Source organism: Prionailurus viverrinus, chromosome F1 (genome assembly GCF_022837055.1).
Source record: "Prionailurus viverrinus isolate Anna chromosome F1, UM_Priviv_1.0, whole genome shotgun sequence".
In the NCBI taxonomy this organism is placed as follows: Eukaryota; Metazoa; Chordata; class Mammalia; order Carnivora; family Felidae; genus Prionailurus; species Prionailurus viverrinus.
In genome coordinates, this window is record NC_062577.1 from 45,344,357 (window position 1) to 45,488,535 (window position 144,179).

Genomic DNA, 144,179 nt, shown 5'->3' on the forward strand with positions numbered 1-144,179 from the left:
TAAAATGGGAGTAAAGGCAAGCACATAAATTCAGATGAAAGTCCAGGAATATTTAAGGGAATGGGAAAGGAAATAATGGAAGACCTGATAAAAGGTATTAGATTAAGGAAACAGCAGGGAATAGAGAGAGAAAAATAGGAAATTAAGACGAAAGAAACAGGTAAGAAGGACAAAAGGAAGAAGACAAACCTGAGTCAACCCAATCTGCCAAAGGCACACTAGAAATATGGACCAAAAGAAGCAAGTTCATATTTGAGTCTCCATATTAAGCAACAAATAAGTTGGTACTGTGTGCCCTCACTCCAAGAAAAGGATAATTCCAATTACCCAAGAAGCCTGATTAGAAGCCAGGGGAGGAGGGATTGTAAAAAGGTCAATGACTAAGTGTTATGGAAAAGTTCTCTCAAAGTCCTTTGAGCAAGAAAACATCAAAGGTTGGGGCTCCTGGGTGGCTAAGTCGGTTAAGCATCTGACTTCAGCTCAGGTCATGATCTCACGTTCGTGAATTTGAGCCCCAAGTCGGGCTCTGTGCGGACAGCTTGGAGCCTGGAGCCTGCTTTGGATTCTGTGTCTCCCTCTCTCTCTGCTCCTGCACTCGTCACACTCTGTCTCTGTCTCTCAAAAAGTGAATAAACGTTAAAAAAAAAAAGAAGAAGAAGAAGAAGAAAACATCAAAGGTGGATCAATCTATTTTTTGGAATGAAGAGGACATCTGACTATTGAAACTAAATTCCCTCACTGTTACAGCTAGCTTTGCAAATAATGAAAAGATAGGGCACTTGAACACAAACAGACAAAACTATTCATTATGAAATATTGCTTTATATTACATAAAACTCAGGAGTTAGATAGCTGCTATATAATTGATAGCTAAAATGGATTGCCAGCCACTACACACAACCAGGAAAAACAAAGAATAAATTCCCAACGCAGGGTTACTTCATATTTCTGTTGTGAACAATAATCAAAACAATCAATTTCTGGTTGAAGTACATGCTTTGATGTTTAAAATAATTCCAGTGTAAACATTTATATCAAATTAGTTGACCCATTCAAGTCTATTACTTTGAAAAAAAATTATCCTTTCTCACCAATAAAGCTGCAATTGCTCAAAAAATTTTTAGAATTGTCTTCTTCATGGATTATTTTTAACCCCCAAGAGTTTTAATTTGTTCTTTTTTAAATCAAAATCCAGAGAGAAGGTTGTCGGTTCTGAAGGTAAAACAAAAAAAGAGTTCACAAAATATTTAGAAATGATGACTTGATTACAGAGTAAGTAGATAAATTATCTAGCTCCATATTCTCACAATAGGTAAATCTAGGGGATGAGAGAAACTTAGAACTATAAACAACCTTAAAGACTATATAATCTAGCCTCCAACTTCCTATTAAATGGGTGAAGAAACTGAAGCCTCTATAGATTTGCCTGAAGTTCCACATTTGGCTCATGGAGAGGCATGGCTTGAACTTAACTCACATTTTTCCTTATGAGTGGTCTTTCTACATCACTGAGAACCATTGTCAAAACTGTTTGACCTTCCAGAAAGTCTTTGAGAACCACAGGTATCATCTACAAACATGCTGAATTGTTACCATTTCTGAAAGACAAGTCAGTCAGTCCTGGTTGTCATGGCAATAACTCTTCATACTCACAGCCTGAGTAGATTGCATATGTAAAATGCAGCCGACCCAGACAGGAATAAGCCTTATTAAAACAACATTCTAAAATTGGCACGGCTTACCTGGTTTGCCCATTCTGAGTTCCAGAATCTTGACTGCAATTGTCATGTAAGTTCAATTCAGTCCAGATATCTATATTTAACAGTATCGGGAGATATTCTTTATCTTGAGTCTCTAGGGGGGAAAGAAAAGCAAAAAGTGGTTGAGATTTAAAAAAACCTGTAAATAAACAATGAGATTCTAATATTAAACCCCCTCACTAAGAATTTATGAAGCCCCCAACCTCTTACCTCTCTTGCTTCTTTCTCTTATTGTCCATTTTGTTTCCTGACCCCATGCTGTTCTTTCCCCATGCAAGTTATGTGGCCAATTTCTTGTATAAGAGTGCTTATACAGGCTCTATGTCAACAAAAACTCAGAATTCAGACTCAGTGTAACAGAGTTGTCTCCCACTTGTTTTCTAAGGAGATATTTTGCCCTCTACAATGGAATCTTAAAAAAAAGTTTATAAGCAGCTGCTAGAAATGTGCTTTCTATTCTAACTTGAAAATTTCATTCTCTAAGCTTCAACCCAACTTCTCTTGGTGAGAAGAGAAATTTCCAAGTTGACTTCAACCTAAAAATTGATCCCCTACAGGAGAGAAGCAGGAGTCCTATGAGATTCCTTAAGTACCATAACCTAAGACTTTACCATTCAAACACTTCATGATACACACAAGGACAAGTAGTAGTTCAAACTTTTCAAACGTGTATGAAAGTTTTCTCTGTCACAGCATGGTTTTTACATAAATTTTATTTGTAGGTATATCAAGGTCTAACAGTTGGGCCAATGACACATTTGTGTTGTCCATCACCACAGTAGGGTCTCATAAGAGAACCATCACTATCTAAAACCCAAGACATCCGGTGTCCACAAGACAGACAGCGTATCTTACATCTTCTAACTAACCCCTTTCTCTCCCTTTCTCACCCACCCACAGTGCCTTCTGAAACTCTGGATCTATAACAAACTCACTCACACTCTTCTCTGCCCCTTTGCCTATATGCTAATTTGAAATTGTTCCCTGTAGTTGTCTCAGGGACAGGAAAGAAGCCTAAACACCTGTGTGTCCTTTTTGATCCATATTGCTACTTCTAAACCATGTATTTCTCCAAAAGCTTTTAAAGACCACAGTTCCTTTGAAGCTATGCCATCATGCTATGCCACCTACCTTCTTGTTTCTCTCCTCTATGGTCCTACTTATATGGACCTCTCATTTATTGAAGACATTTTTTATTTGACTACCTACATTCCTTCCATCCCTACACCATTCATCATTCCTTGGAATTTCAGCAGCCATGTGGGTGACTCATCAAAAACTCTGGTTTATTTACCAGGTCTTTGATCTCACTTTCATCTGCCTGTCTTCCACCTTAGCCATCCACTCCTACTGTTACAACAGAGACCTTGCATTTGTCTGTAAATGCATTACCACCAAAGTCTCCACTCAAAACAGTCAACTCAGATCATTCTCTTCTAGGTCAATCCCTCTAAAACATCCACTTCATCAATTCTTCTACATCACTGTGATCTCCATCTATGGCCTCATTACTTTATCACGTCTTTTCTGTCTTCACTTTCCTTCTCATTCAAGTTAGACCCCATGGTCTATGACTATATCATACTCCTGGAAACTCTCTCAAATTCCTTGTCATATCTTTATTGTATTTAACTGAAATAATTCTTTTTTGCTCTCTTCCTTTTGTCTGCCTGCCACACAGTGGCTAGCTAGTGCTAGCAAATATCATATGCTGGCTTATTGGTTCACCTTAACTTCATGATAACAAACCTAAAATGATCAGTCATCTGTTCCCAATAACTTTACAACCATTCCCAAATAACTGCATGTCCCCTGTTGCTAAAATTACCTAATTTTCTCAGCAAACCTCTTCTCAAACCCTCTCAGATAAGGATCTTTCTTAAAAGTCATTGAAAAAGATAGAAACTACCAGATCGGAATTCCATCATAGTGCCACCATCAACTCTACACATGCTTCCTGTTTTCAGTTTCAAAAGTGTCTTTACGCCTATTAAAAAACAATTGTTTCCACACGTGCTTTTGCTCCAACACTCTCACCTTCTCAAGGATTTTGTAGCTTTAGGAATCTCCTCATGCACTGCTATCCATCCACTATTTCTGCTGGATCACTTCCATCAGAATGCAAATATTTTTTCTATCTCCCATCTTAAAAAAACAAAAACTCCCTTGACCACATACTCCCCAGTCCAGCAAACACTTTCATTTCCTCCTTCTTTCCACAGCAAAACTCCTTGAATGAGTCATCTATATCTGCTTCCTTATTTTCAATTCTCTCTGCAAACTTTCCAATCTATTAAGTCACCGAAAACTTTTGTTGCCAAGTCCTTGCTCATTTTTTATGTACTTATTACAATTATTTTTTCAGCAGCATCCTTTGATGGTCACATTTAGTCCCACACCTTTAAATCCCATCTACAGTAACAATTTCCAAATGTACACCTAGATCTAAATCTGGACCTCACCATGCCTACTTGAAAACTCCTCTTGAACATGTACTAGGCCTCTCACAACACAAAAACATAGTTCTTCCTCCAACTCTTTCCTATTTCAGGAGACAGAACCACAATCCACTGAGTCATTAAAGCCAGAATCAATGAATTTTTCCTTTCCCCATTCCTTCTAATCTGTCTGCAAGTCCTGTTGGTTCCAGCTCCAAAATACATCTCAAGTCAGTTCACTGTTCTACATTTGTATTATCACCATATTGCAAGACACCACCATCTCTCCCTGGGACCACTTCCAGAGTCTCTGAGTTGCTTTTCTGTTGCGTCTCGCTTCTGACAACACCAACTACCCATGCTCCCTAAAACAGCCAGATATTTTAAAACATAAGTTAGATTATGTTACCTCTCACTTAAAACCCTCCAATGGCATCCCATTTCTCTCCAAATAAAGCCAAATTCCTAACCATGTGCTCGTGCCCCTCTTCAACCTCCCTCTACCCAGTTTTCACCTTTAGTCACCATAGCCCAAGTACATGGTCTTCCTATTGCTTGAACACACCGAACCTTTTCTTACTTTTAAGCCTTTGCAGTTGCTCATCTTTCTACCTGAAATTCTTCCAGTCCTTCCTCTCTGCCCCCACCATTGCACTTGACTGGCTTGTTCTTATCCTTAAAGTTTGGCATGGATGTCACCACCTCAGAGAAGGCTTCCCTGATCTCCATCTAGAATGGCCTCTTACTGCTACTGTCTATATCATCACTCTGTTTTTCTTAAATCCTTATTACAGTCCATAATTACCTTGTTTTTATGTTTACTTATTTTTTCATTGTCTTGTCTTTCTCATTACAGTTTAAGGTCACTGACGTCAGAGAATTTGTCTTAATTACTGATGAATCTTCTACATCTAATGCTTGGGCACATCGTAGGAACTCACTAAAGATCTGCTGAATAAATGAAGGAATTGGTACCTGATAGGTTTCATTTGGAATACACACATTGAGAATATCTGAGGGATTATTGAGGCTATGTCCTAGAATTGCCCTATTAGTTTTTTCAATTGTACATTATCCTTGATTTTAAAGTTTTGGGTTTAAAGACAGTTATTGTGCTGTTAATGACATCTTTATGTAGCTTGCTATTTTCTTGGAATGTTAGGATGTTTTTACTACCTAGATTTAGATAAGTATTCAATAGCCCAGGTTGTAGTACACAAACATAATAAGATTAATAACTAACATTTGCTGAGAGCTTACTAAGTGCCAAGTATTGCTCTAATCTCATTATGTATATTAAACCGAAGACACAATTATTATACCTATTTTACGGATGAGGAAGTCCTATATACCTTCTGATTTGAAGCAGCCTCAAGTAAGGGGATATTTTCTAATTCTCTTCACTAGAACTCAATAGAAATAATTATCAGGAATGACTAAAAAACAGTACCAGCATCTTTCTTCAAATCACACAAGTTGAAAGGCTTTCTAGAATCTTGATTTAAAAAGACGTCTGTGCTTGATGTAATGAAACACAAAATGTATTTACAGCAACAAAACCAAATGATTAAATCAAATATTTAAATGTATATTTATGTGCATTTTATGAATTTCTGTAATGAAAAAAAAAGGCATTCTTTGATCAGTGGCTTTCCTTTCATTTCCACTGGGTCCAGTATTGTGCCTGCCCATTGCACAGATTACTAACATGGACAATAGCAGCTGATGTGGGATTGATTACTTTATGACACCACGCATTAAATAGTCACTCTAATAAATTGTTCTCCCAGTTCCCTCTGAATCTGTGATTGGAAGGAGCATAGCTGCTGGCAGAGCTCAGGGTAGACTATCTCTTCATCATCTCTCCTTATGTGGATAGTGAAAAAGCAGAACTCCACTACCAACAAATAGTGAAAGATGTGGGCATGATGGGGAAAGACTCAAATTGAAGACTACTTATAAATAGATTTTCTGTTCTCTTTTATATAGCATATACCTATATGTTTTCATAATATTAATGAGAATTTATATTTTGAAAGAAAAATGATTTTTATATTTTGAATCTTTATCAACAAATCCAAATAGTCGTAATTATTGCAACTCTAATAAATAACTTTGAGGGACTAACAAATTAAATTTATATAACAATATAAAATTAATAGGTATTTGTGAAGTGAAGGAAAGAATGCATTTGAACCCCTCCTTTTTTTTTTGACAGAAACTACACAGTGTGAAAGCATCTGAATTCAGCAAAGGAGTCGTGGATCTTGGCAAAGGGATGATGTATCAATAACTCCACACAACACCCTAGAGCATGCTCTTTAACGTCCCCAACTCCTAGTCTCATGTTCCTGAAGCATCACTGTATTGGTACTTCATGTGCACCATTACACATCTTCTTAGCCACCCCCACTCACACGTGCACACACACACACACACACACACACACACACATCCTCATTTCAGCCACTATTACAGCAATCATTTCTCTTCAGGCTTCCAGAAACCAACTTCCTCAAATGTAACCTAAGAATGACCCACTAGCCTGTACTTCTTACCCCTTGCTCTTGCCCCAGGACTTTTCTGCACCTGATCATGGCTCAGGCATGTACTACCTTGGGGAGAGCACAGTTAGTCCCTATGGGACTACGATTGACCATAGAAATGATGGATTAAGACTTCCATTTCTCAGTCCTGCATGGACAGTTTTGAAAGGTATTTCATTCCTCAGAAAATCCCAGCAAGATAATCACCAGTCAACCTACACCAATAGCCAACTTGATAACTTACCTTTATTTTAGCTTTCCTTTCTTATTTCACATCTCTCTGGCTCCTGCAATTAAATAAACTACTTACAGGCAAGACTTGTCTTAGCCTCTGCTTTCAAGGGAAACCAGGCTAAGACATTCTTTTTCTTTCAAAGAATTTTTATGTTGAAGGAAAAGGTTAACTTTATTCAACTTATAAGTAATTTTTAACATTATTTTTATAATTCTAAATATATTATGAAACAAAATGCACATTTTACATTTACTTGTATTTTAAAACACAAACCTTTAAGTTTCATACTTTGAATGGGTAACATAGGAATGCCATCTCAGAAACCAGTTAGTATAGTAAATGCAGAGTAAGTCCCACAGGGGTAACAACTTACGCTGGCACTTTCAGTGTCTGTGGGCCAACCTTCACCTACCTGTCTGAGTCTCATTGTCTAACGGCTTTTCTCTGAAGCTAATGAGAGCCCATTCTGCCTGAGCAAAGAGTGAGACAGGAGTTTCTGGAATTAACCTCTGGAGCAGCCTTCCTCCACTGACTGGTGGGAGTGGAGAATTAATACACAGCTCCCTCGAGAAAGAGGGAGAGGTAAAGAGGGAGAAAGAGAGAGACAATGTGGGTAGGTAGATGTGATAGAGATAAAGATAGAGATGTATAGAGATAGAAAGAGAGAGTTAGGTATATTATTATGCCTGAATTGTGTCCCCCACCCCCACCAACCCAACGCAAAATGATATGTTAAATCCTTAAACACCAATGTGATAATATTTGGAAATGGGGCCTTTAGAAGGTAATTAGCTTTAGATAATGTCATGAGGATGGGGCCCTTATGATGGAATTAGTGACCCTATGTGAGACACCAGAGAGCTTGCTTACTATCTCTCTCTCTCTCTCTCTCTCTCTCTCTCTCTGTCAGCACACTCTGTCCTCACACAGTGAGAAGGTGGCTACCTGCAAGGCAGGAAGCAGGTCCTTACTGGGGAACTGAATCATCCTGCACCTTCGTCTTGGACTTCTCAGCCTTCAGAACTGTGAGAAACAAATTCCCCTTGCTTAAGCCACCCAGTCTATGATATTTTGTTATGAGAGCCCAAGCTGACCAATACAGATAGAGATATTCCACATGCCTGCAGTCAGAGATCTCTGGGATGTATATTCTACACCATTTCCCAGATTTTCCTCTGGGATTAAGTGCCAGCAGACATTAGTAGTAAATTACTTGATAATACCTAATACTGGCTGCCTTCTCTTCCCTCTCTCACTTCCACATTTCCAAAATGGTGTTTCATACATTTCTCAAATAAATTACTTTGCATTAGGAAACGGTCTCAGAATCTGTTTCTGTGGGCACCCAAATGGAAACCGTTTTGTTGTAAAAATCTCATATAAAGCACTGCCCTAGGAAATACACAATGAGAATACTCATACAAAGCTAGTTCAGCACTTTTACTCATTAGTGTTAAGCCAGCTTAAACAAGATCTAAAAATGAGATATCAGAGCTTAATTCACAAAAGGATCTGTGAGAAGAAATTCAGTATGCATATCTATTCTTAAAATAGTTGCACCTCAGTGCTTACATGACTTATGGCTAAATTGGGGTGACTTTTCTTGGGTTGGGTTTTTTTTTAGATTTTTTTATGACTTAGTGCTAAGTGTCATTCACACTCCTAACAAACTGCTTATTTCAAAATATTTTTACCAGAGTACTGTGAACTGTATATTCTACACTGCAGAACAAACAAAAAATAACTAAATTGATTTCAACCACTTTTCCAATCTTTTCATGATAGTCTCTTCAAAGTCAAACCACTGTCTGAGGTATATAGTTTTAACATCCCAACACCCTAGTGTGTTGCTTAAGACCTCAACCCTCACCTTTCTCCACAGACATATCATATTTATGAAAGATCAAATCAAATCAAGGAATTTGCCTGAGGCAATGGGATGAAGATGGAAATACCTGGACTAGGTTTATGCCTACCCAAAGTGAAAAGAACTATTATCAAGTGACCTCTTTGGAATTGGTCACATTAAATTTGGTTTTGATGAGCTCCTCCTCATTGCCAATATGTAGACAAGATTATTCTTTGAGAGTCTTTCAGCCTTAGCTATATCCACAGATTTCCTGAGATTCTACTCTAAGAATAAAGAACCCATATGAGGCAGCCAGAACAAAAGAAAGCTGTTAAAAGTGTAGATCTTCCAAATGATCTTATCCAAATGCAGTGTTTTAAGATAGTGTTGGATGACGAGATGGGGATATAAGAAGAAAAAGTTACCATTAATCATTGGAGAAAAAGAACTACCATATGGCTGCTCTGGGTAAATCTCTAAAAAAAATATTTATAAGTATTTATGGGACACTTTCTATGTGCTTCTTATTGTACTCATTCCCAAGAAGTCAATATTTAAAATTTATATTTATTTAATAATTCTTAAAAGACAACAGTGTATTATAAAAGCAGAAAATGTAAATCCCAGATTTCACTATAGTATTATAAATGTGGCAAACAAGCTCTTTACTTGGGTGTGAAAGAATCCCAGGAAGCAGCCTCTCAATGAGCCTGAAGATTCAAGTATATGTGATATACTTCTTTCCTACCATGACATAATGGAAAAATCCACTCCCCCATCCCTAGTCCTTCCAAAACTGATAGCAATCTAAAGGAGATTTTTTATTCTTTATTACCATAATAAATAGGCTGTATCTAATGGAGCTGAAATAGAACATTTGATGTAAGAAAATAGTATCAGATAATATATAACCCCATTGCCCCACCAATATATTCTTACCTTGAAGTATGAAATTGAATTCATCTATCCTAGCAACTAACATTTTTCCCCCACAGACTTTGCCAAACAAGTATTTAGTCAGTATTAGGTTCACTAAAAAACTGTTTAGCTTCCTTCTTTCCTTCAGCCCAGCTCCAGCATTACCTCACTGAACTTTCTGAAAACACAAAGTCCAAGCCATGACTTTTAACAGACTACTCAACTGGTACTATGAAATCACCTTAGCACCACTGAATCATATCACTGACTACCAGACATGTCACCAGGCACCAGAGATAAACAAATGAAGGAAAATTCTGTCAAGATCCAGAAAGACAGACAATTATGATGTATTTTCCCACAGTGTAAGGGTTTTGCTATCATGGAGACAGGTGAAAGATGCTACAGGAGGGACACAGCTCAGCAGAAGACGGGAGAGATGACAGTAAAAGATTTCCTGGAGGAGGTGAGATGTGAGGAGTCTTTAAAAAGGACCTGAAGTTAGCTATCTATAGAAGGGTGAAGGAGTTACCCCTTCAATGGGCTGCATTCCTTCTCACCTTTAAAGGCTCCTCAAGAACCTTAGAAAAAAGATGACAGTAGAAAGCATCCGAAGTCATGAAAGCAAGGACTCCTATGCAATCCCATTCACCAAAGAGCTCATGGAAACATCATAAAGGGCAGAAGTGTAAGAAAAGTCTTGGACAAGCTGAGATCAATATTCTCTGTTCAAATAAATCTCCCTATTTGGTTCCATCTGGGTTTACCACCTAAAGAAAAAACAAGGGTACTTAGGAAGTATCTTGAAAGTGTAAAGTTTCTGCTATCAACATGATTTACTAATTCCACAGAGGCCAGCAAGAGAGGCTTTTATAAACATATTCAGAGTTGTGCCTTGCTAAAGAACAAAGAAGTAGAGAGTTTTGCATACACAGTAGTCCCCTTTATTGGTGGGAGATACTTCCTGAGACTCCCATCAGTGGATGCCTGAAACCACAGGTAATCCTGAACCCTATACATCCTATGTTTTTTCCTATGCCTACATACCTATGATAAAGTTTAATTATAAATTAGGCACAGTAAGAGATAAAAACACAATAAATAATAATAAAATAGATTAAAACAACGTACTGTAATAGAAGTTATGTGAACGTGGTCTCCCTCAAAGTATCTTACTATATGGTACTTCTTGTGATGATGTGAGATGATAAAATATCTAAACATGATGAGATGAAGTGAGGAAATGATGTAGGCATTGTGATGCAGCATTAGGCTACTATTGACCTTCTGAAGCTCCATCAGAAAGAGGATGAACTGCTTCTAGGATTGTGGCTGACCCTGGTCACTGAAACTGCAGAAAGCAAAACTGTGGATGGGAGGGATGTATTTGATCAACTCACAGTGAAAGGAGGGACTTGATTCACATATATACACATTTGAGAGAACATTGAACACATAATGTTTTCAAAGATAAACAACACTCTATACATGTCTTGTGTTTTATGCACTTTTGCAAGGTAGTAATAAAACCAGTCTCCTTTTGTCATTGTCAAGCCCCAAGAATATGTAAAGATGACAGACATTTGTCTCTTGAGTCAAAATAAGGCATATAAGAACTAACCAAATCATAGAAATTGTAGCATGCTTTTACCTCTTCATGAGCAATTATTATATTTTGGTCAACACATGTGATAGCTTGCTGAAAACTATATCTTTAATTTCTTTACAATTAGAGAGTGGAAAATATTCTGATATAAAAAATGGTCATAAATTTATCCCTATGGTAGGAATCCATTAATGTGTGGGCTTCAGCCCTTATCAAATTTACATTTACTCATGACATATATATAATTTAAATTAAAAAAAAAAAACAGGGATGCCTGGGTGGCTCAGTCGGCTGAGCATCCAACTCTTGATTTCAGCTCAGGTCGTGATCTGAAGGTGGTGGGATCGAGCCCCCTGTCAGGCTCACCCTGAGCGTGGAGCCTGCTTAAGATTCTCTCTCTCTCTCTCTCTCTCTCTCTCTCTCTCTCTCTCTCTCTTTCTCTCTCTCTCTCTCTCTCTCTCTCTCTCTCTCTCCATCTTCCCTTCTCCCCTGCTCTCATGTTCTCTCCCTCTCTCAAATGACTTTTTAAAAATTTTTAATTAAAAAAATAAATAAAATAAAAATTATTTGCTCCATTGTAGGAAAACGTTTATCTTCAATAGCTTTAACAGTATTAATGAAGATGAAGAAGTCTCCATTCTCTGAAAGAGAGAGAAACTATAGAAGAGAACTATCACCTAGGCTGAATGGCTTGGTGGAAAGCAGCCATAGATGGGCAAAGTTAGATTTTTAAGATGCTGCCAAAATAAAATTAGAATTCGATAGCCTTGACCTGAAGCATTTGTAAACTATCAATGGCAATAAAGATTAGATGGTTAATGGCAAAAGATGAACAGCTACTTATATTTAACCCAAATATAGTGAATACATCAGCATCTAGGAAGTAGTATGTTATCAGCCTCATAGAACCATCAAGATGGTTCCAAGTCCACAATCTGATTTAATAAGCATAAAAACCAGAAATTTCCCAAGATTCCTGGGTGGCTCACTTGGTTAAGCGTCTGACTTCAGGTCAGGTCATGATCTCATAGTCTGTGAGTTCAAGCCCCACAGTGGACTCTGTGTTGTCAGCACAGAAGCCACTTCAGATCCTCTGTCTCCCTCCCTCTCTGCCCTCCCCCCACACTCAAGCTCTCTCTGTCTCTCTCAAAACTAAATAAATCATTTAAAAAAGTCAGAAACTTCTTTAAATTGTCTACAGTTTTATCATCAGCTCTCATTAATTTACTTTAGAAACTTGCTAGCTGTTTTCAAGCAAATTTGTGTTTAGTTTCATGCTTCATAATTTGTTTTGTTTTTTTGGAATGTTAGAAAGGGCACTGGTGTAAGTGAAGCCTTGGACCAGCTTCACACACAGGTAAAAGATCCATTCAAAATGCAAAATAGGCCAATGCATTTTAATATAAAAGAGCACAAGAAGTTTCAGATGCCACATAGCAGCTAACCTTTAAGAAACTTCCATTTGTTGAATGTTTGTGTACTATTAAAGGAGGAAATCCACAATTATCTGAAAATGCTATTACATCACTCCTCACTTTTCCATCTACATATCTGTGTGAAGCTAGCCTATCTTCATATACTTCAACCAAAACATTATACAGAAACAGACTGAATGCAGAAACAGATAGGAGAATCCAACTATCTTCAATTAAACCAGTCACTAAGAGGAGTTGTAAAAATGTGAAGCAATGCCACTTTTTTCACTACAGTGCTTGTTTAGGAGGAGTTATTTCCCATAACACTATGTCAATGCATAATGGGTTTATTATTTTTAAATGAATTAATGAATATTCTTAAATTTTCATTTTAAGTTTTATTATAAGTATCAAAGAGATATAACATAAACAAAACCCCTGAGATTGTTAATACTTTATTTTTAAGTTTATTTATTTATTTTGAGGGAGAGAATGTGCACGCATGCCAGTGAAGGCGGGGGAGAGAGCACGAGCCAGAGGGAGAAAGAGAGAATCCCAAGCAGGTTCTGTGCTGTCAGCACAAAGCCAAAGGTGGGGCTCAAACTCACAAACTGTGAGATCATGACTTGAGCAAAAGTCAAGAGTTGGACGCTTAACTGACTGAGCCACCCAGGCACCTCTTGTTAATACTTTGTAAGAGATCCTGAGACCCCAATGTGTTGTTAAAGAGCACAAGTTTAGAATGCAACACAGGTTTGAGTCTTACCCCTGATAATTATTTGTGTGACCATGCATAAGAACTGAACCTCTCTAAATATCAATTTCCTCACATGGAAAGTGGAGATAATAGTTGCTTCAATGTATCGTTGTAAGTTTTGAATCAATAAATAAACAAATAAATAAAATTTTACTTATATCTATATCTTGTATATCTAGGTAGATAAATGGAGAAATAGAAAGATAGATAGCCCCGGGAATGTAGCAAGTGCTCAGTAAATGAAAGTTCTTATTGTTATATCCCTAAAGCACAAGGCGAATATGTGGTAGACATGTAATGAATACCATAGTACTGTAAAATCTAAAACAAACAAGTTTCAAGATGAGATTTGTCAATAGTGTCTAAAGCTGGAGGGGTTAAGAATTGTGTGATTCCTTGGTGAACTTTGAAGAGGTCAGTCTGAGAAATAAGGTAGTATGAAATGCTAGATTGCAAGGAGCTAATATGAGTGGTAGTGAGAAAGTAAGATGGGAATAGAACTCCCCTTCCAGAGCTGCCTGGGCAGCTGTGGGTCCTATGGCACACATTCAACAATATCCTTGACTATGAAATCTAAGTTGAACAATGATGTGAGAGTCCCTGAAGACTGAAGTTCCCTTGCAGCAGAAGATTAGTGAGCAACCCACGTTGGTATATAGGGTGCTCCTTTCTTATTATAATTATTGTATTCTGCCTTATATTACCATCATATGTGGGCCAATATTTTACCTCCACCATCTCCCCCTTGGAATTTATGATACCAGCAGCGTCTATTAAAATGCCTTCCCCAGAATACATATGAGGTAAAAAGTAAAATTGAATTGGGGCGCCCAGGTAGCTCAGTTGGCTAAACGTCCAACTCGATTTCTGCTCAGGTCGTGATATCACCATTCATGAGATTGGGCTCAGCACTGACAGAGCAGAACCTGCTTGGGATTCTCTCTTCCATTCTTTTAGCCCCTTCCTTGTTTGTGCACACACATGCTCTCTCTCAAAATAAATAAATAAATGTTTTTAAAAAGTAAAATTATATAAGTAATTTCTACAGCTTAAACATATACAGTGACCCAGACAAGTGAATGGTACATAGTTGCAAGGTGTGATGCTAGAAAATGTCATCAGATGCTTTTGAAACACCTTTAACTTGATCTGTCAGTCTCCAAGGCAAATTCTCCTTGTGGACCCATAATCTGTTAATAGCAAGGACAAAGATTTTATTTTTATGTGCATATCTATGCAACAAATTTACTTTCAGTTATTAAAACCCTACTACTCTTAGCCTTTCTGGCCTACTAATGGCTTTAGTAACATGCTGCATTTATAATTTTTGATTAGGTTTGAACCCAGATGGCCTATATGTGACATACAATTAAACTTTATTAATTTGGATAATACTAATTCAGATTTTGCCTTTATTCAGGTATACAATTAAGTTTGCTCTTTTGCTCTTTAGAAGAAAAGATTTTATAAATAACTCAAACTCCAACCTGTATCACATAGTATTTTTAATAAATTATTTAAAAGAATAGACAACTTTTCAAGCTGTCAGTCTCCTCCTTTAAAATAAGCAAAATGAAAAAATAAATAAACTAAGCAAAATGGTTGTGTTTCAAACAGTGAGATCATTAGAACCATCTGGAGAGATTTTAAAATACAAAGTACCCTTAACTTTCTGACCCAAGCCTACTGAATAATAATAAGTTTAAATCTATAAGTGAAAAGATGTACTAGTATTGAGAACCACTGGACTGCATTATTTAAAAAAAAATTCTTTATTAGCCAATTTAACCTAAGCTATGCTAAGGCAATAAACTACTCCAAAATCTCTGTGATTTACAAGAACAAAGTCTATTTCTTATTCATTGCATATGTTCATTATAGTTCAGTGGAAACTCTGCTCATATCTGTCATCTTCATACCTGGGCTCAGTGCTGATAGAGTAGCTTCATCTGGAACTTTGACTGCCTTATGGCAGAGGGAAAAGAGATATGGAAAACCATGAGCTAGCTCATAAACCTTTGTTAGGAAGTGGTGCCACTTCCACCCACAATTCATTAGCCAAAGCATGTCCTATGGCCACTCCTAAATTCAACAGAGTAGGGTTGTACAATCTTCCCACAAGGAGAGTAAGTGAATAATATCAATGACTCCCCTATATACATTAAAAAGTGATATTGATTATAAAAATTATTCACTTATAAAATGGTCCCTATAATATTTAGCCTGGAATCTTAATTTTGGATCCTCTAAACGCAGACCCTAAAATAAAGATTAGAGGTGGACAGATTGTTTGGAAGGTAAACCCAGGAAGACATGTTAGGAAGTTAGGAACATGAGACAGGGAAGAGAGAAGTGCCAATAAAAAGCAAGAGGGACTTAGTCTTGCTGGAGACCTTCTGAGAAACCTTGTGAGACAAACATCAGGACCCTCCCACCAAAGAAAAGGGAGTCTGGGGCATTTGTCTACCACTCCCGTCACCATTGACTGAAGGTTGCCTCCCAGAAGGTTAGCTCCCTCAAGCTTTCTGGTTTAGCTTTCAAGTGAGTAAGCTCTAGTAACACTGGAGGAAACCCTCAGGCAGAGAAAGGGGAGAATGCAGGTGTACCTAAGGTGGGAAACTATCACAGGGTGGGAGTTTTCCACAACTGCAAGAAAACTCAGGTAGCCAAAGAGACGTTGCCAGATTGTCAACGGCATCTGCTATACCTAGTTCAGAGTTGGCTTCCACTTGTAATTAGATATCTTATTACCATACATTTCATTTCTTTAAGTCAGTCTGATCTATCCCAAAGTTAGTCCAAATTGATAACTTTTTTTCTATCCACTATTAACACTTAATAGTACCTTAGTTTTCACCTCAAGTATTAACTCAGGTTAAATGTGAATAATCACCTGAAACACATGTTGAAAAAGATCCAAGATCAAGTTTTGTGTGTCTTGACCAATTAAGAATTTCTTCCATGGACAAAGAGAGGATATACATAGTCGCGTATCTGTTATCCTTTCATTTAGTGTGATACTGGAGGAGGAGGTAGTGCTAAATAAATTACTGGTTGACTTGAAGCTTCGTCATATTTATTATTTACATTATTCAGAATGGCAAGCGATTTGGGTAATAATGATCTATGATTTGATTCTAAAAACTTAAGCAACATACAGAAAGTAGGAAGTAAGAAAACATATAACTCCTGGATTTGGGAATATCCTAATGTCAAGAAAAGCCATTCCCATATCCTTAAGGATGAAGTGACTACCACATTTTCTCTCCATAGAAATAAAAATCGATTTCCCAACAGGAATTTGAAAATTTAAACTTCCCAACAGGAACTTCAAATGATTGTGACTGTTTTCTTTCGTGCTTCCAGACGTCTTATTAGGACTTTACTGTTTTTCTTTCTATAAATTGTAAGCAAACCTTTAGCAGACTGAACACCCACCCCCTGTCTTACCTCTTCTGCCATCAACTATTAAGCAGGTCTTGGTGAGGACAAGGTGCAAGCTGGCATATCCCCACTTTTTTAATTCACTAAATGTGACTTTTACAGCTTCCTCAGCTTAAATTTCTTTCTCTGATTTGAACTTCAGCTTCATTAACCAAATTTTGACCTGACCCATTATGTAGATTCCGAGTCTAGCTTTAACTGATTTAAGATAGTTAACTCCATGTCTCCTGGGTCAGACCCTTCCCAGGCAGACATTCTATTATTTATGGTCTCCACCTGATACCAGCCTTTTTCCTGTCCAAGGTTCTGCTGCCTTTTGCACTCTTGACATTCCCTGACCCTTAGTCAGCTTATCACAAAAATTAGACCAAATAGCCAGTCCCTCAGGGAAAAACAAATGGAAGTGTCTTGCCCTTTTCCACAGAGAAAGGCGTCTTTTACTCCCTGGTCAAAATTCAGCAGCAGAGTGCAACGAAGAACATTTTCTTTTTTCCACAGGAAATGAAAACCTTAAAAATTTGTAGCCCCTGAGTGCTTTCATAAGATGATAAGGTTTATGATCCAGCCATCATTTAGCCAAAAGCAACTTTTCAAAAGGCTTAGGATATTTGATAGAGTGTGATTATAAATTTATTTCAGCTCTCGCCAATGACATTTAGATTATGTAAACTTCCCTGGATTTGCTCTGAGAAGATTTCACATGAATATGAAAATGCTCCCCATTAGTTGTTGTCAAGGGCCTATGCTCTGGAGTCAGAACCTCCCCAGCTGTGTGACCCCGGCCACGCTACTCAACCTCTCAACATATCAGTGTCTTCACTTGTTAAATGGTGATGATAATGCCAATGTTATAGAGTGGTTGTGAAAATTACCTCTGTAAATAAGAATATAAGGATTTTACATGTAAGACCTATACATATATAGATTTTTGGCTATATTTGTCTTCACCAGAAAAGCAGAGAAATATTATCACTTATAAATTATAAAGATCAAAGAGCTAAGAAAGAAGTTTAGAAATTAAATGATTAGAAGTGCTTCTTAATTTAGTAATTGTGATACTTTTATTATTTTAAGTGTATTTATTTATTTTGAGAGAAAAAGAGAGTGAATGGGGGAGGAGCAGAGAGAGAGGGAGAGAGAGAGAGAATCCCAAGCAGGCTCTGCACTGTCAGCATACAGCCTGATGCAGGGCTTGAACTCACCAACCTGGAGATCATGACCAGAGCTGAAGTTGGTCACTTAACCGACTGAGCCACCCAGTAATTGTGGTACTTTTAAATCATGGGCCCCAAATTATTTTATACTACTCCCATTAAGATATGGTGTCTATATTGCCTTCCACCACCTTAATTGGGGTGGACTTGTAGCTGTTTTGAACGCTGCAGGAAGGCAGAAGTGGCAGTCAGGGTCATAAAGGCCATGCAGCTTCTGCCTGGTTCTCGTGAAGTACTTACTTCATACGCCTTTTGGAGATGCTGCCTCTCAGAACCCAGTTCCATGCCGTACAAGCCCAACCCACAATGAGAGGCCAGCGCTTTGGTCAATAGGCTCAGCTGAGCCCAGGCTCTGAAACTTGTCAGCTCACACATGTGCGTAAAGGAGCACCCACATGATTTAACCCCAGCCATTTCTGAGTCTTTCCAGTTGAGGCCTCTGTCATGGATTTTCTTTAAATCCACCTCACTCTACCTTATCCAAAGTCCTGCTGTTAGAATCTATGAGCATAATAAAATGGTTGTTTTCTCTACAACTAAGTCTGGGTTGATTTATGACCCAGCAATATATAGCCAGAGCAGCAATACCAACAAAATAATGGAAATAGTCCAAAAGGAAATAGAGGACTGGGATTGTTCATATTGAATACTTTGAATTTAAGAATGGACAACACTAAAGGCACCTGGGTGGCTCAGTCCATTAAGCGTATGACTCTTGATTTCGGATCAGGTCATGATCTCATGGTTTGTGATATTGAGCCCCACATTGGGCTCTATACTGATGGCCTAGAGGCTGCTTGGGATTCTCTCTCTCCCTTCCTCTGCTCACACTCTCTTTTTCTCTCAAAATAAATAAATAAACTTAAAAAAAAAAGAATGGATAACATTAAAACATCAAGATTATTCACACCTTATAAAATGGTTCTTCCCCAATTTTGGAACAATTTTCTCTGCAGCTATATAAATCATTATACAAACTTCATTGGAAATTCTGCTTATCAAGCCTAATCATTATTATCATAATGCTCTTTTTAAGTAAATAAATTTAAATTATATATGTTATAGTATTAACTACTTAATTTAAAAAAGATGTATAAGAGTCTAAATTACTTAGCACACTGTGAGGCAGGAGATTTCAAATTTTAAAGTGTTAATAATAACCTTTGGATGCTTGTTAAAAGTCTGATTCTAAGGCTTTCCCACAGAGACTCTGATTCAATAGATGTGCATTTTTGACGGAGATTCTGATACTGGCTAGTCAGAAAAAAACTTTAAAAACTATTCCTGAAGAGCCAATAGGGTACACAAAAGAAGTACGTAACATAGCCTCTGCCTCAATAATTTAATGTGAATTCATAGAAAAGACATAAAAAAATATAAAAACAACATTTAGGCTTCCAGTTGTGTTTTGGGTTCTAATCCACCAGACCCAACATTTTTCTTCTTTAATTTGAATTCTCAGGTAGGAGAAAAACTAGGCCCAAGAGTGTGAAGTTTTTCCAACTGACAGAGAATTTAAGTGATTTACTTAATGATGGATCTGATTAACACATTTTGTTTCCAACTCATGAGCTCTATAGTCTATAGATTAAGTGAAGAATTTAATGTCTTAAAGTTTAATGTTACTTTCCAAGGAGATTAAAGGAGAGCTCTGTGTTTCACATTGAGTGAGTATCCCAAGAAGAGCTTTGAACTGAATATACATTTATGTTTCTGAGCCATATATGTAATGGCTCAAATACAATAGAAATTTATATCTCACTACATGGGAGCTCAAGGAGGGTAAGGAGATCTCTTCCATGCAATAATTCAGGTGTCCATGATCATTCCATATGGTGGCCCTACCATCCCCTAGTTCGTCACTGTCATCTGCATCCAGTCTGTGGAAGGGGAAAGAAATACAGAGGAAGCACACCTGTTTCACAAAAGCCTTGGTCCCAAAACAGTACACATCACTTCTGCTAATTACATTGGTGAGAATTAGTTAAATGGCCACATCCTGTTGCACAAAGACCTGGAAACTGTGGTTCCTCATCTATTATCCGCTTTCCAGCTTCCACTGTATACCACAGAAAAGAAGAATGGATTTTGGTGGACAGTTAGCCACAACTGGCATACATGAAGGCATATCACTATATTTCAAATCACCTGAGATAAACAGCAGTTTCTAAAAGCTTCCAGAGAGAGAAAAACAAGGCACTTACAAGAAGAAGAAGAAGAAGAAGAAGAAGAAGAAGAAGAAGAGAGGAAGAAAGAAAGAAAGAAAGAAAGAAAGAAAGAAAGAAAGAAAGAAAGAAAGAAAAAACAGGAATCAGAATGTCATCAAAATTTCTCAAAAAGAAGACAGAAAGACAATGGAAAAAAGTCTACACAATTCTAAGAGAAAATAAGGGTCACCCTAGGATCCTATACCTAGCAAACTACTGACATGTAAAAAGAGGCAGATTTTGCAGACTTGGGCAATCCCAGAAGATTTACCTCCCAAATACTTCCTCAGGAAGTTACCAGAAATGTGCTCTACAAAAGCAAGGGAAGAATCCAACAAAGAGGAAGACATAAAATGCAGAAAACAGAAGGTTTAAAAACTAAAAGTAAAATGAACTGAATTCCAATAATGGTGGTGAAAAGATACTCCAGTGTGACAGCTGGGCAGCAAACCTAGACAGCGAGGTCTGAATGGAGCAATAAGACGGATTCCAGAAAGGATAAGCTTTCCCACTCTGACCACCACACCCATCCCCCTCCCCCACCACACACACACATTGAACTCATAGATTCCTTGTTGTGTCTGACTCTATTGAAAGAAGTTTTAATGTTTGGTCAGAGGGTATGGGGTTTAACTAGTGATAGGTACATAAAAATTAAGTAACTGAAAAGAAAAGAAACATATTACAGTATACTATGTAACTCATCTATAAATTATATTAAGGCAGTTATAATAACATAAACACTAAATGTTCATTTAATGAAAAATTGTGACAGAACACGTGGAGGGAAAGAGAGTGAAAAATGTATGGGGTTGGTAGGGAATGGAAATGTAAGAGCACAAAATCCTCATCTTTCACATACAAAAAAAGTCAACTGATAATGTCTTCAATTGAAAAATTGAGAGACAACAGTTTAAACACACTATTGGGAAATATGGAGAGCCTTAACCTGGGCTCCCCAGAAAGCAGAGCCTGAGGCAAAGGCTGATACACTGCCTTTATTACAAACTTCAATGACAGAGAAGAAGAATGAGAGAGATATGAGGGGAGTGAAGTGAATAAAGGGGAAGCACTAATCAAAGGTGACTGTCAAGTTGTAAACCAAGCCAGCCACTCTTGATATCAAGCACCACTGATGGCTTCTTTTCACAAGACCATCCTGTGAGAGGCTATATAAATGAGTGTGACTTGAGACAGTCCATTATAGTGGGAGAAGATTTAGCCACAAGCTTCCATATCTTATTGGTCAAAGTTTCACTTCATATTTTTGAGTTAAGCAAACATAGTCATCAAGTGCCAGGCAAAGCTCAGTGTCAATAGGGAAGCCCTGGATGTGAAGCAAGAGGCACGGGAGGTGGGCTGGAAGTGAGAGCCTCTTTGGTCATGACTCTGGAGCCCACACAGAGCTGGTCACTGCACAGGTGACAAAACAAACTCTCTAGAGACAAGTGAGATTGTATGACTCTGAAGATACGCATAAGAGGTGTTTGATAAAGAAGGTGACCAAAAAAAAAAAAAAAAAAAGAAAAGAAAGAGAAAGAAAGAAAGAAAGAAAGAAAGAAAGAAAGAAAGAAAGAAAGAAACTATAAGAACTAAATGGAATCTCTCACAGAAAAGAGGGAATTAGGGGTTGTACAGATTGGGATAGGATGCTTAATATATAATTTTATTTTTTAACTAATGGGTATGTATTATTAGATTAAAAAGACAAATTTAAAAATAATTAAAAATACTTTACATAGAACAATTTATTCCAGACACTTATCATTGCAACTAGGAATTGCTTTTAATTTTCACAAAGGCTAAATCAAAGTAATTTCTTTAAGTTAAGACATTTCTATTTCCATGTTACTAATATACTGAATGTAATCAATTGCCAAAATTCATAGACTTGGCCAGCAATTTGAAAACTCTTTGGTCTAAGGACTTCTTTTCACTCTTAAAATTTCTGTTAATGATATTGACTACATTAGAAAATAAAGCAGATGTTAAGAAACATTTGTGTATCAACTCACTTATCAATAAGAAATGTTGTCATAAATAACATATTTTTATTTTTAAAAAGTCATATTTTCTAAACCAAAATACCTTCAGTGAGAGGAGCAGCATTATTGAACGTTTTCATTTCTCTCAAACTTCTAGCTTGTTAGAAGACCTTTCATTTCTTATATCTGCTTCTGTATTCAGTTTTTTGTGATATGCTGTTCGGTTAAAATACATGAAAAAAAAAGTAGCCTCACAGAGATACGTTGTTGGAAAAGTAAGGAGTGCTTTAACGGTTTTTTCAGATAATTATAGTTATTCATTGATTCTACACCAAAATGTGAAATCAGAAACCATATCCATGAACTTTTTGTAGTCTGTTACATTAAAAGCCTTTGGTCTATCTTGCACTTTGAGTGGAACTTTTTGTTAACCACACATGATTAGTCACTTGAAAATCAATGATCAACTGAGGTATTCAGATCTTCCAAATGCTAACCCATTCATTATACAATGTCAAAAAATCACATTCATCAATATGATCATTATTCTCATTAGAAAAGTCTTTAGGTATTAGGAAACTCTCTAGTTCATGGTGGTGAATACAAGTTTTCCAAATTTTGAATTTTTGTGCGAAAGCTCAAATTTTTTCACTGGCAACAAATAATGTCAGTTGCTTCTTTAAAATGATCGGCTCACTTCATTGAGTTTCAAGAAAATATCTGCCAAATAAATCAGAATAGCCCTAGTTTGCATGACAGTTCCAACTAAATATGATGTTCCATGAAAAAAAGGGGCTGTTTCAGCATATAGGTCAAATATACACGTTTTTCTCCAAGACAGCCATCGTAGTTCAGTATGCAGCTGAAGCACTTTATTTTTGCCCAGTTTTATTGAGATGTTAATATACTGTGTAAGTTTAAAATATACAGTGTAGTGAGTTGATATATGTATAAATTGCAAAATGAGTACCACAATAAAGTTAGTTAACATATCCATCACCTCACATAGTTACAAATTGTGTGTGTGTGTGTTTGTGTGTGTGTGTTGAGAACTTTTAAGATCTACTCTTCTTAGCAACGTTCCAATAGACAATATGGTATTGTTAACTGCAATCATCAGGCTGTACATTACATCTCAGAACATGTTCATCTGATAACTGGAAGTCTGTACCCTCTGACCACTTTCACCCACTTTCCCCCTCTCTTACCCCGACCCCTCACAACCACCACTCTGTTGTTTTGTCATGCAGAATGTGAACATGACGTGCACGCAAAGGCTGAGATTTAATAAAATTAATAACCTTTACTTCTTTATAAAGATATTCTGAAGTGTAACTGGCATTTTTAACTGCAAGTGTATGGCAATGAAAACTCAATGACCACCGGTACAATTTGGGACCGCGGCCTCAATTCGTGTTGACCTTCCAGCAGTTTTACCTACCGTCGCTTTTCCACCATACTTGCAAATGTCGCCCGAGGAAAAAGGCAAATGACATTTTACTATTATTATGAAAATAATTTTTCCCTTGAAGACACTCAGAAAGGATTTCAGGGACCCACAGGCTCTAGGGACTGATGTCCACAGAGAAGTACTGAAGTACTGATGTGAGCTCTGAGTGTCATAAAAGATTACGAGCAAAAGTCCTCACTTTTTTGCCTGGCTGAAATAAGAATTGAGTTAAGGCATTCAAAGTTGTGCAGATTGTACATAGGCAGTGGGATACAAGAGCAATGACACTTGATCACAGCTTGGAGGACCTAAATCCCAATGTTGTCATTCACTAGTCATAGGGCCATAGATTAGTCAACTATGCTCCTTTGAGTGTCATTCTCTCCATTTATATATTAGAAGTAATTCTATCCACCTCTTAGGGTTGTTGGATACACAAAAACTACTCAAACGGTGATCCCTTAGGGGTGCCTGGGTGGCTCGGTTGGTTGTCAGATTCTTGATTTTGGCTCAGGTCACGATCTCACAATTTGTGAAAATGAGCCCCAAGTCGAGCTCCGCACTGACAGCACAGAGCCTTCTTGGAGGTCTCTCTCTCTCTCTCTCTCTCTCTCTCTCTCTCTCTCTCTCCTCTCTCTCTACCCCTCCCTCTGGTCTTTCTCCTTCTCTAAATAAAAAAAATATACATTAAAAAAAAAAGGAGTATGATCCCTGAAGCTTCAGCATCAATATCACCGGGGAACTTGTTAGAAATGCTAATTCTAGAGTCCCAATCCATACGTGTTGACTCAGAATACTTAGAAAGGAGGCCCCCAAATCTCTCCTTTATCAGGTTCTCCAGGTGATTCTTCACCCACACTAAAGTTTAAGAAGCACTGATGTCATATAGGAAACTGTAAACATTATGAATTTACATCATCATCATCATAAGTAGAAAAGAAAGTCTTCCCCATCAAAGAACTGTATAAGATAGTTATTTGTGTTTTTGTTTTAGGCTCCCCCACCCCCATCATGACATTATTAAACATACCTTATTCATAGTTGCATCATTCACCATAGGGGAGCACTGGTCTTCCTTTTGTTAAAATATATGTATTCCATAGAAATGAATTTTTAAAATACAGAGCCAGGAAATAGGCTGGAGTAAGGGGAGATAGCAAAGAGTATGTGTGGAGAAGCAGTGGGAAGCCATGCTGGATGTGGTTAAAGTAGGGGATGAAATGTTTAGACTATTTACAATGGGCAATAAGGAGGCACAGATTCTTGATTCGTAAGGAAACATGGTGAAAGGCATGTATTAAGAAATGGAAAGTGGTGCCTGGGTGGCTCAGTAGGTTAAGCGTCAGACTTCCGTTCAGGTCATGATCTCAGGGTTCACAAGTTCAAGCCCCACATCGGGCTATCTGCTGTCAGTGCAGAGCCCACTTCAGATCCTTTGTCCCTCTCTCTCTCTCTCTCTGCCCCTTCCCCACTTGCTCTCCCTCAAAATCAAATAAACATTTTAAAGAAAGAAAGAAAGAAAGAAAGAAAGAAAGAAAGAAAGAAGAAAGAAAGAAAGAAAGAAAGAAAGAAAGAAAGAAAGAAAGAAGAAAGAAAGAAACTTGGAGTCAGAGTTCAAAATGAATTGGAAGGGAAAGGACATGAAATCAAGGAGTATTTCATCAGGACCATGCATTCATTAGTTTCCTCTCGGTAGAATTAAAAAGCCCTCCACTGAAGCTGGACAAGATCCACACATTCACAGGTATTTGGTAGAAGTAAAACCCAAGATACAGACAACTGCAAGGATGAGTATGTTATATATTCAGGATTTTCCCTGATGCAGTGCTTTCACCTTCCATATCACTTCCAAGCCCTCCTGTTAATTCACTGCCCTTGAACACTTGTTCACAGTGGACTCCCTCCCCACGTGCCCTCCTTTGCTCAGCACCCCTAGTTTTCCCCTTGCAGTGAAGAATATCTTTTATTTCCTTTCCTTTAATTCTCTCTGCCTACTATAATTTCTAAATGATAAACTGTTTTTGCAGGAATTTCTATGCTAAAGGAGAGGAGATATGGAGAAGCCATATGTCACGGTCAGAGGCTGCCTCTCTTCCCGCACATATAAGTAGTTAGCAACAGCTTTTTTAAGAGAATGCACTGATTCTGGTATTTTTTTTAAAAGAGAGGAAAATTGAGGGTTAAGGAGAGAGGATAAAATGAAAGCAGGAGAGAAGCAATCTCTGTGCAATGCAGACTTGGAAAAGATGAACAAGTCAAAAACACAAGGACCTTGAATCTGATGTGGGGTTTATCTGTGTGTGTGTACTGGGGACAGAACCAGGTCAGAATGTCCTGCTGGGTTTTATCTGTCCTGGAATGGAATTACCCTGAATAAAACTAAAAACATTTACTGTGGGGTAGAGGATAGCAATGGTTGGAGAACCCTCAGCTTTGACCCTTAATTAAGCCAACCTAATTACATTAATAAAAGATTATCCAAAGCTAACCCCGTCAAAAGCATTCAAATTGCTCTGCACTTCTGGCTGCAATTATACTGGGAAGCAAAAGCTAAAAAGAGGAGAGTATCCCAAATCATGTGACATTAAAGCTCTGAGGGAAGGCAAAACTTCAAACTCACAGAGTGGGGAGTAGATCCAACAGTGGGGGGGATTTAGCATCTTTGATACTGCACAAAGGTGCATCCTTGACTTAATTTAAATCGAATCCAAGTGCTCAGAGCCAGTTAAGTGGGGTGAAATATAAAGCCTTTTCAATGTTACCTAAAACTTTTGGATGAAAATTCAATGAGGAGGTGATTTCTTTATAGCAGTATCATATATATGAAAAATGAAAGTTAAAAAGAATGCTTGAGAATGGGATCATGACCTGGGTGTGGTCATGCATTGGGCTCTGCAGTGAGCATGGAGCCTGCTTAAGATTCTCTCTCCCTCTGAGCATCGTCCCCACTCTCACAAGCTCTCTCTCTCTCTCTCTAAATAAAAAAAAAAAATTTAAAAAAAAACAAGTCCTATTTATTGGAATTAAAGCATGGTAAGATTAACATAACCGTAATCAATTTGGTCCCTTTTTACTCATTCATAAATAAGACCTACCACCGTTCTAGGTAACAAAGATACCGCCATGAACAATGCATAGACAGGGTTTCTGTCTTATAGAGTTTATATTCTAATAAGGGAGATGAAGGAAAAAGAAGGAAACACGTGACTATAAATATACAACTATATAAACATTGTAAGTGCCAAATAGAAAGAAAAGTGACTAAGATAGAGAAGAATTAGAAGGTAAGCTTAAATAAAATGGTTAGAGGAGGCATCTCTCAGGTGATATTAAATTTGAGACCTGAGAATAAGATACTGTGTCTGCAAAGGGTGGAGACAAGCTTCCTCCTGCAAAGACCAGCAGCACATAGGCCCCAAGGAAGGAAAGAGCTAGACGTGTTCAAAGCTCTAAGAGAAGACAAGTGTGAGCAGAGCATGGTGGACAGAGAGGGGCAAAGGATGAGGCTGGAGAAAGAGGCAGGGCTCAGACTACGAGGACCTTCTGAGCTATGCTGCTGACACAAAGTAGAGAAAAATGACAGGAATATGTCCCGCGGAGTTGACAACCGCAGTATGATGGGTGACATTAACCAGAGCAGATGCAGTGAAATAGTAAGATTCACAATCAAGCTGGAATGAGTAGGAGAGAAAGCAGGTAAGAGAGACTCATACTTTCTCTCTCTCTCTCTCTCTCTCTCTCTCTCTCTCTCTCTCTCTCTCTCAAATTTGGCTATGAATGGGGAGCAGAGGATGGGAGAATTGCTGGAGGGAATATGGGGACTCAGAAGGTTTTGGGTTTTCTTCCAAATATAGAAAAGACCAGAGCATGTTCTTGTGCTAATAGGATTGGGAATGGTCCAGGGGAGAAGGAAGAGTTGATGAGAAGCATGGATGGGATCCAGAGCATCAGCAAAAGACTGGATATGAGCAGAAACAAGGTAGGAAAAGAGACTGTGTGGATACGGGTCAAGGTGCGAAATTCTCTGCAGAAACTTTGACACTCTCCTCTACCCCCCTCATCTCCACATGACCTCAGAATCTCTGAACTATTCCTTCCAGTTCACTTACTCTTTTCCTCCTGAAAGTCTCTCAATTTAAACTATTGACACATCTTATCCGCTTTAAAATCCTTAAGAATTTCATTGAAATAACTGATCATTTTTCTAAATACCCAAACATTTGCAAATATTGCACTGCCAGTCCAAAGCAGAGGTTATTTTTATACAATTTTTTAAACATTTATTTATTTGTTTGTTTGTTTATTTATTTATTTTGAGAGAGAGAGAGAGAGCAGGGGAGCGGCAGAGAGAGAGGGAGACACAGAATCCGAAGTGGGCTCCAGGCTCTGAGCTGTCAGCACAGAGCCTGATGCAGTGAGCCAAAGTAGGATACTTAATAGACTGAGCCACCCAGGTGCCCCCAAAGCAGAGGTTATTTTTAACAGATAATCCTGCAATTTTGTTTATATAACATAATGTGGTAAGTGAAACATCTTAGAACAAAAGATAAATTAAAGGTGGTCCCTCCTCCAAAAAGAGGCAAAACCCAGAATCACTACATGCAGTTTTCCATACATTATTCCTCAGTTCTTTTTATTATATTATCAAGGTTTGATATTCATGTTTCCATCCATGGCACTTCCACTTTTCAGAGCAGTGTGGCATTCAAATCATTTCATGCGCATAATATCCCCAATGCTTTACAAAATGTGTCTCTTCTCTTAAAATGTGTATTTATATATTCCTATACCCCCTTCACTTACTTTCCATTGTTGAATTAAGAAAGAAATAATAGGAGATTTAAAATAAATCATATTACCCTGCCTTGTCCAACTGGATAGGTAGGTCATTTTCAAATACAATCACAAATGCTGTTTTAGTATAAAAGTGTTCTTAATTTTTCAAATCCAAATCACTGCTACCATCAGTCAGTTGCCTGATGTGAAAGAACATGTAACTTAGATAAAGCTGGAGCGGCCAGAGCAATCACCACAAATCACCAGTTAGAAGGCTGCTTGCAGCAGTGATACAGGCTGGAAAGTTCTCCCCTCCCTCAAAAACCTCCATGAAGAAGCTGATGTGGTGTTAAAGCTAATAGTTTACAGTGGCTTCATGCCCTCTGTCATCCCACTGGACCATGCAAGTAGGAGATGAGAGGAAATTCATCCTTTATGCTGATGTTACACAATGTCATTTTGTAATTTACAGGTATTGATAAATTTCATTTGATATCAAAATTAATTGATAAGTTTATAATTGAAAGCAGTGTTGAGAAAGTTTTAAATAAAGTTTCAAATGTCTTTAAATTGACCAAAAACCATCTAAACTTTAGAAGCATTTCTAACCTTCTACAGAAAAAAAGAATTTCCTCTATAGGGTGAGTTTTAGGTAAGTAATTTTATTTGTTCAACTGGTCCTGTCTCCACTAAGAAACATCTGCCCACAGAAATTATGTCTGGGCGGGGGGGGGGGGGGGGGGGGGGAGGTGCCTGGCTGGCTCAGTCAGTGGAGGGTGAAACTCTTGATATCAGGGTTATGGGTTTGAGCCCCACATTGGGTGTGGAGATTGCTTAAAAATAAACAGCCAGGTCACGATCTCGCGGTCCGGGAGTTCGAGCCCCGCGTCAGGCTCTGGGCTGATGGCTCAGAGCCTGGAGCCTGTTTCCGATTCTGTGTCTCCCTCTCTCTCTGCCCCTCCCCCGTTCATGCTCTGTCTCTCTCTGTCCCCCCCAAAAAATAAATAAACGTTGAAAAAAAAATAAACTCTTAAAAATATTATGTCTGGGTTCACAAATGCAGGTAGCATGCCAATTTGAATAGACTTTTTCCAAATACCAATTAAACTCAAAATGAAATTCCACTACATCCCCACCAGAATGACTAAAATTAAAACCAAGGTAGCAAATGTTGGTGAAAACGTAGACCAAATGAACTACTATTGTTGATGCTAGCATAAATTTGTAAACTGGTAAAAAAAAAAAAAGAAAAGAAAAGAAAGGAAAAGGAAAAGGAAAGAAAGAAAGAAAGAAAGAAAGAAAGAAAGAAAGAAAGAAAGGAAGAAAGAAAGGAAGAAAGAAAGAAAGGAAGAAAGAGAAAGAAAAACTTGGGAAACTATATTTCCCAATATAGTTGGGAAACTCTGATGGCCAGTTTTAAGTACTAATGTGACATCACTGAACAGCAGATTCAGCAGAGATGTGTGAAATAGATTCATGTGAACCGGTACAGACTACTCCATCTTTCCTTTGACTAGAGCTGAATCTTCACCTTAACCCTGAAAAATTCCTCCTAATTATAATCCCCCCAAAGACGCACATATATGTTCACCAAAAGCTATCTACAAGAATGTTCATAGCAACAAAATTGTTAAAAGCCAGAAACTGGAAACAACCCAGATGTTCACGTATAGGGGGATGAATAAGTTGTGCTGTATGCATACAATGGAATAATATTCAACAAAGAACAGACTGCTGCCATATGCAACCTCACAGGTGAAAATCGAGAACACAGTGTTGATCAAAAGGGCCCAACAGCAAAGAATAATGATTCCCTATATGTAAAGTTTAAAGCCAGACAAGACCAATCTCTGGTGCCAGAAATAAGAATAATGGTTACCTTTGTGGAGTGCTGGCACCTGTGAAGAGGGACAAAGAAGCTTCCTGAGCAGGTGATGGAGACACAGGTGTGTTCATTCTGTCACACTTCCTTGAGCTGTGAACCGATGATGGTGCCCTTTTCTTCCGAATGCATGTTACACAGCAATAAAATAATTCTACTTAGGAAACTTTTCTGACATAGCAACTGTGCAAATTCATTTTCCTCAGTGGTTTCTCACTATATTATCTTAACTGTGCATCTTTTTTGTTAATTTTTTTAATGTTTCTTTATTTTTGAGAGAGAGAGAGAGAGACAGTACAAGCAGAGGAGGATCAGGGAAGGAGACACAGAACAGAAGCAGGCTCCAGGCGCTGAGCTGTCAGCACAAAGCCCGACTCAGGGTTTGAACACATGAACCAGGAGATCGTGACCTGAGCCAAAGTCAGATGCTTACCTGACTGAGCCACCCAGGCGCCCTTAACTATGCATCTTTGAAAAAGAGCAGGGACTTTAGAAATAGAATGGATTGCAAGTCCTGGCTCTCTGACTTACAAGCTGTGTGAATTGGCACATGTTTCCTCTCTAAGTTTTTTTTCATTTTTTATGTGAAAACCAGAGTAATATCTCCTTCATCAGTACATAATGAATATTAAAAATAATATATTAAATTGCCAATACAGTGTCTTTTCTACAATCCATAATCCTCAGAGCAGATGGGGTAATCATTTTTTTAAAGAAAATATACATCGTATTATATTAGTCTCCTGCTTAACCCCCCCCCCCCCCGCAATTACTTGGAATAAAATAAAATCCTTAGCATGGTCTGCAAGGCTCTACATCTGTGTAGAGCCCTCTTCTGTGACTTCAGCTCCTACAATATTCAGTCTCACTCCCTGCACTACAACCATACTGCCTGTTTTTAAACACAACTGGCTGTTGCCACGGAGCCTTTGCTCATGCTGCTGTCTCTGCTTGGAATTAAGCCCCACATCCATGCAGGTTCAATTCTATCTCCAGGCCAGTCTTACATCAAAAATCATCTTCTCAGGAAAAGACCTTCCCTGAAATCTCAATAAAGTAGTCTCCTCAGTCAATCTCTATCCTGTTGCTCTGTTTTACTTTCAAAACTACCTTTACTGCTTGTTGAAATTATTTCAATGTATTGTCTTTCTTCCATCATGCAGCCATTCACCTCAACTAAGCCAAAAGAAGAGGGTGATAGTGTTTGTCATGCATTACTTTATCTTCCAGCACTAGGAGAATGCCTGGCAGACAGAGGATGCTCACTAGCTAGCTGCTGATTGAAAGAGTGGATTACCTGATGACCAAACAATAGATATTCCCCCTGCCTGCCTCCATAAAAAGAGTCAGTGTTTCCTTCAAGGATCCTCTCAATACAAATCTGGACTGGAGATGAGGACAGGACCCCTTGGAACATCCTTGTATCTCAAAAGAGTTTATGAATCCGGAAGTACACTGACTACAATTGCTTCTTGAGCCATTCAGTCTTTATGTGACGATTCTGATTTCCTCCCTATTATAGACCTTTGCTATCAGGGCAAGTTCAAGGGGAACCTAAAAGAAAAATGTGGTATACCACCTTATGGTAAAATGTATTCATCTGACAGTATAAACAGTTTGAAATTGTAATCACTAAAGACATTGAACCGCATACATGGGATTCTGTGTTAAACATGATTTTTGTAACTGCACTACAGCTTTTAGAGAACTGTGCTTAGGGCCCTTTATCCCCCCTGGGATTTCAATGGAGAAATCCTAAAATCCCTGCCTTCAATGTGGCTCTTTTAAAAGCAGCTCTTCTTGCTATCCCTGGGAAAACAGATCTTTAAAATCTTAGTCATTTTTCCAGGTGTAAATTGAGCAATCCTTTCAAGACACCAACAATGCTGTTAATCCCCCACTGTCTCTTGTCTACTACAATTTGTGTTTTCTTCCTTATTATCTAGTCTGGGGCTAAAATAATTAATTAGAATTAAAACCAATCACCAATATGTAAACCAAATCATCAGAGGGAGTTTTTCCAATGTGTCTCTAAACTGAATATTTAGATCTACTCTATTCAAAATCACTTATGTCTGAAATTATTTAAAAACACGTTTGGTTTAACAATCCCCAGAAGTATGAAAATGATATATAATTATTCTACCAAGTTATGAGAGCTGATACAAAAAATTCTGTGTCACCTGATTAATTTGGGAGCCATCAGGAGGATTATTGTTTCAAACAACAATGAATTGTACCTCCAGCTGCAATATTTTTTTAAAAAACAACTACCTTATTAAATGGGGTTTTAACTTAATCTGACACAAGAGGAATCTGATTCTTAATAGCTAGCATAGATAGAAATGCCCTGGGAGTAGGGCAGGAAAGGGTGCAGAAGAGGGAAATGGAAACACACAACAAATGATCTGGAAGCCTGATAAGCTCAGCCTGGTAGGGGGGTGTCTGCTTGAGAGAGAATTAGTATAGAGGAAGAAAGATGTTGATGCCTTTGATCTCTGAGAAACCCTGGAGAGGCAAGACTTACACAGTTAAGGGTTAAAAAGAGATTAAAAACAAAATGCTTACAGGAGATGGGGTGGCAAAGAGAGCCAGAAATTTTTAGAGAAACAGGAGCCACAAACACAGGAACTACGATCAATCACTACCTTCTCACACTTCATTCAGAGCTTTCTTCAAACTGCTGAAACCATGTGACTTCATAGCAGTTGGGCCAACATTATGAAATATTTTTTTTAAGTGACTCGCAGAGAATGAAATTTCCCTTCAGTATCATAATTAAATAAATGTTAAAAGGAAACTCTTATAATGAGTTTAGAAATTAGATCATTTCTTTCCTCAAGAGGCAGCCTTATTTTATAGTCCAGATGGCAATGCTGACCCTTATTAACACAAATTAAATTGCACATATCACCTAAATTGTGCCACATAGTTTTATCCAAGAAAAACAATGAATATTAGCAGCCCAGCTTTATACAGAAGTTCCTTCGCTGATGAAAGAAAGGACACTCATCAGAAAAGATTAATCTTATCCTCTGACATTGAGATCTGAATCAGCTATATAATTATTACATAAATATGAGAACATAATTTTTGTATCAAATATGTGTTGGAGAAAACCAAATCAAACTTACTACTCTAATTTCAATTGCTTTGAAGATGACATCACTAATACATTGGATGGTCCAGTACAGTTAAAGACTAATTAAATTGAGTGAAGAGAAAATGTTTGAAATGTTTCATTCATGAAATCCAACAAATGAGAGTGCTCTTTATTTAAAGCAATAAAGTTCTCTTTCTTGAAAAGTTTTAAAAACACATTTCAGTTGGATAGTAATCATGTTGAAAAATATTCCTTACACAGTCAAGAGTGAGAAGCTCTATAGAACGAACATCATAAGACATCTACACAATGAGTAACATGAAATTCTGACAAAGTCAAACAAGATGCAGAGAAAAGCAATGATACCTAGCGTGAATACGGTAATATCCCTAAGTGCACAAAGCACTGACTGAGTTCAAGAAGAAATTCACATTAGGCACCTGTTATTTTATAGCAATGGTCCCATGATTAACTTAACGATGGGTGTAAATTGTAATAACTTTTCCATCATGTAAGACGCACTCAGAATATCAGAAGAATCAAACTCCAGATTTGACTAATTTGGAGTATGACAACCAAAATACTACCCAGAGAGGCTGTGGATGTACTGGTTAGGGATGTGGACTCTATGGGTGAACTCACAGATTTCCATTCCACTTCTGTTGGCATTGGCCTTGCCCAAGCGACCTGACCTCTGGGGGCGTCAGTGTCTTCACTCAAACACAGGGATAATACTATTGGAAGCAGCACTAATCTTATATACAGATATAAGATTAGTATATATCTTATACTAATAGATATTAGTATTCTATCTTTTCGCCATTCGTTTTCTGATTTTACCACAATACACAATACAGAGCCAGGTTCTCCACTTTGCAAGACCAGAAAAGGGTCTTTGTCAATCCACCTGGAGTCCACCAGGTTCTCAGTAATAACTTTATAATAACTAAAACTGCAAGAGCTTGTAACTAGGAATGCCAATCCTTAAAAATAATCCCCTGAGGTAAACATTATTATACTTGTGTGTTACGAGAGAAAACTGAGGTTTTGAAGTTTAATGCTCCCAAGATAACAAAGCAACTCAACGGCAGAGCTGCTCTTTAAATCTAGCCTGTAACACTCCAATACCACTCTGCAATAGTAGTTCCATAAATGTTTTTATTCTGCAATAAAGATGTATAAGGGCACCCATATTTTTATAATCTAGCACGGTGTTTCACAAAGTGTGATCTGAGAACTCCTGGGGGTCCTCAAGACCTTTGCAGGGAGACCGTGAGGTCAAAACTATTTTCATAATAATACGAAAACATTATTTGCCTTTTTATTCTCATTCTCTCATGAGCATACAGTGAAGTTTTCCAGAGGCTATATGACCTGTGATGTCACAACAGATTGAATGCAGAAGCAGATAGAAGAATCCAGCTGTCTTCTATTAAGCCAGACATTAGAGAAACTTGCAAAAATATAAAGCAATGCCGGACTTCTTGCTTAAGTTCTTTATTTTTAGTTTTAGAAAATAAGATTATTCTTCATTAAAATGTTATTTCTGTTACCATGGAAAGAGTTTGTTATTTTTAAATAATCAATACATCTTTCAAAAATTTCTTCAGTTTTAAGTTTGAATATACAAAAAGTCTCTAGACATAACACATAGACAAAAGTGCATTGGGGCCTCAATTTTTAAGAGTCTAAAGGGATCCTAAGAACAAAAAGTTTGAGAACCTTGAAGAACACTCATAGTATTTATGACATTGTCAGCACAAAAGCATAAGTGAGAAAATGAGATTATACAAGGAGCGGTTTTCAATGAGCAGCTAATTTAGCTAGAAAGTTATCTGGGCACCCTGAAACTGAATGTCCTTTTTATCACTGCCTCCACCCAAACCGAGGGCATTTTTCCATGATGACAGAACTTCCAAGAGATTATTGCCAGGTGATACTCTGTGGTTTTTAAAAATTGTATGGGAGTAGAATGGAATATGAATTAGGAAGTGAGAAGTTGAATGCTTCCATCATGAGATTTTATTGTGTGTGTTTTAATAGGACTTCAAATTTTAAAAGATTATCAAGGAATTCCTTCAACACGATATACTGAAAGAGGGTGAAGAGCTTAGCTTGCCACGAACTGTGATGAGCCTTTAATTTAAAAAAAGGTATACACGTATGTGAGTTACAAAAATGTAACCATAATGAAATTGTATATAATTGCTCTTATATTATATATCACAGCATGTGTTATATACTATGAGATAGATGTAGATAATAAAATAAAAACAGGTGACAGAAGAAATGAGGAGGTTCACCTGATCAGTGTGACAACTTCCTTGATGCGTGGGTAGCTAGCTAAATGTTCACAACACAAACTTCTATCCCTACCCAGAACATGCGTATATTTAGATGGTGTTTGTCCCCTCCAGTTTATCAGCAAAGTAACCATAGAAGATTTTTAGACCAAATTTTTTTTCAATTTGTAATGTGTACTTTGGGGCTTTTTAAAGTCTTTTCTGCCTTATTTACCCTATGTAGAGAATAGTAGAGCATAGAAAGAAATAATTCTCACGTACTTAGACCAGTGCTAATGGTTAAGAAGTGTAAAACCAAAGCCTTCAAGAATGACAATGATGATGACTCATCCATCAAGATGAAAATGTATTAACAAAAAAATACAAATTTGCTAAACAAAGTCTGGCACATCCATACATAACCTACATCATAATAGAGGGGTGGGAAGAATACAGTAGTAAAAATACTTGCCCCTTTAATAAAACAGGGTCAAAATACTTTACACCAGGCATTTTGACTCCAAAATTTCTTAGATCCACTATTTGACATAAACTATTTCAAGTAAGTATAAAAGAGCAAAATATACCAAAGGAAGATTGTGAAAAGGAAACACATGCCCAACAAAAGGCCACAGCCTACTTCTCAAACACAAAGAAAATACCATCAAATGCTGTCGAGTCTTCCACAAATATAAAGTCATTTTCTTAAAGCAGGTGGTGGTGTGGAAGAAAGAGATTTGACTTTAATGTTATTAGAGTTAGCAAGCATGAACTCAAGATTATTTTTCTCTTTGATTTACATAAAGGTCAACTCCTGACTGAAAAAATTTGAGTTGCAGGTGGGATATTTAGTTTCCTAGATGACCTCTAATGGTCACCCAAGACGCACATTGGCATGTGAAATTAGAGTTATTTATATTATAAAGTGCAAAATGATCAAAATAAGAAGGATCCTGAAAATGTCCTTTAAAGGTATCAGAAATTTTCAGCTGATAAAATAAATTGAGAGTATATCAAAACATTTAAAATGCATACCATTAATCCTGAAATTCTACCTTTACGAATGTATCCTAAAGAAAGAATTTGACAAGGCCTCAAAAATGTTATGAATAGGGAAGTTTATTTCAGGTTTCCTTAACAAGAGACTGTAATGGTCAGCAGCATCAACTAGATAAACAGATTATGGTATATCCATATACTGAAATACTAATGCAACCATCAAGAATGATAATGATCACATATTCCTTGAAAAGAAATGTGTTAGCAAAATAATATTTAATTAAAAAGCAAGTTAAAATCAGGGCAAAATAGCATAATCCTCAATACCATCTTGGCTCAAAAATTATGTGTGTGTTTATCTGGAAGGTATGTAATAAATACCAGAGGATTAAAGGTTAATATTTGATTGGAGAAATTATAGCTTTCTTAGACAAATTAATTTTATACTTTGTTCTATAATAAATATTGTTTTGTAATAATGAATATATTTCTCTGAAAATTAATATACATAGAACAATATTAATCCATGAGATTATAGCCAATCTCACACAAAAGTTAATAAAGAAGCATTTTCCCTGATCCAACCATTCATATCTATGACAGACTTTGCAAATATCCTCAGGACAATCTTCCTGACTGACTGACTGACTGACTGACATGTTTTTTCTTTCCCTCTAAGGAGTTGAAAGATAATCCAGTATCCTGTGCACACTTTTTTCTTAGAGTTTTATTTTTCAAACCACACCTTAATTTATAAAACAAGAAAGCATGCTATAGATTTATTTTTATTTTTGAAAGAATAAAGAGTTTTTATTTAGGTGACTTTATAACAGGGTAATACCTCTAAAGTTAAATATATAAAAATAATCGACCATTCTCTCCCATCACTGACAACTTACTTAAAGCATGTGTTTTATCTTTTATGTACTGTTGAAAAGAATGATTTCTTCAAGGCTCCTAAGAACAACCACCAGTAGAAACGTCTGAACAAAGAGCAGACTTTCTTAAGATTACATGTGTCTGGATGCAGAAATACTTGCTACACCTGGCTGATTACAAGTAATCTGAGCAAATAACAGATAATCAAGATCAATTTCTCTCTAAACAGACCAGCAGATACCCGGAAAGTTAGTAAATTTGACTGATGACTTAACAGGCTATGCTCATCCAATTGTCCATAACAATAATGTTAACAGAGTATTTATAACATTTAATGACAGAACAACAAAACAGTTATCATTAGGGTAAATTCTCATCCTCGTGAATAATTTTTTTTCTATTGTATTTTGACCAGTTGTACTGATCCAGCAGGAGTTGAAATTTAAAACCAAGTAATGTGATTTCTTTGTTAACAGGACCCAAGCTAATATGGATCATTGAAATTAGATGTTTTTTTTCTTAAATCCAACTTCCTCCTCCACTGACCCTCTTTATCAAAACAGCCAGTAAGCCAAACTGCAGAATAACCTAAGCTAGCCTTCTGCTTTGGGTTGAAACGCTTAATTAGAGTGCCCTAAATACAGACCCAGAAGAAAAGAATCTGTACCATCCCAAAACTGCCCTTAAGCTAACAGCTAAATAATTTAGAATCAGCTATACTCATCAGAAGATGAAAACTACAACACTTTAACTGAAAAACTTCAAACCAGAGCCATCAAACTTGCACAAAAAACATTGTTAGACCTGGAATAAAGTGAAACTAGAAGAAACACCACTCAGTTTCATCCAGTTTGTCTGGCAAAGTGAGTTGACTCCATAAACTTCAGCCTGACTTTCCTTACATACTTCCTCATCTGGATACATTAGCCCAAAGTTGTAGGAAGAAAATATGGCTAACTCACAGCACATATATCTGACACAATATCTTTAATCATATTTGTTTTCAGAATTCTGCCTGCCTACGATATGCCTTTTGAATTACAAATTACATAGGGTGAGGGTAAGCACAGAAAAATGTGTATCATGTAAGCTTGAAGAAAATTTTATTTGACAATTTCCATCTGGCACATTGCACTTGACAGGGACAATCCTCATTCTCTTGTATGATGTGACGCATCCTGACTGGTATAATCCAGGCAGAGCATCTCAAAGAAGCACTCTGCCAAGAATACCCCATGGGAAGTAACGTTTTTCATGGGTAATAAATGTATTACAAATAAATGCTATATTTTACGTTCCTTGACATGATATGGCCTAGAGCTATTACACACAAAGCATTTTTGTCAAATTGCTTTATTTTTGTCATTTGGCTAGTGAGTAATTATGCATAAGGAAATATTCTAATATCATAGGTATATGTGTGAAATAAATAGATCATGTAGCTCAGGCTGGATGTGGAATGGGAGGAGGAAAAATTATTAGAAAAATAATGTATGGTAATAATATTGTATAATTCTGTTTTTAAAGTTTATTTATTTATTTTGAGAGAGAGAGAAAGATTGAGAGAGAGCTCACGCAAACAGCGAGGGGCAGGAAGAGAAGGAGAGAGAGGATCCTAAGGAGACTCCTGCTGTCAGCACAGAGTCTAACACTGGGCTCAAACTCAGGAACCATGAAATCATGACCTAAGCCAAAATCAAGATTCAGATGCTTAACTGACTGAGCCACCCAGGCACCCCTAATTCTTTTTAACTCTTAAGAGACATTTTATAAATATCTCCAATAATTGGCATCAAATTAACCAAATTGCATATCTCCACAACTCAAATTCACTGAGTAAATATTCGGCTTTTCAGTGTACCCATTGTTTTAGTTATGTATTACTGTGTAACACATTACCCCAAAATGTTAGGGCTTAAAACAGCATTTACTAGTATCTCACAGTTTCTCTGGACCAAGAACACAGGCATGTCTTAGGGAAGTACTCTGCACATCACTCAAGGAAGACTTCAGTCATCCCAAGACCTAATCAGAAAGATTCACTTCCCAGCACACTTACGTGGTTTCAGGATTCAGATCTCAGCAGGTTGTTGGACTCAGGCATCGAGTCTCATGAGCTGGACATTTCCCTCAGTTCCTTGCCACGTAGGCGTCTCCACAGAGCAGCTCACAATATGGCAGTAGCAAGAGAGAGTTCAAGAAAGAGAATGCTAGCAATCCAAACCCAGAAGTGATAGTCCATCCATTTATCCATGTTCTGTTTATTAGAAGCAAATCATTAGGTCCAGCTCACACTCAAAGGGATTACACAAAAGTGTGAATACCAGGAGGTAGAGTTCACTGGAAGGGACGTCAGAAGCTGCCTACCAGTTTCACTCGACACTTTTGTTATAAAAAGGAATAGGCTGAATAATACTTGTATCCCTGTAATTAACACATATTAAATCATGACTCCCTGTTAGTCACGATGAAAAAGAAAGTGATTTGTTTTACAATAAAGGCAACCGACACAATTAGCAAAGAGTCTAAACTTCAGCCAAAAGAGAAAGAAAAGTTAGTTGATAATATAAAATAGACGTCAGTTTTGCAGGATCATTCTTTCTGGTTCTTTACTTCAGTCGTCTGTATTGCTATCTTCCTTTCCCTGGCAAGATGATGTCAAAATTAACATTTAGTGCTGAGAGAATTGGTGACCTTTCAGCATTTAACGGTTCTCAGCCACATGCTCTCTTTTGAGATGGGCAATACCAGCATCAAAAGTTCATACTGACAAGCAGGCACCTGTTGGGATGAGCCTGGGTGTTGTATGGAAACCAATTTGGCACCAAATTATATTTAATAAAAAAAATAAGTAAATAAATAAATAAAGCTAATAGAGCAGGGATTTCCTCTAGTTATTTAATAAACATACAGTGAAGTAATATATCAATAACACTAATATGTCCATATAATAACTAATTCATATTGACTCCTTACTATCTGTCAAGCACTGTTCTAAGAAAGCACTTAGCTACTTAATACATTCATTTACATATGTACTTATTAATGTATAGATATCTACACGTAAACTCAAGAAATCCCTATTAATTGATAAGTATTAATATTACTGATATATATATGTATATATCAGTAATATATTATATTATATTATATATATATAGTGCACTTAGATGAAAATTGCTCAACTTTTTCACAGCGTAGAACTTCTGCCAGTCCCCTTCAATCAGCACTGATACCCACTAAGTAATAAAAGATGTCAAGACAATTACATACTAAATATAAAGTCACTCCGCTTACTTTTTACTCAACTAGACTGGTTTACACACATTTTGAATTTGCTTCTTTGAATTGAATAAAATAACATGCTTGGAGAGTTGGTTACTTTATTTCTGCTGAAGGAAAGTATCTTTAAATTCCTAGAATTGCTGATCAAAAAGGATTTAAATAATATAACAGAAAGTGAATTTAGAATAATAGTCATAAAATTAATCGCTGGGCTTGAAAACAGTATACAGGACAGCAGAGAATCTCTTGCTACAGAGATCAAGGGACTAAGGAACAGTCACGAGGAGCTGAAAAACGCTTTAAACGAAATGCATAACAAAATGGAAACCACCACAGCTCGGCTTGAAGAGGCAGAGGAGAGAATAGGTGAACTAGAAGATAAAGTTATGGAAAAAGAGGAAGCTGAGAAAAAGAGAGATAAAAAAATCCAGGAGTATGAGGGGAAAATTAGAGAATTAAGTGATACACTAAAAAGAAATAATATACGCATAATTGGTATCCCAGAGGAGGAAGAGAGAGGGAAAGGTGCTGAAGGGGTACTTGAAGAAATAATTGCTGAGAACTTCCCTGAACTGGGGAAGGAAAAAGGCATTGAAATCCAAGAGGCACAGAGAACTCCCTTCAGACGTAACTTGAATCGATCTTCTGCACGACATATCATAGTGAAACTGGCAAAATACAAGGATAAAGAGAAAATTCTGAAAGCAGCAAGGGGTAAACGTGCCCTCACATATAAAGGGAGACCTATAAGACTCGTGACTGATCTCTCTTTTGAAACTTGGCAGGCCAGAAAGAATTGGCACGAGATTTTCAGGGTGCTAGACAGAAAAAATATGTAGCCGAGAATCCTTTATCCAGCAAGTCTGTCATTTAGAATAGAAGGAGAGATAAAGGTCTTCCCAAACAAACAAAAACTGAAGGAATTTGTCACCACTAAACCAGCCCTACAAGAGATCCTAAGGGGGACCCTGTGAGACAAAGTCCCAGAGACATCACTACAAGCATAAAACATACAGACATCACAATGACTCTAAACCCGTATCTTTCTATAATAACACTGAATGTAAATGGATTAAATGCGCCAACCAAAAGACATAGGGTATCAGAATGGATAAAAAAACAAGACCCATCTATTTGCTGTCTACAAGAGACTCATTTTAGACCTGAGGACACCTTTAGATTGAGAGTGAGGGGATGGAGAACTATTTATCATGCGACTGGAAGCCAAAAGAAAGCTGGAGTAGACATACTTATATCAGACAAACTAGACTTTAAATTAAAGGCTGTAACAAGAGATGAAGAAGGACATTATATAATAGTTACAGGGTCTATCCATCAGGAAGAGCTAACAATTATAAATGTCTATGCACCGAATACCGGAGCCCCCAAATATATAAAACAATTACTCATAAACATAAGCAACCTTATTGATAAGAATGTGGTAATTGCAGGGGACTTTAATACACCACTTACAGAAATGGATAGATCATCTAGACACACGGTCAATAAAGAAACAAGGGCCCTGAATGAGACATTGGATCAGATGGACTTGACAGATATATTTAGAACTCTGCATCCCAAAGCAACAGAATATACTTTCTTCTCGAGTGCACATGGAACATTCTCCAAGATAGATCATATACTGGGTCACAAAACAGCCCTTCATAAGTTTACAAGAATTGAAATTATACCATGCTTACTTTCAGACCACAATGCTATGAAGCTTGAAATCAACCACAGAAAAAAGTCTGGAAAACCTCCAAAAGCATGGAGGTTAAAGAACACCCTACTAACGAATGAGTGGGTCAACCAGGCAATTAGAGAAGAAATTAAAAAATATATGGAAACAAATGAAAATGAAAATACAACAATCCAAACGCTTTGGGACGCAGCAAAGGCAGTCTTGAGAGGAAAATACATTGCAATCCAGGCCTATCTCAAGAAACAAGAAAAATCCCAAATACAAAATCTAACAGCACACCTAAAGGAACTAGAAGCAGAACAGCAAAGGCAGCCTAAGCCCAGCAGAAGAAGAGAAATAATAAAGATCAGGGCAGAAATAAACAATATAGAAACTAAAAAAACTGTAGAGCAGATCAACGAAACCAAGAGTTGGTTTTTTGAAAAAATAAACAAAATTGACAAACCTCTAGCCAGGCTTCTCAAAAAGAAAAGGGAGATGACCCAAATAGATAAAATCATGAATGAAAATGGAATTATTACAACCAATCCCTCAGAGATACAAACAATTATCAGGGAATACTATGAAAAATTATATGCCAACAAACTGGACAACCTGGAAGAAATGGACAAATTCCTGAACACCCACACTCTTCCAAAACTCAATCAGGAGGAAATAGAAAGCTTGAACAGACCCATAACCAGCAAAGAAATTGAATCGGTTATCAAAAATCTCCCAACAAATAAGAGTCCAGGACCAGATGGCTTCCCAGGGGAGTTCTACCAGACGTTTAAAGCAGAGATAATACCTATCCTTCTCAAGCTATTCCAAGAAATAGAAAGGGAAGGAAAACTTCCAGACTCATTCTATGAAGCCAGTATTACTTTGATTCCTAAACCAGACAGAGACCCAGTAAAAAAAGAGAACTACAGGCCAATATCCCTGATGAATATGGATGCAAAAATTCTCAATAAGGTACTAGCAAATCGAATTCAACGGCATATAAAAAGAATTATTCACCATGATCAAGTGGGATTCATTCCTGGGATGCAGGGCTGGTTCAACATTCGCAAATCAATCAACGTGATACATCACATTAACAAAAAAAAAGAGAAGAACCATATGATCCTGTCAATCGATGCAGAAAAGGCCTTCGACAAAATCCAGCACCCTTTCTTAATAAAAACCCTTGAGAAAGTCGGGATAGAAGGAACATACTTAAAGATCATAAAAGCCATTTATGAAAAGCCCACAGCTAACATCATCCTCAACGGGGAAAAACTGAGAGCTTTTTCCCTGAGATCAGGAACACGACAAGGATGCCCACTCTCACCGCTGCTGTTTAACATAGTGCTGGAAGTTCTAGCATCAGCAATCAGACAACAAAAGGAAATCAAAGGCATCAAAATTGGCAAAGATGAAGTCAAGCTTTCGCTTTTTGCAGATGACATGATATTATACATGGAAAATCCGATAGACTCCACCAAAAGTCTGCTAGAACTGATACAGGAATTCAGCAAAGTTGCAGGCTACAAAATCAATGTACAGAAATCAGTTGCATTCTTATACACTAACAATGAAGCAACAGAAAGACAAATAAAGAAACTGATCCCATTCACAATTGCACCAAGAAGCATAAAATACCTAGGAATAAATCTAACCAAAGATGTAAAGGATCTGTATGCTGAAAATTATAGAAAGCTTATGAAGGAAATTGAAGAAGATTTAAAGAAATGGAAAGACATTCCCTGCTCATGGATTGGAAAAATAAATATTGTCAAAATGTCAATACTACCCAAAGCTATCTACACATTCAATGCAATCCCAATCAAAATTGCACCAGCATTCTTCTCGAAACTAGAACAAGCAATCCTAAAATTCATATGGAACCACAAAAGGCCCCGAATAGCCAAAGGAATTTTGAAGAAGAAGACCAAAGCAGGAGGCATCACAATCCCAGACTTTAGCCTCTACTACAAAGCTGTCATCATCAAGACAGCATGGTATTGGCACCAAAACAGACACATAGACCAATGGAATAGAATAGAAACCCCAGAACTAGACCCACAAACGTATGGCCAACTCATCTTTGACAAAGCAGGAAAGAACATCCAATGGAAAAAAGACAGCCTCTTTAACAAATGGTGCTGGGAGAACTGGACAGCAACATGCAGAAGGTTGAAACTAGACCACTTTCTCACACCATTCACAAAAATAAACTCAAAATGGATAAAGGACCTAAATGTGAGACAGGACACCATCAAAACCTTAGAGGAGAAAGCAGGAAAAGACCTCTCTGACCTCAGCCGTAGCAATCTCTTACTCGACACATCCCCAAAGGCAAGGGAATTAAAAGCAAAAGTGAATTACTGGGACCTTATGAAGATAAAAAGCTTCTGCACAGCAAAGGAAACAACCAACAAAACTAAAAGGCAACCAACTGAATGGGAAAAGATATTCGCAAATGACATATCGGACAAAGGGCTAGTATCCAAAATCTATAAAGAGCTCACCAAACTCCACACCCGAAAAACAAATAACCCAGTGAAGACATGGGCAGAAAACATGAATAGACACTTCTCTAAAGAAGACATCCGGATGGCCAACAGGCACATGAAAAGATGTTCAGCGTCGCTCCTTATCAGGGAAATACAAATCAAAACCACACTCAGGTATCACCTCACGCCAGTCAGAGTGGCCAAAATGAACAAATCCGGAGACTATAGATGCTGGAGAGGATGTGGAGAAACGGGAACCCTCTTGCACTGTTGGTGGGAATGCAAATTGGTGCAGCCGCTCTGGAAAGCAGTGTGGAGGTTCCTCAGAAAATTAAAAATAGACCTACCCTATGACCCAGCAATAGCACTGCTAGGAATTTATCCAAGGGATACAGGAGCGCTGATGCATAGGGCCACGTGTACCCCAATGTTCATAGCAGCACTCTCAACAATAGCCAAATTATGGAAAGAGCCTAAATGTCCATCAACTGATGAATGGATAAAGAAATTGTGGTTTATATACACAATGGAATATTACGTGGCAATGAGAAAAAATGAAATATGGCCTTTCGTAGCAACGTGGATGGAACTGGAGAGTGTGATGCTAAGTGAAATAAGCCATACAGAGAAAGACAGATACCATATGGTTTCACTCTTATGTGGATCCTGAGAAACTTCACAGGAACCCATGGGGGAGGGGAAGGAAAAAAAAAAAAAAGAGGTTAGAATGGGAGAGAGCCAAAGCATAAGAGACTTAAAAACTGAGAACAAACTGAGGGTTGATGGGGGTGGGAGGGAGGGGAGGGTGGGTGATGGGTATTGAGGAGGGCACCTTTTGGGATGAGCACTGGGTGTTGTATGGAAACCAATTTGTCAATAAATTTCATAAAAAAAAAAATAAATAAAAAAAAAAGAAAAAAAAAAAATAAAAAAAAAAAAAAAAAAAAAAAAAAATAAATTCCTAGAATTGCTTTTTTAACCCTGAGGTTATTTGGTTTTGCTCTCCTAACAATACATAGACACATTTTGGTAAAATGTTTGAATGCTTTTTCATTTACTTTTTCTGGTACAAAATTTATATTGATACTATGTAAAATATACCCTGATATGTATGTAATATTTTTTAAACTAAAAAAAGTAAAGTAAAATAAGTGCTATTATATCATCAGCTCTAAATGTTCGTTGAATGCTTACTACATTTAAGGTGCTCTACTAATGCTAATATGCTTTAAATTTTTCCACTTTTATAAGTTCTGCATTTTGTTAGAAACGTCAATACAAATAAATTCATGTGTTAATATTTTAAATAGCATCAATATAAGAAAAACAAAAATCAGCCTCTTATACAGGTTATACAGGTTAATAGGTAAGCTCAAAAAGGCATATCTTACCACTTGCCTTAAAGACTAGCTAGTTAGTGAGTTGTTAGGCAATCCCAGAATCACTTTTTCTCCCATATTCATAAATGGTTATATTGTGTATACATTTCTTTTCTTCATAAAGGGAGCCATTTTACTCTGAACACCATCTATGTTTATACAGAAGATAATTTCTACCACTATTTCCTTTGCAAAAATAAATATACAGTAAACCTTGGTTTGCAAGCATGATTCGTTCCGGAAACATGCTTGTCATCCAAAGCACTTATATATCAAAGCAAATTTCCCCATAAGAAGTAATGGAAACTCAGATGATTCGTTCCACAACCCAAAAATATTCATATAAAAATAATTACAATACTGTAATATAATACAAAATAAAGAAATACAAAAGAACAAAATGTAAAGAAAAATAAACAAATTAACCTACACTTACCTTTGTAAACCTTCGTGGCTGGTGTAAGAGAGACAGGAGAGAAGGGGGCTATTGTGTAGGACGACTTTCACTACACTAACAGAATCACTGCTATTTATTGCTCAATGGAATCTTTTGCTGTATGGAGGCCATTGTATATGCTCACATGGATGTTGACTATAGTATGGTATTAATAAATTCTTTTCATATACTATTTAATGTAACTGGCAATAAGGCAGCAGAGGAAAGGATCTATATCTGCAGGCAGCCTGACCTAGAATGAAGCAAAGCATTCATAAGGTTCCTCTGTATAGAAAAGCAAAGGACCGTCCATAGGTGCTTTCAAGTGACAAAAAACACACTAGTGCCAGTTGTGGCATCTTCCAACATTCTGAAAAATCACTGATTTCTGCCAAACACCATGGCCTGAGACCAAGCATCTGAGCATAGGAGAGGATAACCCACACTCTTGCAGTGCACAAGGGAGAGAAAGAGAGAAACCATTGGCTCAGTTGTGATCATATGACATTCGGCATCACATGATACTCGTATTGCAAGACATCATTCATTTATCAAGTTAAAACTTATTAGAAATGTTTGCTCATCTTGCAGAACACTTGCAGAACAAGTTACTCACAATCCAGGATTTTACTGTATAGACTTTCCCATAAGATGACTTTTTAGATCTGATCTAAATGAAGTTCATTATTTTTTTTTTAATTTAAATCAGAAAAACATGGTGGACAGGAGGCAGGAGAGAGAAAGAATGTAGAGATAAGGGGGAAAATGTATTTTTCATCCAAGAAAGATTTTGGTGCCAAATGACCCCTAAGCAAGTAGACCAATGCCAGATAAAACTGAGGTTCAAGGAGGTTAGGGATTTCCTGAAGTCAACCAACTAATCAAGAACAAAGTGAGGACTAGAATCCAAACCTCTTGGCAGCCAATCTGTTAGGGTAGGTTTCACTGTACATAGTTTCCAAGATAGTTCATTGGCATAAAATTAGAGTCCATGATGCTTTCTCAGATTTAAAGAAAAGGGCCTAAAAGAAAACAACACAAAGAATACAGCAAAAGCCCTTTGTCTGGTGCTATTATACCCAATAGCTATGTTAAAAAGATATCAATATTCAGTCAACATATGAATTTTGGTTTGGCATCTTCAAAGTGGAGTGAGAATATATTACTTATTTAGTGAACACGTATACCGTGTTTCTCATATGTCGGCACTGTTCTAAGTGTGTTTCAGACACTAACTCTTTTAGCCCTTGTCTGACAGAGCATTCAGCTGGTCTTTGTCCCTGGTTCTTGGGAAACAGCTGCCAAATCCTGGGAATTATCCCCAATGAGAGGCATGTCCTTATTATTTATGGTTTTAATGTATAGGTATATATATAACTATATTCAACGCTCCCATTTTCAGGTTACACGAATAATAAATTCCTATTTAGTGAGGGGATAATCCTAGTTTTTTCCTGTTCTTCTCAATGAAACATTTGGAGATACAGTTTAGCAGATGTGCCCACTTATATGATGTTGAAGAATGTCCATGTTAAAGGACAAAACAGAAAAGAACATTTCAGAGAATGAAGAGAAATGATTCTTTAGAGAAATCAAAGATGTTAGTAGGGAATGTAGAATTAAGAAAAGAAATAGCTTTCTAAGACCTTCTGGTGAATTTCACTGAAGAAATATTTCACTTCAACATAGTATCTGCTAAAATGAATTAGAGAAAAGGGACTCTGCCAGCCTGCACGACCAAGCCGTGACTCATCTCAGCTCCTAAGCTGCATGGAGGTCTATGGCTAATTAGACAAAAGTGACTCCAAAATTCATATGGAAGTACAAAGGATCTAGAATAGCCAAACATTTTTGAAAAAAAAAAACAAAACACTAGAGGACTTAGACTACCTGATTTCAAACTTACTATAAAGCTACAGTAATCAAGACAGTGCAATATATATAGATCAATGGGACAGAATAGAAAATCCAGAAATAAACCCTCATATTTATGGTCAATTAATTTTCAACACAGGTTTCAAGGCAATTCAAGAGGAGAAAGAATAACATTTTCAACAAATGGTGCTGGGACACCTGGATACTCATATACAAAAACTACTCATATACAAAAAAGTACTCATATACTCATATACAAAAAAAAAATAAACCTAGACCTTAACCTCACACGATGCACAAAAATCACCCTCGACGGACTGTAGACCAAGGTATAAGAGCTAAAACTATAAAATTTCCAGAAGAAAACATAACACAAAATCTTTTTGACCTTGAGTTAGGCAAAGATGTCTTGGAAATGACACAAAACATAAAACCCAGAGAAGAAAAAGTTGATAAATTCAACTTCATCAAAATGAAAAACTCTTGCACTTCCAAAGATATAATTTTTTAAAAAGAAAAAGAAAAAAAAGATATAATTAAAAAAATAAAATATTAACACAGACTGGGAGAACCCTTCCAATGGTTGAATTATATAGATTTTTTAGTATATATCACTGAACAATACCATTAGAAAAAATCCTCAAACCAGGGCTTCTGAACACTCAGAGGTACAGGGTTAAACATAGTGTTACACTGAAACATTCATTTTACTCACCAATAATTTCAAACATTAATGCTAAACATTATTGTTTCATGAAAACAAACATATATGCTATAGAAATTGGTAATAAATGAAAACAACCCAAATGCAAACAGAGGATATTTATTCAGAGCTTGTTATAACAAGGAAGCCAGCACCCATCACTTGGGTTTGGTAGAAACCCAAAAGCAGGCACGGATGTCGGAAAGCTTTGTCGTGGAAAAAGGGAAGACTTCGGGTATGCTCTGGTTGGAGGTTGTTGCTGTGTTTAATTAGCAACTAATTAAAAGCAAGTGGGTCATCTTATGTGATTGGTTGGTAGAGTGTATCTGGCTTTATCTGGCTGGTCCTGAGTTGGAAGTAGAGGCAAAAACAGGGAACTTGACAGTTACTCAGTCCTCACCATTCTGAGCTGTCTGTTGCACAGGTTGTGGTTTGGTTTCCAGAACTGGTTGCTAAAGATATTGTGGTTTGGCATTCAGGTTTCCTACAGGGGTCAGAGTTCTATTGTCATATATGCTTTAGCCACTGTCTGTTTCTATAGCCAGTCTCTCAAGAGTAAAATGCAAAATCTAACTAGCAAAAGACAAACATTGCATTAGGTCGGATGAACCATACTTTGCCCCTTCGTTCTTCCTCTCTTAAAAGCCCCCTCCAACTTCATGCAAATAGACCTCCAGCAATTAGCTCTACTAGTTTTTCACATCATCTAAAATTGTCTTAAATCTAAGCTGATGTGACCACTTTCCCCAAATTTGACATGTATCCTTGATGAGGGGGACAAGAGCTTATCTTTAGAGAAAGCCCTCTTCATGCCTGTGGTCTCTTACATTTCCTCCCTCTACACAACCCCCTGAGAATAATGGTGGGGGTCACATTTGTATTTTGTGATTGCTTTATATGATTCTGCATATCATTTGGTTGTTATTCATAGTAATTGGAATAAGAAGAGTTACCAGCAACTTTGCAAGTGTTAATTTAATCCCATTTTATGAGATTATCATTATTATGCCACTTTGAAAATAGGGAAAGTGAGAAGCACCTGGGTGGCTCAGTCTGTTAAGCATCTGACTTCAGCTCAGGTTATGATCTCTCAGTTCATGAGTTCAAGCCCTGCATCAGGCTCTGTGCTGACAGCTCAGAGCTCAAAGCCTGGAGCTTACTTTGGATTCTGTGTCTCCTGCTCTCTCTGCACCCACCCCTGCTTGTGCTTTCTCTCTCTCTCAAAAATAAATAAGCATTAAAAGAAGAAGAAGAAGAAGAAGAAGAAAGAAATGTTAAAAAAAAGAAAAGAAAAGAAAATAGGGAAAGTGAGTCTTGGTAAGGTTAAATAATTTATCCAAGGTCACCAGTGTCTGACCAATCAGGAATTCAACCCTAAGTTTGTGTGATGGCAGAGACACAACTTTAACCATAATTTTTGCCATTAGAGAAAGCAATGACGCATCTAATTGGAGGTATTTTTTTCTGGATTCAAACACAACAAATATTGCCTCACCCCACTCCTTCAGCATGTTCTGTGAATGCTCTGATCTTCTGGTGCTGTCAGCTCTTTTCCGCCCTTCAAGTCACACCTGGCACATAGTAAACCATGTCTTAGGCAATTTTCCTCAGACTCTGAGGCAAAATTCCTACAAAGTCTTAGAATCTCTGTTAGTAATACTAGTGGCTCCTAGTTTCTCAACCCTTAATAATTTGGAACAAGTATTGATTTCTAAAGATACAGATAAGGTACCGTATCTAATTTTGTTGGATTGGTTATTTGGATTTCTGCATGTGCCACTGAAAGCAGCAACCCAGAAAGCTTTCAGAAATCCTGGTTGTGAAGAAAGGAGGGCTAGAAGCATCTTTTCTCTTCAACACTTTCACCTCTTAATAGTTTCCTTTAGGGATCCTTCCATACCCAGCTCCCATCCATCCCATTTACACCCAACCCACTATCAAAATAAAGGAAGGTGCATTGGGTTATTGAAGGCATCCTCCAGTTTACAATGTTCCATGTGTAATTGCCCCCAGGCCTAGCCCACACTCACGGCTGGCACAGCTCACTAGGACAGTTAGTCTGTGACAGTTTTATTTTAAACACGTCACCTGTAAAACCATGCATTATTCCTGAAGAGAACATGCACAGCCTTGGCCTACTAATTTCTAGTAATAAGACAGATTTTTACCCTCTTGATTATATTCCTTTCATAAATCTCACTTTTCCACACAGATCCAAATCTCCCACAAAACTGTGCTTTGAGGATTATGTTACTACAAACAAGCTGTTTGGTTTCATTTCAATTAACTTATCCCTCACTCTTCCTGGCTACAGTGGTTCTCTGAGCTATGCCTCCTTCCTTTCATCCCAGTAGACTAAGAACTGTTTCCTTATGAGCACCATTCACAGAGGACCTCATGAGACTCTCACACCAATCCTATGAGGCGAACTCACTAGCCATCTTCCAAGGGCGTTTTCTCTCTTGCTTCGTAGACTATCTTCTGTTGAGATTATGATAAAAAAGAGAATAATAAATACAGAAGAAGAGCTGTTACACCTCAAAAATCTAGGGTGTCCTCAACAGAATGTATCCCTTACAATCCAAAAATTTCATATTTTAAAATCAGTGCAGTAACTTCTTGCTCTCAGCTCCTTACCCTAGAAAATCCTCAACCAGTGTGATGTCATTAGTAATGAGGGGTGTTGAAATAATTTTAATAGTAATAATTAGAATGTCAATCACACAAATGATTTACTTTCTCTTCTAAATCAAAATAGAGTCAAGGTTATAGTATATAGTACCGCTCTCTCACTCACATGCTTTCCTACCTGCTTTCTAAAATTGGAAGAAATAGTTGAAGTTGCAGGTAGAAAGAATTAGACATAACCTGCAATTTATTTTTCCTCTGCCACATCCCTTAGTGAGCCATCATTAATGATATGCCATTAATAACTACAGCAATTATGAATCATTATAGTGTTCTTGGTGCTGATTTTGTGTTTGGTTCCATTTTCATTTTAGTTTTACCCATGGATAAATTTTTATTAAGAAAAGAGAGATAAAAAGAACATAGCAAGGCATTTATAGCAGAAGTTTTCAAGTATCTTCTTTGTAAAGGAAAAAGGAAACTTTTTTCAAAGGGAGACTTTTGTAGAATCCCAAAATATAAAACAGATAAATGTGAAATTGCTCTGATCCAAACCCTGGGCAGGGGACCAGGCTGCCTACTTAACCTCTAGCTACTCCCTTTTGCTGACGCCTGAGGCACATTCATGGAACCCCAGGATTCCACTGACCATTTTAAAACCAGTGATCTCCATTGACTTGATAAGTGAGCCACAGTGATGCTGTTGACATTGGTTGGCAGTTCAAATGACCAAATCAAGTGAAGACCAAATGATGATGGTGGTGATACTAGCCATGATGCTCATCATATGATAGGTTAAAAATCCACAAATATTCTTTTTTTAAATTTTTTAACATTTATTCATTTTTGAGAGACACAGAGCGTGAATGGGGGAAGGGCAGAGAGAGGGACACACAGAATCTGAAGCAGAATCCAGGCTCTGAGCTATCAGCATAAAGCCCGACGTGGGGCTCAAACTCACCAACTGTGAGATCATGACTGGAGCCGATGTCAGATGCTTAACCGACTGAGCCACCCAGGTGCCCCCAAAATCCATAAATATTCTTAATTAGCAAGAAGATATATTTAATAATAGTGCCTTCTTGAAGAGATAGCTACACTCCCATGTTCATTACAGAATCATTCACAAAAGCTAAGATATGGAAACCACCTAAATGACCAACAACAGAATGAATAAAAAAAATGTGAAATATAAATGTGCATATATATATATATATATATATATATATATATATATGCACACACGATGATACAGACAGTGATACACACACAAACACACACTGGAATATTATTCAGCCTATTATTCAGCCTAAAAAAAAAAAAAAGAAAACCTGCCATATGAGACAACATGGATGAACCTGGAAGACATTATGCTAAGTAAAATAAGACAGACACAAAAAGAAAAATACATCATGTTCTCACCTAACCTATATGTGGAATGTAAAGGAGTCAAACTCATAAAAACAGAAAATAGAAGGGTGATTGCAGGGGCGGGGGTTGGGAAGGCGAAAATGGGGAGACATTAGTCAAAGGTACAATGGTATAATTGTGCATAGTATTCGTTGCTTTATATTGCCATAACTTTTTCAGAAGGTCAACATCCAGACGTACCCATTCGAGTGTGTTGTGGCAAAAAATGAACATGTTGAACTAACCCATTTCCATTGTTTGAAGCACTTATTCATAATCTACTTTATCTTTTATTATCCTTTCATTCAGGCCTTGATTCAATTGTTACAAAACTGATTCAGTGAGTTCGTAAAATAGAAAAATGTTACAGTTTAGATAATTTACAAAATTAACCACATACGAAAATGTATTAGGAAAGAAAATTTGTCAGAGAAGGATTTGTTCTAAAATAGAATCTTTTGCATTTAGAAGTCAGCAGATCAGAAAAAGAGTATTGAATTCAGTACAGATCTACTTCAATTTATGGTAGGGATTACATCCCAATGTTCCAATAAATCCATCATAAGTCAAAAATGCATTTAATACACCTGACCTACCCATCATCCTAGCTTAGCCTAGCCTACCTTAGATGAGTTTGGCACACTTACATTAGCCTACGGTTGGGCAAAATTGTCTAACACAAAGTCTATTTTATAATAAAGTGTTGACTATCTGATGTAATTTATTGAATACTGTGAAAGACAGCGAAAGTGAAAAACAGTATGTTGTGTATGCACAGAACTGTCATGTTTGCATCAGTTTTTTACCCTCATGATCATGTGGCTGACTGAGAGCTGCCCAGTGCCATAGGAGAATATTTTACCACATATGACTAGCCCAAGAAAAGATCAAAATTCAAAATTTATGGTTTCTATAGAACGTATGTTGCTTTTGCATCATTGTAAAGTCTAAAAGTTGTAAGTTGAACCATCATGAGCCAGGAATGTGTTCTTCATTATTTTTCTAAGATCATTTTTTTTCTCCAAATTAAATGGTTAAAAACTTGGTAACAATATCAACATGCTTCTAACTATGCTTTTTTTCTTCTGCAATACATCTTTCCTATAGTGTACTTTGCACCACACTCTGGGATGTGTAAGCAATCCCCATGGAAAAAAAGAGATTCAGCTATGCTCTGTGCCCTTTAATTTTATAATACAACTGTTTCAATACACATAAGTTAAGAAAAAAGAGAAAGGAAAATATTTCCCTCTTAGTTCACACCTTGCTTGGAAAGTGGGCAAGGGTAGCAATCATAAATTATGAAGAAAGTTTAAAATGCAGATGGTAACTTTGTCAAGGCATATCAAAATCTTCCTAAAGGTTATCTTTCTCAAACTAGTCTTGCTATCTTTTTTCTGTATTTACTTTTCATATGGCCAAAGCAAGAATTATTCATAGTGTAAAGGAAAATCGTTGAGAAGTACCTTATGTTTTAATTTCCAATTCATCCTTGTTAGGGTTTGTCTTCTTGACCCCAAAGAAAAATTTTATTTCAGAAGAAATAAACCATGGGTAGTTAGTAAACATCTAAAAAGTGGATTCCAAATTTTGCTAGCAAAGTGAAAACTGAATAATAAGTGCTCAATATATACATTTGTTCAACTAACTAATTAACTAATTAATATATTAGACCCAAGAATTTCCCTGTCTCACTGGCCTTGTGACAGTGCAGTAGATGGGAAAGAAGACACAAAACACCCAAACTAAGCTTGTTTCCTCTTCCTTCTGAGAAGCAAAAAGGTAAAATTTTTTATCCTTAGAGTTACTGGAGAGGTTCCTTTTTCCAATCCAAGTGAACTTTTCATCGTTCACTCTCTTTGTGTATTCTTGCTGGTCCACATACACATTAATAAACTCTCAACATGTGCAGAGATAAATTTTAGATTAAGATACAGACTATTTGTCTTGCTATAATAGTGGACTGTTAGACTTTTCAATATTGTTGTTTCAACTTACGTATTTATTTATGTCCCAATTCATCCAAATAGAGTTTGAAATTTCTTACTTTCCTAAGTCCTTTGCATACCTCATTTAATTAATCCTATCCAATACTTACTGAGGAACTGTGGGGTTTAAAAACATGAAGAACAAGTTGTTCCTGCCTTCCAGGAGCTAAAAATCTAGCAGAATAAAAAGATACAAACACAAACCATGCTAATAACTGATATAGTAGGTCTAAGATAAAATATGCACTATGAAAGTATTGGGAAGACAAGAGGTATTCTATGATGAAGTCAGCTAAAACGCATAGCCATTCTACTTCCTTAACCCTGACAGCAGTTGCCAGTACTGATTCATTTCAATGTCTCACATCTTCGACATCAACATATAAGCATTTGTGTTAATAAGGATGATTTTGGATCATCAAGGTGTGGTTAAATTATTTAAATATATTTTTATGCTAAAGTTAGGAAGTATATCATACAGTTTTCAGGATTTTGATAAGGTTGAGTTCAAATAATTTTTTAGCTCATTTTTTAACCTTAAAGATGTCCATAAATGGAGTTTACACAGAACACCTAATTCCCCTAGGACTCTGGATAAACTGAACGTGGCTGCATAGTCTTGTTATTTCACTTTATGCTCTAATTCTTTTAAGTATCATGTCTTTAAATAAGAATTCTCAATAGGATTATACACATTGTTTAATATAATTCTGGCCAAGTACTAGGCATTCAATGTTTCTGATAAGTGTACAATTTGAAGTATCTCAGTAAGTATTCATTGTTCATGCAAAATTCAGTGCAGTTCACATAATATTGAGAACAACATGCATTACATCTCATTTGTAAAGAAAACAAAATGGAACAACTGAAATACCCTTCAAGAAGAAAATAGTGAATAAATTACAGCACATAAACACAAAATATAGTGCTTCCTTTAATAAAAATTGAAACACATTGAAACATTCCTATATAGGAAGATGTCTTCAATTTTTAGCTTCTGACCAAGATGTAGTAAGAGAAACAAGATTTACATTGCCCCCCCCCAAAGAAACCAACTCAAAAAACAGACAAAAAATACGAAACAATGATTTGCAAGACATGGGACATTAGGCAATGAACGACAATGGTCCTGAGAGATAGGTAACAAAACTTATGACTTTATTGCAAAACATTTCCAAGCTGAGGTACAAAGTTGGGGTACCCAGATAGAGCCCATTAGTTAGTTCCCCCGAGTTAAGAAGAGAGGTCTGAAAGCCTGGGAAGTCAAAGACCCTAGAGTTCATAGGGTAGAGTGCTATAAACTAGAGAGATGCACACAAAGAGCTCTGAAGATTACAGAGGGTCCTCCTCAAGTCTTCAGCCACATACTCACCACTACTGACATGATTGTCTACATAGAAAATCCAGTGGATTCTACATAAAAGTTCTAGAACTAATAGATCTGGTTAGCAAGATTACAGTATCAAAACACAAGATCCACACACAAGAATCTAATGTATTTTTATATACCACCAACAAACAATTAGAAACTGCAATTCATCATTTTAAAAATACAGCATCATACCCCATGACCAAATGAAATTTATGCCAGGTACGCAAGGCCAGTTTAACACTCAAAAATCAATTAACGTATATGATACCAAAAGTACACACAATGAATGCAAAAATCAAGGAGTGGGACTACATGAAACTGAAGAGCTTTGCACAGCAAAGGAAACAATTAGCAAAACAAAAAGTCAACCAACATAATGGGAGAAAATATTTGCAAATCATATATCTGATGAGAAGTTAATATACAAAATATATAAGAAACTGATAAAACTCAAAAGCAAAACAAAAACAAAAACAAAACCCACAACAACAACAAAAACCTATAACCTGATTTAAAAATACACAAATGATCTGAATACACATTTTTCCAAAGAAGACACAAAAATGACCAATGGGTATATGAAAAGGTGTTCAAAATTACTGATCATCAGGGAAATGCAAATCAAAACCACAATGAAGTATCACTTTATAATGTTAGGATGGCTGTTATAAAAAAGACAAGACACAGCAAGTGTTGGCAAGGGTATGAAGAAAAACTGTTGTATACTGCTGGTGGAAATATAAATTGGTACAGGCATTATGGAAAACAATGTGGAAAGTTCTCAAAAAATAAAAATAGAACTACTATAGGATCCAAAACCCCATTTCTGGGAATATATCCAAAGGAAATGAAATCAATATCTCAAAGAAATATCTGCACTCCATGTTCATCTGCAACATTAGTCATAATAACCAAGATAATGGAAACAACCTAAGTGTTCATCTGTAGATAAATGGATTTTTAAAATGTTTCTCTCTCTCTCTCTCTCTCTCTCTCTCTCTCTCTCTCTCTTTTACACACACACACACACACACACACACAGAGGCACACGTGCACTTACACACACAAAACAACATATTATTATTTAGTCATAAAAAAGAAGGAAATTCTGCCATTTAGCAGAACACGAATGAACATAGAGGACACTACACTAAGTGAAATAAGCCAGATATAGAAAGACATATACCAAATGATTCCACTTATATTTGGAATCTAAAAAAAAAAAAAAAGGCAGACTCATTGAACCAGAGAGCAGAACAGTGGTTACTAGGAGCTGCAGGTGAGGGAAATGGGAAAGTGTTGGTCAAAAGATACAAAGTTTATGCAGTTATGCAAGTTATACAGTCATGCAAAGTGATATAGTTATGCAATATGGATACTTTCTGGATATATAACATATGGCATAGTGACTATAGTTAATAATACTGTATTATATACTTGAAATCTTACAAGAAAGTAGATCTTAAATGTTCTACACACACACACACACACACACTGTGTGAGTGATGGATATGTTAATTAATTTGATTGTGGTAATCATTTAAAAATACTCATGTATATTAAATCATCACATGATTAAAAATTTTGTACAACCTAAATATATACCATTTTTGTCAGTCACACCTCAATAAAGCTGGGGGAAAGAAAGAAAAAATCAATTAATATATTTTATCCACATCAACAGGTTAAAGAAGAACAATTACATGATCGTATTAATAGATGCACAAAAAACTGACAAATTCAATACCTATTTATAGTACCAACCCTCATCAAACTACAAATAGATAGGAACTTCCTCACCTTGTTAAAGAAAATCTACAAAAAACCTATAGCTAACATCAGACTTAATGTTGAAAACCTAGAAGCTTTCCCACTAAAATCAGGAAGAAAGCAAAGATTTCATCTCTTACTGTTTCTTTTCAACATCACACAGGAAGTCCTGGCTAATGCAGTAAGATAAGAAAAGGAAGTAAAAGATATACAGATTGGAAAGGAAGAAATAAAACTCTTTGTTTGCAGATGACATGATTATCTATGTAGAAAATCTGACCAAAAAAAAAAAAAAAACTAATATGTCACTATAGCAAAGTTTCAGGATACAAAGTTAACATACAAAAGTCAATAACTTTCCTATTACCAGCAATAAACAAATGGAATTAGAAATTAAAATTACAATACCATTTACATCGGCACTCCCAAAAATGAACTACATAGATATAAATCTAACAAAATACAAACAAAATCTATGTATAAAAACCTCTGATGAGAGAAATTAGAGAAGAGCTAAATAAGTAGATATTTCATGTTCGTGTGTAGGAGGACTTAATATTGTCAGATATCAGTTCTTCCTAACCTGATCTATGGGTTTACTACAGCCCCAATCAAAATCTCAGCAAGATATTTTGTGGATATTGACAAACCAATTCTAAGTTTATATGGAGAAACAAAAGATCCAGAATAGCCAATACCACACTGAAGGGAAGAACAAAGTCAAAAGACTGACACTACCTCACTTCAAGACCTAACTATAAACCCACAATAATCCAAACAGTGTGGTATTGGCAAAAGAACAGACAAATAGATGAGTTAAACAAAATGAAGAGTGCATAAACAGACCGATACAAGTATAGTCAACTGAGTTTTGATTAAGGACCAAAAGCCATTCAGGGAAGGAAAGATAGTCTTCGCAACAAATGGTACTAGAACAACTGGATATCCATTTGCATAAAATGATTATAGATATAGACCTTCCACCTTTCACAACAATTAATACAAAATGATTCATAGATCTAAATGTAAAATACAAAACTCTAAGGAGAAACATAGGAGAAAATCTAGAGGATCTTGGGTTTGGTGATGACTTTTTCAGATATAACGCTAAAGGCATACTCCATGAAAGAAAGAATTAATAAGGTGGACTTTATTAATATTAAAAACTTATGCTCTGTAGGGGCACCTGAGTGGCTCAGTTGGTTGAGTGTCTGACTCTTGATTTCGACTCAGGTCATGATCCCAGGGTTGTGGGACGGAGACCTGCCCTGGGCTCCATGCTGAGAGCGTGGAGCCTGCTTGAGATTCTCTCTCTCTCTCCCTCTGCCCCCTCCCCTACTCTCTCTCTCAAATAAAATAATAAAATAAAATAAAATAAAATAAAATAAAATAAAATAAAATAAAATAATAAAATAATAAAATAAAATAACATGGTTTGCAAAAGATACTGCAGAGAGAGCGAGAAGACAAGCCACACATTGGGGAAAATGTTTGCCAAACACATATCTAATAGAGGACTGTTATACAAGATGCACAAAGCACTCTTAAAACTCCATAATAGAAAACTAACAACTCAACTAAAAAAATGGGCGAAAGAAGGGTACCTGGGTGGCTCAGTCAATTAAGCATCCAACACTTGATTTGGGCTTAGTTCATGATTTCAATGTTCATGACTTTGAGCTCTATGTTGGGTTTATGAGGAGCCCACTTGGGATTCTCTGTCTCTCTGCTGCTCCCTCTCCCACCTTAGCTCTCTCCCTCTCTCTCAAGAATAAGCAAATTTTTTTTTTAAATGGGCAAAAGATCTGAACAGACGCTTCACCAAAGAAGATATACAGATGGGAAATTAGCATATGAAAAGATGTTCCACATGATACATTTTTAGGGAATTGCAAATTAAAACAACAAGAAAACATTGCCCATGTATTAGAATGGCAAAAATCCAGAACACTTACAACAACAAATGCTGGAGAACATGTAGAGCAACAAGAACTCTCATTCATTGCTGGTGGGAATGCAAAATGGTATGGCCACAATGGAAGACAGTCTGTAGTTTCTTACAAAACTAAACACACTCTTACAGCATTACCCAGAAATCATGTTCCTTAGTATTTAACCAAAGAAGCTGAAAACTTATGTCCACACCAAAACCTTTGTCAAGATGTTTATAGCAGCTTTATTCATAATTGTCAAAACTTAGAAGCAACCAAGATGTCCTTTGGTAAGTGAATGGTTAAGTAAACTGAGGTACATCCAGACAATAAAATATTAGTTGTCACTAAAAAGAAATGAGCTATCAAGCCATGAAAAGATATAGAGGAAACTTAAGTATGTACTACTAAGTGAAAGAAGCCAATTACTAAGTGAAAGACCCACACAAATATAGTCAACTGATTTGGCTGTATGATTCCAATATATTTGACATTCTAAAAAGGGCAAAACTTATAGACAGTGAAAAGATCAATGTTTGCCAGGGGTTAGAGGGAAGGGAAGGATGAGTTGTGGAGCATAAGGAATTTGTAGGGCAGTGAAACTTACTATATGATAGTATAATGGTGAATAAATGTCATTATACATGGGCTAAAATCCATAGAATGTACAATAATGAACTCTAGTATAAACTGTGAACTGTAAGTAATTATGATGTAATAGTATAGGTTCATCGGTTGTAAGAAATGTACCACTCTGGTTGTGGGATGTTGATGGTGAGGAAGAATATGCGTATGTGAGGACAGAGAGTATATAAGAACTCCTGTACTTTCTGTTCAATTTTGCTATGAACCTAAAATTGTTCATTAAAAAAAAAAAAAACAAAAAAACTCTTCTTCTTTTTAAAGATGGAATCAAAGGGCACCTGGGTGGCTCAGTCAGTTAAGCATCTGACTCAGTTTCAGCTCAGATCATGATCTCACGGTTGTAAGATTGAGCCCTGCATTGGGCTCCATGCTGAATGTGGAGCCTGCTTGAAATTCTCTCCCTCTCTCTCTGCCCATCCCCCACCCTCACTCTCTCTCAAAATAAATAAATAAAAATTAAAAAAAAAAACAACAACCACACAACACCACTGAGAGGAATTAAGGATCTAGGTAAACAGAGAGATATACCATGTAACAAGGTGGAACATTCAATATTGTTAATATTTCAATTCTCCCAAATTGATGTATAGCCCATCACAATCAAAACCAAAATCTCAGCATAAGTTTTTGTAGATATTGACAAACTGGTTTGAGAATTCATATGAAAATGTAAAGAACCTAGAATAGCCAAAATAACTTCTAAAAAGAACAAAGTTAGGAGGTTAACATTGTCTCATTTCAAGACCTATTTAGAAAACTACAGTAATCAAGATAGTGTGGTAATGACATAAACACAGACAAATAAATGAAAGGAACTAATTATAAAATCCAGAAATATATCCACACATATATGGACAACTGAATGTTGACAGAGGTACCTGCAAAGGCAATTAAGTGGAATATAGGAGTGCAGATAATACTGACTGCATCCTTGGCCCACCATCTTGTTCAGGATGACCTCTCTTGGGGCTATGTGCTCCAGGCCCCCTGAAGATGAATACACATACCTTAGAAATGCCAACCATGGCTGGAATGTAGAGAGGCTTGCTTTGGCCATCTGTGAATCTGTTCGAGATAACACAGTCTTACCCCTTCCTGATGCACAACAGGTAGCACCATAAGATCGAGTTAAATGTTAGCTGCCAGTTAAGATCATGCAAACCCTTTGAAGGGCATGGGAACCCTCTGTTCTCACTACAATGCCCTCCTGGCATCCCCTTGCTCTATAAAATCTGTAGACTGACGTCTAAACTGAGCGGAGAATAGCTGCACAGCTCCAGATTGACATCCATCTGACCCTCCCTGCCAGTAAGTTACCCTGAACAAAACTCTATGTAAACTGTATGGAATTGCCTGCTTTGTTTTTTCAGTCTCAAATTGTCTTATCAGTTTGGAGGATGCTTCACAGTCCCTCCCCTCTTCCACTTTCTAACAATTAGCCAACCAGGCAGGAGATGGAAACAGAAATAAGCATGGGTCAGGGGCTGTGCAGGGAAAGCCCAGTGTCTGTGAGGGAAATCCCAAGCTGACCAGCCACCTTCATGTCAGGAGGGTTGGCCAAGTCTTTGAGTGTTTGAGACCAGTAAGCAAGCTCCCTGAAAACATCCAAGGGATTGCTGGATAGCCCAAAGGTGGGGGAAAGGAAATGGAAATGGGTAAGTGATTAAGCTATTGCAACAGTAACCCCAGCCTTTGCTCTGTGCGTTACAAGACTCCACAGAAAAGGAATTATGAGTAAAGAGTGCTTTGAGACCTATCTCCCTATCTCCCTGCTTACATAATAAAATGTTCTTCACTTTCAACACTCCTTTGGGTTATGTCCAATTTAATGTACCCCAAATGACGAACCCTTTAAGTTGGGTTATAAATTTGGGCGACCCCGGCGAGACCTGTGGGCGGTTTGTGTGCCTGGGTGGGCTGAGAGCGGGAGCAAAGCAGCTGGCAGCAGACCTCATTCAGTGCTTACTCACTCTGGACAACTGTCACCTTGGGTTCTCAACTAGGACCATTCCATTTTGCCCCTGGTGACTCTGAGCTCACTGATCCCGTGACCTGAGGGGTGAAGTAGCCACCAGAACACCCTCTGTTCAGCACCTGAAGGAACCGACAGCTAAATGAGCTTTGGCTCCCCCATGATAATCTGTGATAATCAGTGCTCTCCGCTTTGTTAATCCAAAGACTAAAGGAACACTCTGGGGAAATGTTTTGAGAGAAAGACCCCTTCAGTAAAAGGCGATGTGGGATTAAATGTTTGTTCCTGTTGAGCCTAGAAATCCCTAGGTGAAGGAGGTCACAGGAAAGGTTTTAAAAGGATTATACCACAGACGATTTTAACTCTCAAGTGGCCTAAATGAGGATCCTTTAAAATACCTAATTCCTGCATTTGTGGACCCAACTTGAGAAAGCCAGCCACTAAACTAAACAATCTGACTGGGATGCATATTTTGATTGGTATTTTGAAGCTTCCAAAAACACTTCAGGATACTATCCATGCAGGAAACTAATAAGTAAGATGTAACCCGAGGGGAAGAAGCAAATGGAGGAAAGTAGAATCAGAAGAGTAGATGAATCTACAATGTCATTTGAGTTGCAGCCCAGTTCTTTGAAGATGTGAAAGCAGTTTTGGTTATCTTACAAAATTTTACAAAGCTAGAAAGGCAACTCTGGAGGCAATCCAAAGTTCACCGATTCCTTTACTGATCCCAAAGCCTCCCCTATTTATCTTAAAGGCTTGTAAATTATTGGCTTTGAGAAACCAAAGTCCTTTTCAGGAAAACTTGCATTCTTTCTCCATCTTATATTCTACAACTTGTCGGGTCCTGGAAATGCAAACACAGCCTACAATCACCCGTCACTGAAGGAAACAAAAAAAGTGGGTGGGGGTGGGGTGGGGAGAATGCTTTTAAAAAAACCAAACTGCTAAGATGGTTCTTGTGTCCAAACTCTAGCACAGTCACCTCAAGACTAATTCCAGGGACAAATACAAATCTTGGAAATCTTCTCCACAACTATAGGGTCTTTACATCTGTCTCTGTGTGTATCCACATATGTGTGTTGTAAGTGTGAGATATTTTTCTGCCTCCAAATGGTATTGCTAAAATTAATTTGTAAAAGAGATCTATTTAGGTGGTTTAAAGGCAAGCAGTTACAAGCAACATTAAAATTATTAAAAAGCATGTTTCTAGAAATTATGAAATATATTTATAAATTTGCCAATCCAAAGAACTCTGGTGTAACAGACAGTTCACCATTGCTTACTACTTAGTTTTCACTAGAAAGTAAGGTTTCTAAGCATTAAGAATTCTAATAAATGTAATGAAGACTACTAGAAATAATAAGGGGGACAACTCTGTATGCAAGGAAAGTAAGGTATGCGTTTTTGGTAAGAAAGGGATAAGAGGCGGGAATACATTTTTGTTGAGGGAAAAGAAAGTAATTTTGTCCTAAAATGAGACTGGTTGTTTGGAGGGAAAACTTAGGACAAAATCTAAATAAAAAAGAAAGTTGTAGAAAGTTTGTGAAATAGGAATCTTTGGAAAAGAATTTTATGTATGGTCAGGACGAAGACTGAAATGAAAGAGATTTAAAAGTACGCTGGAATAAGATTGGAATTTGGCTTTTCTCTATTAAGGTAAAGTTTTCTTAGATTATTGGTCTATTCTTGATAAGAAATTGTAAACAAAGATTTTTTTCTTTCCCCAGAAGAAAACAAAACAATAGTTTCTGTATTTCTTTTTTATCAGGTCTTCAAATACTTAAGAAAACCGAATCTTACCAATATTAAAAAACTAAGTTTTGTTAACAGCTATGTATTTGCCTTAAGAATCTCTTATTGCCACCTTGGTTAATTAGGCAACTGAGTTTTAATTTTTATAATGATTTGTGCTCCTACTTAGGCATGTGCTTTAAAACCTTCTGACATTTTTAACAAACTTTCCCAAATTCAATGACTGAGTGAAGTTCTCAACTAATTAGGCTCGGTATGTTAAGTTACATGGGAAGTAATGTCAAATAAGTGATGATAAACCTTCTCTGGTTATATTATCTTAGGTTATATTATAGTTATGCTATAACTGTTCCAGAAATCATATAAAATTCTAAGATTTTGATATGTCCCGCTATAATGTCATCCCTTCCAATTCTAATTATTGAAGTGTTGTATGTCATAGAAATAACCAAATGTTCGTGTCAATTGCACTACAATGGATTTTCATCAGGGCTTTAACCATGGCCATTTTTGGGTCTTTTGTTATTTGCAGTTATTGCTCTGATGCTTTTGCAAAATGTGTTTTGTTTTCAAGAAGATTCATGGAGAGAACTTATGACAAATGCAGGTTTCTTATACCCTTAAGATCATAAAACTAAACTGAGTAAGAATTTCTGGAACTAATGGAAAAACTGAATTTAAAAGAGCAAGAATGATTAACATGAGTCTGAATGAATTGAGAAAAATGATAGTTTTTTATCATTCTTACTTAAAACATTACCGGTTCTCTAAGGCTTGGTCTTCCAGATTTAAGGAAACAGTGATCTTTTTCTCCCTACCTGATCCCTCCAAAATTTGGAAATTCTCAGTGAGCATTTTTACACTCATGGCAATTACAAGTACTTGCATATGTTCAGTAAGAATTTGTACTCCTTATAACAGGACACCATTGGAAACATCAGTCAAATTATCAAGGCTTTGACTAAAATGTCATTATTTGAGAGAGATATGCATAGACTCAGACCAGATAGCTTTAAGGAGCTAAAGTTGACTTTTTGGAATTAGTGAATCTCTTTGGGAAAATTGGCCTGGTTCCTTGCTTACAGAGTCCCTAGGAGCCTTAACAGGTGAGTAAAGAAGGTCACTTTCTGGCAGGCTCAGGAATCTCAGAATATTTGGTGGACCTCAAGAAGAGAGGAAGTAACCCACATGTATAGGTGTTATAGGCAAGTCTGGTGGCAAATGCTTTGCTTGGTTCTTAGCCTTAAAAGGCTGTTCAACACTCAATCTGAAATTCCTTATGGAAAGTTCCAGCAAAGCAGATTTAAAAGAACCTATATGGCCAGCCACTATTTTTGCTGTACTTATGTAAATTATTAGGCCAAGTTTGTTAAAACTGGACTTGTCTCACAAACAGATTAGTTTTAGTTTGGCTATCTTTGATGGAAATGAGGGTGATTTTAGAGAGGAAAAAAATTGTGTTTTAGTAACACACCTTTATGGGTGTTAGATTCTAGTTCTGATTAATTGTACTTGGATGTTTCTTGTTTACAATTAATTGTGTTACAATGTATAGGTTACAATGTGTCTTGTTTACCTATAAAACTGGGTTGGATCCTGAATTCTTTTAGTTTCCTTGCATATCTGGCTAATTTTCTGCCTATAGGCCCAATTTTGAAAGCTCACCTGTGGGACTGGCTCCTGAAACGAGACAACTGTTTAACCCAAGTGACCTCGTTATAAAATGAAATGAGATGCTATCTAAGACTATATATGAGAGTTCTAGGGGTGCCTGGGTGGCTCAGTTGGTTAAGCATCTGACTTCAGCTCAGGTCATGATCTCACAGTTCATGGGTTCAAGCCCCGTATCGGGCTCTGTGCTGACAGCTCAGAGCCTGGAGCCTGCTTCAGATTCTGTGTGTGTCTCTCTCTGTCCCTCCCCTGCTCATGCTCTGTCACTCTCTCTGTCTCTCTCTCAAAAAAGAAATAAACATTAAAAAAAATTTAAAAAAAAAGACTATACATGAGAGTTCTAAAACAATGGCTCTTTTATTGGATGCAAGCCAGTTTCCATCCTCAAATCCTGACCTGTGCCCCTTTTCAGTAGGAAGTAGCTAGAGTGGTTATCACTCCATCCCTCCAGAATGAGTAATGGTGAAAAGCCAAGGGTGGTATTGGTCCATGGAGACCAAACAGCTACTGTGTTGTTACCAAATGAAGATTTACCATATTTATTGGTCCTTTAAAACATTTGTCTTATTATCCCTGGTCCCACACTGATGTTGTCCCTCCCTGGTGCCTCAGGTAACTATCTCCCTGTCATGGGCCACCACTTATGTTGAAAGTCACAATCACTCTGACTGCTGGGTCTACAGAATGCTGAACTTAGTGTCTCATATGCAAAAGGATATTGATCACGTGAAGATCTCTTTTGCTGATGCCTTCACTAGATGGCTCACCTCCTTTTTTTCTTAATAATTTTTTAAATGTTTATTTTTGAGAGAGCAGGTGCAAGCAGAGGAGGGGCAGAGAGAGAGGGGGACAGAACATCCAAAGCAGGCTTTACACAGACTGGAGCAAGCCAGATGCGGGGCTTGAAATCTGAAACCAAAGTGTTTTGTCTTAATTAATTAATTAATTAATGTCACGTTGCTGTCTTGTTACTGCAGCATCAGGATGCAAGTCACCTCCTGACATGTGGCTCCAGGGTCATCACAGGAGAATGGCATGTAAAAGACTGTAGTGGCCATAAAGATGTCAGAGGTGGAGTGTAGGAATGCTGACAACACTGACTCCATTCTCGCCTTCCATCTTGGTCTTGTCCAGTCAAGGACCTCTCTCGGGGCTACGTGTTCTGGGTCTTTGGAGATTAATATACGTATCTTAGAAATGCCAACCAGGGCTGGAATGCAGGAAGGCTTGCATGAATCTGAGAGAGAACACAGTCTTTCCCCTTCCTGATGCACAGGTGGGGCACCACAAGATCCAACTAAATGTTAGCCATCAATTAGGTGCATACAAACCTTTTGGTCTCACTACAGTGCCCTCCTGGGCATCCCTTCAACCCATAAAATCTGTAGACTAAGGTCTGGACTTTGTGGAGAATAGCTGCACAGGTCTGGATTGCCATCTGCCCAATCCTCCCTGTCAGTAAGTTACCCTGAATAAAACTATGTAAAACTCTACGAAGTTGCCTCTTTCATTTTTCAGTCTCAAAGTGACTTCTCAGTTTGGAGGATATTTTACAGTCCCTTCCCCCCTCTCCATGTTAGAACGTGGAGAAAGGATGGTCTTTTCCAATAAATAGAAAGAAAACAATCGGATGTCTAATGGAAAAAAATAATTCAATCCATACCTCAACAAACATAAAAACTAATTCAAAATGGATCACAAACCTAAACTTAAAACCTAAACCTACGGAGCTTTCAGAAGACAAGATGAGGTAAAACCCCTGTGATTTGGCTTAGGCAAACATTTTCTTACATACATAAAAACCATAATCCTTAAAAGAACAAACTTGCAGCAGCTACAGAAAACTGTACAAAGAGTCCTCAAAAACTTAAAAATAAAACTTGTTTATTCAGCAACTCCACTTCCAGATATTCATCGAAAATTATTGAAATCAGTATCTTGAAGAGATACCTGCATTCCCATGGTCCCTGCAACGTTATTCACAAGAGCCAAGATATGGAAGTAACCTAAATGTTCATTGGTGAATGAATGGATAGAGAAAATACAATATATACATACAATGGTATATTATTCAGCCTTAAGAAAGAAGGAAATCTTGCCATTTGTGACAACATGGATGAACCTGGAGGACATAGACTAAGCGAAATAAGCTGGTCACAGAAGATACCCGCACGATTCCATTTATATGAGGAATCTAAAATAGACTCATGGAAGCAGAGATTACAATAGTGGTTGCCAGGGACTGGAAAGAGGGTGAAATGGGGAGCTGTTATTCAATGGGTATAAAGTTTCAATGAGGCTACATGAGTAAGTTGTAGAGATCTGTTGTACAACACACTGCCTGTACTCAGTGATAACGCATTGGGAGCTTCAAAATGTGTTAAGAGGCTAGATCTCACGTTAAGTGTTCTTATCACAAACAAAACAACATAAAACAAAAGGACACAAGGAAACTCCAGGAGATATTAAATATGTCTTATCACCTTGATTGTGGTGATAGTATCAGCAGATGTTTGCATGTGTCCAAACTCATCAAATTGTACATATTAAATACGTACAACTTTGTCAATTATACCTCAATAAAGCTGTTTTTAAAAAAGAACAAACTGGGGCGCCTGGGTGGCGCAGTCGGTTAAGCGTCCGACTTCAGCCAGGTCACGATCTCGCGGTCCGGGAGTTCGAGCCCCGCGTCAGGCTCTGGGCTGATGGCTCAGAGCCTGGAGCCTGTTTCCCATTCTGTGTCTCCCTCTCTCTCTGCCCCTCCCCCGTTCATGCTCTGTCTCTCTCTGTCCCAAAAAAATAAATAAACGTTGAAAAAAAAATGTTTAAAAAAAAAAAAAAGAACAAACTGATAGATTCAATTAGGTCAAAATTAAAAACTTTTGCTCTTTGAGGGGCACTTGGGTGGCTCTACTGGTTAAGCTTCCAACTCTTGATTTTAATTTGGGTCATGATCTCATGGCTAATGATCGAGCCCACATCAGGCTCTGTGCTGACATCATGGAGGCTGCTTGGGATTCTCTCTCCCTAGCTCTCTGCCCCTCCCCTAACTTGCACGCATGCACGCACTCTCTCTCTCTCTCTCGCTCTCTCCTTCAAAATAAATAAACACTAAAAAAAAAAAAAACAAAAAAAAACTTCTGCTTTTTGAAAGACACTATTAAGACAATGAAAAGTCGCAAACCAGGAAAAACTATTTGCAAATCATATGTCTGATAAAAGACATATCCCAGAATATATAAAGACCTCTTAAAGCCCAATAATAAGAAATAAGAAATAACCTAATCTTTTTAATAGGCAAAAGATCTGAACAGGCACTTCAAAGAAGATGTATGAATGCCTGTTAGTACATAAGAAGATATTCAATATCACTAGACATTAAGAAAATGCAAAATAGAACCACAATGAGATACTACTACTCGTCCATTAGAATGACTAAAATTTAAAAAAAGACTAACCCATAGTAAGTGTTGGCAAAGATATGGAGGAACTAAAAGTCTCATACCATGCTAGTAGGAATGTAAAAAGGTAGAACCACTTTGGAAAACAACATGGCAATATCTTTAAAAATTAAGCCTAGGGGCGCCTGGGTGGCTCAGTCAGTTAAGCGACCAACTTCAGCTCAAGTCATGATCTCACAGCTTGTAGGTTTGAGCCTCACATCGGGCTCTGTGCTGACAGCTCAGAGTCTGGAGCCTGCTTCAGATTTGTGTCTCCCTCTCTCTCTGCCCCTTCCCCACTTGTGCACGTGCATGCGCTCTCTCTCTCTCTCTCTCTCTCTCTCTCTCTCTCTCTTTCAAAAACAAATAAACACTTTTAAAAAATTAAGCCTATATATGCCTTTTGATCTTCTGAATCCACTTCCAGGTATTTACCCAAGAGAAATAAAAGTATATGCCCTTATAAAAGCTTGTATGGGAATATTCACAATAACTTTAGATTCAATAGCCAAAGACTAGAGACAACCCAAATGTCCATCAATAAGTAAATGGATAGGGGCGCCTGGGTGGCGCAGTCGGTTAGGCGTCCGACTTCAGCCAGGTCACGATCTCGCGGTCTGTGAGTTCGAGCCCCGCATCAGGCTCTGGGCTGATGGCTCGGAGCCTGGAGCCTGTTTCCGATTCTGTGTCTCCCTCTCTCTCTGCCCCTCACCCGTTCATGCTCTGTCTCTCTCTGTCCCAAAAATAAAAATAAACGTTGAAAAAAAAAAAAAAATAAGTAAATGGATAAACAAAGTGTGCATATCCAAGAGTGAAACTACTAAGGAAAAAAATAACAATAAAAAAGAAGAAGAAACAAAGGGGAAAGAGGAAAGGAAAGGAAAGGAAAGGAAAGGAAAGGGAAGGAAGAAAGGATGAAAAAGAAATTAAAAAATGAAATCTTGACACACATAATGACATGGGTGAATATCAAAATAATTATGGTGAGTGAAAGAAGCCAGCAGAAAAATGAGGGCATACTGTATGATGCTCTTTATATGAAATTCTAGAAAATGCAAACTAATCTAAAGTGACAGAAAGCAGATCTGTGGTTCCTTGAGAAGGGGAGAAAAAAGGGACAAAAGGGAAGGCTTACAAAAGGACACAAGGAAATGTGTGGGGTGGTGGGCGTGTTCGTTACCTTGATGGTAGTGATGATTGGACAGGTACATAAATATGTCCAAAAATACCTAGATATGTGCAGTTTATTACATGTCAATTTTACTCCAATCAAGCTGTAAGGAAAAATAAATACAGATCAAAGCCCAACGACAAAATAAAAAGTCCTCTTCTGGGCTCCCCCACTTATATCAGTGGCGGTAGCTGGCAACTTGTTACAAGCCTCTGATCCGACAATCAGGCTTGTTACAAGCCTCTGATGCCACCATGTAATTCTCACAACTGACCACTGACCATCTCTGCTCCCCTACAAGGTTTCTGGGATGGTCCTTTATGCCCCCACTAGACTGTATACACAACACCCACATAACACTCACCATCCCGATTGTGGTTACTTTCCCAAATGCCAAAGTTCATTAAGAACAATATAATGCTGGGGCACCTGTGTGGCTCAGTCGGTTGAGCGACCGGCTCTTGATTTTGCCTCAAATTCGGGTCACGGTCTCATGGTTCATGGGTTCAAACCCTGTATCAGGCTCTGCACAAGACAGTGTGGAGTCTGCTTGGGATTCTCTCACTCCCTCTCTCTCTCTCTCTCTGTCTCTGCCCCTCCCCTGCTCATGCTCTTTCTCTCAAAATAAATATAAATAAACTTAAAAGAAAAAGAACAATATAATGCCTTGTTCATCTTTACTCCCCAGGTCTCGAATGATGCCTGGTTGAGGAATAAATCTTTAAATCAGAGAACAAACTGAAAATCTTGGTGGAGTTTTTCCTTCTAAGATGCTTACATTCTTATTGGGGATCTACAAGTTTTGGCAAATGTCTTTTTTTCTTGGCCCCACATAGTACATACTGTGCCAAAAATAAATTCAAAATCTGAAGAATAAACTCAATCAGAATTTAAGGGGTTATGTTTAAAGCTCAGACTCCAGAAGATCTTTCGCAGTCTGTGTACTCAAAATAAAAAAAAAAATTAACTTTTGACTCTGTCGATACTACTGTGTTCAAAACACAACATGGTTTGAAAAAGCCATATTTGACACTAGGTTTCTAAACAGTCTTTTTCCCTCCTTGTGTAAATGGGCCTTAAGTGGTTACCGTTTTACCTCAATGAAAACAAAGAGCAGGCAATTTTTCCAGACAGAAAATTGCTGAGAGATATGGTTAAAGTGTGTGAGATGAAGAACACAGAACTGACAGGCCACACAGCAGTTGGTAAGTAATGAAAACAAGATCCGAGGTAGAATGTCCAAAGAGAGCCAGGGAAGGGCTCTTAGCTTATAAACGGGGAGGAGTGATTTGCCTAGTAATCTAAAAACGTATTTGCCATGTTAGTGCAATTCAGTTCAATAAACACTTCTCTGAGAGAGTGCCCTTCACAAGCAGCCAAAGAACATTTTCATAGCGCCCGCCATAAAGGTAAGTATCTTGGACACAGAGAGACCGTCTTCTGAAAAGACTTTATACTTAATTTTTATGATAACATACCCTGTAGCTTTCAAGGTACTTTTACAGGCTTTGTTTCGAATGATCTTCACCCCAAAGCCACGGAGGAGGTAAGGAAGGTATTTCACAGGGAGCTGGAGGGGCAAAGTATAGTGCCCAAGGTAACACTGTGAATTAGTGATTGAGCCTGCCCTTGAAACAGACCTGATTATTATAGCTATACTCTTTTCCATTCTTCCTCTTTATTTTGCTGACCTTTAAAAAATTTAAGGATATCATCTCCTCCTAATCTGGAAAAAGAAAAAAAAAATTCCTTACTTAAGCCCTTCAGGCTTCTCCCTCTCTTCTCTGCCCAACTTTTGTTTGTTTGAGAAAGAGGATGCGCAGGGGACGGGCAGAGAATCTGAAGCAGGCTCTGTGCTGACAGCAGCAAGCCTGATGTGGGGCTTGAACTCACGAACCTGAGAGATCATGACCTGAGCTGAAGTCAGACACTTAACTGACTGAGCCACCCAGGCGCCCCTCTGCCTAACTTCTTGAAGGAATTCCCTGTTGATACTCACATGCCTGCCCTCTGGCCTCCACCCTCACAACTCATGAAATTGCCTCTCAAAAATTATCAACAGTTGCTAAATGCTCCCCACCTACTTCAATGTGTGGCTCTGTTAACTATAGTTTGCTTTTTCTAAAAACTCAAAACCTATCGGATCATCAACACATAAAGACTGAGGAAAATTAAACAATTCTGAGGCTTTTTAGATTTCAAATAACAATAGTAAATTATTTTTAAAGAACCTTTATTATAGCCTCCTGTTCTGTAAGCAAGTACTAGATGATTCCATATATTGGGCCTCATTTTATTTTCACAATAATCCTGGGAAGCAGACTTCACCATCGCTCTTTCACATCTTAGAAAACTTGGATTCAGAGAAATTTTAAAGCTGTATCCAATGTAACAAAATTGCTAAGTGACTCAGCTTCCTGATAATAGTGTTTTTTTCCTTCAAGTCATAGCTACATTTTCCTTCCACGACCTGGCACTGAGATGTTTTGTATAAATTAATTTTCCAGATAACAGAAGTTTACCAATAAAACAAACATTTTAAACAAAGGGTTTTTAAAATCATTTTTATACAGATACCTTGCCAAAAATGTGTTCTTATACAAAGATCATAAACATAATTTAAGTTCTCCTTAATGCCACAGTCACACTATGAACATCTGTTATATATTCTGTTTATATCCATTTTTTATATTTCTGCTTCCTCATTCAGCATTACAGTCTTGTTAAGATCTGCTGATAGTTTGGCTTTTTATAATTATTTCAAACTAACTAACATCTATTCTACATTGCTCTTTTAAAAAGTATTAACCAGGTAATAAAATAACCAATGCACTAAGGACTACTTGGAAAATAGAAGTCAAATTCTTTCTGTATGAGATCAAAAGTACATTGTTTGCCTTTGGTTAAGGGCTACTTTGAGACATGTTTGGGGAGAGGGGTTGTTTGTTTCCTTGTTTGTTTATTGGGATTTTGTTTGCCCTGTTTGGTGTTCCCTGTGGCATTAATGAGTATTTCACTGAGAAAGAATTACATGGGTAAATACATTTGGAAAATGCTGCATATGTCTTAACCTTGAATATTCGCAAGACACGTGAGCTTCTTTTTTCTTTAACTGTGAAAAGTACTCCAGTATTTCCCAAATATATCTGACTGCGGGACCCTTTCCTATCTCACAAGAAACGCTCTTCTACAAGTATGACCTTGTTGCAAGACCAACCTCTGGATATAAAGGATATAAAAAGTTCAGATAGTAACGAATATTTTTAATGTTATGTTCTTTATGAAGGAAAAATAAAAACAAACTTCACTACTGATGCCTTAGAAACTTTTTATAGAACATATAAATGTCTTTTTAAAGAACATAGAAATGTCTGTGACTGAAGTAACATCTTTTCATTATCATCAGTGAGTTTTATACAATTTTTCATACTTTGTTCGTCCCATTGGTCTTTATATATATAACTGTTAATAACTATCTAGCTGTTGATAGCTAAATAGATGAGAGACAGATATAAATATAGATCTAGTTATAGATGTAGATACAGATACTAGGTTTCTGTCTTGCTCTATTTTGGGAATAGAGTCTGACATATATCTTACAGTTAGTAAGTGCTAGCTACAAATTTTTATTAAGTCAGCACTGAATAACAAATATTTGGACAAACCATTTTTTTAAACAGTGAAAACAGGATAAAAACATGTTTGAGCCATGAAATTTTACCAGTTCGTGGCGTTTTCACCATCTCTTTCAAAATTTACCACCATCATAATGATGCTGTGATTACTATTCCTTCCTTGAAGGCAGTGACCTGAATAATCATAATACTAATAACATGAGTAATAACACCAAATGAATCAGAATATTGACTTTCCCACAAAATGATGTTTTAGATCTGATATAAATGAAGTTCATTATTTTTTTTTTAAATTTAAATTAGAAAAACATGGTGGACAGGAGGCAGGAGAGAGAAAGAATGTAGAGATAAGGGGGAAAATGTATTTTTCATCCAAGAAAGAATTTAGTGCCAAATGACCCCTAAAGAAGTAAACCAATGCCAGATAAAACTGAGGTTCAAGGAGGTTAGGGATTTCCTGAAGTCAACCAACTAATCAAGAACAAAGCAAGGACTAGAATCCAAACCTCTTGGCAACCAATCTGTTAGGGTAGGTTTCACTGTACATAGTTTCCAAGATAGTTCATTGGCATAAAATTAGAGTCCATGATGCTTTCTCAGATTTAAAGAAAAGGGCCTAAAAGAAAACAACACGAAGAATACAGCAAAAGTCCTTTGTCCAGTGCTATTATACCCAATAGCTATGTTAAAAAGATATCAATATTCAGTCAACATATGAATTTTGGTTTGGCATCTTCAAAGTGGAGTGAGAATATATTATTTAGCAAACACGTATACCGTGTTTCTCATATGTCGGCACTGTTCTAAGTGAGTTTCAGACAGTAACTCTTTTAGCCCTTGTCTGACAGAGCATTCAGCTGGTCTTTGTCCCTGGTTCTTGGGAAACAGCTGCCAAATCCTGGGAATTATCCCCAGTGAGAGGCGTGTCCTTATTATTTACGGTGGGCCCTGGTAGTTAATGGTAATGAGGTGATTCATGGTAGACCCCAGATTAGTTTCTGCTGAGGAGATGACTCAGAACTGGGGCTGGCCATGTCACCAAGACCACATGATTAGAGGGTTGGGGCTTTGAGCCAGGTGACAGTACTCCAAACTCTGAGAAGCAGAGAGGAGCTGGAGATTGAGTTCAACAGTGCAGCCGTTACTTAGTCATGCCTCTGTAATGAAACCCTGAGTGAAACTGTGGCAGCAAAGCCGCTCAGGTGGTCTTCCCTGGTTGGCCACATTGCTGAGTACTGTCACACATGGATGTGCACAATGGGGCTCCACAGAGAGAAGATGCTTGGAATCTGCCTTGTATTTGGACTCCTCCCAGACCTCACCCTAGGCATCTCTCCCTTCAGCACATTCTGATTTGTATCCTTCTGCTATAATAAAAGCATAGTCATAAATGTAGCTCTTTCTTGAGTTCTGTGAGTCATTCTAGCAAACTCTCAAACGTGAGAGAAACTTTAGCAGAAATCCTCAATTTGTAGCTAGCTACTCAGAAGTGAGGGTGGCCTGGGGATCCTGAACTTATGGCTGGTGTCTGAAGTCAGAAAAGGAGTCTTATGAAAAACTGTGCCATTGACCTGTGAAGTTTGGCCTAACTCCAGTAGTTAGCATACAATATCATTGCAGCCACAAAGCAACCTAATGAAACAGGCTATTTATTATCCCTATTTTTATAGATGAAGCAACTGAGGCACTGAGTATCACCCACCTGCCTAGTGGGTGAAGTGGATTTCAACTCAGGCAGGTTTGGCTCCAGAGTCCATGGTTGTATCCTCACCATGATACTGCCTCATGCAAAACCAAACAAACAAAACAAATGCAAATGCAGGATGCTTCAATTTTTTTTTCAGTTCTTTATGTTTCTCTCACCCACACCTACTTGGAGAGCAATCTTTTTTTAGCAATTAAATTTTATTGCACCTCTACACATCATTCAACTTAAATTTTCATGGAAATGATAGTCTCATCTTTTTGCCTTTATATTTCATCAGTTTACGTTGTGTTTAAATAACTTACATAATTTCAGGTGCAACTGGCATAAACAGATTTGGGGAAAAACAACACCCTCTGTAGGCAGACAGTTCAAATGGGGAAAGCAAATGCGTCACAGCTTGCCGGAAAGTAGTCTTCTAAAGGTGAGTGTGCGTACGGCCAGACATCAGATTTATGTACAGTAAGAATTATGGAGAGAATGAAAAGCATTAGTGAAAAGGAGGAGCCAGGTCACAACAGGTCTAATGTGTGAAAGAAAAAGTCTGAAAGGACCACACCTTCTATTGATCCTTTCCACTGGCTCACTTTGTCAACCCTGTTCTCACTCATAATGGCATCTGTTCCTTTGGTTTTCTCTATTTTTCCACTCTCTTAACCCTTTCCAGATTCCCAACATTGATTGAGAGTCAATTCTTTATTAACTTATGCATGATTCCATCACTAAGCATGGCAATTTGACCAGCATTATTCCAGGTGCTTTCACGTCCATCACCTTCATTAGACCCATTTGACAGATGAGGCACGGCTGGGAGGTAAGTAGCTTCCTGAATTTGTTTCCCATCCCCCACACCCTCTGAGACCCTTTACCTCTCTACCCACTTTGGATCTTAACCTTTTTGGTGATGTTGTCACTAGTGCTCTTGAATCTGCAGGCCTTGAACTTCACTGTATTGACTTCATCCAACCTTGGGAAATATCCTGGGTTCCAAAGGGCAAGGATGTATCAATGCTTTTAGCTATGGAATATTACAGGAGAAATGTTCCACATGCCCAAACTATCTGAATCATTCCCAGATTTCTCCAACTGAAAGAAATTATTTCTTCAGGGAAATTATCATAAAGTTTTATAATTATCTTTTAGCACTTAGAAGTATTTTTGCACATCTCTTATTTGCCTTTTTTAGACAACTGTTGCTCTAAAGCTCTTATCCGTTCGTTCAACAAATATTTAACTCATGCAGTTTCTTGTCTATTAGTATATGTGACCTTGATCAAATTACCTGCAGGTACAGGTGGGAGAGCTCCTGTTTGCCACTTTTCTACTTATGCTCTAAGAATCACTAAGGTGACATTTTCTGAGAATTATACAAATATCCTACCCACAAGATGGGCAGTAAATTCTTCAAAGAGAGAGTCCGTTTCCCATTAGAATTTAAGAGGCATATTTGAATTATTTTTTCAATACAGGGATAAAAACAGGTAAGAATTTCTGTATAATAATTTGAAGTTAAAGCAAATTTAGTTGCAGCTCTGCTTCTCAGAATCAATACAAGCAGAGTCACTGGAGTGTTAGTGATTTAGTTAAGTCTGCTTTTCCCCCTAGATAGCCCATTTTAAATTTTCCTTCTTCTTGATTTATTCCTCAGGTGGTAAAACCAAACTGTTCTCAAATATAACTAGCACTTGAGTCCTCTGACAGAACAAAAAGCTACGATACGACCATAACCAAGATTCCTTTCTAAATTTCAAAAGAGTACGCCTTAATGGTCAGTAACATAAAGGCTAGCCATGACCTCAGAAAGCAGCCCCACACACTCTCATGTTAATTAACTTCTTCCTCTGGATCCAGAAGGATGGGATCCACCCTGTTTGAAAGATCATACATGCCCACAGTTAGTGGCATGGACTCCCACATTTACAGAATGCAGCCCCACAGAGCTACAGGAAGGAGCTTCTAGACAGAGACTAGAGAATGAGGTCTAACACTGACCTACACCACATTCTATTTTGAATTTCCTCTATGTACTTCATGTCTTTATTAGCCATTAGTGGGACATTCAAAAGACATCTTGTTAAGTTCACAACCTACATTAATTCTAAGCTTACAGTTTGGTACAACTTGTCTTAGAATTGAGTCATGATTGAATAAGGAATGGCATTTTTGGAAGCCCTCAAAAATAAGGAAGGGAAATGGAAGACTTTTGAAAGGGTTATGACACTCTTTGTACATAAATACTTTTCGTAGACTAGCCTTTTATAGATTGTATGGAGTGATTATTTTTCGTGAACCAAAGGCTTAACCCTCATGGGGAGAAATTCTTGACTAAAAGCAACTGATACCTTGCCAAATTCAATATACTGAAAATAATATCCATTAACTATTCTGCTGAACCCCAACTTTACCTGGTCCTACCATCCATTAATGCTGACTCATGATGAGACCTAAGGTTCATGATTTAGAGGTCACTATGTTTATATATGGAAGCAAAAGCTCATAGGTACTATTCCTCTTCGTGGCTAAAGTGATGTTATTGACAACAACTGTATTCCAAGACCTAACTGTATTCCAAGACCTAACTATACAATCTTGATTAGCGATTGAGCAGATCTTTGGCAAACCTCTAAAGTAGCATGCTAGGGTGACAGATACTAAGTAAACTTCATGTGGTAATCATTTCACAATATGTGCGTATATCAAATCACTATGTTGTATATATTAAAGTTATACAATGTTAAATGGCAATTATATCTCAATAAAACTGGGGGAAAATAAAGCAGCATGCTTGGTGGTGATAGTGGTGGTGATGACAGTTTTAATGGAATTTACAAACTCCAGGAGGACATTTAAGAAATAGTTTTCATTATTGTGATGACCACCCTCCATAAGGGCCCCCAACAGTCTCTGCTTCCTAGTGTTCACACTCTTATATAGTTTCCCATATTTTGCACGGAACAGACATTGGTAACCGATAGAATGTTGCAGCAATGACAGAATGGGACCCCCAAGCTAGGTCATAGAAGACGTTAAGACCTCCACCTTGCTTTCCTTGATCACTCAATTTGGAGGAAGCTAGCCGCTGTGTCATGAAGATACTCAAGAAATCCTATAAAGAAATTCACTTGACAAGAAACTAAGGCCTCCTGCCAATAGCCATGCAAATCAGCTATCTTAGAGTCAGTTCTCTAGGCCCTGCAAAGCCTTCAGATGTCTGCAGCCCCAACCTCCATATTAACTGCAACCTCACAAGAAACCTCAAGCCGGAATCACCTAGCTAAGCCACTCCTGATCAAAGGAAACTATGAGATAACTATTTCTTTTAAAACACGAGGCCTGGGGGGGGCGCCTGGGTGGCTCAGTTGGTTAAGCGTCCAACTTCGGCTCAGGTCACGAACTCACAGTCCATGAGTTCGAGCCCCGCGTCGGGCTCTGGGCTGACAGCTCAGAGCCTAGAGCCTGCTTCAGATTCTATGTCTCCCTCTCTCTCTGACCCCCCCCCCCCCCGTTTCATGCTCTATCTCTCTCTGTCTCAAAAATAAATAAACATTAAAAAAAATTTTTTTAATAAATAAATAAATAAAACACGAGGCCTGGGGCTATTTGTTATACAGTGAGAAAGCTAATACAGTTACCAACACAAAGATAACTGATCAGGGTATAAATACAATACTTAAACTATTTTTTAATTTTTTAATTTATTTTGAGAAATAGAGAGAAAGCGAGCCAGGGAGGGGCAGAGAGAGAGGGAGAGAGAGAATCTCAAGCAGGCTCCACACTGTCAGTGCAGAGCCCAACACAGTGTTTAATCCCACAAACCGTGAGATCATGACCCGAGCAGACATCAAGAGCCAGACATAAACGGACTGAGCCACCCAGGCAGGTGCCTTTTTTAAACTATTTTAATTTTTTTATTTTGAGAGATAGAGAAATGTAATATTTGACCAATGAGTAAATACTCAGAAAATTATTGGTGATAGAGAGTCCTATGCCTTCTCTTTCCTGATTATTGGTATCATTCATTTTGTATCACTCTGTAACAAAATTCCTGAATTTCTCCCCTAAAAAGACTGTAAAGAAAAGTAGCAAAACAAACTGTGAGGACAAAGTCAAAGTGTTGCTAGTGTAAGTATTAAAAAAAAAACAAAAAACAGATACAGGATCAAACTTGAATTGTTCTTAGTCCAACTGGCGTGAAAACCTTTCAAAATATAATGTTTTTGCGGAAAGCATGAATTAAAAATGAATACTCTATTTGTACTTCAAAAGACATTTTGTCCTTTATCTTCATTTCACCAGGTGAAGCCAATGCTGGACTTGGATTTCGTCTTATCCTGTGTAGCCTGATGAATAAAAAGCAATTACATGTTCCATGGACAAGAATTCTTTACACTGAAAGGATTATATTTATTAATTTTCTTTACTGAAGGTGTAATTGCACATTTCTAGGTTTCAGAAAAGTCTGAGAATAGTGTTTCCAAAACCCCTAGGCCTGAAGTCCAACTAAATGCTCATTAGTCCTCTCCCTTTTAATTTGTTATTTCTACTCCCAAACCTTATCAGTGTCTGTGGGCCAGTCTTCCAGATGCCAGGCCTTTCTTTTCCCAGAATCCACACTAGGAAAAATGCAGCAGAATAAAAAAGCAGTTGAAGGGGAGCCTGGGTGGCTTAGTCGGTTGAGCACCTGACTCTTGATTTCGGCTCAAGTCATGATCCCAGCGTTACAGGATCGGGCCCTGTGTTGGGCTCTGCACTGAGAGGAGATCCTGCTTAAGAGTCTCTCTCTCTCCCCCTCTGCCCTTCTCCCGCCCCCCTCTCTCTAAATACCTACATAAATACATACATGCATGCATATGTACATAAATATTTTGTTTTAAAAAAGCAGTGGAAGCTTCAGAGCCCAGGAATGGCTGATGAGATTTCCCTTGTGTTGGCATCCCCCAGGGTTCTGTTCTGAGACTTTGATTCTTCTCTTTCACGCAGCTTTTTCTGCGGTGTCTCAGGTTCCATCCTGACCTCTCATCACACTCCACCCTGATGGTTCTTAAACTTTTCAGGGTAACATATCATAAAACTTCAGAATCACTATCCCCAGTAAAATGCATATGAAAGTTATTTTTTTTAAAAGAGAGAGACAGACAAACCCTTATCTATATTTGGTGAGTCAAAACACCACATTCTCTGATAACTATACTTTAGTTTGGGGATTTTTGATGAAATCTGGCCTCGGACGTCACAGAGACTATGTGGCTCTAGCAGAAAGCACAGCCGCTTAAATCGGTGACTGTGAAGTTTTGCTCTCATCAAGGAAAGTGATTTCTCTCCATTAAAACAGCTGAAAGTTAACTATGAAATCATCAGTACATTAAGTAGGACACACTGAAGAACAAAGCAACTATTGGTATATGTGTCTTCTAATACACGGCCAGCAAGGCAAAATGGGAAACATGGCAATCAAAAGTTCGTTTTTGGTTCCATCACTGTGCTAACCCAGATAATTGTTACAGATCTCTGATCCTAAACGTCCTCACCTGTAAAATGGACACAAGACTCTCTACTTCCTAAGGTTATGGTGAGAATTAACGTAAATATATAGTGCCTGCACATAAGAAGCACTTGATATAGGGTAGCTTCTCATAAATATGATTCTCAGAATCTTCACTAGCTCCTTTAAAACATGTGCCTAATCTCAGAGAACAGATTAATCTAACAAAACGCAGAAGTTTAACCTGGTCACGAACACTGTAAAGATTTTGATACCCACATCCTCCTCTCTCCCTTCCATGCCCATTTTTTTGGTATGTCTACTACACCCTATAAATATTTCCACTGTGATAGCACTTCACTGGTATTGTACTTATTATTTTTTTTTTTTTGGAGCATATCTTTCTCCTCTCTCCATACTGTCCATTCTCTAAAGCCAGGAGCTTAACACTTTTTCTCTGGAGAAACCCCCACACCTAACACAATTCCTGACATACATACTGAGTAGTCAATAAATGATTGAGGAATAAGTTAATAAATAAACACCAAACCCTTCAGAAACTTCCTTTACCAATGATCATTAACTCCCTATTGCTCTGTCTTTGGTAGAAAATCATTACCGGGGTGCCTGGGTGGCTCGGTCAGTTAAGCAGCCGACTTCGGCTCAGGTCATCATATCACAGTTCATGAGTTAGAGCTCTGTGTGGGGCTCTGTGCTAACAGCTCAGAGCCTGGAGCCTGCTTCACATTCTGTGTCTCCCTCTCTCTCTGTGCCCCTGCCCTGCTCACACTCTGTCTCTTTCTCTCTCTCTCTCAAAAATAAATAAACGTTAAAATTTTTTCAAAAAAAGTCATTACCAAATTCTTGGCTTTTCTCCTGCGATAACCTCTTTGCAAAGTCTCTACCTTCTTCACCTACAGTCCCTGCCCCTTTTCCCACCCCCACCCTACCCCCTACACATACAGGCCTCCCCCCTTCCTTTTTCTTTAATTGAGGTACAACTGACATAAAACATTAGTTTTGTGTGTAAAACATAATGATTCAATATTTGTATATATTGTAAAATGATCATCACAACAAATCTAGCTAACATCTCTCACCATACATAGTTACAGAGTTCTTATTTAATTTTTTTTTTAATTTGAGAGAGAGAGAGAAAGAGCACAAGTGGGGGAGGGGGAAGAGGAAGAAAGAGAGAGAATTTTAAGCAGCCCCTATGCTCAGCACAGAACCCAATATGGGGCTCAATCCCACAGTCCTCAGGTCATGACCTGTGCCAAAATCAGGAACCAGACACTAAACCCACTGAGCCACCCAGCTGCTCCCAGAATTTTTTCTTGTAATGAGAACTTTTAAGATTTCTTCTCTCATCAACTTTCAAATATGCAATACAGTATTAACTATAGTTGCCATGCTGTATATTATATCCTGATGAATTATTTTAGTTTTTTATTTATTTTTAAGTAATCTCTACACCCATTATGGGGCTTGCACTCATGACCCCAAGATCAAAAATCACATGGTCTTCTGACTGAGCCAGTTTATAACTGTTTACAAACTGTCTAAGTTTGCAACTTTAGACTCCCTTTACTCATTTCACAACCACACCCCTAACCCCTGGTAACCACCAATCTGTTCTTTGTATCTCTAAGCTTGGTGTTTCTTTGGTTTGGTTTGGTATGGTTTAAATTGCACATATAAATGAGATCATGTGGTATTTGTCTTTCTCTGTCTGACTTCTTTCACTTAGCACTATACCCTCTAGATCCATCCATGTTTTTGCAAATGGTGATATTTCATTTCTTTAGGGCTGAATAATATTCCATTATAAACATATACCATATTTTCTTTACCCATTTATCCATGTATGGACAGTTAGATCGTTTCCATATCTTAGCTATTGTAAATAATGCTGCAGCGAACATGGGGGTGTAGATACCTTTTCAAGGGAATATTTTGTTTTCTTCAAATAAATACATACCCAGAAGTATAACTACTGACTCACAGGGCAGTTCTAGTTTTAGGAGTTTTTTCAAATATAAATATAATTTCTATTTATTTTTGCTGTAGGTCTTGGCTATGGCATCAAAGGTGGCCTTGGTGAGGTCACACAGGACAGTAGTATAGCCCCTGGCCAAGGTATAGCACAGTGGTCTCGATGATGACAGTGCCTCTCGGTGGTGGGGTGCAGGGTGCCAGCACAGAGCCACAGTGGCAGGTCTCCTTGCAAGGGATGGTATGGGGTTTGCTGATCTTGTTCTCCCAGTAGCCTTGCTATACAGGATGATGAAGAGTTGGCATTATGGGTGGAAGAGCTACCTCCTGGGAGCACCTAACACCCAGACAGACATGTCCATTGTAATCCCTGTTGGTGACAAATGCCTTTATCCTGGTCCACTGGCCAACACAGGTCTGCTTTTACAACAGGCATAATCTTCAAAACCTTATCCTAGAAGGATGCCCCAGGAAAAAGTCAATGATCTCAAATTCCTTGATGTGCAGGGAGAAGAGACAAATCTCCTCCACAGACTTGGTCTTCATGTCTTAACCAGGCAGCCCAGTCTGGTGAGGGGGATGCACTCCTTGTCCTCAGCCTGGACTCTAAGAGCTCTGTGACCTCAGCCCTAGTTCCAGATGCTACCACGGAAGCCTCTAGAAGCCAACACAGCCTCCCACCAGGACCCCCCTAGAGACTCTGGGACCTCCAGCAGCACCAAGAATCATCCACTATTTGGTGTTTCTCAGTTTTCCTTCTCTCTCTCTCTCTATCCTTGCCTGCCTAAAGACTCTTAATTGTTTAATTGTAACAGAGGAGGTGAAGTTGTCTTTTGCTTGGGTATATCATTCAGCACACTTTAGTCAGAAATAAAGCTGATAGAAGAAAACCTTTACATAAGGTTCTTTTTACTTAATTTGCTCACCATGGGCAAATGTAAGAGACATATGAAATCCACCCATTTCACTTAGTCTTTCATTAAATAAAACTGAGATGTGGGCCATTTCGGTGCTCTGTTCTTATTCTCTTTCTCTCTCCCCCCACTGCTGTCCCCCACCCCATTTGCCTATTCCACGGATCCTGAAATAGGTTTAATTACTTATTTAATAGCTTGCATGGTATTTGTGCTTAAAAACTCACAAGGGAAAAAAAGAAGTGACTACAAACATTAAGAATACAAAATTTAAACAGAGGAAACCAGAATTTTGCCTCATGAATGGTATTAGTTGCTCCTGAGGTATCAGAAGAAATAATGGTCTTGTAGAGGTTCCTCACTCATTGCTGGAAACACCTGCACACCCCCAGGGAAGACCACCTCTCAATGTGCACCATTGAAGGCTATTTTCAGTCTAAGGTTTTTTTTAATTTCTGTGCTTTAATCTACCTATTTTCAAGCTGAATCTAATAAACTGTTGGTAGTAGAAATAAGAGACCGTCATTGATTCAATCTTAATTCCCCTGAGATATAAAAAAAATTAAGCCAGGATCAGATGGAATTTAGTTCTTACTTTTTATAATCATAAGAAACAAATTAGCCACTCCTGAGATAGTTTTAGATCAGATTTAGAGCATCAGAAATCTTTTATATTTCCAAGCATTTTGCTTAGTTAATTTTCTGGGCAAAATTTCAGGATTTTGTAGCATATTTAAAACTCCCATGACACTAATTTCATTTTCTTTTAGTTACTTAATAGACTTAAAAAAAATTTTTTTGATGCCAATTCTTACTTGGCAGAATCTATATATCATTCCCAGCCAATTCTTCATTTTTCACAAATTCTTGGGATTAGAGTAAAATTGCCAGATTTAGCAAATAAAAATGCAGAATTCCAAGTTAAATTAGAATTTCATATAAATAACAAATAATTTTTTAGTATAAGGATGTTCCAGGCAATATTTGTGTCATACTTATGCTAAGAAATCATTCAGGTGACTTGAAACAACAGAAATCTTCTGTCTTCTGGAAGCCAGAACTCTGAATCAGGTTGACAGCATGGCCACAATCACCCCAAAGGCTCTGGAAGAGAAACCTTCCTTGCTTCTTCCAGGTTCTGGTGGCTCAGGCATCCTTTGGCATATAGCTGCATAACTCCAATCTCTGCCTCTCTTTTCCCATCATGTTGTCTAGTTTTTCAAATCTCCTTCTACGTTTACCAGACATTAGTCATTGGATTTAGGGCCCACTCAGCTAATCTAAGATGATCTCATCTCAAGAACCTTAACCACATCTGCAAAGACCCATTTTCTTTTTTTTTTTTTTTCTCTTTTTTTTTTTTTTCAACGTTTATTTATCTTTGGGACAGAGAGAGACAGAGCATGAATGGGGGGAGGGGCAGAGAGAGGGAGACACAGAATCGGAAACAGGCTCCAGGCTCTGAGCCATCAGCCCAGAGCCCGACGCGGGGCTCGAACTCACGGACCGCGAGATCGTGACCTGGCTGAAGTCGGACGCTTAACCGACTGCGCCACCCAGGCGCCCCGTGCAAAGACCCATTTTCAAGTAACTGAGCATTCACAGGATCCAGGTATTAAGACATGAACATAACTTCTGGAGGTCTACCATTCAACCTGCTACAGAGGAAAATGGCTAAAACTCCAAATACCATCTGAGGTTGATAAATTGATGGCTCAGGTATAACATGCAGTACACCCAAGTCAGAAATGAAACTAATAGAGGTAAATTTGTATAAGGTTCTTTGTACCTGATTTTCCCACCATGGGCAGGCATAATCTTCAAAATCTCATCCTATTTTTAAGAAGCATATGAAATTCACCAATTCATTTAGTCATTCATTCGGCAGACATTTGTTAAGCTCTATTTATGTTCCAGTGTCAAGAATCAGAGGTAAATCAGCCTTTCCTCTTAAGGATCACTTTCTAATCAAGAGACAATTGATTAATCTATAGGTAAACAAATAGGCTTGTTATATTATTTAATAAGTGCTATGAAGGGAATAAACAAGGTGGCTGATAAGGAGTAACTGGAAACAAGACATCTGCTTAAAGCAGTCAGGAAAGGTTCTCAGAAGAGATGACATTTGTGCTGAATGTCAAGAGATGAGGGTAAGCCAGCCACACAGAGATCCTTGCAAAAAAAATTTCTTAGACAAGGAATAGTGGGTTTAAAGGTCTGAGGCTGGGAATGTGCTCTAGAAAAAGGTAGAAGCCAGAATGGCCAGAACATGCTGACCAGGCAAAAGCATAGTACAAGAATGGGGCTGGATAGACTAGAGCCTGGACGTTGCTGGGTCCTATGGGTCATGATGGAGAGTTTATACTTTTCTCTCTAGAAATGAGGAGACACCAAAGGGATTAAAAAGAAGAGTGATGAGCTTTGGTTTATATATTTAAAATTCAGTGACTACTCTGTGAGAAATGACTTAATGAGGCAAGAGTGGAAGCAAGCAAACCAGTTAGGTTATCACAGTAGGCCAGGCAAGGGATGTAGAGTATTGTTAGGAATATGGAAAATAATGGAAATCATTTGGAAGTCAAACTATCAGACTCACTTACAGATTACATGCCGGTGGTGGCAGACAGAAGAGGAAAGGAAGACACCACCAATTATAGGGCATAAACTTTCCCAGCTAGAAAGTACGTCACCCAGCCTTTCTTGCAGTTAAGTGTGACCTTGTAAATTCTAGACAGGAGATGTGAATGGTAGCAGTATGAGCAATCTCTGGGTCACATCCACAAAAAGAGAGGCTCACCTTTCATTTCCCCTTTCACGCTCCTCGGTGGCTGGGAAAGGGGACACTTAAAGGAGCTGCCCTAAATCTACTGAAAAAAAGTCACTACTGTCCAGCATATTTGGTTGGATAGTCTCACTGATCAGGTCATGCTACCTTCCCTGGACTACCTGCATACTTTACTCTCTGTTACCTGAGAGAGAAGTAAGATCCTACCTCACTTAACCCCCACACTTTAGTTTTGGTTGCAGTACACCTGTTTATACCCTAATTCCCTCAGAAATGCTGCAAGAATTCCAAATTCTCTTTATTTCTAATCTGAATGTTCTCTGCGCATGTGCTCTCTTTCTTGATTCCTGCCAAGACCTGGGTTCTGTTCTCTTGGATAATGTGGGCCGGAGCATCGGGGATCATTTGAAGCTATGTTAATGGAAAGAATTACTTCTTCCACAGATTCTAAAGTGAAAAGGATTTCCTGTTGCACAGTGTCATGACAGGTCTTGTACAATACATTAAGTGTCACCTCAGGTGCAGAAAATTATGATTGTTAACTGTTCAAATATTTAATACTAAATATCATGTTGATTACACAGGGGCTTAACATTCAAGTTAAGATTTGTTAATTAGGGGTAGATATTTAACATCTGCCTAGGAATTCTATTAGGAGACTGAATCTCTGAACTTACAACATTAACTATAAAAAATTAAATTAACATTTAGTGAAATGATATTATATAAAGTGTATTATTTTCCGGGGCACCTGGATGGCTCAGTCGGTTGAGTGTCCGACTTCAGCTCAGGTCATGATCTCACAGTTCAGGAGTTCGAGCCCCGCAATGGGCTCTGTGCTGACAGCTCAGATCCTGGAGCCTGCTTCAGATTCTGTGTCTCCCTCTCTCTCTGCCCCATCCCCACTCATGCTCTCTCTCTGTCTTAAAAAAATAAATAAAACATAAAAAAAAATTTTAAGTGTATTATTTTCCACTTGTATATTGCACTTACTTTTCCATTATTTCTGGCTTACAGTCTAACATGAAATGAATCCTTTTGGTTAACTTTAGCTGTATTCAGAGTATATACAATTTATAGTTACTCTTCCATGTCTAGGATTTTATTTTATTGAAAGTTAATTAAACACACACACACACAAATCTACTCCATCACTGCTGTTAGCAGGAAGAACCATAAGAATTATTCTTCCGAAAACAAGGGAAATCACAACACTTAAAGTACATTCAGGGGCTTTTTAAATCTGTGTTTTGGTTTTGGTTTACATTAGATTAAACTATATATAATTATCTCTCAAATATTTGTAATTGCTAAATATAATAAAATTAATAAACATAATTAAGACGTTTTAACCTCATTATGCCATTGTCATACTAAAAATGAACCCTTAAGCATCTTTTTCAAGTAAAATGTTCCTTGAAGGAAAATATCGTGTTTAATTAATATTTGTTACAAATATTTAAACTTCACAGTTGAAAGGGGCTCCTGTATATTTCATCAAATTTTTACAATAATCCTAACCATTATCATTCATCTTTGGTAAAATAAAAACTTAATGAGATTACACGAATTGCCCAAGTTCACTCATCTAGCAAATGGAAAAGCCTCATTCCAAGGTCTTCTAATTCCAAGTTCAGTGCTCTTAATACTCAACACCCTGACTGGAGTCTAGAAAGATCCCACACTTAATGAAGTATTTTGTTACTCTAGATAATGTTTCATAATCAAAGTAGGTAATGCTATGCAATTACTGACTATATTTTCTGTTTGTCAGAACCTTCTTAAATTATATACTAAGTAATTAAAATATGTATAAATAGCAAAATTAAAATAGCAATAATAAAGTATATATTATACATTAAGGAATTCCAATATGTATAAATAGCAAAATAATAGTATATTCTTTGAAGAATTCCAATCTTCTTTTTTAGGCTTGTTTATTTATTTATTTTGAGAGAGAGAGAAAGCACACATGCAAGTGGCAGAGGGGCAGAGAGAAAGAGAGAGGGAGAGACAGAATCCCAAGCAGTCTACATGCTCAGCATGGAGACTGACACAGGGCTTGATCTCATAATCATGAGATCATGACCTGAGTCGATATCAAGAGTTAGATGACTGAGCCACCCAGGCTCCCCTCAATAATACCAGTCTTTATGTTACCCCTACTTTGCCCACTTGAAACTGTCTGACCACAATGATCCTGAAAATTATGAAGCTGATAAACAAATACTCCCTTTCTTCCCATCTCTCTAGATTACTTCTCCCATTAAACATCCTCCCTATCTCCATTAAGGCATTTAATCCTTTGGTTCCTTCCAGTTCTCTCAGACCAATCATCCCAATATGTCTTCTTTTACTTTTTTACCCAGCCTGGTTCTCATTGTGTCATTTTCACAATACACAGTTCATTTACTGCCATACTGGTTGTCCTCGATCTCTTGACCCTCAGTAGGTCTCCATGTGCTGATTCCCATAGTTCACTTTTTCTGATGAAACTTCCAGAGAACTAATGTTATTATAAAAAATTACAAAGCTGTCACAATTTATTCATCATGAGTTTGTAGCAGCAAATCTTAGCTGAGCCCTTCATCATCTTTTTCTTCAGCTTATTTGACAAACAACAAGCATTTGTTGAGCACTTTCATAATGCCAACTATTGTGCTATGATTTTAGGATACAAAATGAATAAGATAAGCTTTCTGCTCTGGAAGAATTCATAGTTTCATATACCCACCTAAAACTTCTTTGAAAACTCTTCTACTTTCAAGCCTCCTCCTCATTTCCATTACATATCTCAGTCCCCATCTTACCAAAAATATTGACATCACTAACCTGAGCATCTTCTAAACCTTTCCACTTCTTCCTGAATCTATGTATTGGTCAGGGTTCTTCAGAGAAACAGAACCAGCAGGATATATATACATTGTTGAAGGTCACTGAAAGGACATGACTGCTGCTTGACCCTCAAGCTGAAGCTGAGCAATCCAAGTCTCCTTAAATACTCCCCTCATTCTTGGAATGTACCTTCCACTCACTATTCCTGCACTAGGAGCCGCTTCAAGGATGCAGCCTTGAGAGAGTATGTGTCATTAAGACTATACGGACTTAATACGTGACTGAACCTTCTAAGCTTTCTGTATAGATTCTTATGATTCTGGCAGGTAGGTGAAATCGACTTGTCATATGGCCTACCAAGGTAAACCTCATATCTAAGTCCCCTTGCCTAATAAGACTGCTACCTACCTATCTGGAGTGGTCTCTTTCTTAGGTCTCTCCTTGTCCTCCATGTACAGACAGGAGCCAGTTTCATATTTCACCCAGAAGATTCCTAAGATTGTGAACCAACATATATGCAGAAACAGAGATTTATTTTAAGGAATTGGTTCACACAAATGTGGGACTGGCAAATGTATTAGGCTGGAGACTACGGGAAGAGTTGATATTGCAGCTCAAGTCCAAAAGCCATCAGTAGGCAGAATTCCTTTTTTCACAGGAACCTCAGACTTTGCTCTTAGGGCCTGCAACTGATTAGACGAGGCCTACCCACTTTATGGAAAACAATCTGTTTTGCCCAAAGTCCACTACATTTAAATGTTAATCACATCTAAAAGAATACCTTCACCGCAAAGCCCAGACTGTTTTTTGACCAAACAATTGTGTATCATAGCCTGACCAAGTTGACACATAAAATTAACCATCACATTCTGTATCTCCATAATTCTTTCTCCCCTCATTTTACTCTCTCAACAGGTATTCTGCTTCCTTGCAATTGCTAACCCCTCCACATGAGCTCCTGAACTTTTTCCTTCTATCTTCCTCCAAGAATTTTTAACAGTCTCTCCATTTGCACTGGCTCTTCTTCAGGTAAATATGCTCAAATCTATTCTACCTTTAAAGAAACTTTCCTCATTCCAATCCATTCTTTGATCTCCTTAACTTCATGATCAAATTTCTTATAGAATGAGTCGATCTGCATTTGTTGCTTTTACTTATCACTGACTCATTCCTCCTTACTTGAGGCTTTCTGGCTTCATTCCCATGACCTTTTGAATCTGCTACCTCTTCCGTTTAGGCTGCTCTCAGGCCATTCTTAGGGAAATGCAATTCTAGGTTCTGATTCTCCACCCCTACCTGTCTCCAAGTCTCACCACAAGGTCACACAAGGGACTTTCTGCACTGAAGGGGAAGGATAGGAAGAGGATAAATGACTCAGAACTCGAAACCTAACAAAGTTTGATAATATTATACTAAATAGCACCATTTTTACTAAATAATACTGGTTATCAGGAAGAGAAGCAATCTTTTCAGTCACCGAGTAAATCTTTCAAAGAGATTACAGAATATAAATTTTGTAGAATTACTTATAAATTATATCTATGACAAGTTGAGTATCTCTGCATATGAGGTTTTTCCAAAGCATAATTATAGATGATTGATTACCAGCTGCATCTGTGTCCAATAATGGAGAGGGTTGATTCAGACTAACAGAAATCTACCCAGAAAATACCTTGCTTAGAAATAATCCTGGGCTACAGAAAAAAAAAAAAAAAAAAAAAACAGAAAGAAAGAAAGAAAGAAAGAAAGAAAGAAAGAAAGAGAAAAAGAAAAAGAAAAAGGAAAAGGAAAAAGAAGAAATATTCCTGCAGTGCCTGACTGGCTCAGTCAATGGAGTACATGACTCTTGCTCTCAGGGTTGTCAATTGGAACCCCATGCTAGGCGTAGAGATTATTTAAAAATGAAATCTTTAAAAAAGAAAAGAAAAGATTCCTAATTAATATAGTCATCTTAACTGTAACAAAAATACACAAAGAGGATCTCAGAGATTAAGTATATTACTATTGAAATATACATAAATAGGAAAACACAAAAAGAAAACAGCTCTTGCTTCTCCTACAAGACAGATCACAAATGTTAAGGAAAAGGCTGGCTTGCCTAGGAAGATGCAAGAATTGCTGAAATTCCCAGAGATACAGTTAATTTTTCTCTCAGTTTAGAAGTTAGTGACATAATCAGAATGAGAAAAAGCTCACTCTCAGGTTGTTCTAGAAAGGGGAACTATTAGATGAGATAACCTGGTAGTGGCATATAAGTGTCCTGTAAGCTAACAGACATCCAAATTTGTTTCGGAAGTATGGCAAAGGGATATTTATGAATGCTTCGGCAAAATGAAACCATCTTACCCAACCCCTTCTGTTTCAGGGGATGTGGCTTGAAATAGCTAGATCTTTGCAAATGAATAATTTATAAAAGCTCCAGTAGCCTTTGAATAACATAATTTAAAATGAAGTCGTTACTGAGTAAAGGGAAAAAGAGGAACTCCAAATTCCTCTAATTTCAACATGGATTATCATATCGTTTCAATTTAAGATAATCTAATAACCATTTTAGTTTATTGCACCAGTCTCAGATAAATCCCTGCTTATGCAGCAGCCAAAGTGTTGCACGGAAGTTAGAATTCAAAGGAGCTTAGCTTGAACAAACTAATCTAAGCCGGGTCCTGGTTTAAGTCCATTTATAAAATGAGTTTTATCATACATTGGTGCATTTTTTTCTAAAACACATTCTGATTCTAGCTTAAAAAAAAAAAGTCTAAGTACAAACAAGAATTAAACCTGACAAACCATGCAAAAAAACCAACAGACTATCATTTTTCTTTATTGTGTCAAAAAGAACCTGTTTTATGTCACTGACATTCTTATTTAAAAGTTCATGTTCTAATTAATTATACTGGAGTTACATAAATATAACATTATCACTGATTTCAAATTTTCTATTAACAAGTCTAGATCTAAGAAATGAATAAAACAGAGTTAGACTAAAATAGTCTTTCTACCCTCTGAAAAAGAAAATCATGCCCACAGTAATACAGTGATCAATCAGCTGGTTAGCACCTCCACAGTCCTCTTTCTAAATATATTTAAACATCTCATTCTTAACACCTCGAACACCTCACATGGGCTTAAACGTTTTTTTTTTTTTTTGCATCAGTGCTTATCTGTGCCCCTTGAACATACTTATATTATTATATGTAAAATACTATATAAAATTAAATTTGTGTACATGTATATTTACTTACCTAGATATTTAAATACCTTGAAGTACAGATTAGTTTGTTCATCACTTTCTCCCTAGTACATAGCAAATCATAGGCTCAAAATTGAATTGAATTGAATTGAATTGAATTGAATTGAATTGAAGAGCTATTCACAGATTTGGGGAAGGGGGGGAAGGAGTGTTAGAGGAAAGGAACACTGCAATAAAGGTCCTGAGGAAGGTAGAGGTAACCAATGTATATGTAAATCATAAAAAAAAAGCATTTCTAGACCTCTACTACTTGCTTATTAGCGGGTTATTGTCTTTGTGCTGTTCTTTTTTTTTTTTTTTATTATGTGCTCCTCCCACATTAACGTTAATGCTGGGTTTCTTTTTTTCTTTTCTTTTTTTTTTTTTTAGTTGTTTCTTCCCCCCAGCTTTATTCAGGTATAAATGACAATTCAAAGTTGTATATATTTAAGGTATACAATTTGATGTCTTAATGTATGTGTATGTATTATGAAGTGTCCACAATTAACTATTAATAAAAACTAATATTCCAAAAGCTAATACATGGTGTATATGTATATGCATATATAAATATGCCATTTTCTTTATCCATTTATTAGCTTGACAGACATTTAGGTTGTTTCCATATCTTGGCTATTGTGAATAATGCTGCAGTGAACCCAGGAGTGTAGATATCACTTCAAGATCCTGATTTTCATTTCCTTTTGACTATATATTCAGAAGTAGGATCAAAACAGTGTGGTCCTGGCATAAAAACAGACATATAGACCAATACAACAGAATAAGAAAACTACAAATGAATTGAACCATTTAGGGCCAACTGAACTCTGATAAGGGTGCCAAGAACAAAAATAGGGAAAAGACAGTCTTATCAATGGTGTTGGGAAAACTGGATAACCACAGGCAGAATAATGAAATTGGACCCTTACACATATACAAAAATCAACTCAAAATGGATTCAAAACTTAAATGTAAAAAAAAAAAAAAAAAAGAAATGGAAAAAAACCTCTAAATGTACAGCCCAAACTTGACATTGGTCTTGGCTACACCATCAAAAGAATGGGCAACAAAAGCAAAAACAGGCAAATAGGATCACATCAAACTAAATACTTCTACTTAGCAAAAGAAACAATAAATAGAGTGAAAAAGCAACCTTAGAATGGGAGAAAATATTTGCAAACCACATATCTGGTAAGGGTTTGGTATCAAAATATATAAGGAACTCAGACTCCATAACAGAAAAACAAATAACCTGATTAAAAAATGGGCAAAGTATCCAAACAGACATTTCTCAAAAGAAGGCATACAAATGACCAACAGACACATGAAAAGGTGCTCAGCATCACTTACCATCAGGGAAATGCAAATCAAAACCACAATGAGATATCACCTCACACCTGCTTGAGTCACTTTTATGAAAAAGACAAAAGATAAAAAGTGCTGGCAAAGATGTGGAGAAAAGAGCACTTCCATACACCGTTGATGAGAATGTAAACTGGTGTAGCTTCTATGGAAAACAATATAAAGAGTCCTCAAAAAATTTAAAATAGAACTTTTTTATGTTAGTCCTGAGTTTAAGACTAGACATCCATTTATCCCTCAAAACTTCTAAACTCAGTTTCAATCTTTCCATCCTTACTGGGAATGCGGCCAGGCTTGGTCCCTGTCCCATTCCATCTGATTGGGCCACTTCCCTGTGCACAGATACGTGTCAGTGTTAATTTACGATGCATAATTCATAACTCATAACCAAGTTATTTTAGCAGAGGTTTCCCTCAGGGGTCCCAAATAAACACAAACAGTGGCTCCTATGATCTTCCATGAAGCCTTCTTCTCTTCATTATTCTGATTTTTTAGTAAAAAGCCAACCAACCTGACAGAATAGGAAATAAGTCCTGGGAAAGAAGGAGAACAAAGCCCATTTTAAAGTCAGGCTTTTTGTTCAGGATTTTGCTACAAACCTCTATTGAGACCTCTTGTAAACTTGGGGCTTTCCCGCTTTTCATTTGTAGGTAAGAACTACAAAGGTGAGGCCCTTATAATGGAGGGGAGAAAAGACTGGAAAGGCCTCCATTCCACTAGAATTCAGACACAGAAGCTCTTAAGTGAAAGAATCTGGAAATTAAAACCTTGGCCTATTATACGCCCTAAGAATGTAATCTCACCAACCCACACTGCCTCTCTAAGGGCTTGATTTAGTCGGCTTTCCACTTCCACACCTTCTAATTGTGGAATTTCCTTTCGTTTTAATTCTCCTCAGGGCCAAACTCTGATTAAACTAACACATATGGTTTCTAGGATTTTGAAACTGAGCTCCCTCGGCAAGAAGCTACTTAGAGAATAAACCAGTCAGCCCTCTCCAGTTTTCCCTGCCCGAAACAGATAGGGCAGTACCCCAGCAGGCAATTAATTGACCCGGGCTCCCTTGCATTTTCTCTCCTGTGCAAAAGAAACAAGACAAAAATTCTCTGGCAGCTACAGGCTGGATATCAATTTACCACCAGCTCAGCACATTCCAAGTTAATGTACTTAGCTTTTTAGAGATGAGTACAATGTTAACATATTACTTACATCTCCAAGATAACCTTACTTTCTAAAACTTAATTGAAATTTTCCCTTTTTTAGAGAAAGAGCACTGTTGCTTAAGTAAGATTTACAGAAAGTAGCCTTTTCAAGATGACACCCTAATGTGTCAGAAATGGCAGCTGGCAGGAAGGCACAGTAAAATGGAGACTTGCACGTTCATACTAATAACAGAACCACTCACACTGGCACTTGACTTCTCTGGTCTCTTGAACACACAGGCTTTTCCCTATCTCTGCCTTTCTCCCAATAAGCTTAGAGCTCACAAACCTATTTGTCTCTTGCTTCCTACCTTATCTCTGTGTCAGTTGGTAGTTTTAGCAAGTCTGAAAATTTTCCATATCTAAGGAAAGAGGGGTAAGGATATTTCAGCTTTATAAGTCTTGTGCTCTGCAAGTTCATATGTATATCCACACATTGTAGTTTACTGAGCACCTGCACACTATATGTCAGGCACTGTTCTAGACCCTGGGATATAATATGGAATAAGAAGGACAAAGTCCTTGTTCTCAGCTCTCATGGAGTTTCTGTTCCAGAAGGAAAGTTCACAATCACTTTATGTAGTTTAAGTTCTATAAAGAAAATAAATCAGGGAATGTGATGGAACAGTATTTGGGCCACTTTTGTAGACTGGAGCTGACATTTGAATGACAAAATGAGCGAGAAATGACAAGATTGGGAGCAAAACATTGTATGTACACAGAGGGTATGGTAAGTTCAACAGGCCCTAAGTTCAGGAGTGACCACAGCCTGGTTGATGAACAGGAAGAACATCATTGTGGCTGGAGGGTAGTGAGAAATGTAGAACAAGGTCAGGCAGAGGAAGAGGAGGAACTTAGAGTACAGAAGTTCTTAAAACCACAATAAAGAGTTCAGAATTTATTCTAATAGTAGAGGGAAAGCATTCTGAAGTGGTTTAGGAATTTTAAATAGCACTTTTGGTACTGTGGACAACAGATGATAGAGGGGCATTCAGAGAAACCATTTAGAGGCCACTGCAGATGTCCACATGAAAGACAGTCGTAGCTTGTCCACATGAAAAATGGAAAGGTGAAGAAAAGTAGACAGATTTGAAAAAAAATTTTTTGAAGGTATAGCTGTCTGAACTTACTGACAGATTGTATACAGAGAGGGAAGGAAAAAAAGAAATCAAGTAGCCATTTACTTGAGATAATTAAAACATGGATTTGACTTAGAATGGATTTGGTTTGCGAAATTAGGAGGTATATTGTGGACATGCTAAATGTCAGATTCCTGTCAGCCAAGTGGAAAAGTCAAGTAGGCAGTTGGACATTCAGTATCTCCAAACAGTGGTCAGAATTTTCTGCAAAGTCAAGATTGGGCACTCTTTCACTATGGACGATATCTGCGTTGGGTGATTCATTTATCCATTTATTCAACCAACATTTAACATCTGCTGTGTGTCTGTCACTCTCTAGGTAACAGGAATATAGGTTTATAAAATGAATGTTCCCTCTCATAAAAGTTACCATCTAATGGGAAAACATAAACAATAAGCAAACAAATAAACAAGAACATACCAGATAGTGATAAATGTCATGTAAAAATAAATCTCAGTGGTAACACATGGGATGTGATGATTTTATTATAATTATGTTCCTTTTATGTGAATATACATTAATTATTGGCATATATATTGGGGGGGGGGGTGGTGGAAGAAGGATTAATGTTTTGGCCATAAAAGAACGAGCAATCTGTTCAGTTATCTGGCATGGGCTTTCAGGTGAAACACAGATGCTCAAAATTCAGAAAGAAATTAGAAATATATTCACAAGTAAAAGAGGTGAAACGAAAAAAGACATTTGGTAACAATCTAAATTCAGCCTAACAAGATTATCAGAGTTCTTTTTTTCAAGTAAGACTTTATGACTATCCATCTCTTCAGCTCCTTTTACGCTTCTAGACAAAAAAAAAAAAAAAAACAACTACGAAAATAATAAAATATTTTTATCTGCTTCTATAACCTGATTCTATGTGAAAATACCCAGAGGGAATTTCCATTCTTTTTTGCCTTAAAAGTCACTGATATTGCTTCTCTCTAGTTTACTTCTCTTGATCCTTGATGTTCAATTTCCTTCTCCGTGACTAGTGGTATCAAGTTATCTCTATCCCTGAGAGAAGGACAAAGGTCAACACTAAAATAGTTGAATCTGTTGAGTGAGAGAAGTCATAAAAGGTCTCAAACCAACTTTGGCAGCTGTTTTTCCAAAGCCAAAGAAGAAAGTGAGAGGAAAACTAATAACATGGAAGCTGATACAAATCTGATCCTAACATTTTATCTACTTCAGAAAGAACGATATAGTCAAGTATTGGAATATTGGGACTCTGAAATCACATTTTTAGTGTAAGCTTAAAATAGAAGAGTAATATTCTGAAGACTATAACAAAGAAAGCTTTACTGTGAGATTTCCTATTTGATTTGTGGCAATAATGTTATAACAAAAAAGTTCAAATAAAAAAAAAAGCCTAATAAATGACTATTGTCTTCCAAAGTGCAGTTGCAAACCACCTTTTATCTCAGTGCTATGTATTCTATGCAATGAATTAAAAAATAAAACTCCTCTAACCTTACTAATCCTCTACAAATCTCACTCCTGATAAAACACCAGCAACAAATCACCAGTCTGCCTAAAATACAAAATACAGTTTAACTCTCAAAACAAAGTTACTGAAAATGATCTTTATGGTCAAAATTAAAGGGTAGTGATACAGCTCCTATTCCAATTTCCAGCACTAAATTTTCCCTTATAAAACTTCATTGCAACACATCCCCTCTTGGGAACAGGTTTCCCATAGATAACCCAAATTAGAGATATGGATTAAAAAAAATCAGAATCAGATTTTGATCATTATAATAGAAACTCTTTGCATAACTTGATGGAAATGGAATGATAACAAAAGAGTTTATAAAACTCTAATAATATCCCACTTAACTAACATCATGTATCTTCTTAAAGTAAAATTTACACTTAAGGGTATACACCAGTATTTTCATTTTCAAGATTATATTTCCGTTAAAAACAGGCAAGATATAGTCTCTACAATATATCCTCTAATATATTGTTTAATACTCCCAGATGCAATGAGAAAATAAAAATTTTCGTTCTACTAAATATTTGTCCTTTGACAAACATCTCTGTATTTCTCGTTTTTCAGGTATATCTCCTAAAATGGCAATGTTCTTTTATTTACTTCTGGGCTAAGTATACCAGCCTTAAAATAACACCAAATCATCACTCTTAGAAGACATTTTATTAGTCAAATGTGGCTGTAGGAATATGAAATAGAATACATACCTAATTGACAGCAAGGTAAAGAGATGTGGCAATAAAATTGAAGGACCATTAATCTGTCACTTCATAATATTAGCATACTTAGAAGCCAAGATGTTCAATAATCAACCAACACTAAATAGATTAGAAAATCATGTTTCTGCAACTACTTCCCTTTACTTGAAAAGAGGTAAAATCCTACAGTGAAGACAGGCTTTTCAATCTACCTATGATGACTTCTAATAGAATTATCTACCTGTTAATACCATTTCTGAGTTTTTGATTTTTTATTTACCTTAATTTTGTTTCAAATAATTTTACTGCAATATTGAGCCTAATTTTTCCTGAAAAACTCATAAGATCAATGAGACAATTAGAAAAACTATTTTCCAGAATCCATAGTTTATAGTTAAAACTGGCAGACAACAAACAACCTGGTTGTGCCGATATCTGCAAAAGTGGATGTGGGCAATGGGAAATGCCAGGCCAAGGTTCCTTGAAGGGAGCCCATCTTAGTATATGTGGAGCCAGTAGAGGCTTTGGGGCAAAGAACGACCGGTTCCTTTTTTTTTCTTTTCTTTTCAAATTCTTATTTAAATTCGAGTTGGTTAACACACAGTGCAATATTGGTTTCAGGAGTAGAATTCAGTGTATCATCATTTATATACAACACAGTCTTCATCATAACAAGTGCCCTCCCTAATACCCATTAACCATCTAGCCCACCCCCCCCCCAACCATCTCCCTCCATCTACCCTCAGTTTGTTCTCTTTGTTGTTGTTGCTGTTGTTTATTTATTTATTTATTTTGAGAGACTGAAAAAGAGAGAGAATCTTAAGCAGGCTCCACGCTCAGTGTGGATCCTTACACAGGGCTTGATCCCACCTACCCACAAACCACAAGATCATGCCCAGAGCGGAAATCAAGAGTCAGACGTTTAACTGACTGAGCCATTCAGGTATCCCAATTTGTTCTCTATCTTTTAGAGTCTCGTATGGCTTGTTTCTCTCTCTCTCTCTTTTTCCCCCACTCCCATATGTTCATCTGATTTGTGTTTCTTAATTTCCACTTATGGCATTTGTCTTTCTCTGACTTATTTCACTTAACATAATAGACTCTTGCTCTATCCACATTGTTGCAAATGGCAAAATTTCATTTTTTTTATGGCTGGGTAATATTCCATTGTGTATATATACCATGTCAAGAATGACCAGTTCTAACTAACTTTTGGCAGGATCATCCTGCTTACTCAGTAGAGAAATAAGAGTATTGTTAGAAATCATAGTTCTTATGAATACTTGCCCTATATCACTAGATCATAACAAAATCTAAATATCTTACTTAGATGACCACTATGAGACAACTTTTATTATCTTTTAAAATATATTAATATAAGCAAAAATAATCTATATTTGACAGTAGAAACTTAGTCACATGTCATTTACAATTTATAATTATCTAAAAGTTATCTTGTTAATACTGCTTTCACCAACAGTAGTGCTAATGCTTATTGGAGAGAAAAGTTAACATGTTTACATTTTGTTAATTCAACAAATATTTACTGAATACACCACTATGTGCCATGCAGAATACGAGATGTGGAAAATACAAAAGTGAGGGAAAAAACATTATCCCACTTTTCACAAAATGTCTCATGGTAGTAGTTACAGTAAAGTCTCTTGGAGAGAAAAGAGGTTTTACTCACTTTTTGTGAGAGAGTTTCAAGTTCAAACCTTCTGGTTGGAAAACACATTGTCAGAGGCTTTTCAGGCATTTATCAATACCATATTGATATTCACACAACCATTCCTTCTTCAGCTATGTAGATGAGACGACAAAGATCTGAGGAAGTCAGCTTGAGCCACGAAACAAAACAAAACAAAAACCTCATTATTTACCATCACATTCAGTTTTATTTCCTTCTGCAAAACTATAATACCTAACATTATCAGCCACTTTATTTACCATAGTTCACAACAAATAACTCTTGGCTAGTTCCAAAAATCAAACTCACCAAGAAATGATAAAAAAAAAAATTGTCACTATTGAGAATATGCAAAAGAATTTGCTAAAACTTCTAAAGGTAATTTCTATAAAGAAGATTTTAAGACATTTTAAGTAAAGGCAGCAACATCAGAATTCTTTTTCAGTGAATACAATATTTATTTGAATGTAAATTTCATGTTATATTTACTAAAAAATAAGTCTCATTAGAAACAGATGTTATGTAGTTTATTGGCCACATTTATAATGGGACATGCGGTAGGCAAGGATACTAACAAATACTGTTCATCAGTTTTCAGTATAACAATTTATTTAGCTACTAGTTGTTCCCTGAATACACACAATGGGTATACACACACACAACATTAACATATCAGTGCTTGGGATCACCAGCAGCATCTGGAGGAATAAGAAAGTCCATCAGGTGCTAGCAGTTTCAAAAATGGTTTATAGGTGGAATACCTCCCTTCTATTGCTTTGGTGGTAATTTCATATGACCAATCCAGACCTTTTTTTATATGGGCACTACCATTTTGGCAGACCAACCACTATCAAATGGACTATAGTAACGACAACACAACACAGGCAACTGTACCAGACTCTAATGTATGATTAGGAACCACAGTAGGATTGAAATAAGTAAAATCCTATCCGTCTCGTATTCTATGAGTAAATCTTAGAAAGCTTCACAAATAGGTGTGGCTGATCATCCAAGCCTAAGAAGCTCCATCATCAACGGATAGAAGTATCAATTATCAATAGGGCTGCAAATCTACTGAAAGAGAAGGCTGTCTCTCATATGTCAAAATAGAGTGAATGGTCCCAAGGCTACAAGGAAATAGACTTCATGATTTAAAACAAAGTCTTTTGCAATAGTCTAGATCACAAGCAGATGGGTCATTAGAAAAGCTCTTGGGTGTCAGTACAACAAAGTGACTGGTCCTCAGGAAGTGCCCTAGTAGGGCACTGATAAAGGTGTAGGTAAAGAGGGGAGCCATAGAAGGCACCAAGAGGAGTGCATGAGACCTTGGAGGCAACACTGTAGCTATCTGAGAATCAAGAACTATGCTGAAAATTTTTAAATAAAAAATATTTTTAAAGTCTTCCCTGTTGGGAATGCAGAGTACAGCCACTCTGGAAAACAGTATGGAGGCTCCTCAAAAGTTAAAAATAAATCTACTCTACGACCCAACAATTGCACTACCAGGTATTTATCCAAGGGATACATGTGTGCTGTTTCAAAGGAGCACATGTACCCCAATGTTTATAGCAATGCTATCAACAATAGCCAAAGTATGGAAAGAGCCCAAATGTCCATCAACAGATGAATGAATAAAGAAGATATGGTGTGTACACACACACACACACACACACACACACACACACACACACACACACACTGGAGTATTACTCGGCAATCAAAAAGAATGAAATATTGCCATTTGCAACTATGTGGATGGAACTAGAGGGTATTATGCTAAGCGAAATTAGTCAGAGAAAGATATCATATGACTTTGCTCATATGAGGAATTTAAGATACAAACAGATGGGAAGCAAAAATAATATAAAAGAAAGGAGGGGGACAAAACATAAGAGACTCTTAAATACAGAGAACAGAGTTACTGGAGGGGTTGTGGGTAGGGGGATGGGCTAAATGGATAAGGGGCATTAAGGAGGACACTTGTTGAGATAAGCACTGGGTATTATACATAGGAGATGAATCACTGGAATCTATTCCCGAAATCATTATTATACTATATGCTAACTAACTTGGATGTAAATTTAAAAATAAATAAATAAATAAATAAATAAATAAATAAATAAATAAATAGGAAAAAACATACAACCTCAAAAAAATAAAATAAAGTCTTCTCTGTTTAAGTTTTATAAATATATATATATATATATATATATATATATATATATATATATATATCTTACCATGTAAAAGACATATTTGTTAATGCTTCTTTGTGTCTCCCGTGTGTTGAAGGAAAAAACACAAAGGATTTCCATATAAATGGGGGCTAGAGTTTCCTAGGGAGAGAGAAGCACAGCCATAGGGGCTGAGGTTGGTCCTCAGTGCAAAAGACAAAATGACAGAAATCAAGGGAGTGGTACAATTCTGGGAAAGAGCACTGGGGTCTATTGAAATCACAACCACTGCCCCTCTGGAGATTCTGTTCCTAGATCTCCCTTACTTAAATCTCAGAGGGCTTTTTGTTCTGCTTCTATCAAGGATAACAGCTTCCCTGAAACAACTCTGTTGTGTTATTGTTGTTTTATTATCACTGTTTTCCCTTCTACAAGCGTGATACTGTGCAATACAACAATTTCTTTGCCGACTTCAGTAACTGCATTCCTGAAGTCACTGCTGAGGCATGTGTCCCAGCTAATTTCTAGACCCCTGTAATTTAAACCCTTCTGCTGCTGGATAATTGGACTAATGCCCAATAATCCATCCATTAAAACAAATACTGTTTATTATACTGTCCAAAGTAACAGAATTTTCTCAGACTCAAACATAATAACACAAAACAGCACAACTTCTGAAATCAACTTTAATCCAATTGTTTATTCATACTGTGTCTTATACTGGGAAGAGTTTTCAAATGACCATAAAACCAGTCTCCAGACTGAGGACTGCACACTAAAATACCTTTAGGGGCAGCAAGAAAACCTAAGTGTGTGAAGTACACACACAGAGCAATAAAGACATGTGGAAGTTGTTGCAAACTGGTAAGTACATTCGAACTTAAAAAGAATTTTTTAAATGGTTGTGCTGGCCAAGTAAAACATGTCCACAACGAAATTCTTTAAATTTGTAGTTGTATCCAGAAGCATAGCTGCATAGCATAGGTTGGTTAATACTAATCTTTAAGTGGTTGGTACTAAGAAAGAGTTAAATAACACTACCATAAATTGATACACAATTGCCCAAAGCCATACATTGCACTCGACAGCAATAATCACCGAAGGACTTTAATTTCAGGAAGTTGATTTATATTTACATTTGCCTTATCACCATCTTATCTTCTAAGACATTAGCTGTGTTCTTTGCCTTCTACTCTTCTCTCCATTTCTTTTTTATAGCTGCAACTTCATTATCTGATATATTTTTTAAAGTCTTTGACCTTGTTTCTATGTTCTAATTCACAAGTCACTTCCTCCCAGGTACACTCCCTATTATTTTTCGAGCAAACTTAAACATTCTTCCCTAGGATTTTTATAGTTTATATGTCATTTTTACATCTTTCAGAGCGAATTACAGATTTCTGTGACATTTTGTGGGGTGGGACTATTTCTTTTTTTTTTTTTTAATGTTTATTTATTAATTTTGAGAGAGAGTGAGCAGGGGAGGGGAAGAAAGAGAGGGAGAGAGAATCTCAAGCAGGATCCATGCTCAGCAAGGAGCCAGATGTGGGGCTCAATTTCAGGACAGCAAGACCACAACCTGAGCCAATATCAAGAGTCAGTTGCTTTACTGACTGAGCCATCCAGCCACCCTGGCAGGGACTGTCTTATTCACGTGTATGTAACTAACACTTAACACCACACTTAGCATGTAGTATATATATATATAATGTGCATAAAGGAATAAATGAAGGAATAAATAGGTTTATTAGTTAATGTTACAAGAAAATTTAAGAATGCAAAACAATTAAATTCAATCCCATTCAGTCTATGGATGAGCACAAAGTTCCAGAGCTTGTCCTAAAATTTGTTTTCACTATCTCAGTCACCTTTATTTCAAAAAGAAAAAGCAGACCATTTATTAACATTAGCTTTTTATGTTATTTTACTAGAATGTTCTTTATAAATTGGTCCAGGTTCTCTTACTTGGCAAAATGGAGCTTTCATCATACATTAAAGTTTAACCTATGTGACATAAAGTGACATAAAACCACTGTCACTCACTCTTCTGAAATGCGTTAGTGCATTAATACTTCTGGAGTCTTATCCTGAGTTATGGTTTGTGAGAAATTAGAGCCGATGAGTTCAAGATTTAATCTTCCTCTTCCCTATTGACCTGCCTCTGACCTTGTGGCTGCTGGAATCAGTGACCTAGAGCCTTCTTCTGCCTTTCAGTTGCATAAAATTACAAATATTTTTCAATGTAAATATTTTATTAGTGTTAAAATGACTAAACCCAAAATACTGATCACTTGTGACAAAATTCAGTATAGGAAAATCAAAGATCTCTGTAAAAATGGAAGTTTCATGAAAATCTCAGTTTCAAATTTCCACTTCAAGTATATTATTTTGTTTAATTATTCCATTCATTTATTCATTTATCAATATATTTGTATGTTCAGTGCCTACTAAGTGCCAACTAATGAGCCAGATATAGACAAGGTAAAGCCCTCATGCCCGCCATAGCCAAAGGGGTATATAAATAAGTAAGTTAATTATCACAACGTAGTACTGTGATCAGGAAAAGTACTAAGTAAAGGTTGGGAAGGAGAGAGGAAGAAAATGCTTCAGGCTCAAAATGCTGAGGCATGCAGAAAAACAAGTATTAAACATAATCTCCAGGGAAAGAAAACAAAATGAGACCAGAGAGAAAGGAAAACATATTTGTAAATATTTATCTAATCACTTCTCAAATTTCATACTTTGTTATTTTTACAATACAAAACGTTTAGTTTGAAACTCATTCTGAAGTCAAGTTTTAGTAATGGAGAAGTAGTTTATTTTGACTAAGCCCCTGAAAGATAATAATCATAACTCTCAACAAAATATGGGGCGCCTGGGTGACTCAGTTGGTTAAGGGTCCAACTTTGGATCAGGTCATGATCTCACAGTCTGTGGGTTTGAGCCCCACATCAGGCTCTGTGCAGACAGCTCAAAGCCTGGAGGTCTGTGTCTCCCTCTCACTATGCCTCTCCCCTGCTCACACTCTGTCTCTCTCTCTCAAAAATAAATATTCAAGGGGCGCCTGGGTGGCTCAGTCGGTTAAGCGTCCGACTTCGGCTCAGGTCTGATCTCACTGTTCATGAGTTCAAGCCCCACATCAGGCTCTGTGCTGATAGCTCAGAGCCTGGAGCCCGCTTCAGATTCTGTGTCTCCCTCTCTCTCTCTCTGTGACCCTCTCTTGCTCACACTCTGTCTCTCTCCCTCTCTCTCTCTCAAAAGTAAAATAAACATTAAAAATTTTTTTAAATAAATAAATATTCAAAAACAAAATTTTTTTAACTCTAAACAAAATAAATTTTAAAAAATAAAATAAAATAAAACACCTATTGAAGACACCAGAGAGCAATCATAAGCAGGCAGAAACTGTAGATTTTAGATCCTTAAGAGCAATTAAACCACATTCATTGGGTGAGGTGCACATTTTCATGGCTTTTCCCCTGGGGGCACTTCTAGTCCACATTTGATGCAGGGTGGAGAAAACTCAAGCAAAAAGACAGTATAATAAGAAGTCAGTTAGTAGCATTCATGGATCCCAAAGTAGTTGGTATTTGATGGGGGAATCCAAAACAAACAAGGCAAAAGCCCCTAAAATCTACATATAAATTCTCTTAAAATTCTTGGCTAACTCTGAACCAATAATCAAGAACAATTCGAAGAGATCAGAACTGCTAGAAGTCTGAAATTGCAAAAAAATTATTCACTGCACACCTCTTGGGGAAACAAAGTTTAGAGTCCAATCTTACAAAATTAGAGGGCCTTAAGAGATATTAAGGCTTTTCAGTGTTAAAAAGAACAGCTTCAAAATGGAGTCACCTACATGTTAAGCCCCACCAAGACTTAATACCTAACCTAATTGTAGTTTTAGCCCCTCCTAAGGGTAGAATTTTAAACTAATCAGTCTGGAATTTCCTGATCAGCAAGTATGAGGTAATCTGCATGATAAGACCCCCCTGCTTCCCCCCCCCACCAAGGGACCTTGCCCATAACAATACTTTCTTTTCTTTAGCTAATAAGTTACTAGTCCTGCCCTGTTTCTGCCTACAAAAGCCTTTGATTTTGTACAACTCCTTGGAACTCCCTTGTATTTGCCAGATAGGATGCTGCCTAATTCATGAATTCTTAAATAAAACCAATTAGATCTTTAAGTTTACTCGGGTGAATTTTTGTTTGTTTTTAACACCAGAGATATGTTATAACAAACCAAGCATACCTAAGATCAAGGTGACAAACCAGCAACTGAACCACTAGACCAAACAACCAACACTCATGAGAGGAAGATAATAGCGTCTAATGTCTCTATAGTGCATTATGTAGAGTGTTTTATATATATATATATATATATATATATATATATATGTAAAATATATATATTTTACATATATATATAAATATGCATTATGTAGAGTATTGTGTATATATATACAAAATATATATTATATATATAAATAAAATATATACAAAATATATATATATATATACAAAATATAATCAAAAATTACCATACATTTTAAAAAATGGGTAAAGGTGACCCATAATCAAGAAAAAAACCCCACATCATCAATAGAAACAGTCCCTGAGGTAGCTCATGTGTTAGAATTAGCATAGTAATACTTTAAAGAGGTTATGATAATGTTGCAGGATTTTTTTGACTTCAATACTGGGGATTCATTGTCTCACCACTTTGAAGAATGAAGAAGTGGACACAAAATGAGCAACAGGCAAAGTTTATTAGAGTATAAGATTAGAAAGGAAGAATAGTAGAAAAGTTCTCTTTACAGAGGGGACATTCAAAAATGAATGCCTGAGGACTATTGGCAAGGGTCCTTGTTTTATAAGGTTCTGGTCAGCCCTTCCCCTCCTCTTCCCCCTTGTCCCTTCTTGGGTTCTACCCTTATTGGCTTGATAACTCTAGGTGCTGGGTTGTCCATTCTTGATTGGCTCATTTCCATTGTATGAGGGATGGCCTATGGCCATACTTAGGTCTTTTGTCAAATTCATGAGGGAAATCTGAGGGAGCATAAGTGGGGTCTGTTACATTCTTAAGAGGAACCTTACACCTGAGGGGGTTTGCTGTGGTCAGACACTCCCAACATTGTTCCAAAATAGGTATTTTTCCCCACCCAGGGACATCAGGTCCTAATCCTTCCTTCTCTCCCTGTTTTATCCTATATTTTCCTATCATCATCATGTGTTTAAGGACTTAAAGTAAAAACTAGATCATAATAATCCCACAGAGAAATAGAAACAATGAAAAAAAAGCCAAATAAAAATTCTAGAACTGAAAATTATAATACCTGAAATAAAATTTTACTGGATGAATGTAAGAGCAGATTAAAGTATATAAGATAGTGAACTTGAGGAAATATCAATAGAAATCTCTTCTGAGGAAAAGAGAAAAAGAGAATTGGAAAAACTGAGCAAAACTTCCGTGACATTAATGACAATACCAAACAGTCTAATCACAGAATCCAAGTCCCAAAAAGAGAGGACAAAGAATGAGATGGAAAACAAACAAACAAACAAAAACACTCAAAGAATAATGGCTGAAATTTCCCACTTGGGTGAAAAAAATTAACCTACAGGTACACAAGCTCAGAGAACTACTGATATATGTAACAATAAGGACAAACCTCAAAAATATTATAGTAGGTGAAAAAAAGCCAGACATAGAAAATACACATACATGACTTTATTTACATGATGTTCTAGGACAGGCAAAACTAATCTATGTTGACAAAAAGAACAATGTTTGCCTATAGGGGGTCAAGAGAATAGAAGTAAAAGTAAGGAAACTTTCCAGGGTGATGGAAATAGTCTATATCTTCATTGCAATGATGGCTCAACAGGAATGTACATTAAGCAGAACTCATTAAATTTTTCATATGCTTAAGATATATGCATTTTCACTCTATGAAAACTTTATGTCAAAAAAAAGGAGCATAAAAAAGAAACTCATTTTTATCAAATTCAGCTTTAGTCTAAAAGTGTGAGTATAGATCATTCTGAGAGTTAAAAACGAGCATCTGAGATAACAGGAGAAAAATGTTGCTTTTGCTATAAGTTATGTTGCCCTTGCTGAAAGGTTTATCCACTTTGGACCTAGTATCTTTCATTAGAATACACAACTGTTTTTATCAAACAAGTTCCTAGAATAATAAAGAATATCATTCCAAACATCTCTGAAATAACTCACAAGACTTTGAGAATTCCTTAGTAAAATGAAAAAAGCAAACTGAACTATGGAATGGCAGCTGCTGTCTAGCAGAACATGGTAGCAGCATCTCAAGTTAAAACTAAGCCACTTCCCTTTGAAAGGACTGCATTCATAATGCTTTAGAATCACTGCATCTCCCTTTCCCACTGAGCTTGCCCTGTAAGTAACCTCTGATGAATTGAGTGTCTCTTAGTAATGCTGACCAACTGGAAACTGAATAAAATGCCTGCTCAAAATAGAGAACTAAAGCCATATTCTAAAAATGACATACAGCTGGCATAGCACATGCAAAATTCTTAATAGCTACGTTTTCCAAATGGTCAAACTTGAGTCATGCTGGAGTTTCAGCAGAATGAAGCACAGTGAGGCTTAAGAAGTTCATGGTGCTTTAAGGCAATGGCTGCACTTATAGCTTCTCATCATGATCCATGGAATTCTTCATGTCTATTGCTTGTCTTTTCATTTTTCACAATCAAGAACATCCCTAATCTAAAGCTGTAGAGGAGAGCATCCATATGCTGTTGAACCACCTAAGATTCAAACAGGATCCTGGCCACTTCCCCAAATTGATAAATAAAGATTGAGAGTCAGTTGAACATCCATGGGGACCAAAGTTAGGTGTCTTAGGACCTTACCTGCTCTATCCATTTACTATAGAATTACTTTGATTTCAGTCTAAGTGGTCTATCTTGGAACCCTACATTTGCAAGAGCAAAGGCACCAAGGCATAATGAAAGAGGGGGCACATCCACGAATGTCATAGTAGAATCTCTGCCCTATTTCCAACATCTGAAGCTGAGCCTCACTTACTGGGGTTAGATCCCTACTCTGCCTCCTGGGACCTTAGGTCAATTACATATGGAATGCAGGCAGATATGAAAGGGAAACAAACATACATAATCAGAACCCCAAACATGTCTTTTGTGGGGGTATATCTTCCCTATCCTTCTCATTTCTAAATAAAGACATGAAATGTTTATCTAAAAGGGCAAAGCAATATGAGAAATCCTTAAATTTCTGTCTATTCTCTCTTAACTTCTGTTATAGCATTTTTCATTTTATACTTTGACATATCAGTACAAATTTGTGTAAGAGAATGTCAAGTGAGGTTATCTTCTTTTGGAATTGAGGTTAATGTCCAAAGCAAATACTAACTACTTCACATTCTATATAGACCCCAGCCCTAGTAGATGGGCTACTCATATTCCTGCAGGAATTACTGAGAAGCATCGGATAACAGCCCCAACCAAAAAACAAACATTCTTAATTCCCAGCAATATAAAAGTAAGCCTGGGGAAAAATTAGTCAACAGCCTTTTAGGGCATGCAGTGCCTGTTAAGAAAGGCTACGCTTTCCTTCCTTCTCAACTGGAGAGGGAAGGGAGATGCATTCTCTTACACCAAGCTAAGAGAGCTCCAAGAGAACCCAATCAGAGCACCTGTAAAAAATGAAAACTGGCATCTCCCTCATCAAGTAGAAGCCTGCTGAACTTCCTCTCCCACCAATCACTTTGGTGTTTCATATGTAAATGTTTTTTCTTTCATGTAGCAAAATATACATAATATAGAACTTACATTCTAACCAAAGTTAGAATGTAGAAAGTACCGTTCTGGGGCATTAAGTACATTCATACTGTTCTGCAACCATCACCACCGTCCATCTCCAGTCATATTTAAATGTATTCCTCCATTTCTGGATCACTCAGGTAACATCACTCACATTGTGAGACAGATCTTGGGAGAGGGTCCTATGAGTCTAGGTACTGATGCCCTATTCAGCCGCTGTATACCACTGAAAGGAAGAAAGCGCTGCTTGCCCTAAGTTCTCTCAAATTTGGCAAAGTGCTTGAACAAAAAGATGAATGCTGAATTCTGGTTTAGATTTTTCTGGAGGCAGTAGGTTTGCTGGAGTAGTCCATGTTGGGAGAGCCTGAAGGAACAGTATTATAATATGTCTCTGAGGATTCAGGGAGCAACACTTTACAAAATTGGGAGGGTATGAAAGAGGACTTTGGGAGTTTGGTAACTCCACATGAAGAAATGTAGAAATTAATGTATGGACAGAGCCATAAAGCCACTCAGGCAGGCATAAGACCAAGCAATGGTATTCCCAACCTAGAGAAAGTAATGTTGGGAGTATCAGAATAAGACACGGCTGCTCCTCTAGGGGAGTTGCTCAGAGACAGAGGGGCCATGCAAAATCTACATGGAAACCATATCAGCAAAGGTCAACAGCAAACTAAATCAGATTACCCTCTGCTTCTCCATCCCTCTTCCCCACTCCAAACTCCTACTTTCACACTAGTGCTTAGAAGAGATATAAAAATGAGATATCTTAGAGCCAGACCACACCTTTCTCCAGCTGACATGAAGTGAGAGTTTGCAGCAACCTCTGAACTGATTTTGAGGCAAAAGGATTTTAAATAGGCCAGACCGATTCTTAGGTACTGAAGGGTTGGGCTTCTCTAATAAAGATGACCAGAAAGTTGTGGAACAATAATAAAACTTTAGAAGAATGATTATCCAATGGAAAAAGGTAACCTTACAGGGTGGGTTGTAAGAAAAAATCTAAGAATTCATATATATACTTCAACAAGTTTTAATTCCTCAATAAACTTGTTTCCTACACAAGAGGCAATATGCTAGGAAAGTGAAAGATAAGACTGGAGGAAGACAATAGCAACCAAGAAAGGAATGAAAATTGTGTACCAATCAAAAGCAACAATAAACCTCTAAAGAGTTTGAAGTAAGTCATAGTGTTAGAATTATAGTAATGCAAAGTATTGCAAAGGAGGGGTGAGAAAAAAAGGAAAACTAATTAGGAGGTGCTATTTTCATTGCAGTAAGAATCTCTAAGGATCTGAATCACAGCAATGATATAGTGAATAGGAGCAGGGGGGAAATCCAAGAGGAAGTAGAAATGACAGGACTTCAGTCAAATTAGAATTAGGAGTTTAGACAGAATATGTGGTCTAAGGAAATGCCTACGTTATTATGGTTTAATTGAACGGAGGGATAATAGTGATTCATCTCTCTGACAAAAGAAAGACAGAACATGGGGCGCCTGGGTGGCGCAGTCGGTTAAGCGTCCGACTTCAGCCAGGTCACGATCTCGCGGTCCGTGAGTTCAAGCCCCGCGTCAGGCTCTGGGCTGATGGCTCAGAGCCTGGAGCCTGTTTCCCATTCTGTGTCTCCCTCTCTCTCTGCCCCTCCCCCGTTCATGCTCTGTCTCTCTCTGTCCCAAAAATAAATAAACGTTGAAAAAAAAATTTTTTTTTAAAAAAAAAGAAAGACAGAACAAAGAGAAAGCTTCTTTGTGTAACCAGGTGATGACCATAAGCTCCATGAATGTAGGAATATATATATATCTTGGGAACCTAGTGGATACTATTTACTGAACAAATAAGTTTAGTTTGGGGCAAGTATGGAAAGAGATACTCATGGAATAACCAAGAGACTATGGTTGGCAGAGTTAGATATGCTGGTCTTCGAGTTTAGGAAAGGAAGATGATATGACAAAATAGATTTAGGATCATCAGTGTATAAGTGTTTATGGATGAAAGAGCACCAAGGTCAAAAAATTGGGGAAAATCAATATTTCAAGAGGTGGGCAAAAGAAGCTACCAAGTAGAAGAGATCAGAGAAAATCCAGGAAAACCAGTAGAAAGTGGTATCACCAAATCCAAGAGAAGTCCAAGCTTTCAGGAAGGAGTGACCAGCAATGGTAAGTGCTACAGAAAGATCAAGTGAGATAAAAACTACTAATTTTTCACTATAGAAACTAGAAAGCAATTGGTTACATTGGAAACACCTAGTGAAGGCAGTTGGGAGCAGATGCCAAACTGCCTTGAGTTAAGAAGTGAATGGGAGGTAGAGAAGTGAAGGTTCTCAGTGTTGACTTTTTAAAGAAGTTTAAATTCAAAGGGAGACATGAAGACAGAGTGATAGCATAGTGGTTAATGAAAATATTGGCTCAGAAGGGTAAGAAAAGGATGTGGCACAGAAGGACAAGTCAAGGGAAATGTGTTACCTGGTTTTCTGGTATTGGTAGTCACTAAGAATGTTCATAAACTGAGGGGAAGGAGCCACCAGTTGGGGAGAAGTTGAAGACACTGAAGAGAAAGGATAACAAATAGAAAAAAGTAGAGAAGAGACTCAAGGTTATGAAATCAAGAACATAAGTAATGGAGTTAGTCTTCAATAAGAATAATTAAGAGTAGATAGCAGAGAAAGACCCTCTCGATGGGAAGGCCAACATCTATATTTCAGTCAGGTAAAGAGTAAATGAGATCTTCTACTTTTGGCCTAGGCTGACTAGGTGCTCTGAAAAATCCTCCATAAAGAGTAACTAAACCTTGGAAAGGACACACTGTTTTGAGATATCACTGGGAAGTGTATCAAATGACATCATTTTACAAAAACAAAAACCTGTACTACAGTCCAGAGGAAGTCCAGAAGAGGAAGTAGAAGAGTCTGAGTCACAGCCCATGCAGCAAGGTTGCCTGAAGTTGATGTTTCTTTCACCACTGCTATTGAAAAATAAGTCTTGTGTCAGGGGAAGAACGGTAAATTGTAAGATTCACATACTGAGCAGACCCTCAAAAGAAAATGAGATAGTTCCAGGTCAGTGGCATCTCCTGAGTTTCCAGCATGAATAATGAGTAATTTCTCTCTAAAGCATTGCATATACAGTCACCAACTTAAATCCACAGGACCACATATTTTTAGACTGAAATAAATACAAAAATTCTAAACAAAGTTTAGCAAACTAAATCCATAAGTGCTTATAAAAGATAATATACAACTAAATAGAAGACCAATAAGGAAGTAGAAGACTTGAATAACACTATAAACCAACAAAATCTAATAGACACCTATATAATACCACCTAGCAACAGCAGAATAGACATTCTTCTCAAGTACACATAAAACATTCTCCAACGTTTTGGATCATATGTTAGGCCAGAAAACAAGTCTCAATAGATGTATGGGGATTAAAATCATACAGGTATATTCTCTGACCACAGTCAATAAAATTAGGAATCAATAAGAAAAGGACATTTGAAAAATTCACATTATGTGGAAATTAAACACACTTCTTTAAGAAGATAAACTAAAGAAGAAATTAGGAAACAAATTAGAAAATACTTTGATACAGATAAAAAAAATGAAAATATAACATCCTAAAACATACAGGATGGAGCTGAAGCAGTGTTGGAAGAATTTTGTAGTGGTAAAGTCCTATATTAAATAGTAAGAAAGATCTCAGAAAATAACCTAAACTTCCACCATACAAAACTAGAAAAAGAAGAACAAATTAAATCCAAAGCAAGGAGAAAGGAGAAGATAATAATGATTATAGCAGAAATAAATAAAATAGAGAATGGGATATAATACAGAAAATTAATAAAACAAAAAGTTGGCTATTTGAAAAGATAAAGAAAATTGACAAATATGTAGCTAGAATGACCAAGAAAAAGAAACAAAGATTCAAATTACTAAAATCAAGAATGAAAAAGAAGTCATTTATTACTGATTTTACAGAAATAAAAAAATGTACTATTAATAGTTTTACACCAACAAATTTGATAACTGAGATGAAATGGACAAATTCATAGAAATAGACAAATTACCAAAACAGAAGATACAGAAAGTCTGAAATGCCTAAAAAAAGTAAAGGGATTGAATTAATAAACAAAAACTTCCCACAAATAAAAGTAAAGGATGAGATGATTTTGCTGGTGAATTCTATCAAACGTTTAAAGAAGAATAATATCAATCTTTCTTAAATTCTTTCAAAAGAGTAGAAGATAAAGGAACACTTCTCCATTCATTCAGTGAAGCTAGTGTTCTGATACCAAAATCAGAAAAAAAAAAAAAATCAAAAGAAAATTGAAAGAAAATCACTACAGACCAAAATCCCCTATAAATATAGATGCTATATTTATATCCCTCTATAAATATAGATGCTAATCTCCTCAACAAAGTACATTTTAAAAAAATTGAGGGGCACCTGGGTGGCTCAGTCGGTTAAGCCTCTTGATTTTGGCTTAGGTCATGATCTCGGGGTCATGAGATCAAACTCCACATCAGACTCCACATGGAACCTGCTTGGGATTCTCTCTCTTTCTCGTGCTGTCTATCTCTCTCTCTCTCAAAATAAATAAGTAAACTTTAAAAACATGGAGCTACATATGAGAAGTTTATATAATATATCTAAATGAGATTTATCTCAGAAAAGTTATCATATTAAACCATACTAATAGAATAAAGAACAAAAATTACAAGATGATCTCAATAAATGCAGAAGCATTTGACAAAATACAACACTCCTGAATGATAAAAATGTTCAACAAACTAGGAATAAAAGGAAACCACCTTAACCTAATATAAAGTATCTACAAAAATCAAGCTAACATCATACTTAAAGGTGAAAAACTAAAAATTTCCACCCAAGTTCAGGAACAAGGATATCCCCTCACACACTTCTTATAACATTGGAGTAGAGGGCAGTTAGGCAAAAAAGTGAAATAAAAGATATCCAGATTGGAAAAGTAGAAATAAAATTATCTTTATTTGTGAATAATATGATCTTTTATGTAGAAAATCCCAGGAAATCCATTCAAAAATTGAATTTTTAGATTTTTTTCCAAAATGGGAAAAATATTAATAAAAGACTTTAGTAAGGTTTCAAAATACAAAATCAATATTGAAAAGTCAACTATGGGGGTGCCTGGGTGGCTCAGTTGGTTGAACATTGGACTCCTGATTTCAGCTCATGTCATGATCCCATGGTTATGGGATCCAGCCCCGTGCTGGGCTATGCACTGAGCATGGAGCCTGCTTAACATTCAGTCTGTCTGTCTGTCACTCTGTCTCTAAAACTTTTTTTTCTTTTTTTCTTAAAGTTTATTAATTTATTTTGAGAGAGCACAAGTAGGGGAGGGGAAAAGAGAGAAGCCAAGAGAGAGAATCCCAAGCAGGCTGGGCACTGACAGTGCAGAACTTGATGTGAGCTTGAATTCACCAACTGTGAGATCATGAGCCAGAGTCAAACACTTAACCAACTGAGCCACCCAGGTCCCCTAAAAATAAAAAAAATTTTTTTTAAATCAACTATATAAGAAAATAATTTAATTTATAACAGCACTGCAAATAATAAAATACTCATGAATAAATTTTTTAAAGTGCACTACCTATACTAAGAACACTACACAATATTGTTGAAAGAAAAAAAAAGATCTAAATAAAGGAAAGACACCCATGTTTGTGGACAGAAAGACACTATTGTTAAAATGGCAATGATCCCCAAATTGGCCTACAAATTCAAAACAATTCCTGTAAGAATCCCAGCTGCTTCTTTGTAGAAATTAATAAACTGACCCTAAAATTCATATGGAAACTAAAAGGACCCTGAATAGCCAAAAACAATCTTGAAAAAGAATAAAATAGGAAGACTTACCTTCCTGACTTCAGATCTTACTACTGAAGAACAGTAATCTGTTGTGTGGTACTGAAAAAAAGGATGAACATGTAGGTCAGTGGAATAGACCTGGGTGTCTAGAAATAAATCCACATATCTATGACCAGTTGATTTTTGACAAGGGTGCCAAGACCACTAAATGAGGAACGATTAGTCTTTTGAACAAATGGGGCTAGAACAACTGGAAATCTATGTGCAAAATAATGAAATTGGACCCCTAACTCACACCATATACAAAAAGCAACTCAAAATAGATAAAATAGTAACTCAAAATAAGAGTGAAACCTATAGAATACTTTCAAAAATATGTAAGTGTAAATCTTCCTGATTTTAGATTTGGCAATGAATTCTTAGATATGACAGCAAAATCACAAGAAACAAAAGGAAAAGATAAACTGGACTTTATCAAAACTAAAGACTTTTGTGCTTCAAAGAAAGTAAAAGAACAACCTGTAGAATGAGAGAAACTATTTGCAAATCACATATCTGATAATAGTTCAGTATCCAAAATACATCAAGAACAATTATAACACAAAAAAACCCAAATACACTAATTTGAAAAATGGGCAAAGGATCTATTAGACATTTTGAATAAATAAGATAAAAAAAGATATACAAACAAACAAACAAAAAACCATGAAAAGCCGCTCAATATTATTAGGCATGAAAAAAACACAAATCAAAACCACAATGAGGTACCACCTCATACCTAGTAGGTTGCCTAAATTAAAAAAGACAGCAACAAGGGGGCGCCTGGGTGGCTCAGTCGGTTGAGCATCCGACTTGGGCTCAGGTCATGATCTCACAGTTCGTGAGCTCACACCCCACCCGGCTCTGTGCTGACAGCTCAGAGCCTGGAGCCTGCTTTGCATTCTATGTTTCCCTCTCTCTCTGCTTCTCCCCTGCTCACATACTGTCTTTCAAAAATAAATAAAGATTTTAAAAAGTTAAAGAAAAAAGACAATAACAAGTGTTGGTGGGGTACTTGGGTGCCTCAGTCACTTAAGCGTCCAACATCAGCTTAGGTCACGATCTTGCAGTTAGTGAACTCAAGCCCTGCGTGGGGCTGTGTCCTGACAGCTCAGAGCCTGGAGCCTGCTTCAAATTCTCCCTCTCTCTGACCCTCCCCTGCTCATATGCTGTATGTTTTTCTCTCTCAAAAATAAATAAACATTAAAAAAATTATTTAAGGGGAGCCTGGGTGGCTTGGTCAGTTAAGCGTCTGACTTCAGCTCAGGTCATGATCTCACGGTCCGTGAGTTCAAGCCCCACGTCGGGCTCTGTGCTGACAGCTCAGAGACTGGAGCCTGTTTCAGATTCTGTGTCTCCCTCTCTCTCTACCCCTCCCCTGTTCAAGCTCTGTCTCTCTCTGTCTCAAAAATAAATAAATGTTTAAAAAATTTTTTAAAAATTATTTTAAAAAGTGTTGGTAATAACATGGAGAAATAAAAACTTCATACATTGTCAGTGAGAACAGAAAATGATACAACTACTTTGGAAAATGGTCTAGCAGTTCCTCAAATGATTAAGATAGAGTTACCATATGACATAGCAATTCCACTCTAGGTATATACCCAAGAGAAGCAAAAACATCAGTACATACAAGAACCTGTATAAAATGTTCAGAGCTGCATTCTTCATAATAGCAAACAGTGAAGAAACAAGCCAAATGTTCAAGTGATGAGTGAACAAATAAAAATCTATACAATGGAATATTATGCACTCATGAAAAGAATAAGGTACTGATTCATGCTACAGCATGGATGAACCTTGAAATAGTAGGCTGCGTGAAAGAAGCCAGACACAAAAAGCTACATATCCTATCATTCCATTCATATGAAATATCCAATGCATGCAAATCCATACAGTCAGAAAATAGATCAGTGGTTGCCAAGGGTTGGAGTGGAGAGGGACTAGGGTGTGACTTTTTTTTTTTTTTTATGAGTAAGTGAACAGCATTTTTTTTAAGTTTATTTTGAGAGAGACAGAGACAGTGCGAGTGGGGGAGGGGCAGAGAGAGAAGGAAAGAGAGTCCCAAGCAGGCTCTCCTCTAACAGTGCAGAGCCCAATGTGGGGCTTGAGACCATGAAACAGTGAGATCATGAGCGGAAACCAAGAGTTGGACGCTTAACTGACTGAGTCACTCAGGTGCTAGCTGAGGTGTGACTTCTAATGAATATGAAGTTTCCTTTGGGGATGATGGAAATGCTCAAGATTTAGATAGTGGTAATGGTTGCACAACATTGTGAATATACTAATTCACACTAATTTTTAAGGGCAAATTTTATGGTATGCAAAATTCATCTTAACTTTTTTTTTCATGATCTTAGTAATGTTATTAAGATATAACTCACATACAAAACAATTCACCCACTTAAAGTGTAATTCAATGGTTGTTAGGTCCTTTAGCATATGCACAAAGCTGTTCAACCATCACCACTAATTCCAGGACACTTCCATCACCCCTAAAATAAACCCTGTGCTCGTTAGCAGTCACTTCCATTCTTCCCACTGTACTACTCAGCCCCTGGCAATGATTAATCTGCTTTCTGTCTCTATAGATTTACCTATTCTGGACATTTCATGTAAATAGAATTACACAATATGTAGCCTTCTGTGTCTGGCTTCTTTCACTGAGCATGTTTTCTAGGTTCTTCCACCTTGTGGCAGGTATCAGTACCTTATTCATTTTTATGGTTAAATAATATTCCATTGTATGGATAGATCACATTTTGCTTACCCAGTTATCAGTTGGTGGACATTTGTGTCATTTTCACTTTAAGGCTATTATATGTATTAATATTAATTAGTGGGGTGCCCGGGTGGCTCAGTTAACTGAGCATTCCACTTCAGTTCAGGTCATGATCTCACAGTTCATGGGTTCAAGCCCCATATCCAGCTCTGTGCTGACAGCTCAGAGCCTGGATCCTGCTTCAGATTCTGTGTCTCCCTCTCTCTCTGTCACTCCCCCACTCATACTCTGTCTCTCTCTGTCTCTCAAAAATGAATAAGCGTTAAAAAATTTTTAAAAAAATAGTAATTAGTGCACAAATTTTTGTATGGAAGTGTGTTTTCAATTCTCTTGGATATATATTTAGCTATGGAAATTCTGGGTCCTGTGGTAACTCTGTTTAACTTTTTTTTTTTTTAATTGTCAAGTTAGCTAACATGCAGAGTAGTCTTGGCTTCAGGGGTGGATTCCCATGATTCATCACTTACATAAACACCCACTGCTCATCTCAACAAGTGCCCTCCTCAATGCCCATCACCCATTTTCCCCATCTCCCAAGCTCCCCACCCCCATCAACCCTCAGTTTGTTCTCTATATTTAAGAGTCTCTTATGGTTTGCCTCCCTCTCTGTTTTTATCTTATTTTTCCTTCCCTTCCCCTATGGTCATCTGTTAAGTTTCTCAAACTCCACATACAAGTGAAATCATTTGATATCTGTCCGTCTCTGACTGACACATTTCACTTAGCATAATACACTCCAGTTCCATCCACATTGTTGTTGCAAATGGCAAGATTTCATTCTTTTTCATCACCAAGTAGTATTCCATTGTGTGTGTGTGTGTGTGTGTGTGTGTGTGTGTGTGTGTGTGTGTATACACCACATCTTCTTTATCTATTCATCAGTTGATACATATGTGGGCTCTTTCCATAAGTGGGCTATTGTTGATAGTGCTGTTATAATCATTGGGGTGCTTGTGCCCCTATGAATCAGGACTACTGTAACCTTTGGATAAATTCCTGGTAGTGCTATTGCTGGGTCATTGGTTAATTCTGTTTTTAAGTATTTGAAGAACCTCCACACTGTTTTCCAGAGTGGCTGCACCAGTTTGCATTCCCACCAACAGTGCAAGACAGTTCACCTTTCTCCACATCCTTGCCAACAGTGTTGTTTCCTGAGTTGTTAATTTTAGGCACTCTGACTGGTGTGAGGTGGTATCTCACTGTGGTTTTGATTTGTATTTCCCTAATGATGAGCAATGTTGAGCATCTTTTCGTGTGTCTATTTGCCATCTGGATGTCTTCTTTGCAAAAATGTCTGTTCATGTCTTCTGCCCATTTCTTCACTAGATTATTTTTTTTCACGTGTTGAGTTTGGTAAGTTCTTTATAGATTTTTGATACTAGCCCTTTATCCAATATGTCATTTGCAAATATCTTCTCCCATTTCATTGGTTGCCTTTTCATTTTGTTGATTGTTTCCTTTGCTGTGCAGAAGCTTTTTATCTTGATGAGGTCCCAATAGTTCATTTTTGCTTTTATTTTCCTTGCCTTCAGAGAGATGTCAACTAAGAAGTTGCTGTAGCAGAGTTCAAAGAGGTTGTTGCCTGTTTTCTCTTCTAGGATTTTGATGGTTTCCTGTCACACATTCATCCATTTTGAGATTATTTTTGTGTATGGTGTAAGAAAGTGGTCTAGTTTCATTCTTCCACGTGTCAATGTCCAGTTATCCCAGCACTGCTTGCTAAAAAGACTGTCTTTCCGTTGGATATTCTTTCCCGCTTTGTTGAATATTAGTTGGCCCCATATTTGTGGATCCATTTCCGGTGTCTCTACTCTATTCCAGTGGTCAAATGCCCGTTTTTGTGCCAATACCATGCAGTCTTAATTACAGCTCTGTAATACAGGCTAAAGATTGGGATTGTGATACCTCCAGTTTTGGTTTTCTTTTTCAATGTTACTTTGGCTAGTTGGGGTCTTTTTGGTTCCATACAAATTTTAGAATTGTTTGTTCTGTGAAGAAAGCTGGTGTTATTTTAATAGGGATCGCATTGAATATATAGATTGCTTTGGGTAGTATCAACATTTTAACAATATTTGTTCTTCCTATCCATGAGCATGGAATGTTTTTCCATTTCTTTGTGTCTTCTTCAATTTCTTTCATAAGCTTCGTATAGTTTTCAGCATACAGATCTTTTACCTCTTTCATTAGGTTTATTCCTAGGTATCTTATGGTTGTTGGTGCAATTGTAAATGGGATCGATCCCTTAATATCTCTTTCTATTGCTTCATTATTGGTGTATAGAAATGCAACTGATTTCTGTACATTGATTCTATATCCTGCGACTTGGCTGAATTCACGTATCAGTTCTAGCAGTTTTTTGGTGGCATCTTTCAGGTTTTCCACGTAGAGTATCATGTCATCTGCGAAAAGTGAAAGTTTGACTTCTTCCTTGCCAATTTGGATGCCTTTTGTTTCAATTTGTTGTCTGATTCCTGAGGCTAGCACTTCAAACACTATGTTAAACAACAGTGATGAAAGTGGACATCCCTGTCGTGTTCCTGATCTCAGGGGGAAAGCTCTCATATTTTCCCCATTGAGGCTGATATTAGCTGTGGGCTTTTCATATATGGCTTTTATGATGTTAGGTATGTTCCTTCTATCCTGACTTTCCTGAGGGTTTTTATTAAGAAAAGAAGTTGCATTTTGTCAAATGCTTTTTCTGCTTCTATTGACAGGATCATATGTTTCTTATCCTTTCTCCTATTAATGTGATGTATCACGTTGATTGATTTGCAAATATTGAACCAGGCCTGCAGCCCAGGAATGAATCCCACTTGATCATGGTGAATAATTCTTTTAATATACAGCTGAATTCGATTTGCTAGTATCTTGTTGAGAATTTTTGCATTCATGCTCATCAGGGATATTGGCCTATAATTCTCCTTTTTAGTGGGGTCTTTGTCTGGTTTGGGAATCCATGTAATGCTGGCTCCAGAGAATGAGTCTGGAAGCTTTCCTGTCATTTCTAATTTTGTATTTCTTTATATTTTGCCAGTTTCACTACGGTATGTCATGGTGTTGGCCTGTTTTTGTGGGTTTTGAAGAGAGTTCTCTGTGCCTATTGGACTTGGATGGCTGTTTCCTTCCCCAGATTAGGGAAGTTCTCAGCTATAATCTGTTCAGATAAACCTTCTTCCCCTTTCTCTCTTCTTCTTCTGGAATTCCTATGATATGGATATTGCTTCATTTCATTGAATCACTTAGGTGTCTAATTCTCCATTCATGGTCTAGTAATTGTGTTTCCCTCTTTTTCTCAGCTTCACCATTTTCCATAATTTTATCTTCTGTTTCACCTATTCTCTCCTCTGCTTCTCCAATCCTTGCTGTCACTGAATCTAGTTTATTTTGTGTCTGATTTACAACATTTCTTCATTCATTATGACTATTTCTTAGGTCTTTGATCTGGGCAGTAATAGATTCTCTGCTGTCTTCTATGCTTTTTTCAGGCCCAGTTATTAGATATGGGTGTTATTCTAAAATCTTGTGCAGGGGCGCCTCGCTGGCTCAGTTGGTTAAGTACCTGACTTTGGCTCAAGTCATGATCTCACAGTTCATGAGTTTGAGTTCCACATTGGGCCTTGTGCTGCCAGCTTAGAGCCTGGAGCCTGTTTCAGATTCTGTGTCTCCTTCTGTCTCTCTCCCTGCTCTCTCTCTCTCTCTCTCTCTCTCTCTCTCAAAAGTAAATAAACATTAAAAAAAACTAAATTCTTGTTCAGATATATTGTTTATATCTGTTTTGAGCAATTCTCTGGCTGTCATTTCTTCCTGGAATTTCTTTTGAGGAGAATTCTTCCATTTCGTCATTTTGACTAGGTTTCTGCCTTTTACATGTTGTTGCTGATGTTTCTTTCATTGTTTATTTATTTTTTGAGAAAGAGAGATCAGAGTGTGAGCAGAGGGGGGAGGGGCAGAGAGAAGGAGAGACACACAATCCGAAGCAGGCTCCAGCCTCCTCACTGTCATCACAGAGCCCGGTGCGGGGATGGAACTCATGATCCATGAGATCATGACCTGAGCTGAAGTCAGAGGCTTAACTGACTGAGCCACCCAGACGCCCCTTTTACGTGTTTTAATAGCTTGTTATGTGTCCTGCACCTGTGAGCACTACTATATTAAAAAGCGGTCACACACTGTCCAGGGCCTGGCCCTTCAGGACGGGTTTTTGGAGTGTGCTGCATGCCCTCTGTTGTTGTGTATTTGGCTGTGCTATCCCACTGCTTGTAGTGGTGGACTGTTTGGACCGTCCAGCAGGTATGCTTTGATTTGTTCATTAAAGTAACCCTGGAAAAAAGGAAAAGGAGGGGGGGCCTTATCTCATACAAAGAGAAAAATGAAAGAGGTGAAAAAAAAAAAAAAATACCAGGCAGAGAATCAAAGAAAGTATAAGGGCTTAATCCAGAGAGAGAGAGGAAAATAAAGAAGAAGGGGATACAGAAAAAGTATCAAAAGAATAGAGTAAAGATGCCTGATTAAACAAACAACCAGAGCAGAGAGAGAGAAAGAAAGAAAGAAAGAAAGAAAGAAAGAAAGAAAGAAAGAAGTAAATATATATAAAAAATATATAGATTATATAAATTTATATAAATATATATAAATATATATTATATATATATTTATAATTGACTAAAAATCAAATCAAATAAAAACTATGAGCCTCATTCCAAAGGGAAGGAAAAAAAAGAGGAGGGTAGAAAGAAAAAGAAGGGAGAAGGAAAGAAAAGCGAAAATAATAGTAATAATAATAATAATAAAATTATTAAAAAGAGACTAACATACTAAACCTGTGGACAGTCATCTGTTGGTGCCTGGGACCAGTGGCTGCACACGTCTGGAAGAGAGGCTGTCCCGTTAGATCAGTGTCAGTCCCAGTCCAGGAGATAAGCAGCTACCAGGCACCGAGAGGCAGGGATGGTGTAAGCGGGTCCCACCTCCTCTGGGCGCCGCTGTCCGTTCCCTGAAGCCACACCCCGTTGGTGATGGGGAGAAAGGCGGCCACACCCCAATCTCTCCTCCCCGGATCACGCGTCTCACACCACACTCTCGAGGCAGCCCTCACAGAGTGGCACTGGCAGGTGGCTTGTCCTGCGGCACCGTCCCCTGCGCCTCCTGGGCCCTCAGCCGGGATTCAGAACCTGATGTCTTAAAGGACCAGGTTCCGGGGTAGTGCCACTCTGCCCTGCCCATATGGCTGGTGCCGCCCGCAGGGTCTTTCGTCCTTGTTGGGGGCAATATACCCTCTTCCCACAGTACTGAAGGCAGGAGACTGTTTGCTCACAGTGCACCCCTGAGATGGCTACCATGCCCCAGGGCTGGCTCCCCACCTCCCCAGGCCAGGCAGAGGCCTCGGTCAGGAGAAAGTCCCGCACTTTTGAGAACTCCAGCCTTCAGCGCCTAAGGCCGTTCACAAAGTAGAAACTGGCACACTCTGTATTTCTCATTCCCCTGTCCAGGGTCCGGAGAGGTTTTTCTCTTGTACGAATACTGCAATCCACAGCTTCTCTTTCTCTCCCTTTTGTCTCTGGCAGAAGGGGTTCCCTCCCCTCCGTGCCCACACTGTTTGGTCTCCCCCAATTCGCATACACGCACCTCAGTCCCTCCAAGCTGTCTCCCTCCACCTGTGGACACTTTTCTGTCACTCTGCAGACTGACTGTGTGGGTGTTCCAGGTGTTCTGACCTCAATACTGCCGTGTTGTGGGTTGAGGGAAATCCTGGTCCCCCTACTTCTCTGCCATCATAACTCTTCCTCCTTAATTTTTAAAACAACGACCGTATACCTATGAAATACAAAACCTAACCTTTGTCAATGCCCTCCAGCTAAAGACTACCAGGAACACAAATCTAATTGGACAGATTGGGTTTATTACTCATTGCAGCAATAAATAAAACAACCAATGGGAAATTGATGGCATCTCAGTAAGAAAATATTAGAAAGAACTAACAGGATTTAGGTTTATGTTAGGTGATTTTGAGGAGAATTTACGGCAGCCATGCTTTGTTTTAGATTGGATGGGGTCAGTAAGCAGGGGTATTTCTATGAATGGATACCTTAAATTGTATCCAGTATGAGGAAAGACTATACTGAGGCTAATGATGCAACTGGTACTAAAAAGAGAGAGAAGAAGAAAAGAAAGAGAGGGAAAAGCAAAAGCTGTGGTCACTCACTCAGCCAGGACGTGACTTTTCTTGTGGTATGGACCATGTTCATGTTTTTTATTCAGACATCGTTGTGGGTGGGCTCGATCTTGCCTTGATCCATCATGGTCACAGACTGACTCTGTCTAATTTTGATATTCTGTGAAATTTTGAAACAGACCCAAAGAACACCAAGGTCAAGCTGGGAATTCTTGAGCAGCCCAAGGAAACACAAAGACCTAGCTGATCGCGCCAGGGCCTGCCTTTCACATTCGATTAGAAGACACAAAATACATGAAGAATAAAATACACCTGACAAAAGTCACTACCAACTCAGTTTTTAAATTAATGAACTAAGACTTGAAAGTAGCTTCCTTAATCTGTAAAAGGGTGCCTGTGTCCATTTCCTTTTGCTACTGTAACAAGTTACTACAAATCTAGTGGCATGAACAACAGAAATTTATTACCTTACAGTCGGAAGTCGGCTATGGGTCTCACTGGGTTAGATTCAAGATGTCAGCAGATCTGCTCCTTCTGGATGCTCTAGGGGAGACTTTCTTTCCTTGCCTTTTTCAGCTTTTTGAGGCCACCCACGTTCCTTGCTCCTGGCCCCTTCCTCCATTTTCAAATCCAGCAACAGAGCCTAGGAGTCTTTCTTATGCTGCCTTCTTTCTTGTTGTCTCCTCTGCCTCCCTCTTCTTCTTACAAGGATCCTGTGATTTTAGTGAGCCTATCCAGATAATCCAGGATAATTTCCTCATCTCAAGGTCATCTGACTATCAAACTTAATTTCCCTTCCCATGTAACCTAACATATTCACAGGTTCCAGGAATTAGGATATAGACATCTTGGAGGAAGGAGGGGAGGAGGGAAGGATTGGACATTATTCTGCCTACCACAGCACCTTAAAAAGCCCACAGCAGATGTACAAAAAAAAAAAAAATTTTTTTTTAAATCAGGACAAAGAATGCCTATAATCACTGCTTTAGTTCAACATTGGAATAAAGGTTTTCAATTTGTCCCTGCAATGTTTCTCAGACTGCACCACATTGCCATGGCTAGTTTCTAAAATGCAAGCAATGGTCCTAGTAACAATCTACTCACAGCTGCACACAACCTGAGAACACACATTTTCAGTAAGATCTAAGTCAGGGCTAGCAAATGCATAGCACCACACCTCCCACTTGACTCCTCAGCTGCTGGGGGATGTTATTCACACAGCCCTGTACTCTCTCCCATGGATCAGGGACAAAGACACAGAGTCCTCTGCAATATATCATTTGCAGCAACCGCAACCTGTGGATAAGGGCTGGAACATGAAATGAAATCTATTTGCCCATCCTGATGTAGACGAGTAAACCCTGATATATAAAGGATGAGAAGAGTCAGCTGCTTTTGTTCTAAACCTCACACAGCAAAGTGGGAGTGGGAAGTTTAACAACCAGATTTAACTTCCTAAAGATGTCACAGATCTTTAAATTGGTATTTAATAAACCTCTAAGGGCAGTGGAATAATATTCCCTAGACTCATTTTATTCTTTATGCAAAAAGAGCAACCCCAAATTGCAGCATAGCCTGCTTAAGCTAGCATATTTTCTATATATATAAATATTTATATATATATTAAAACTTTTTCCTTAATGTCTAAGGATTAGACACCAGGGTAAAGGTATTACAAGACTAGTTTATTTTTATTTTTCTTAATTTGTTAATTTATTCTTGAGAGACAGAGCACAAATGGGGGAGGGGCAGAGAGAGAGGGAGACACAGAATCTGAATCAGGCTCCAGGCTCTGAGCTGTCAGCACAGAACCTGGGGTGGGGCTTGAACCCTGTGAGATCATGACCTGAGCTGCAGTCAGATGCCCAACCAACTGAGCTACTCAGGCTCACCACAAGACTAGTTTATTAAGGTAACTAACTAATATAAGATGCTAATAGCTCAATTATGAATACTTGATCTTATTCATAAGGAAAACAAATTGAAAAATTCAGGCTAGGGCGCCTATGTGGCTCAGTGGGTTGAGCGTCCAACTCTTGGTATCGCCTCAGGTCATGATCTCAGTTTCTTGAGTCTGAACTCCAAGTTGAGCTCCATGCTGACAGTTCAGAACCTGCTAGGAATTCTCTATCTCCCGCCCCTCTCTGCCCCTCTCCCACTCACACTATCTCTGTCTCTCTCAACATAAACTTAAAAAAATAATAAAATAGAGATAATAACAGTATACTTCCTAGAATCTAGTTCCCCTCAAATCTGTGTACTTTCTTTCTGAGAAGCCTGAAACTCACTAATGAATTTATGAAAATAGAGACTGTTTTATTACCCAACTCTGTGGTATAGTTCTTTTCTTTTCTTTTCTTTTCTTTTCTTTTCTTTTCTTTTCTTTTTTTTTCTTTTCTTTTCTTTCTTTTTTCTTTTCAAGTAGGCTTCACAGCCTGTGTGGAGCCTGGTTCAACGGGCTTGAACTCATGACCCTGAGATCAAGACCTGAGCTGAAATCTGGAATCAGATGCTTAACCGACTGAACCACCCAGGCACAAGTGTTGTATAGTTTTGCAATAATAACTTCCTCCCAATAGATCTGTTTTTTTCCCTTACGATGATATTGTTATATACTGAGTCTTAAACTATGATCAAGTGGGAGAAAATCCATAGATCATCCTCAGAGGTACTTTTACACACTGACTGTCACATACCACTCGTGGGGGGGTGGGGGGCAGAGAGATGGGGCACCTGGGTGGCTTAGTCAGTTGAGCGTCCGACTTCGGCTCAGGTCATGATCTCACAGTTCGTGGGTTCGAGCCCCGTGTCCGGCTCTGTGCTGACAGCTCGGGACCTGCAGCCTGCTTCAGATTCTGTGTCACTCTCTCTCTGACCCTCCCCCGTTCATGCTCTTTCTCTGTCTCAAAAATAAAAAAGATAAACATTAAAAAAATTTTTTTTAATAAAAAAAGAGAGACAGAGAGAGAGATTCCATTTCTGAAATTGCTCAGGCAGAGCCTAGCTTTGTAGAACCACCTTACCTCAGGGTAAGAAAACCCCTAGACAGGGTGGATAAAAATTTAAATTTCTCATAGCTGAGTACGGGTAGGTAGAGTTTCCACAGAATGATAGAGACTTTCTTTGGCTCTTCCCTTCCCTAAGTCTAGGAAGTTTTGGCAAGTTAGAAAATAGGATAGTAATCACAGCAGTCAGACTAACCTTTTTTCTGTAGACGTAAGTCGGTTTATCACTACTTTGCATAAAGCCATCCCATTGCTACCCATCACATTTAGGGGGAAAAAAAGCAAACTACTCAGCAAGACCTATCAGGCATTTCCTGAGCCAGTCCCTGCCTACTTCCCTCTCTAACCTCCTACCATTCTGCCACCTGCTCAATGGACCAGCCTTTCTGCTTTCCCTCTAACAGGTGAAACTAATTCATGCCTCAGGACCTTTGCACTTGCAGTGTTCCTTCCTGAAACAATCTTCTCTGAGATCTTCACATGCCTTATTCTTTCACATCATTTGTGTCACTTCTCAAATGTCACTCACTGAGTTTCTTCCTGACTTCCTAGCTCAGAGATCCCTTCTATTTTCTTCATAGCACTTATTACTATGTACTTGCACATTCTGTCTATTCCGCTGAAATGTAAGTTTCAGAACACAGGGAGGGACCAGACACCCGAATAGTTCCTAGTACTCAGTGCACGCTTAATCAATGTGGGTTAGGTGCTTAAAATAAGTGCCATTTCCTTAGAAAAAAATAAGTCTGGTGGTTTGTGCAAATGTCTCTCCCTTTTAGGTCAGTTTCCTACTCCCTAGATTAGGTTCTGACCCTCTAAAATCACATCAACCCCTTATCTCACTTCCCCAACCCTACTGGTTCAGGTCACCCCACAAGTCATTTGGGAAATGGCCAATGCCCCTTTAACGTGGTGAGCCTGAATTTTGACATCACAAGAACTGCCTTTCTCCAAGAAGTGACCGTGAGTTAAGCAAGGAAACATAAAGCAAGATGTGATACAATGTAAATGTGGGGTTTTAGGCATGTTTGGATGTTACTGCTTATATAAAAGCTTTTCTTCCTTTAATAAAAATAATACTTCAATATGGGAACTCTAAACAATATATTAGCCAAAAGAAGAAAATAAAAGTTGATCATGATTCTCTTAATCAGAGAGCCACTGTTAAAATCTTGGTATTGTATATGTATACCTTTATTTTCTATTTATGCATATACTCTACATCTACCTTTGTAAGCTACTTTATTTTAATCTAACAATATATAATGAGTATTTTTATGCCATTAATTATTTTTCCATAGCTTGATTTTAATTACTTTGTCAACAAACATGTATTGAGCTTAAATGGATTATTGTCCTTGAGCAAAGCAGGTGGGATTCTCTGGGGTCCAGCTTTTTACTGCAGCCTCCTCATGGAGAAATGGCAACATCAGACCAGTTGTTTTGGAAGGCAAAAGAACGCGAAGATCAAGATTTTGGGGAACTAAACATTAATTTTAGTTCTATTAAGAGTTCCAAGATGAGGCTTGACAAAACACAGAAGGAGTCCGTCCAGAATAGGTAACCAAGACTCAAAATACTTCTTGATTAAAATAGAACTCATCTACCAGAATCATGTTAAGATCAAGAGCAAGACAAAAAGGACATTAGAGGGAGAATGGGAAAGGTGGGGGGGGGGGGGGGCGGAGAGTAGGAGACACAACAGAAGTGTGCTCTCCGTAGGAGAGTAAAATCCATTGTCCAGAGCCCCAAACCAGAAGAAAGACTCATTGGAGGTATGATAGGTGAGCAGAACCCAGAGGGCCCAGTGACACAGTAAATAAATAGCTTCAACTTAAGCCACAAAGGGCTTAAAATGGGGAAGCTTGCTGTCAGGCAGGACCCACAAAAGAAGGTTCAGTGCAGATCCGGTGGTAGATGTGGGTACAGCAGGAAAATAATGATGTCTGGGTCTTAGAGAAGGGAGAGGCCTGTGGCATAGGTAGTAAGTTCCTCAAAGACAGCACTGAATTCTTCAGCCACGTGCCCAGGTTCCACCAGTAGGACTACCAAGAACATAGATGAGAAAAGAGAAAACTTCACTGTTGTTACAGCAGGAGGGTCAGTGTGGAAAGGTTATGCCTTGCCTTCTGGCATTTAGCAAAGCTTTATGCAAGCTCTAAGCTCTATCTTACAGGTGCTCAGGTTGGTTAGGGAGAAACAGGAAGAAGGATACAAAAACATTATGTGCCTGAAAACAAATGCCCTGAAAGCCTCACAGAGCCTCTGTGTGGGGTTCTCAGGTGAAGGCAGTAGGACGTCTTTCTCTGACTTTGAATGGTACATTCTTTTCCGAGTTACCCAAGCAGCTGGCCTTGATCCCTAATACCTTTTAGAATGTATGTGTTTACTCACAAGTGCCTCTCTCTTCCTGGAGACTAGATAGGAGCTCCCGGGAAACAGGGCATGTGACTACACGCTGAAATGCCCCTCTTGCCTCAGCTCTGAGGATCTGTTGCTGGATTCACTTTGTCTCAGTCTTTTCTTTTTTCTTTTTTTCTAATGTTTATTTATTTTTGAGAAAGAGAGCATAAGCAGGGGAGGAGCAGAGAGAGAGGGAGACACAGAATCCGAAGGAGGCTCCAGGCTCTGAGCTGTCAGCACAGAGCCCAACACGCGGCTCACACCCAGGAGCCGTGAGGTCATGACCTGAGCTGAAATCAAATGCTTAACCGACTGAGCCACCCAGGAGCCCCTGTCAGGAGTCTTTTTTATGAGTAGAAAGCCAGACCCCCCGGGAGGCGGCTTAGTACTTCAGGTAAACAGACTTTGCCAGCCCAGTTTACCAGGCACACCCAGATTTCCTCTTCACCTGGCCTCCCTACTAACAGCTCCCCCACCCCTGTGCTCATGTATCCTCTGCCCCCACATGCGTTGGAACCATAACAAAGATTAAATAGCACTGGGGTTGTTATGTGAACTCAACCACAATAGATGACAATGGGTCAAGGAGTAAAGTTGAAAAGCAGAGATGTCAACCAAGATAACTTTGCCTATGTGTTCAAATGGAATAATTGGAACACCTATTTTCTCTTGCTTCAGGAAAGCCCGTGGCCCTACCGTCTCTCTACGGAAATGCTTATTTCTCACTCAGTCACATCCGGCTCAAACTTTCTGTATTGTCTCAATTCATCCCATGTTTGGAACATCTTGCCACACAGTACCAGGAGCACTTTTTGCACACTGTATCACCTCATGTTGGGCATCACCTCCAATCTGTTCGCGCCCCCAAATGCCACCAACAGAAGGTGGCATATGGAGCAGATTTTAAGTATAAATTTCAAGTAATGGGAAGAGTCTACAGCACATCGTTGCCAATAAAGTCAAATAGTAAATTCGATTCTTGGAGCATTTCGACTGCTTTTCCACCTACTTTTCTCTCAGGTCTCCTTCCCGAGAAGAGCCCATCATATTGTGACCTCCCTCCTGCTCATCTCTGACCTCCTCTTCTTCCTCAAGTTGCTCTTACCTCTTCTGGCAGAGCCATTTCATTGTTCACCATTTTGTTGTTACATACTTTCCAGATCAAAACCTTAAAACTTTCCCTTCCTCCTCTAAAGTAGCCTCCATGGTATTATCCTCAGACATAACAAGTATCTCTCTCTCTCTTTTAGCAAGTATCTCCATAAGAGCAACTCTAGCACTGGTTATTAAAAGAACATTTTGTTATCCTGCCATAGCCGGAAAAGAAGAGAATGTTTGGAAATCCTCTAAACCTAAGGTTGTGTTCTTTGGAAGAAAAAATATTTATTACCCTTCCACCCCAGCCCCTCCTGGGGTCACAATGAATGACCCTCAAACCATCACGGCAACGCAGAATCCAGCTTTGGAGGGGAAGGCACACCTCTGGGTGTGACGCCATGTGTAAGGAAAGGTGGAAAAACAAGAGGGAAGGTGCATCTGGACACGACAAAATATATGCATCCAAAGCTCCACGAAACAGCATGAAACCCAGTCTTGCTGAAATAAAATCCCATCTGTCCCACACAATCATTTTCCCCTTGTTAAATAAGATGCCAAGTTACTTTCACCAGATTGGCATTTGGCCTATTCGAGAACAAACGGGACAAACTCCCTAAGTTTGTTTCTGGATATGAACAATGGTGATTGCTGCCGTTGTTTGTGGAACCTCCCTGTCAAAGCAGCTGAGCGATTGGCAACACGCAGGCATGGCAATGGCAGAGCGGGGCCGCCAGTATCTATTGCAGTCATTTGCCAGGATAATGTGGGCTTGTCAATTACGCTGTCAGGCAGCAACTTATGTTGAATTTGAAACAGTAAATGTCATACAAAAGCATAAGTGATTTATAGATGAGAGTACAGGAGCACTTAAAATCTGCAATGTAATGAAATGAGATACCAACAGATTGCATGTTTTGTGGTTATTACCACAGAGGGGGGAAAAAACCCTCTAGAAAAGAAATAACTATTTGAGAGCAATCAGCTCCGAAGCGCGAACCACTTCCCACCTCACCCCCTCTCCCAATTCTTGGAACATTCAGTCAATCTATCAATCTGACTAACTAATAATGCCTTGGTACTTTACTTTAAGTAACAAAAGCTACAGCACTCAAATCAAAAGTTTGCTCTCCGGTGCACTTTGCAGCCTCACAATACACCATGTGACAAAATGCAAAAGGCCTTGCTAAAGGCAAGGGGAAAAAAAAAAAAAAAAAAAACAGAAAAATTCAAGGTAGGTCATAAGCTAGAGCTAAACTGACCGTTCACAGGGTGACCTATTTTGAAACAGCCAAGCTTCCATTTGTTTTTTGAGGCTTGCCCTTTGAAACCACATTGTTACATTGAAATGTTTGCTTCTGTTGCTAGATCTGCTTGCAAGAACAAAACAGGTTCCGAGACAAGAAATCTGAAATTGGTCGCACACCGCGCTCTTATCCTCTGGAGGCCGCTCTGACCTGTGCTTCCATTACTTCCCATCTGCTGACAGGACTTCAGTCTCTCTCCCACCTCCCTCTCTCCCAGCTCCCCTGTCCATTGCTCTTGGCTTTGTTTTCAGGATCCCGATGGGGATTCTAACCAGTTTCCATAGCTATTTGACCCCCTTGACTCGGCTTCTTGCACTTGGCTTACATATTTTATCCTCCCTGTCCTGTCTACACCTCCATGCTGCCTGAGCTATTTCCTGTCTTGCCCTTTTGCCTTGTAGCCTTCCTATTGTCTCGGCTACCTTTTAAATCTTTACCACTCTTTTTTCCTACAGTACTTTTACTGTGGCTCCTTTAATGATATGTTCTCATAACACAGTCCACAAGCTAGCCACCAAACTTTCAATGCAGAAAGCTCACCTCCCCAATGCACAAAATTTCTGGCCTCCCCTGCCCAGTCTACCTTGACACTTTTACAGGAAGCCAGGATACTTCTGCTCAGGCAGAAACTCATCATCCATAATGAAACGTAATACAGAACAATTCTAAATTATTCCTGCCCACCAGAAAGAGATGCTGTATTCTTTACTTAAAGAGATGGAAACCTGGAGCTTTCATACAAGCGCCAAGTATATTTTCGAGCCACAGATCTCAACAGTAATATTAATTATTGTTACCAAATGAGGGAGCTCCATAGAGGATTTTCTTGAGGAAAGGGAAATGTTGGAGATTCCAACTTTGATTTTTTTATTTTTTATTTTTTTTAATTATTATTTTTTTAACGTTCATTTATTTTTGAGACAGAGAGAGACAGAACATGAACAGGGGAGGGGCAGAGAGAGAGGGAGACACAGAATCCGAACAGGCTCCAGGCTCTGAGCTGTCAGCACACAGCCCGACGCGGAGCTCGAACTCATAGACCGTGAGATCATGACCTGAGCCGAAGTCAGTTGCTCAACCGACTGAGCCACCCAGGCACCCCCCAACTTTGGTTTTTAATTCTTCCCTTGCCACAGTGATCGCAATATCAGAAGTTTATGAGGTGGGGTAGTCTTTAGCACATCCTTTTTTGTGTGCTTTTATATTGGGATAAACTGACTGACCACCATGTCTGTATGTATATCTTACAGTTGAACCACCATATCTCAGTATATCCTATGTTTCTTTTTTTCATTTAAAAAATGTAAGTGGGGTCATTTTCCCTAAGGAAAATGGAAATCTCTTTTTTCAAATGTAAGTGCTCTGTTCTGTTTGGCATATACTGCTACATTCCTTGGCATCATCAACAAGGAAAACTGGAATATAAACTCTAGGATTACATATAATGAGCCATTATCTCTCAACTCCTACACTGTGCCCTTATCATAAGGGAGGTTCTGCTGAGAGGCACATTAACTCCTTTATTTATCACTGAAACTCAATCCTGATGGGTTTATATTTAAACATGACTAAGTACAGTGGGGAATGTAAGACTGAAATGGTTCATGACTCCTTGTAGTTTACTTTCTTAAGCAGAATGATATCACACATATAGAAAGAGATAACTACTATGCAAATAAAAAATGAATAAAGGACATTCACGGATAAGCTCTTCAGCAGAGATAAACATCCTGAATTCTTTCACCAAGAAAATTACCTAAAGTGGGAAGTGTATCTAAAATCAGACATAACAATTCAGACTCCATTCTACCGCTGCTGGCTGGGAAAACCTGTACAAGTTATTTAACTTCTAGGAACTTCTTTTCTTCTCATCTGGTAAAAAGGGATAATTTCTAATCTCTTCAAAATTAAAATGAATTACATAGATAAAAGCCTCAGTAAATGCTGGTCCCTTTTCCCTTGTCCGTGGATGCTATTCAAGATTCTCATCAAACTATCCCTCCTAGAGATCACTCTCCAGAATATTGGCCCAGACTGACACCTCCCTAGAACCTTTGCACTTGGCTGTTCCCTGTGCCCAGAAGGCTCATCCCCAAGATCTTCTCCTGACTAACTCCCCATTATTCACTTTCAGCCCATTTCTGGCCACCTCAGAGATGTCTCCCATGTTGCACACTCTCTCTATCCCATTACTGTTTTATCATCTTTGTGGCACTTATTGCTACATGAACTCCTCTTATCTGTTCGTTTCACAATTTATTGATCAGTCTACACACACACACAGAACAATCTTCACGGAAGGAAGGAACCTGAGCACCTAGTTCACTGCCAGATCAACATAGTGTTTATACTCGACCCTGAAAACAATGAAGAGCCAAGTCAGTGAAGACAGTGAGGGTTATCATCTCAGATCACACTCTGGCCACAGTGTAAAAAATGGAAGGCTCTGGAAAAGGCAAACTTATGGAGATGGTAAAAAGATCAGTGGTTGCCAGGACTTGGGAGGAAGGAGAGATGAATAGATGGAGCACAGAGGATTTTTAGTATGACAAACTTTCTGTATGATACTATAATGGTGGATACACTGTCATTATCCATTTGTCAAAATCCATAGGATGTACAACACCAAGAGTGAACCCTAACATAAACTACGAACTTTGTATGAAAAGAATGTGTCAGCATTGCTTCATCATTTGTAACAAATGTGCTACTCTAGTGAGGATGTCGATAGGGGGAGAGGGTGTACTTGCGTGGGGGAAGGGAGTATATGGGAACTCTATATTTTCTGTGCAGTTTTGCTGTGAACCTAAAACTGTTCTACAAAATGAAGTCTTTTTTTTTTTTTTTTTTAATGGATTGAAGAAAGCAAAACTTTAGACAGGGAAATGGGAATAAGACTGGAATAATCTAGGGACACCTGGGTGTCTCAGTCGGTTAAGCATCTGACTCTTGATTTAGGCTCAGGTCATGATCTCACAGTTCATGAGTTCCAACCCTGAATCAGACTCTGTGCTGATAGTACAGAGCCTACTTGGGATTCTCTCTCTCCCCTTCCTCTCTGCCCCTATCCTACTTGCTCTCTCTCAAAATAAATAAATAAACTTAAAAAAAATTGGAATAATCCAGGTAAGATAGGACAAAGGCCTAACCTACAGCTAGACTCCCATACAGGCTAGGGTTTATGTCCTTTTGGTGTGTAAATGTTCCTCTCAAGCAGAACACCTTGACAGGGAAACAATACCAAGAAGGCGATCCTTCTGGCATCTAGTATAATGAGTCTGTTACCTACACTGATCTGTCTCTTTTGCTTTTTTTAGCTAAAATATATACATATATATTAATTTAAACAGCCAGTCCCTATTAATAGGCTCTTAAGCAGTTTATAGTCAACTAAATCCCAAAGATATTTTACATAATAATATACCATCAAAATACATTTTCTCCATCTTCTATTTTCAAAAATCTTTGTTGGTTTCAAGCCAATCTGTTTGGCTATCATGATTGTTTTGATTCCTCATTTATTCAACATAATATCAGGTTCATCTGTCTCTCGAGTGGGTCACCCACATATTTTATAAGCATGCCTTCTATATTTTTATCCCATTTCAGCAAATGATTCTTTTAAAAAAAATTTTTTTTCCAACGTTTATTTATTTTTGAGAGACAGAGAGAGCCAGATCGTGAGCGGCGGAGGGCCAGAGAGAGAGAGAGGGAGACACAGAATCCGAAGCAGGCTCCAGGCTCTGAGCTGTCAGCACAGAGCCCGATGCGGGGCTCAAACTCACAAACCGTGAGATCATGACCTGAGCCGAAGTCAGATGCTTAACCGACTGAGCCACACAGGCGCCCCTGCAAATGATTCTTTATAAGCAGCCGGAGAGTGGAGGGATATACAAAGCCTAACAGTGCCCTTTACCTCTCATCTCAAGCTATGTTCTATACACTAAATTCCAGGGTAAGCAAGAAGCTGCCACGAATTTCTGTGTTTCTTTATGGAAAACGCTTGTGAAAAATTGATGATTGGAAGGCTAAGAGGTCCCGATGGGACAAATCTAGAGTACTTCATCCATTTTTATATAAATGCATTAATCTAATCACTGTCATTTTAGTTGTCGAATCACATTTCTCCATCTGGTCCACAGGCCATCAGGAAAGAACTCCTGGTTCTGGGGGTTGTGTTGAAGCTGGATTGCACGGCTGACTCTGCATGCCTGCTGCACCCTGCCCCATTCTAGGTGGACACAGCACTGATTAAATCCCTGCCCTCATCAAGCCTACTCTCTAGAGAAGTGACATTCTAGTGGTACCTGAACATTCTAACCTTTGCCATAAACTTCAGGTTATTCTATTTATTAGTCTTTCTTAGAGGATTTTCAGGTCAGGATGACTTTAAAAGTCTATGCCTCTTCTAGATATTGGTCCTTAATTTCTTACCCCTTCTAGTTTTATACGTGCCCTCTTCAGATTCTGAGCTCAACAGACTAATTCTGAGATGGAGGCATTTACTTGTTTACATGCCTCCCTGTCTGCATACTGCTCCTGACCACAGCTGGGGACAGACGGATTCACTTCCAGTCCTGGCTCTTCCACTTATTGGCTGTTATTTGGGTGAATTACTCAGCCTCTCACAGCCTTTTTTCATCTGCAAAGTATAGATTACCAGACATACTGTAGAGCTCTGTTGTAAAGCGTAAATGAGCTAATGAATATAAAACACTCAGCAAAGTGCCCAGCATGTAGGAATCCCTTAGCATTTATATACACAAAGCCTAATGCTCTTGATTTATGCTCTCGTTGTGAATTTCTGACAATGTCATCAGATCTTTTTTTTTCTGAAATTTTAAATTTGTGTTCTCACTTAAGTGTCCCTTATTGCAGGATATCATGGATTCCTCTAGCCCAGGTAGCCACTGTCTCACCTGTAAGGATGTGGGCTCTATGAGGACCAGGGGCTCGCTTTTCTATCTTGTCCAAAACAGCATCTCCAGCAACTCGGGTAGTTCCTGGTACATAAAAAGGCACGCAAATATTAAATGAAAGAACTGATCCCATTTAGGAAACATGTGCCTGCTCTCCCTTACTCTACTAATACTAACTCAGGGATGACAAGACACTGTCTCAATTCCCATTAATTATAAATCACTAACCACATTTTCTTGTCTGTCAGAGTTAAGTAATGAAAATTCTCCTCATCGATGCTTTGCATTTTGAGTGATGACACTGTCATTTTATTAGACATAGAAATAAACTATGTTCTTCTTGAAAGCTGAACATACACTCAAAACTGTTCTCGTGGCTGTTATTTTACGTTTGCAAAAGACTTCGATGGTTGTTGCAACACAGATATGTTTGAACAAGAAAATATAGGACCATGTTATATATAGTAGTTTTGATCTCTTCCTGACATATGTTAAAATCTAACAGTGATAGTATACTGAGTAAGTATAAGGCCACATAGGCCTACTAGAAGTATGAATAGTATAACTCTACAGATTATTCAGCTGGGAAGTTCTTAAGTGTTTAGTGAGAATCTACTATGTAGACAGCACTATAGAAGTTACCAAAATAGTATCAAAAACACATCTGTTCAGGGACGCCTGAGTGGCTCAGTTGGTTAAGCGTCTGACTTCAGCTCAGGTCATGATTTCACGGTTTGTGAGTTTAAGCCCCACATCGGGCTCTGTGCTGACAGCTCAGAGCCTGGAGCCTGCTTTGGATTCTGCGTCTTCCTCTCTCTCTCTGCCTCTCTCCCACTTGTGCTCTGTCTCTCTCTTTCTCTCAAAAGTAAGTAAAATGTAGGGGCACCTGGGTGGCTCAGTCGGTTGAGCTTCCAACTTCAGCTCAGGTCATGATCCCATGGTTCATGGGTTCAAGCCCCGCATCAGGCTCTGTGCTGACAGCTCAGAGCCTGGAGCCTGCTTCTGATTCTGTGTCTCACTCTCTCTCTCTGCCCCTCCCCTGCTCACGCTGTCTCTCTCTGTCTCTCAAAAATAAATGTAAAAAAAAATTTTTTTTGAATAAATAAACTGTAAAAAAAAAAGAAATTTTAAAAACACATCTATTCAAAGAGTAAAACTCTATATTAAAACATACAAATGACACTTCAACTAAATAAATCTGAGAAACCCAGGACTTCCTCTCTGCTTGGATTCCAGTTTTACACCACAGTCTATTCTAAGGTACAGTGACAGTGGTAGGTTTTATAAAAACCTACAATCTACAATCCACACAGTCCAACCCAAACATAAATCTCCTTGGTTCATTTCCATTTTCCTGTGATGAAAAGAAAACACACAAGGTGAATTCTTCAGAAGCAATATTGCAAGCATCACTATCAGAGGGATAAATTGTTAAGAGAATCAGGGGTTGGGAACAGGCTAGCAATGGCCTGAGAGACATTTACGTATCTGCATGTTGATTTTCTCCCTCACCATATAAATGTATCTCTTGGTGATTGTCTATCCTGTAATACATTCAATAAATATTCCCTGTTGAATTCCTGCTTGAATTTCTCAAGTTCAAGCACAAGGATGCCAGGCAAGACTGTTCAGAGGGCTCTGTGAATGGTCTCTCCTCACCTAGTCTGGTACCAGGCTTATTCCATTCTCATGACTCAGGTTGACCCAAATACAATTAGGAATCAAAATCTACTTGAAAAGTAACTTCCTTGAAAATAGTCCTTAACGAGAGAAAAATCCTAAAACCTCATGTATGTTAAACTTTTAAACAATATTTTACACAAATACACAACTTTTTTTCTGTGGATATGATTTACAAACTGTTATATTTTAGATGGAGGTAGGAGGAGCTGTTCTCTATTATGTCATGACTGATTTTTTCCTGTATATTATTTCTTTGAGTTACTTAAGTGAATTATCTGTAAGGGATATTTTTATAAACATTTTCAAAATGTTAAAAATTCCATGATTGATCACCACATTGTATACTTTAAATATCTTACAATTATGTCAATTATACCTCAACAAAACTGGGAGGGGGTGGAATATATACAACATCTCCAGGACCATTAAAAATAACTCCATGTTTGAAACACCATCAAAAAGTATAAGCAGCCTCCTCCATAAAATAAAATCATTGGAAGTAATCATTATTAGGCAAAAGAGTAACAAATGCCATGTAATATGGAATCTACCAGAATTCAGAACATCAAAATGCGACTTGTGTCCCAAATCTTGCCTGTCTTCTACGTTGGTAAACGAAGTCTCACTGAATGTAGCCACCCTCTTGTGTACATTCTGTGGCTGCTTTCTCACTACAATGACAAAGATGAGTAGATGCCACAGAACCTATATGATACTTGAAGCCAAAAATATTTACTACCCGGCCCTATATGGAAAAAGCTTGCTGACTCTTGATTTAGATTATATAACTTTCTCTGGTCAAAAAAGAGGACAATGTATTTAGTACCGTTAAAAAATATAATAAATACTAAATTAACTCTTTAGTTATCTTCAAAGCCAAATCAAATTGAAGGACTATAGAGTGTAGGCATAATAGTCAAGCTTTGTAGTTGTAAAAAGACCTCAACAAACTCACCAATTAACAATTATAGTTGATATTTGCTGTGTTCCTACCATTGTTCCAGGTACTCTGATAGCCACCTTAAATACATCAGTTGTAATTTTCAAAGCAACCCTCCAGGTAATTATTAGATATATCCATTTTACATACAAGGAAGTTGAAACAAAGAGAATTTTCTGAAGGCCACATAGATCAGGCCAGCTCCAAAGCCTGCATTCCAGGTGTCTCCTAGGCATTTTAAAGAACTTATCAGGAACATCTTTTATAAGCAACGCTAAGCATGAGTTAATATCACAAATATCTCCAACATGCTTCTACACCCTGCACTGAGAAAATGTTAATATGAAAAAGTATTTCTGGAGACTTCCAATTAAAAGCGGAGGAGCAGGATCATTTCTGCTCCACTCTCTTCTTTGAAACCAGCTGAAAAATGAGACACAGAATGAAATACAATAAGTAGAAATAAGACACAACTCCACACCATAATTAATTAAGAAGAGGCACCAGATGCAATGAAACCTAATTTATATCCAGGTAGAACATTAAGAGTGGACATAAGAAGTTGTTGTCAAATAGTCCAAATAGATTGTTAATCTGCTCAATTTGTTTTTTTTTCAAGTCTTTGCAGAGATGGGCTCATTTCCCCACGATCTAATCAACTGAGTGTATCAGGCTACATGACTGTTGGCAATGACATTAAAACCCCATAAGAAATACACTAGCTGATCTTATCAGTGTGTCATAATTCCCTTCCATATTCAGTTCTTCCTAACTTTTCTCTCTCCTTATACCCTCACTTCTTTCAGTAGCTAATCTTGCCTCTTACTTTGATTGTATAAAACAAGACCAGTTGGAATAAACAACTACTTTCATGCTCTTTATTAAAATTTTTGCTATTATATGAAAATCACTAGGTTGCCATGTGTTGGGTACTCTCATCACTGTTGAACTAGTCTGTCCTCATACTAGCAGTACTTTACTGAGATAAAATTTACATGCAGTGAAATGTACAAATGTTCCATGAATTTCGATGAATGTGTACACTCATATAACCATCATCCAGATAAGGAGCTAGAAAAATTCCATCACCTGGAAGTTCTCTCACGCCCCCTTTCCAGACAAGTTACTCCCATACCTTGAGGCAAAAACTACTCTCATTTCTATCATCATAGATTCATTTTGTCTATTCCAGAACTTCATTTGAATGAAATCATTCAGTGTATACTCTTTTGTCTGACTTATTTAGCTCAACATGTTAATGAGATTCATCTATGAAGATTTCACACGTTTATGCTGCATGTATAAGCAGCTCATTTATTTTTATTATTATAGATATAACATAGTTTATCCATTCTCCTTTTGATGAGAATTTGGACTATTACTAACACAGCAAATATGAATATTCTTGTGACTCTTTTTGTGAACATATGCATTCCTTTTTCTTGGGTAAACACCTAGAAGTGGAATTGCTACATGGTGAAGGAGGTATTTAACTTTATTAGAAACGGGAAAACAAAGTTGCCAACGTGATTAATATAATTGCTATTCTTTACACATACCACATACAAATTTCTGAGTTCTGCACCATGACCCATTCTCCCCTCAGTTCCCAGAATGCCCTTTCAGAGTTGAATTCTATCATCCTGTTAGATGCAACTCATTGGCCTCATTTACCATGAAGTTTTTCTACCTCAACTCCTATCCTAAACAGCCAAAATTCTTTATTTTTTTCCTGCTCTAGTCTCTCTTAGTATGTTTTGTTACTTCTAGGGCTTTTTTCACTCAGCTTTTTCTGTATCACGTCTTATGAAAGCAAGATTATTCTGTATACTGCTGCATTCCTCGGGCCTAGCTCACAGACAATGCTAATCACACAGCAAGTACAGGCTAAAGATTTGTTGAATGAGTAAATGATTGTTTTCATATATATTTTTAATCTTTTTCCTAAGATTATAAACTCCTTGGTGGCATAAACCACGTTTTGTTTCTATAACACCCAGAATTCCCTGTACTAAAATAATTGAACAAATATCTGATATGCGCTTATAACAGTTTATTAAAAATTCAAGGAAATTATAATTAAGTTAGATTTAGTGGATATGCAAAATAATCAGTGGATTTAAATCTTATCACATGGTTCTAATAATTTGAGTTTCTCATTTGATTGAAAAACCTACCTTTTGTTGTAATATAAGGTGAAAGTGGAAGCATATAAATACTCTCCCTCAAATCTTTATTTCAAATCAGAACTAATTTCACAGTGTTTTCAAAATACATATGAATGCAAATGTATTCATAAAGATTCTTAAATATTAATCAAGGGCACTTATGCATTTGGTTACTCCAACTGATCCTCATTTGATAGGAAATTTTATTTTTTTGAAAGGGCTGTTGTATTACAACTCAATTATTTCCTAGGACACAGTTGTATTAATGTTCTTAATTTTAAATCGCCATTTATTAAATGACAACAAT